At 39.6% G+C, this 144,179-nt stretch overlaps 1 protein-coding gene across 1 annotated transcript; it reads left to right on the forward strand.

The window, feature by feature from the left end:
- Window positions 1–4,558: 4,558 nt before the first annotated feature.
- On the forward strand, window positions 4,559–117,770 carry CPNE8 (copine 8). Its single transcript, XM_075145844.1, has 20 exons — window positions 4,559–4,854; window positions 17,124–17,164; window positions 23,303–23,349; window positions 36,287–36,390; window positions 40,213–40,252; window positions 43,368–43,444; window positions 53,778–53,841; window positions 58,947–59,050; window positions 60,967–61,071; window positions 68,273–68,314; window positions 74,163–74,238; window positions 83,309–83,362; window positions 86,237–86,298; window positions 96,170–96,216; window positions 96,966–97,147; window positions 99,104–99,231; window positions 103,372–103,474; window positions 106,894–106,951; window positions 109,729–109,802; window positions 115,811–117,770. The coding sequence occupies exons 1-20, from the start codon at window positions 4,715–4,717 to the stop codon at window positions 115,997–115,999; spliced, it is 1,737 nt and encodes a 578-aa protein (XP_075001945.1). The 5' UTR covers window positions 4,559–4,714; the 3' UTR covers window positions 116,000–117,770.
- The last annotated feature ends 26,409 nt before the right edge of the window (window positions 117,771–144,179 follow it).

Genomic DNA, 144,179 nt, shown 5'->3' on the forward strand with positions numbered 1-144,179 from the left:
TGGAAGAAAGCTTGAAATAATCCAGGAAACTTTATCTAGTGCTACAGGTGCTTTGATAGATAAAATAGCCAGTTCTGGTGTAAATAATACAGTGAGATGTGAATATTTGTTGAACAGCTATCCTTTGTGTCTTTGGAGAGGGGAAGTCGTATTTGTACTTTGTGATTTTATTCTGCATGGAATGAGTAGGGAGGTATACAAACAAACGCATTACTAACTTTGTCATGGTAGAGAAATGGTGAAATCGTTAGCTGTCTCTGATGACTCACTGACTTCCTCATGCTTATGCCATGGTGACAAGGTGCTCTTTTCTCCTGCAGACGGATGTGTTTCAAAGGCTTTGAAACATAGGCCTAGATACTTTTTACTGAAGAACGTATTCTCCTTGACACCTGTGAGACTGCAGACATAAGCCCTTGAAAAACTAGTATTTAAAGTGAAAGCCTTGAGGGAGTGGAGATTTCTTCTTTATGTCTAACCTCTGAGTCGGACACCTCCTTTAGACTTTACTATCACAAAAACACAGCTTCACCAGTATTTGTGTGTTTTGAAAGTGGATTACAAAATCATGGAGTTATAGGAGATAATTCATACTAGAAGAATAAAGGCATTAAACATATCCATCAGCATGTTGTATCACGGATGGTTTTTAAAGCCTGTGGTCTGGATTCAGCCATGGTGCTTGCTGATGGTTCCACTGCCCTAGCCTAAATGCCTTGTCTTTGGTCAATGGATTAAAACAATCATCAGCAGTAGCAAAGAAAGAGAAAGCTAAGTATAGTAATCAAAGGCAGGAAAGAAAGATATAACAATTCTCAAACTGCAGTCTGTATTAGGATATTGGCATTGTTTCGGCGCTATGTTCAGCTATCAGAAAGGACCGAGTTCTGGCTAAGTTCATTCTTCAGGCTCTTGAAAGAAACAGTTTGACAGCAGCCAGGATAAAAAGATGGTATTTACTGGATGTTAATTAAGATAATTACTGAACAAATACTTGAGGAAGAACCAGGGAATATGGTGTGTTCATCATAAATCCAGACTTAGTAAGCAGTATTTTGGTTGCCATGAAAATGGTATTGTATTATAGTTGCAGCTGTTTTGTTCCAATAATGCTGAAGCTCACTTCTAAGCTCAGTCCTATACTCATCCACATATTCTTTCACATCTACAGAAGAACAGAATCCATTTCCAGTTCCTTAACTTCCTACAGAATAGTTTGTGTTGGTTTTGTGTGTGGGTTTTTTTTAGGAGCGCAAAGATTGAATCATAAAACTTCTTTTCTTGAGATGTCTAATTAATGGTCTACAAGGCAGAAAGCTGAGGGGGTGGAAGGGAGTAATCAATGTTTGCATCCTGTGGCATTCCGGGTTCAATTATACTGCTGAAACCTGGAAGCAGCGATGTTTTAAAGCAATCATTCAGTGTTACACATTACAGCTATTCTGGAATCTGCAGTTTGTTCATAGTTTATGCTGTAATTACTGCAAGTATATCCCTCATTCCTTAAATTAGGTTGCACATATTGGAACAAGTTACGTAGATATCTGATAATTAGCAACAACTGACAATAATAAAGTAACAATCACAAAAGAAAGAGAGGAAAATATGTCCTGCTTTCCACTGCGAAATTTTCACAGAGTCAATGATCGCATTCAAATGTCAGCATAGCATATACAACACACAGCCCTGATATTTCTTTCGCGCTATGGTCTGATAGCTATTTTGTACATAAATTCCAGATGCTGTCCTAATACTGAGGTATTGTTCCAGTCCCCACACCTCAGTGTCATTTAAGAATGAGCAAAACAAGGTGCCTCTCTGGAATTATAATAATGTGTATTTACCCCATTGGTGCATATCTTTTAACTATCCCTCGTTTTAGTTTTTAGTTTCTCTCTTTCCCATATAACTCACTCTCAGTGCTTGACAACTATGTACTTACTCTAAGCCTAAACATTAGAAGACAAAATAGCTGTGCCTTTATAAATGTAATGAGAGAAGATGGATATCTCCCCAGCAACACTGAAGACGTGAATTTCCTTAACTCCCCCACTATGTTCATAGGATGCTTTATTTATGGAATCACCAATAAGCAACTATTTCCATTTTTCTAAACAAAATAAAACTTTAAGATCAGATAATATAAAAATTACCAAACCAAACCCCCACCTAACCCAAAGCAGTGATCTAAAGTGGATTAGTAGGGAAGAATGTAAGATCATATCACACTTACATCATATACTGTTAAGTTATCTATGCCTATAGTTATTATAATAGTTATATAATATATAGTAATATATTATAGTTATTATAATCAATATTCATGCCTTTTAAGTTATCCATGCCATGCCCTGTGGGATCCACTGATTATGTTTAGATTTTTAGAGCAGATTATAAAAGAGGGAGGAACAGTATTACAATGCTGAAAAAGAGTTTTAATTTTTTCTTAAAAACAGTTCTTTAGTTTTTAGTCATCTAGTACCCTATTTGTACTCGGCATTAGCCTCTCAAGACATGAGTGGTCCTTCACCCATCCCTTCACACTACTGTACGGACAAAGATAATAGTAACTAAACTTGCCTTTGGTTTTTTTAGCAATTTCAGCTGTAGGCTTACTGGTTTGGCTGCCTGCAGACACACCTCGAATACTTGTGAAGGTACGTGGTTTCTTGTACCGAAAGTACCGAAAACTTCAAACAGGCTGGTTTAAGAGGAGATAGTCTGGTGATACCTGATGAGAAATTGCTTTGTGTTCAACAACCGGAGAAGAGAAGGAAAAGAAAGAAAAGAAAATTCAGGTGATACCTGCCTGAAAACAGAAGATTAGAAGTAGAGTGTGAAGTTAGAAGGTTATGAATAAAAATATCAGTGATATCTTCCTTGAGTTTCTGCCACTGAAGTTACGTTTCAGATGTGTGCTGCGCACAGGGAGTATACATCCTGTAAATAAGACCACATTACCATCATCTATATTCCCACTGCTTAATCCATTGGCTAGGAGCTAACCAGGTGTCTACATTCAAGTTCTCTGTCCATCATTATGTTGATGGACATGACGTGAGGTCATGCACTGAACTTGGATTACACCAACAACTTAGAAATGATATTAAAAAATGAATGTATTCTGACAAGGTTTTTGGCTTTAGAGTTAGATTTGTCTTTCATGAATAAACATATTAAACTCCATTGTATGCATAGAACCATAAACAGAATAGTAGAGAATTTTTGTACAGGGTTTGGGGTGACATCCTATGATCTTTGACCTGCCCTACATATTATGCGACTACAGACATGGCATTTAATTTGCCTGTGCCCTACCTTTCCATCTGTGACATGGGGATGGTAGCACTTCCACCTCTCATCAAACTGCTGCGATGAGAAATGAATATTGGGGGCTCCTTAGATGCCCTGATAATGGACGTTAATTAAATACATGAGAAATAAGATGATGGAACCATTATGATTATTGTTAATTATTATGAGCAGATTCAGTGCGACTGAAGTAGTGGTCTTTAAAAAAAGAGAAGGGCCTGCACAAGTACTCGAGAGGGTGAAAGTCACATTTTTCAATGTGTTACTTAATGCATATAATAGCCAAGGTGAAACCACGTCTTCCCCTCACGTCTCTTGTAATAATAATTATTGTTCTGTTTCCGAGGGCAGTTAACATTAATGTCTCATTTTCTGGGTTTGTTTTTCCTTTCTCGCTTTCACGATTACCTTCGGAAGAGCAGCCCCGCCCGGCAGCCCGCTGAGCCCCGCGCAGGGGGCCCCGCTCCGCCGGCGGCAGGGGAGGCCGCGCCGCCCGCACCGCGCCGCCCGCATCGCGCTCTCCCGCCGCGGCGCCTCTGCCGCGCCCCCTGGCGGCGCAGCGCCCGCCCGCCTGGCAGCGGGGCCGCCGCGCCCCGTCCATCCCGGGCCGCGCGGCGCCGGCCGCAGCCGGCGCCCCGCCAAACGTCCCTGGCGTTTGCTGCCGCGGTGCGTTTCCCTGTGTGGCCCGGGGCAGTAAGTGCGCCTCACCGCGCGCCCGCCCGCAGGGCGTCGAAGTCAGGGACGCTACCGGCCGGCGCGCGGCCCGCCCGCGCTCTGCCCAGCCGCTGACTCCCGCCGAAGCCGGGGGTCGCTCGGTTGCTCGGGGCTCGCTCACTCGCAAAGGAGGAGGGAGGGGGTTCCCTGGCTAGCCTGCGGGACGGGGCGGGAGTTTCCGCGCAGCGGCCGAGGAGGAAGCGACCGGGGAGGCGCAGGAGCGAACCCGCTCGGGACCGCCCCCCGGGCTAGCTTCCACCGGGCCCTCCCCCGCCCCACGCCCTCTGGGCTCGCGCTGGCCCCAGTGCCGTTCCCCCCCCCGGGGGCTCCGGCGCGCGAGCGGGGCAGGTCGGCGGCGGGGGCGCTGCGTCCCTTCGGGCGGTCAGGAGCCCGCCCGCGGCCGCTGCCGCTCCGCCGTGGGACGGCCGCCCGCCCCCGGCACCGGCCGTCGGGCACCCCGCGCGCCCCGGTCTGGGGCAGTCACGCGCGGCTCCCGCTCGCGGTGACGTCACCGACCCGCTCCCGCCTCGCCGCCTCAGCCGGCAGTGGCAGCCCGCGGGCGGCGGCGCGGGCCGGTGCTCCGCGCCACGGGCGGCGGCCGGCGGCGTCGCGCTGAGGAGGGCCGCTTGGCGCCGCCTCTTCCCCTCCCTCTCCGCCGGCCTCCCTCCCTGCCTCCCTGCGCTGCCCCATGTTCGGGCTGGAGAAGCCGGCGGGGCAGCAGAAGCCGGGCAGAAGTGGTGGGCTTCCGAACATGGCGTCCGTGGGGGATTTTAACGTGCTCAGCTCCAGCATCCCGGCCACCAAGGTGGAGCTCTCCGTTTCCTGCAGGTACGGCGGTGGCTCAGGGCCGCCCTGCCCGCTCGCCCCGGGGCGGCGGAGGGGGCAAACAAGCGAGCGGGCTGGTCCCCGCGGTGTGCCGCGGCAGGGGGCCCCTCGCCAGGGCTTGCCAGCGGAGCGGGGAGGAGAAGGGGCAGCGGCCGGGCGCGGGGTTGCCCTCCACATGCCCGGCGCTGTGCGAGGCGCTTTCTCTCCTGTCCTCGGGGAGGGTGGCTAGCGCGGGGAAGTTGCACATCCTCAGCCGCGGGCAGAGCCCGGGAGCAGCCGGAGCTGGGCTGCCAGCCCGCCGCAGCCCGCTTGCCGCCCAGCAGGCGTGCCCGCGGCAGGGGTGCTGCCGGCGGACCCCGGGGAGAAGCGCCGGCTCTCGCAGCGGCTGCGGGCAGCTGTCGGCCTTGCCGAAACGGGCAGCTGCTGCCGCCGCCCCAAATCCTCCCTGTGCCTCTCCCGGCACGGGGGAAGCCGGAGGGGAGCGGGAGTCGCGTGGCTGTGCGCGCGGAGCGCCTTCTCCAGCGGGTATTTAACTTCTGGAGCTGTCCCAAGTGCCGCGGCTGGGAACGGAGAGCACTCCCATCCTTTCATAATAATCCTTTCATAGATTGTTTAAGACTTTCTTGCAAAACTGTTACGAAACCGGGCGTGTTACCTCGTCACGTTTTATTGTAACGCTGCTGCCGAGAAATTAAAAAAAATGCCAACCCGTAACACAAAACCTAGTGTATGCAGCTTTGTTCCTCGACATTTATTTGGCTGTGGTTTGTTTCTCGGTATTTCAAAAATCCTGCTTTCTCCCTTGAACCACAGAGGATTTCCTATTAGAGGTCTAAAAATATTTTTATTTGTGGGCTTTTATATTCATATCTTCATTCACGTTTCGCAACTTCCTTAAGTATTCCCTAGTAGTTGCAGAGCAGTGATTCCTTTCACCAGGAGTTGGCAGCTTCTGGCGGATAATTTGAACTGTTAGTGTTGTTTCCTGATGGGAAATGAGACAAAGTTTGTGCTACAGTCGTTGCTCCATTTTCTAACGTAGCTGCCCGGGAGTTGCTGCTGTTAACACTACCTCTCCGAGGACAGAACAGCAGTGCTCTAAACTTAAATTGTCAGATCACTCCCTCTCTTCCCTTAGTAAGTAAAGTATGATTTGATGTTTTTTCAAGAGTGCCTTTCAAAAGAAGGCTGAGATGGCAAGAAATACAGTAAGATTTAATTTGGAATACTGGAACCGTCACTAGACTGGCATATGAACACACTTACTGTCTGTCTGTGCAAAGTTCACTGGCAACAATCACAGAAAACCCCCGTCCCATGAAGGACGTACTGCTATGTGTAAAAGCAATCCAGGACCTTTAGTATTACTTTTAGGCTCATCAAATAACCTGTCACAATTACATATGTCAGAACATTTACGCCGAATTTGACTTAGTTCACTTATAATGGGAGTTTCTTTCATTCCAGGTATTGTTTATATATACCTGCAATGTTTTCTTCAAACCTCTAGTCTTATAGTGATTTGGGAATACATTAGGTAGTTACGAAGAAATGTACAATCAATTCTGACCTTACTTGTAACTAATTTCAGTATATAGTTTACAATGTTAATTTCTCTGTAGGTATCTTCAAAAACCATGGCTGTTTTGTTAAAACTGCTTTTTTTTTCCTTGCTTAAAAAAATGGTCTCCTGTCCTGATATGTCTCGATGTCAAGTGCAGAAGGCTGGGAATTTCCATGGTGATTCCTTTCTTCTTTATGTGCTGGAATGACAGCTTTTGATTACAAAATCATGCTTCAAAATGGAGTGTAAAAGGAATGACATTGGGGCAGAGATTAATAATTAACATGTTTGGGATTAATCTGTAAACATTAATTGGCTAAAACTCTCGAAATATAGCATCAAATGAAATAGTGAAATACAGCAATAGCAAACTGCAGAGTTCAGAGAATGCTGAAAATTCTTTAATAATTAGCAGTTGTGTATTCCTTAATGCCTGGAGAGAAATGCTTTTAAAATAGTTTGAGTCATGACAATAGTTTTTCCTTGATACCTGAAGAGTTGTAGAACCAATTTGGTCGCTAGTTTACATCAACAATTCTCAGATGATAACTATTCTTTCTTCCTAGATTTTTTTTTTCCTCTTTTTTTTTGCTTGTTTTCAGTATAGGAAATATGGGAATTTCTTCCAGTTTGTACAAGTGGTGTAACTTGGTGATCAGTGAACAGTGCCAGCTGTTTGTGCCACAAAATAAATTTGTGAGTCTAGACAATATTATTTCATCTCCTTTTTTTTTTTCTTTCTTCTTACTCAGTAAGGATACAGCTTCTATTCACTTAGCTTTTAATTCAGTATGCTTTGTCTGTCAGCACTTCCCAAGTTAATTTGCCCTGCATGCCCATACTGTCAGTGTTACCAAATTAGCCAGGTTCCAGTACTATGGAGATGGCATTGCATCTTTTTCTGCAAGCCAGCCTGTTTTAGTTTCAGGGGCACATCAGGTAGTCTTTAGGAGAAGTGTATCTCATAGGATGAGAAATTGTCTTTGAAAATTATAAAATCCAGAAGTGTTTTGGATATCAAGTGATGCTCTTTCTTGGGTTTCTTTATGACTAAAAACTTTTCATATGATTCCCATGGCTTATTGAATGCCAGCATTGGCTGTAGTTTTACAAATGCTAGAAAAGCAGGAAATTAATTTAATTCTTTCTAGTTATTCCTATTCGGTGCCTATCAAACAAAAAGTTCACGATTCTTTTCTGACTCTTGTAAGATGTAGATTTCCAAACCTCTGAGTTTTTTTTATCAGGAATCTGCATTCTTTGGCTCAAGAGCCAGATCTAATGTGGCAGAACAACTTAAATGTGTCATCCTAGAGGATCCTCTGGTGTTGGTAACAGTCCACTATTGTCTGGCTCAATTGTTCTAGTAGCCATCTCCCTCTGCGCCCTGTAGCTCTCTTCATCACATGCCCTGAAGGGCATCCATGGTCTGATGAAAATTTCACTGTCACCTGCTATGTGATCTTCATTTGTTGGAGCCTGGCATAATTTTGCACGATTATCATGTGGTGAAGGATCACGACCTTGGCCCTCCAGTCGATGTGGAAGAGAGAATATAGGCTGCTCTTTGTCTGTTACTCCACTACTGTTTTCCAGCCCAAAGGTTCCTCTTCCTCTAAAGGGGTAATTGCACTGCATACGGATTATAGGCCTGTGCCTAGACTTGAATCTTCACTTACCAGCTGTGTGTGTAAACTTGTGGTCCCACGTGAGCTTGAAGTAAGCTTCAGGCCGTGTGTCTGTCATCCTGTATCTCCCTCTCTGGTGATGTTCTTCACTGATTCCAGTCTAGTTAAATCTTGGAAAAACTTCATGTTCTGTTCCCATCTTCCCGACTATCAGTGCAGTTACTATGATGTTGACTGAACTAGGGTATTTAATGCTGAGATCACAAGTAGATGATGGTTACTACATATCTTGAAGTTTGTGCTGTGTGTGAACATACTAAGTTCAACGTAGTTCAACAGGCTGTCAAGTTTTTCACGTTTTGTTGTGATCTGTATAACGGTGATTTATGTTCCTCATGGTTACTGTGTTGGCCGACCCAGTTTTTTTTCCTGCAGTCTCCTGATTGAGCCACAGCCTTTATGAAACCTTATCTTACAAGAAAGGCCAAGAGTTTCATTATGCCTCATGTTAATGTTTGTTTACTTACTGAATGAGGAGTTATCAATCAGAATTATCTTCTTGAGAGTAATTTTTTAATATCTATAGGAAGATGAAGCTGTAGTTTGATCACTTTATGACTTCTAGTAGTATATCAAAGATGACATGGTTATCTGAAAGATGGTAAAAGCATTGTAAAATATTGACACAGTACAGGGTCACTTTGCTAATTCAGAAAGTTTGTTATGATTGTATTGCTCTGCTGGGCTTTATGCTCAATCAGGCAGTCTGTCCGCATTGTTCTGAGTTTATGCTGGATAGGCTCTGCACTGGCTGTATTCCCACACCAGGCATAATGTGCGTAAAGGCAGCATAAACTCCTTATCATGGTTAATTCAACAGAAATGCAATTGGTTGCCCATGCTTGGTTTAGATCAGTTCTATGCCGCTTCACAATTTGTGCAGAAGTCTAATATTAATGAATGGGCTGAATGGAATTAAGCAACTCCTATTCTCAGTAATGAAGATAATTTAATTTCAAGTTTCTCACACAGAGGAACAAAATGTACTATTTCAGAATTTTTGCCTTTCCTTTTCCTTGGCAGTCTGAAAGTCTTAACCAGCCACTTTCTAGTGGTTGCGGTACCCAAAAGTATGTTTAATTATATCTTTGATTGTCCTAGGCGTTGATTTCTGGCAAGATTGCTTCTCTCCAGCCAATGTACTTACCTCCTGTTTTTTTTGAAATATTAATCATTTGTTAGAAATCCCTGTCACAGAAAGCTGCAATGATAAAAGGGATATCCATAACAAATTATTTGAGCTTGTAACTTTGTATAGTACAAAATACAGAATATAAAATTCTGTATTCTAAGTCTGCTTTTAATTTTCTTGCTTTATTTGTGTTTGTGTGTCCGGGTTGGATTAAAAGTCTGTGGAGTGTTATGTGTGACCAACAACAGAAAGTTGATCTTACATATTTTTTCTTTGAAATGAAACTGCCTAGACAACCAGCTGGCTTCAGCTGAGGAAAACGAGTGTCTTGGGAGAAAAAATATAAGTGGGTGACAGTGTCCACCAAAATAGTTGTGGAGATGCATTCCTGATAGCCTACACGGTTTGGTTTTCTCCTATGTGTCTATATTGTTTGAACTTTAAGCATGCAGCCATGTGACTTCTAGAATTTAATGCAGATTTGTTGCCCTGTAAATTCAGTCTTGTGATTGCTAGGAACAGGCCCCAGGTTTCATACTAACTGTGCAAGTTTGAGGACTTGTCAGGTTTTGTCTAAACTTGTCTTTGCCTTGGAGCTTTGTTCAGGTTTGCTTAGCTGCAAACCCAAACCCAGCGTTTTTTCTAATGACCAGGTGGCTACTGCTTAGTTAGTTTCACTTTGCCTTGTCTTTGTGTAATTGTGTGGTATAACCATATTTCTTTCTACAGATAGTAGTAGCAAGTAGTTATTCTGTGTATAATGATGTATTTGTGACCCCCAAACAACAGTGTAGTGCAGAGGAGCATCGGTGTGGCGTGGTAGCAGAGGCTTTGCAAGTGGGGGCAGAGGATGCAGGGTGGAGGAGCAGGAGCAGAGGCTGAAAAGAGGGGGCTCAGGATGCCACTGGGGACCCCAGTGCTGTGAAGAGCTCAGCAGTGGTTGGTAAAGAAGTGCAGGCTGGGAGCGGGGCAAAACCAAAAGAGCTGAAAGAGCCTCAAGCAGATGTAATACACACTATATACAGTAAATGTGGATGTAAAATGGAGTTGCAGACCAATGAAGCAAGAGCAAGGTGTAAGAGCATGTTGGAAAAATAGCCCCAGGTGGGGGTCCTCAGAGTGGGGAGGAAGAAGCCATGAACATCATACTCCTTCTGAGACCACCTGCTCCACTCCTGCCACCACTGTAAACTTCATGCTTCTCCCCAGACAGGACATGGGACACTGACGGATGGCTCACTGTAACACCCTCCCACAGCTGAAGCCAACAATCTTAGGCCTCAGAAGGGTGGTATAAACGAAAGCCTGACAGCTGGAAAAGAGCTAGGTACTAGAAAGCGTGTAACAACTTTAAATGTATTATTATGAAGACTTTCTGTAGTAGTATTATTTCCTCATTTTCTCTGCCCATTACTAAGCAGTGCCTCACCCACCAACACCCCTGGAATGGCTGAGAAAGGATGAGGAGTATTACATTGATGGTATATGTTTGCTTTCTAAATGACTTCTTTGATGTATACCTTTTAAAGAGTTTCAGAAAAATGTGCAAAACCAATCTGTATGTTTTATATGTTGTTATACATTAATGAAACCTGTATTAACTATACATTCTTAAAGAAATCAGATCGAAAATATGACAGCATATCCATAGATTTGGATGGGCTGCGTGAAAGTAGCTGGAAAGGACCGTTGAGTTGAATCTAGATTGAGTAGATCTTTTGTCCACCAGCAATCCTTAGTGCCACCCCCCAGGATACGTCACTAGTAGCTCAGAGCCAGAGACTGTTTACCTGCCCAGTCTTAGAAACATAAATGTAAATGGTTCATTCTGTTGGTTTCAAATAATAATTGGGTTGGTATCAAAGCAGAGTTCAACCAGTTTGTGATATTCCTAAATGGACTTCTTTTATTTAAACTGGAACAGTCCAAGATTGCGTTCACGTCTGCTTCATCTGCAAGAGTATCTTTTCATAATCCAGAACTTCCTGCCTGTTTCCACAGAACTGCTGCAAAACTATTGCTGTGTTTAAGTAAATAGACTTGGCAATTCCTTTGGGTTTTTTTAACCCCCAGGAGTAGTCAGCAGTTTTAACAGAGGTTTCATCCTAAAACTGTTTGCGTACATGTAGCCAGAGAAGACTTTCTGTGGGTTGTCATAAAACTTATGGAAGCACTGCTGGTCTAAGCCTTCGCATTGCTTCTCTCTTTGTTTTTCCCTTAAGAGAATGGCTGCTGAACCAATTTATGTTTAAATCGACAATGAAAGTTACTAGGAGGCTGAAAATTATTTCTTCATCTTCCTGTGAACAAGAAGAGTCAATTGCTTCTCCAAAGGTTATGAAGAGGTATTGTGGATCGTTTTCTTAAGCTTGCATATCAGAGATATGTTTGCTTTCTTCCCAGTCCTTCTAGTCCCCCAAAGAGCAGAGACAATCTGAACAGAAAGGAAGAGGTCATCCTAATTGCCTCTTAGTCAGGAGAGCCACCATTTTCTCACCTGTGAGCTTTTCCTAAGAGAACCAGTTATTTTGACAAGAAGATAAAATTCTGAGGAATTGTCTAATCTGCTTTTAGTCCAGGGCATTTTGAATCTCGAGATCTGGAGGCTAATAGCTTGCTTTTTATTGTGTTCTGACAGAATACTGAAGGAGAGAGGAAATAGTTAGGGAAGGGTGACTACTTAAGCTAGCACTACAACTGAAAAGTTGTTTGTGAAATTACTCTGCAAGAAGTCAAGTGGACTCTTCGCTTGAGTAGGCTCTTTGGATCATACGTCGTCTTACCTAGGACTGACCGTTGCAAGTCCAGTAGTATCAGTTAAAGCTGAGGGACAGTGACTACTAGGATGTAATACACTTATGTTACAGCTAGTAGTAGAACGGATACTATTCTGCACAGTAAAAAGTGAGGAGATGCTTCTTTTTTTCAGGATCTTCCTTGAAAAAGGCACATGGGCCCAGCATTAAGTGAGGGAAACAGAAATGCATTTGTTTAATGAACTGTTTAATGAACGAGGGACAATTCCTCTTCCCATGGAGTGATACAAGTGCACTGTGAGAAAAGTAGTTTATGCTTATATGAAAATATAATATATTGAAAATGTATGTTTTCTAAAAATTAAAAATAATTTTGCACGGGTAACTAACTTTTGTGTTTGCAAACTGCTGAGTGCTTTATTTCACAACCAAGGAATCTTTGCATGCGCTTAAGAGTAATCTAAAGATGAAGAGAAACGTAAAACCTTAGCACCCGGAGAGATTCTGATAAATTCATCTGAAGTAAACCACATTTTTATCATTAAGGATTTCAGAGGTGTTGAAAGGAATGTATAAATAAGTATTTTTCCAGTCATATGAACATAGTTGGGTTGGTGTTGTTTTTTGTTGGTTTTTTTTTTTGAAACTAGAGAAATCGATTTTAAACTATTCAGTTCTATAGTTACTGTGATCTCTTCTTCATTGCCGGAATTCTATCTTTTCTGAAGGGGGAATTGGATTTACTTCTACTTAGCAGTTGGGCTTAACTAAAGTTAAATTTAAAACTAAAAAACTACAGAGCAGGAAGTTCAGGTATTGATCATTAAAATAAAGTCAAATTTGAAGCAAAGTATATGCGAACAAGGTGAGTAAATGTTACTTTTTAACGTAGGTCAGTCTTTGCCAATGTACGTATGATGCATAGAGTACATGAAATTGTACAAAGCAACATAGACTGTAATGATTTCTGTTTAGCTACCGCTGCTAACTAGATCAGTGAATCTTGAAGTATCTGATTTATACATATGAGATGTTTTTACATTAAACATAGTACAAAAGACTTGACATTAGGAGGCATTTCTTTATCGAGAGGGTGGTCAAACACTGGAACAGGCTGCCTAGAGAGGCGGTCAATGCCCCAAGTCTGTCAGTGTTTAAGAGTGTTTGGACAATGCCCTTAACAACATGCTTTAACTTTTGGTCAGCCCTGAAGTGGCCAGGCAGTTGGACTAGAAGGTCATTGTAGGTCCTTTCCAACTGAAACATTCTGTTCTATTCTAAAACAATACTTGAAGCAAAGCATTGGGCAGAAACTGTTATTTTGACAAATCTTTATGGAGTTCATGAAACTCTGTGAACAAAGTGATTCTGCAAGGCATAGCTAAAAATGTTTTAACTTTTCTTATTTGCTGATTACTTTTTTTTTTCCCTGGGGAAATTGCTCTCATTATACAGAAAAATAAATCTTTATCCCAGCATTTCTAATCTGTCTTGTGCTTTCCAGTTTGGACTAAGTAGGTGTTATTGCCATGGCTCCTGTTTGTTTTTTTCCCTTAGTCATCTGTGCTATTGCAACCATTTTGGAAGGTCCATTCACGAATGGGCAGGTGCAAAATGAATTCCTTCAGGATCTGTGGTGGTAGAATAATGCTTTCTGCACAGATGTTCCTAGAGTTCTTTGCTGTAGGTATTTGATGTGCGTGTTTCTCCAGGTAAAAGCATATGTCTCCTTTTTTTTTTTCCTTCCTCATAATTGATAGCAATTCCTTCTCTTTTCTTTTTGCATTCTTTATCTGAAAAGCTTAATGGGCATAGAAAAAATATGTTCACCATGTTCAGTCAAAACAGGAGCCTGTTTCTCTTGATACTTTGATTAGGAGGAAGAAACAGAAGTTTCAGATATTTCTTGTTTTTGAGTTTGTGAGCTTTCCTAGGATTGTTTCCTGAGACAAAATAGCATACTACCAAAGAGAATGCTTTTTTTCAGGAAAAAGGGAAAGAAATACACCCTGTATCACTCAGCCTGTGCAGAAAGTGCCATTGACTATTAAGGGGATAAAGACTACTTCAAGTTCCAGAAATACATCCATCCTTTTCTTTTAGCAATTCTTTTGGTTGTAGATTGTCCTATGCTTATGTGCCATGCAGTTTTAATATATTTAAAGGAGCATTTTGATTGTTTTCCCCCTAAAATGAAAATGCACAAATGAAATTGAGCAGCTTCTTGCGCTGTTAGGTGATTTAGTGGACAAATCAGACTTTTTTTTTTTCTGTTGGCACTAGTCTGTAAGTTCCTTCTGAAACTGTCTGCATTGCTTGAACAGCTTGTTAAGTTCTTATGTTACTATTTTAGTTGGTTATTAATGGTTTGGAAGATCGGACGTGTCTGCAAACTTTGCTGAAGACATTTTTTATTTATGGTAAAATGTGTGAAGGGTCGAATTGAGGATATTACAAGCTGTATTAGTTCAAAACTGTGAATTAATGACACTTACTGACCTGAATTACAATGTTAAACTTTGGTATCTCAACCCTTGCAATCCTTTCAGGGATACTGTCTATGTAGAAATGTTCTTAATTCAAGAAGTCCCTGAGCAGCAAATGCTTAGTGACCAGGAACGTTCTTGGGAAGTATTACAGATTCTTACCTTGTTCTTATGGTTTTCCCATGGTAACTACTTTTTGCCACTGCTGGAATAAGAGTATTGGGATAAACTGAGCTTTACAGAACCTGGTATGGCCAGTCTTGATGTTCTTACGTGTATGGGAAAATAGAGGAAGGAAAACCGAAACTTAGAAAGGAGCAAAATAAGAGTACAAAATATTTAAAAAAACTCAAAGCACCTTAGCTCAGTATAAGAGTCATTAAAATGGTTTAATCTTAATCTGCAGTCACAAACACTAACATAGCAATTATAAGGTCATTGTATAGTATTTATGCAGAGGAATTAAAATTGCTCGGAATCCTAATGGTGAGCATGGGAGGCTTATCCCAAAACCTAATGTACTATTTCTTTCATATAACCCTAATTCTAGGTTTTTATAGCAATTCATTTTGGGATAATAAAACCAATTCTGGTTACCATGAATTAATGGCATATCTAGGTATGTATAATTAAAGAGGAATAGGAAGCAATTTTCACTTTGGTAATTCTGATACTGCAGAACTTACTGTAGTGTCTTTTAAAGCAGTTCGTAGTGGTCATTGTCAAATACAGATTTGGAATCGCTGATTTTCCTGGGTTTGTTAATATTTCAGTTTATATTTGCACATTTTTGGTTAAGACGGAATACAGTGTCTCTGAGTATAATTAAATGCATATATAAAAATCCCACTTCTGAACCGATTAGAGAAGTTCTGAAGTAGCAGCACATGCAGACTTCAGGTTCATTCACAAATACTAATTTTAATCTTATTGCCTACTTTGGCTAAAGTAATACAGATGTGCCCAGCATTCTTTTAAAGCTATCTTTTGTTCATATTGTTCTGAAATGTGGACTTTGCAGTACCTAAATGGGGAATACAGTATCTTTTCCTTATTGAAGTCTGAGTGGACCTCTTAGAACACCTGTATTGAACAACATATTAATACACTTTTCAGCACTGTTCAGTAGCACAAAAATAATGTGATTTAGATCTGAATGAGAGTAATAAATGGTGACCTTTGAAGAGACTGTACTAATTATTAAAAATAATAAGCTGTAAGGGATGTAAACTGGTTATTTAATCCTTCCTCCAGGGTAGGATCAAAGAACTTATTAGGACTTACAGCTACCTAGCATGTTCTTAAAGACCTTCAATGGTGGAGATTTCACATCATGTCTGGCCACCTTTAACAATGAAAGATGGTAAAACAATGGAATAAAGTTCAACTTCTGTGCCTGCAGTGCAGAAGATTCAGCTTAGGGTTAAACCTGTTCCTACTTGCTCTGTCTACTTGGAGATCAGCTTCAATTTGCAGCAGTGTTTTCATCATAGATGTATTCTATAGACTTCTGATTATTTCTGCTTCCACTGGACTCTGGTGGCTCCATGACTGCCTTAGATTGCAAGAAATTGGAGTGCCCAAAACATGATTGCTTGAATTGAGTGTTTACTAGTATTATGAAGACCAGACGATTACTCTAAAGTGGCATTTTTGGTTATGTATTACAGTATGCCTTTTTCTGAACGGCACAAGGTTCCTGACTTGTGGTCTACTGTGATGTCTAGAACCATTTTTAACATAACTGCTGTATATCCAGCTTATATGCAGCTATGCTGCATTTTTGCTGTTGATTAAGTTTAATACCTAACTTAAACTACCTGCCTAAGTTTAATAGATCTTTCTTGTCCCGGTTCAATGGATGGCATCCTGTTTTCAGACCATTTTTCTAGTTTGTCAGGATAATTAAATTTTTTTTTTTTTTTTTTTTAAATGATGTAATGTTTGTAACTATTTTGAGAATGGTTTTCTGGTCAGTCCTGGTTCTCTAGACTTACTGTTATTTTGAGTCTCCTCATCTGTGTATGATTCTCAGTTGAAGTGTGGCTACGATATTGGGACTGCATTGTGTAACAAAGAAATTGGTTCTTACTGCTTTTTCCTAGGTATTTTGTAGATATTTAGAAAATTACTAATTTTGCTGTATGTCCTGTGTATGCTTTAGTTCTCTTTACCTTACTCATCCATGACAAATTCTTACAGATATTTGCTGCTGGCTCTGAGATCATATAGCCATTCTTTTAAGTAAAGTCTAAAGTTTTTGGGTTCAACTAGTGTGTTAATCTCTAACAGAAGTTTATGATTTAAAGGTATTTCTGTTCCTGATGTCCATTATATGTATTTAGTGTGCTTGTCATGTGTCGCTTTTCACTTCATGATATATTTTTCACTTCATATACTCACTATATATGAGTATATGAGCCACAGTTTGCTCAAATCCAAAATGTATAATAAAATGAAATATAAGAAGACTCAAGTGTTAGTGCTGACTGACTTCAAGTAAATCTTACATATTAGGAGGGCAGAAAACTAAGCTCACTCTCGATCAAAATTATTAAAAACATATATGCATTGGTATCTGATTTGTATCTTTCACCATTTTTTATAAATAAGATTATTTTTATCTCTTTTTTTTTTTTTTAACAGAAATCTTTTGGACAGAGATACATTTTCTAAATCTGATCCAAGTAAGTATATAGCATTTTATTGTTTCTTCTCATCATATATTCCAAATGTGTAAACAATGGATTAAAAATTAGGTGAATGATTTTCTTCAGTGTCAGTTAGGTTTACATTGTCTTTGTGACAATTATTTAAAGTAATTAAGTTACATTTAAATAAGTTACAGTTTCTGTTGTATGAACTGGAATTTTAAAATCTGTATTCAATATTGCTTTCCTGAGCTACATGGTCCCTTATTTAGCAGTCAACCTAGTTTTTCCTAAAATTAATAAATGCAGAAAAGTATTTATTTTTCTCTTTTTTTTTAATTATCTGTTGTTCTAGATCTCTTTCAAAGGTAGTAAGCCACCTTCTAAATAAACTAGAAGGACTTGTTGCTGATAGTACATAGTGTCCACTAATCTTAGAGCCAAGTGCTGAAAAATAAAATTAAGTTAATTCATCTCTGGGAAACAGGACCTTTCCTGATCAAAAATACTGTGATGGGGTATGAATTAATGTTTTCAGATATGTAATATAGTGACACCCATTTTCCCCTTAAGTTTTATTAATGCATGACTGGATCCCAAAAAACTCTCGTGCCTCGTATGAATTTATATATGATGGGACTTTTGATTGAAAATCCATTACTATCTTCCTGTATCAGACACTTTATAAAAATTTTATCAAGGAACTGAGACCACAGAAGATTTCCTTTTTTTCTGATAGTGTTTAATCAAAGTACTTCTGTAGTGTTAGTTAACTAGTCCTTAGATTATGGTGTCTTAGATCATGTTGTCTCCCCTACAACTCTGTACCTTTTTATCGTTAAGTTTGTTTTCTTTTTTTAAGCCTGGGCTTTTCTTCCTTAGAATATCATGTATTGTGCTTAGTGACATTGGAAATAACCTGAGACGCATACACTTCTATCAAGTATCTGGACATGTAACCATGTCCTGATAGGATATACTTGAATACTGAGTCATGTGACAGTGTGAAACATTTGAGTACTTTTGTGAGAGTATGTTTGTCTGTTCTTAAACAAAAGTTTCTTGAGAGAGATTCCACAATAGACTTTTGATGGGAAAAGCTTCTACTTCCTGGGGAAAAGCTGCATGAAGTTAGGAGTACCTTTGACATTCCTAATCTATAAAACATTTTTTTTTAAAAAGGAGACATGGGTAATACCATGCCTCTGATGTAGGGAGATCATGTAGAAGTAGAATTGAGTGTCTTGCATATTACTAATTGTTTTTTAGTTGGCTAATAAAACCTCTGTTGTCCAGGTTAAGCAATTTTGAAGAGTGGTCAGTGACCTATCGCCGCTGATAGATTGAGTTCAGAGATCTCTTTATTGAATCAAGGCGCCTTTCAACAAAAGTGACGAGGTGTCTAGTTTTTAAGCTCAAATATTATTAGGGACAAGTGCTTCAAGTTTTTATCAGATAGGGAACTGTACTAGGCATAAATTGTAGGGTTTGAGTAGCAGGGGACTGCAATGTGACCTATGTGGGAGGGAGCCATGAACCACCCTGTGACTGTCACAGCTGGTTCCAGTCAGTCTGAAAGCCATGTGAGTAACCATTGCCTGCCAATTCTGCCAGCCAGGGGAGCACACAGTGCCCCTGCCCAAACATATTTTAGAAGAAAAGCAGCAGCAGCAGGTATGAGCTAGAGACACAGCTGCCGAAGATACTACTGGAGCCACACTTCTGAAGATATGCTGCTGGAGATGCATTCTTGAAAGGAGACACTCCATGCAAAAGGCAGTACACCTCTGAAGGGTCTGTGGCCTGTGGGCAACCCAAGCGATTGTGGCTGGTGGATGACCCATGCTGGGTAAGAGACACAAGGAAACAGAGTGGTGGGAAAACCTGAAGAAATCTTAATATCTATCTTTAAAATACTTCTGAGAAGTAAACTGGTGGTATTTTTTATAGATTCAAAGTATATGGAAATATTTTTTTAAAGTGTCATAACCTTGCTTATCAATTCAAAACATACTGCTTTCCTGTTTCTGGTAAATAGCTTATTTAAAGCACTCAAATTGGTGGTGTGCTTTAGAGGTCTGGTCTCAAGTTGTGAGTGCCCAGTTATGCTGCCAATCAGGCCTATCTGTCACAGGTTAGCAGTGCAAAAACATGGAATACAGTAATACTGTCCTTGGTAAAGAGAAGGGGGAAACTGTTGGTGCTGGAAGTGCTCATACTACATTTGCACTCAAGAAATTACTTGGCAAAGCAGCTTTGATTGTGGGTACTCTCCAAACAGTCTACATTTAGTTTTAGTATTCTGCAGGGTTTTTTATTAGCTGATTTAGTTTGTTTGTTCCTGATGTCCTTTAGTTGAGCACAGAGATCTGGCCCTACTGTAAAAGTGAAAGGGGTAAGGGTGTAGTATAAAAAGTGCTATTCTTTTCTGTAGTTGGAAGTACTGCAGGATAACTTTCCTCAGTGTCTGTTTGCTTGGATAAAGGCCATTCTTAGGCTGGTCTGTATACAGTAACTTTATCCTGTTAGCTAAAAAAGGTGTCAAAACCAGCATCATACCACTTTCACAAGATCCACTTTTAGACCTACTGAATTTGCAACCATTAGATCTCATACAAGATAGAACCATGTAGAGTCTAAATGTTAATATTACTGACTATGGGTATGGATATATCTTCCCTTGGAAGAGCTCATATGGCAAAGCCTTCCAAAACATACCCTTCCTTGTGAGGTTATGTTACTCTTCATCAATGTGCTGCTCTGAACTTCCTCATTGCTCCCTCAGTTTTCCAGATTACAAGAGAAGAACTGGTTGTTCAGCTCCATCTTGGGATGTGGTTACATGATATGTTGGCTTTTGAAACTTAAGAATTTCTTGTTTATCCCACTTTATTCCTTCCCCTTGCACAGGACAATGCTGTTAAGTATTTTCTGCTAAAAAAAAAAAAAAAAAATTGGTTGCTTCATGAAGCCTTAGATCTCTGGTTTGAGCAGTTCAAGTGCTTTAGATCAACTTCAACATATTTATCTGCATTTCTCCATTTGGATATGACTTTGAAGAAGTTTTTGAGGGATTATTGTAATTAGTATGATATCAGGGTCTTTATAAAACAGCCTCTCCGAAAGCCTTTAAGGGTAGTGAATCTTACCACTGATGGAGACCAGTGTCATGTATGGTTTCCTGAATTTCTGGGGTGAGTTTTAGAGGAAAGATAGCAGAAGTTTTAAAATTATTCTAAATTTGCAAAGTATTTATCAGAAAGTCTGGAATGTATGTCTTTTCTATAGCTTTCATTAGGACTGACTTTTTTTTGAAATGTCAGTTTGAGATGCACATGTATGTATTACTGTCAAACTTGCACCTTGCACTTATAATAAAATAAATATTGCATGAGATGATTATTAGTCTATATCTTCATTATATTTAAAGTACCTGCCACATCTGCAGCCTTGATAAATAGCAGAAAATTGCTAGTCATACTACAAATTCTTAGCTCTTTTATCCTCATTTAAGGTTTTATATAAATGATTCTTAAACTAGAGAGGTGGTCCCACTCCTGGGATGTACCTTTGGAAGCACTGGGGAGCCACTGGGAGTGGAGGGGAATAGAAGTCTACTAATGCCTCAGCAATGAAAAGGTGAGAATGATAGCATTGCTTGCTGTAAGTCCTCCAAAGATAAAAAAAAAGCTGCTTCTGACTACGAAGAAGCTGAATTTGGAAACTAGGATTCTAACAGACAGACAGGTGTGAGCAGCTTTCCAGAAAGTAGGAATAGAGTAAGAGACTGAATATGTTTTAAGGTGGAGCTTTACACCTGTTTTTTAACCCTTTTATATTGTGTGACTCCCATCTCATCAACCATAATAGGACACTGCAATTATCCTACGGTAATCTTTTTTAGTTTTTTTGTTCATAGCTCTTCTTTTATTTGGCTTCATAAACTAGGGAGATAAGGTAGTGCCAGAATGTTTCTTTTCTGAAAATGTGATGCTAGTGGATATTTTACAGTGGTATTGTTGCTTTCTTCTCCTCAATATTAAATCTCTCATTTTTTAATACTCGTTTTGTTCCACAGCTGCAATGCACAATTTTTACTTGATTTACTGTATTAATACTAATATACAGGGCAGAATGTAGTACAAAAAATAAAGCAGCAAATCAATAGCGAAAAATGATTATATTTAAGAAAAATCTGGACAATACAAATATCTGAATAGCAAAAGTGCACATTATCTGTGAAGAGCGTCTTTTCCTCTAAATGAATTTCAGTTCTATTCTCAACTGGGATTATAGATATGAGAAATTTTAAATTGAAAACTTAGGTTTAAGCTCTCGGCAAAATGGACAAAATCCACAATTATATCTGCTTTTGAAATTAGTAAGACATTTGCATTCTTGGAAACCACTACTGAAAATTGGAAAATATTCATTATTGCAGAACTGGTAACATTAGTTTAAAAAAGAGTTTCCAATGAGGAAAGTGAAAGGAATGTTTGTGAGAGCCTACCTGATTTTATGTTAACAGTAGGGGTATTTCCAGAGAATATTTTTTTGCTTGTTTTTATATATGGAAACTTCCTTTGACAACGTTTCCTTCTTCTCCCAGGGTTACCTTGGCACAGATCTTACTAGATGCAAAGGTCAGTCAGAAGTTCAGTAACCTTCAGATACTTCTGTAGCTGATTTCATAGCTTCCATTTCACTCTGTTTTCTCACGTTTTCCCATTTAACTTCATTCTTCATGTATAGTTCAGCAATCTATTCCAAGGAGTGCTGTAAAAAAAGGCATGTTGGTTTGGATTCATCCTACTATAAGCAGGAACCAAAGCTAGGAGCATGATTGCCCAAGGTTTCATTTAGAGTAAATGGAGAAAGACAGACATCTCCAGAGAATGATTTTGAAATTTTCTGTAAAAGCTTTTTTTTTCTTCTACAAGACATCTTACTTGAAAAAAAAGTTGAATTGTGTTAATTTTTAACTTCTATGTCAAGCTAAAATATTAAACTGGCTTTTTTCTGTTCTTCCTCTTACTTGCTACTGCCTAATGGGTTTTTTTTTGGTGTGGAGCAAATACTTTTGAAGTAAGAAAGAAATGTAGTTTGAAGCTTGACTTCATTTCTGCTTTGGTCAGTTGATGATTCTGACTTCATTGAGAACAAAACCAGGCTTCTACCTTTATTGTTCAAGGCTGCAACCCAAACCAGTACTATTTTTAACCTTCTGCTGAAAAGTAATGATTGGCACAGGAAAAGAATTTGTCAGGAAAAAAGTGTTCAAATATCTGTATTTCCATTGTTTAAAAAAGGGTTGTAGTGGAGTTTCAGGTAAAAATTGCTTTATTGTTGTTAGCTGCAACTAGTCCAAAACTGTAGAAAATAAAGTTTATAGTACTCCTTCAGTGCAAATGATTTGTACTTACAATAGTGTTTAAAAGACCTGATTATAATCACTGTACCTCTGTCACCAATCCCTGTGATGGAAGCTGCAAATTAATGCATAGTGCATTCTATACTGGAAAAACATCTGTAAGGAGAGTGACGCCTGTGGGATTATGCTGCTTGGTCTTTCAAAAACAGCTTAGTTGACAAACTTCATTGATGCAATTTTTTTATTAGGTTTTAGTTTAAAAAAAAGAAAAAGGATAAATATGCAAGATGCTTAAATATATAAATAATTTGAAGCAGAATTAAGGAAGAAAACCTGAGATGTTTTTTTTTTTCCTTTTTCCACTTTTATTTATTTATATTCCCCTGTCTCTTTTTCCAGTAGGGTCCTCATTTGTTTCTATTTTAATTCTCTCATCTCTTGAAGGAAGCATAATTTAGGGTAATTATGCATTAGATTAACTAGGATAGCCAGACCATCCACATTTAATGAAGACCTGCTTTTATCCAGTTTTACTGATAAGGATTGTCAAGTGATTTGCTGGAGGTTAGACATAAGTGTTGCCTCCCATTTTAGAACCACTCTATTTATTAGCTCGTTGCTGCAACAGCTAGATCGTACTGTCACTGATCTGGTTAGGCATACTGAAAACCGAAGGAAAACATACTACTATTTGATTGTCCTAGTTACTAATTTCAACAGCACAACAGACTACAAAATTCGTTCACTTAATTTAAGAATATGTTAAATTCAGAAAATGACCAAACATTTTTTTCTTTTCACAGTCTGTGTTTTGTACACACAAGCCATTGGAAACAAAGAATGGAGAGAGGTAAGATACATATTCATAGATGTATAAACTTTTTGAATATACTTAAGGCTGGTTATTTGCCGTAGCAGAAAACAGCATGTCATAGCCTCTATGCTAAACAATGGGAGTCCGGTGTTCCAGTAAACACTTAAAACCTAGTCACGTTAATCTCAATTTCCATATCTGTATCACATATTTCCATCAAAAGGGAAAACTAAATTAGAGAAAATACATGAGTTTCCTGTTTTACAGTCTCCCTGAGATAAATGAAATCAAACTTAGCTATCAGTCTGGACAAGGTTTGTGGACATCAAGAGAGGAAGATGCTCAAACAGTACAAGATCTATGGAAGGATTCAACTGTGGTCAGTGTCAGCAAAACTAGCCTGTAGCTGTGTTCCTGTGTAGTGTTTGGGAGAAGTTAGGTGCTGCTGAGTAGAGTATACACCAGGCAACAAGGGAGAGAGGGTATTATGCATAGGTTGGACTATGTCTTCTTAACCTATCAGTGTAAACACTGGAGAGATATGTCTTAAAAAACTAAATCAAGTACCTCTAAATTGGATATCTACAGCAGATCAACATTTATATACTGGAACTGTCTCCCTGTACTTAGTAATCTAATTTTTCTCCTTTAATGTCATTCTTTGAAAGAGTTGACAGCATTGGGGGAAGGGTGGTCATCTTTCCTTTCTACTGATAAAATATCCTATTCAGCTGCCTTACAGAGAGGATTGATGGAACTGTTCTTCACTGTAGGTGGGCCGCTGTGTGGCCATGCGTTCTAAGAATAGAGCCAAGAGAGGAATGAACGATCTTACTATTTTTTCCCTGTAAAAGAGAGGAGGTCTGATGTTATTGTTTTCTGAACTGATATTTTATGTGAATATTACTGTGTAAAAATTCCAGTGGAGAGGCCAGGGGTGCAGAAACCAGACCTCTTCCCTTCTATTTGGTGTCTTTGCCAGTTGGCTGGAGAAACATATTTTCTGCTTTGCTGAAACGTGGTGGATGTGGGTTTCAGTCTTACTGAGATGAGAGAATTGAATTTGTCTTTTTTTGGAGAAAAGCTCATATAACTGGGCAATACATGAAACATTGTACCTATTTCATTTGTAGTTTTCAGTTAAATTGCTGCTCTCTGTTATTCTGAACTGTGTACTATACCTACCTGTCACAGTATACCTACTGGATCACATTCCTCTGATGATTTGTGTGAAGAAATGTCAGTTTGAGGATCCTAAATGGGAATTCACTAACCTTAATTAAATTGGCAGAAGTAGTGGACATACACAGAGTTCTAAATGTCTGGATAGTTAATTCTGAAAACAGAGGAGCCTTCAGGTGTTCAAGGCGTGACTAGGTGTCTTGGTGCAATTTGGTAGTCAAGTCTAGATCATCATGAAAGCATTCGGGTCCTTTTCTGGTCTAGGGTTAAGAGGATTTTGTCAGAAATTCTGGCTTTTATTGTTGTCTGAGATTCATATGTAATTTTGTGGAATTTTCATACTTCTCTGGTGTAACTGTTACAATGAGTATTAACCATTTTTAATATCATAATTGTACTGATGGTAAAATTATACCATTATCACCTTATGAATGTGTTAGAGTATGTTCCATGTGCTCGTTTTGAGGTGATTTAGGAGATTGTTGATGGAAAGATTCCATCTGCTCTCGATTTTAACAGGTCCAAGTTTGTAATGGTTGAAGTGTGTCACCATCTATAGCTTTGTCTTGTCTTCTGCCATTTTATCTCCTTGACCAAAGCAAAAACACCTCAACAGGGCAGTGTGCAACGTTATTGCTTGTATTGCATCTTCTCACCCATTAGAGAGTATCTTGGCTAGGTAATGCACTTTGGCATGTGGTTATGGTATCATACGCCATTTTAGGAACTACATGGGTTAAAACAGACTTTTGACACGGCAATTGCTAGAAAATCTTATAGTTTTTTTCTTTTAAGACATAATTATCTCTATGTTGTTTATCAGGTCTAGGTATAAGTATTTACAACTCGGTTGACTGTTCAAACTATTTATAGTTAATGGAAAAAGATAACATCCTGAGGGCAGTTCATCAGACCTAATTTAGTTGTCTGCATTAGATCAGATGAATCATTCTTTAGAAATGCATTCAAGTGATGATCAAAAGCCTACACTTTTGACTATGTCAGATGTAAAGTTTGGTGAGTAGAATCCCATTCCTACTAGCTGTTGTGACAGTCAAAATTCAAAGATGGGAATGATAGAGGGGCTGAGTCAGGATTGCATTTTATATGTTGTGGTGTATTGTATTTATACCAGTGATAAAACATAAGGTGGTAGGTAGAAGATTAGTTGATATATACATTAGATGGGTAACCTCATATCTATACTTTTTCTGCCTGCAGTGGTGAATGCACTAATACTGTGTTTTTCAATAAAATTCTTTATATGTGTCCATTTTGTTGCATTTAAATACTTATTTAATATTTTGCTAGCTTGTAGAGGTGGAAGTCACCTGGAACTGTTTGGAGAAGACAAAACTGAGACAAACAATAAGCCCCTGCTGTTATGTGTAGACATTAAAGATCACATAAAGGCATAGCAACATACTTTACCTTGTTTTTGTTCCATATCCTTTTATGCATAGTTCTCTTCCTTCTTTTGCCTAATTACTTTCTTTTGAACACTGCAGAAAATGCTTGGGAATCATAAACACAGTAAATCATTTCATAATCTCTGTAATTTCCCTAGCACTCTATTCTAGCAGCGTGCTTTTTTTCCCCTTCAGCTAAGCTATTCAGATGGATTCAATACAATAGGTAAATCAAACCCTTCATTTAATGAAGGGTAGATGTTTTCTGGGCACTACTCTGGTTTGCCTGTGGTACAGATTCCAGTGTTTTTACCCAGTGTTATTCTTGTACACCAAATCCTCAGCAAAGAATTAAAATAATTAAAATTTAACAGGGTGTGGTTTTTCAAAACAGTTTCCCTGTTTTCACTTACAGTGTGATCATCAGGTATTTCAATTAATATAATTGGCCACAAATGCATCCTCAGAATCTGAGTTTTGGTTTTAAAATATTTACTTCCCCTTACTTTGTGAGGACACATTTGAAATATGGCTAAGTATAACTTACTGTTATCTACAGAAGCCTTTAATAATATATTGAAAGAATCTGAATTTCTTCATTTTGAAGAGGGTGTTAATTCTGAAAACAAGAATGAGCACTTCAAAGGTGAATGTTAAATAAATAATAGACGTTGTAAATTACTCAACTAACTGCAATTTTACTGGCAATATCCACCAATGGTAAGTGTTAAGGAACTGCCTATGGAGCAAGGCTCTGAGCCTCTGGTCCATCTACTGTAAGAATGCATTGGATGCAAATTAAATTAGTATACCTGTCTGGAAGTCTGTTCTCTCACTGGCCTTCACCATGCTGATTTCCAGCTTCATGAGCTGCCAAATGTTATTTTATTATCCTCAGTAAATTTCCATTGTGTCTTCAAAAATTGTTCATGGCTTTCCATTCTTCACGCCTTCCTGTTCATTAATTCTGTTCATGTTTTTTTTTTAATCTGGAGGAAATATGCTGGAGACAAGAAAAAGCATGTTTTTTGATAGAGTCATCAAATTGAGAGAGAAGGCAGTTAGGCAAGGTTGTAGTGGAATCCCAAGATAGCAAAGGTGACCAATTTGTAAGGAAATTAAAAAATACTGTCATGAGCTGTACCTAGTCCCTATACTATTCAGTTTATCAAGAGAAAGACTCCCTTTCTGTGCTCACATTGCTTATTCAGCCATGCTAACTATTAAGTTAGCTGTTACTTTTTTTCCTTATATGCATATAATGTTTCGTTCATCCATATGGAATTTCATCTGTCATTTTATTGTCCGATCATTCAGTATGAATAATGTTGTTTTGCCAAGTCTTCATAGTTGCCTTTTATATATTTATCCTGTTTAATTCTCTATGAATCTATTTGTTTAGTAATTTTATTTTTTCAGTTCCTGCTCCAGATCGTTTAGGTATGTATGGTACTGCGTGGGTCCATCCATGGACATCCAAGTCCATAGGAACTTGTTGAGACCTTGCAGGGAGTTTTCATCCAGCAAATCGACTGCTTATTATTAGTAGATAGGAAAGAAAACATAATAAATCAATAAATTACAATAAAAATAATTAATTAGTAAATTATAATTAATGATAATTAACTCATGATATTAATTGCTCTCCAAGAGGCAAATATCCTCTCCTTCTATCATAAGATATTAGATAATGGTGTTCTCCAGGACTCAGTATTGGGACCAGTTCTGTTTAATATCTTTATCAATGATCTGGATGAGGGGATCAAGTGCTCCCTCAGTCAGTTTGCAGATGACACCAAGTTGGGCGGGAGTGTTGATCTGCTCGAGGGTAGGAAGGCTCTGCAGAGGGACCTGGACAGGCTGGATCGATGGGCTGAGGCCAACTGTATGGTGTTCAACAAGGCCAAGTGCCGGGACCTGCACTTCGGCCACAACAACCCCAGGCAACGCTACAGGCTTGGGGAAGAGTGGCTGGAAAGGTGCCCAGAGGAAAAGGACCTGGGGGTGCTGGTTGACAGCTGGCTGAACATGAGCCGGCAGTGTGCTCAGGTGGCCAAGAAGGCCAACGGCATCCTGGCCTGTATCAGAAATAGTGTGGCCAGCAGGAGCAGGGAGGTGATCGTGCCCTTGTACTCAGCACTGGTGAGGCCGCACCTTGACTACTGTGTTCAGTTTTGGGCCCCTCACTACAAGAAGGACATGGAGGTGTTGGAGCGTGTCCAGAGAAGAGCAGCGAAGCTGGTGAAGGGCCTAGAGCACAGGTCTTATGAGGAGCGGCTGAGGGACTTGGGGTTGTTTAGTCTAGAGAAAAGGAGGCTGAGGAGAAACCCTATCAGTCTCTAGAACTGAAAGGAGGTTGTAGCGAGGTGGGTGTTGGTCTCTTCTCCCAAGTAACAAGCAATAGGACAAGACGAAAATCTCCTCAAGTTGTGCCAGGGGAGGTTTAGATTGGATATTAGGAAAAATTTCTTCACTGAAAGGGTTATCAAGCATTGGAACAGGCTGCCCAGGGAAATGGTTGAGTCAGCATCCCATGAGGTATTTAAAAGATGTGTAGATGTGGTGCTTAGGGACATGGTTTAGTAGGGAACTTGGCAATATTAGGATTACGTTTGGACTTGATCATCTTAAAGGTCTTTTCCAACCTGTATGATTCTATGATAATCTGACTGATTTTGTTCAAAGTGGACACTTCTCGTGTGTCTAGTAGTTTAGCATTTCACTGCAGCATCTACCAATTTGATTATCATTTGAACCATAATAAGACATGCTTTTGAGTCTCCTTTGTAGATTTTGAAGGCTGTTTTAATGAAAATTACAAAGGCTAGACGTTTTATAATCAACATTTATTGGGATTTAGATTTTGCTTTTTTTAGAGTACCAATGAAGTTTCTTTGGAACAATAGCTTGTATCTTCTTTAGCAGAAGGACATAGCATAAATAGGAATGTAGTTTGCAGCAGATTAGTAGAAAAAGTTTCAGTACAAGGAAGCAAAGGATGGAGAGTATAGAAGAAGCCTATACTGTCCCAGTTGTGAAGAAAGAATAAATTTTGCTGTTGCATGATATTCAGTTCACTGGAAAGCTTTCTCTGGCAGATTTCTCAAAAGAATCAACTGTTTAGGGGAATGAAGACAGTTGGAACAAAAGAACATAATCTTTTCAAGGAAGTCATGTTTTCTTTCAAAGGAAACAGTGAGGAAAAAAGCCAAAGCACAGAAAAATGAGGAATCCTTTCTGGTTTTTATATACCTATGATTGTATGACCATAAGTTAAAAAGGGTTACATAGAAATCACCATCATGTGTACATGCAGTATACAGATTTAGTATGAGTGCCTGCATATATGTTAGAGGAATGTTGTGGTTTTTCTGATAATTAGTATGAGTTTATATATTAAAAACATTATTCTTCCTTTGGGACAAACACATTGCAGAACATGTGACTATGCTTTTTCTAGAGTGGGGTTGGCAGTTGTGAATTTTTTGTTTGTTTCCTTGTAGTCTCTGTAATTCTGATTATTTGAAACTATTAATCATTATTATAACAGGCTCATGTTACTCGTACTGCTTTTCTTTCTAAACAATTTAAGTTTCTTATTTGTTCTGTTCACATGTAGTGAAGTTAGATTACAGACTCTGAGAAGAGGATTATCTATTGTTGTGTGTTCATATACCATTTTGTGCAGTGAGCTTCCAATGGAGAGTGTTACCTGGCGCTTCCTAAAGAATTTTCAAAAGCCATTTACATCAGAGCCAAGAACCTAGTGATAGTTTAAACCATTTTTTAGTTCTTTAGTTTCCTAGAATTGTAACAGAATACTAAGTTCTGACAGTTCACATGACTAGAGATAAAAGTAATGAATTATTAGAAGATTAAATAACATATGCTACACTGAAAAACTTGAGCTCAAATTATTTTCCTAATGAAAGAGTGAATTAAGGATAATTGTAATCAGCTATGAATATCAACACTAAGAACATAAATTTCATAATGGAAAATATTTCTGTGTAACAAAGATATAGAAAGATCCAAAAGATGGAAAAGGAGATGAAATAAAAACCAGGCAAGAAACAAGAACTTATTTTTCAGAATGGGGGCGATTAATTATTGGAACAACTTCATTGCAATTGTGGTAAAACACTGCAAATTTTAAAAAACAAGAAAAGAGGGCTTACTAGATACTATTCTCAAGTTCACGCACGGCCATAAAGTTGAAGCAAGAATTAATTCAGAGAATTCATGTAGAAGGTGGTTAGCAGAGGGTTGGGTTAGACCCTCATAGTTACAATAGTTGGTTTGTATCTTTGATACTGGACTTACCCAACTTGCTAATCTTTTATAACTCTGATGTTAAAATGAAGGTTACGATTTTCCATTAACCTCATAGCCCCTTAAGCTGGATCGCTAGGTTGAGATGCTATAAAAATTCAAATGACTAAATAAATTTAAAAAATCTCCTTCTACCAGGAGAGCTTGTATTATGAGGTGATAAAGACTCTCCATCTCAGGAAATCCAGAAAAGGGACTCTCTTCTTGATTTTCTTTGTTGAACATTTATTTTCCTTTAAATAGTTAAATTGAGTCTGTTACTCTCCTGAATGACATTTCTAAAGGTATTTGCTTGTTGGCCATGTTAAGATTTTAGCTTTACACAACCATTAATGGGGAAACTAGGCCATGTGGAGAACTAATTAATTAGCAGCTATTAGTCATAAGTGACTGAATTATAGAAATAACCTGTTCTGCTTAAAAAAGGCTATAGGTAATTGGGAAAACAGATTTAAAAAGATGATGCTTCATTTAGCTGGGACGTGTGGCCTGCTGATTTTTAGAGGCCAGCATTTTAATGTCACCTATAAGATAAATTTTAATAGTAACTTGTCAGTTAAGTAATTAGTTATATTAATTTAATGTGAAGGAATCATTTGTGTAGCCCTTGGAAAAAAGTAAACAGACCAAAAAACTGAAGCCTCAATTAAAAAAAGGTAATTTAAAATAATTTAAAGAAAAGTTAGCAGTGCCACTGAATTCAATCTCCTGAGTTTTGTAATAATTTCAGGGTAACTGATGAGCAGTATAACGGGCATTCTGTTAGGCCTTCTCCGGTCTCGGTGTGGTTTAATCTTAAGCATATTGCATATTTATCTTCTTTTACTGATACACTTCTGTCATGCATTTTAAATCAAGTCTGAAAGATGTCCGAAGTGTAACATGGTTATAGTGTAAAGTGAAATATTGTTTACTGAAAAAAAGGCAGATTTGAAGGGATGAAAAGTACTTAAAAATTTATGATATTTTACTGTTTTAAAAAATTAAAACTGACATTTAGCTGCCATTTTATAACTTTTTTTTTTCTCCTTTTGAAGTAACTTTCCCTTCGAATTCATACATAGTTCTATTTCTAATGGAACTATGAAAGTTAAAAACCCGAGATAAGAAATATGACATAATCATGGAATAATTTAGGTGAAAGGAAACTGTGTTATCCAGCCTCCTACTCATCTGTTGTGTCTGGTTCATCCTCCTGATCCATGCAAAGCCATCTTCAAAGTTGGGCCAGGTTGCTCGGGGCCTTTCCCAGCTAAGGTTTGAAATTCTCTAATGGCAGAGACTGCACAACTGCCTGGGTGACCCATTCCAGTGCTTAATCACCCATTCTGGAAGAGTGTTTCCCTATATCCCTTCATAATTTCCTTTATTGCAACATTTGACTATTGCATCTTGTCCTTTTGTTGTGCTCTCTGTGAACTGTCTGTCTCTGTCTTCTGTAATGGTGTTTAGGTAGCGGAGGATGGTAGTGGAAATAGATCTTCCCTAAACCTTCTTTTCTTCAAGCTGAACAAACTGAGCTCCATCAGCTTTTCTTCAAGTTGTGTGCTCCAGCTGCTGATTGTTTTTGTTTTTTGTTTTTTGGGTTTTTTTAGGGTCCGTTTAACTGAACTGCCTCCAGTCTGTTGATTCAGTTGTATTTAGAGCCCCAAACTGTACCCAGTTTTCCAGGTGGGGCCACACGTGTTGAATAGAGGGGGAATAATTGTTGCTTTTGATCTGCAGGCTGTGCTGACACTAATACAACCCAATGTGTTGTTAAACCCTCATGGCTGCACCAGGACCTTTTCTGCACAGCTCATACTCCACCACTCAGTCCCCAGCACCAGTACAGGACTTCGAATTTGTCTTTGTTGAACTTTGTGAGAAAGTCCATAAGGCTGTATAAATAAGCTGGGTTTTTTGTCTGAGGTGAGTGTCTGTCTACCCCTCTAGTCACAATCATTTTGGGGTGTGTAGGAACAAAGGGAAGCGGTGCTTTCCTTTACCTAGCTATGTGCTTTGCTTTTTCATGCACTTGTAGAAGTTGTCACACCCCCAGTCCCTTAGTACCTTCCATCTGAGTGAAATGGAGAGGTGTTTTGAGCGTGCAAGCCCAACATCCTGTGCTGCATTAGGGACAACATTGCGAACAGGTCAAGGGGGGTGATCCTTGCCCTCAGCACCGGTGAGACCATGTCTGGAGTGCTGTGTCCAGTGCTGAGCTCCTCTGTATGAGAAAAATATGGACATGCTAGAGTGGGTCTGGCAAAGGGCCACTAAGATGTTAAAGGAACTGGAGCATCTCTCATATGAGGAGAAGCTGAGGGAGCTGGGATTGTTCAGCCTGGAGAAGAGAAGGCTTACATTTTATCCATGTTTATAAATACCTGATGTGAGGCAGTAAAGGAGGCAGAGATGGACTATTCTCAGCTGTATCCAGTGGAAGGACAAGAGTCAATGGATATGAACTGAAATACAGAAAATGCTATTTAAACATAAGGAAAAAACCTTTTTCCTGTGAAGGTGATCTTAGACTGGAACAGGTTGTCCAGAGGGGCTGCAAAGTCTCTATCCTTGCACATACTCAAAACCTGACTGCACAACCACCTACTCTAGCTGACCCTGCTTTGAGCAGGAAAGTGGAACTGGACAATCTCCCGAGGTCCCTTCCAACCTCAAGTATTCTGATTCTTGTCTGTTTCCCTTAGCCATTAATTTTCTTTTCCTCTGAATGGCTTTTCCAAAGTCAAGTATATCCTCCTATTGTGCAAACTGCCTTTACTATTTCAAAAAGGATCATACTGTCAGAAAATGATCTGTTTATGAGGGTGTCAAGCCAGAGGTTTGTCAAGAGAAGTATTAGTGCCCTAAATGGACTCTTGACAAGTTATCCTCTGAGCTCACTTAGTTATTTTGGGTTTGTGCCTTTTGATTTAGATGATGACTTTGCAGCAGAAAGTAAACTTTCTTAGGCTACAGCTCCCCGTGTTCTTTGTTTCTCTGTGTCTTCCATGTATGTAGAAGTGTAGGTCCCATATGATTGGAGATCCTCTTACTCTCCCTCAAGCTTGTCCTAATCTGAGGATTTAAAGAACTTCAGTAACCTTTCTTTTCCTGCCTGGTGATTAAGGACTCTCTCAGGACAATTTGCTACTTGAATCTGCACAGGCTGGGAGATATTTTCATGCATATCTTTGTATATGTGTGTCTGATTCTGTTGGACATAGCATGAGAGACTACCAGAACTTAATATGTGTTCTTTGCTTACTTGTTGTGCCTTTGGTAGCTTTGCCAGTTAGAATGCAGTCATCCTTGGATCTTCTTTTTGAAGGCCCAGAGTCCTTTGCTTCTAGAGTAGGTCAGTGTTTATCAGATTTCAGTACTAAGGGTAAATCTCCTCTTTATGCAGCTGATTCCAGTCTTTGAGAGAACTTGGACAGTTTGCTGTAAGAGTGCAAATGGAAGAAATAGAACACTTGAGGGGAAAAAAATACACAGATGAGGTATATTCCTGTTCAGAACTGCAAAATGGATGGTTCTTATGACCCCACTGTTTTAATTTCTCATCCCTGATCTGATGAACTGCTGTTTACTGGCTTGTGTCAGAGAGTGGCTTCTCATTTTCAGTGCATACCTTCAAACAGTACTAAATGCTTAGATATTGCTGCGTATTTCATTTTTTCTGCCATTCCAACTTTCAGTTTTTCCTGGCTCCAATATTGTTGCATGTTATAAAGCATGCAGCTGACAGGGGACAATTTTTTTTTAATAAACATTGAGATTTATTTGACCTGGAAACTGATTGGAGACTTTGAATGTACATAAAATTTGAATGCTACTGTTCAGAGGGTAAAGAAAGACCCTTTAGCCCAGGCAAGTATTCCAGCCATACTTATTCTCATAGGAATGCCAACTTTCTACCACTGCTGTTCTTTCTCATTGATTAATACTTGGCCATAGTAGTCACCAGTGTTGGTTCAAGAAAGTGTTTTCTACGTTTCAGAGAATACCTGACTTTTTTCGTCCAAACCAAACAGTAACGATCAAATTATTTGTTCATGTTCTGATCTGTTTCCAGGATCATGTGCATCCTGTGCTCGTCCTCTCTTAAGAGACTCGGGTTTTATTTTGAATGTCCAGGATCTTCATCACTCTGGAGAGGTTCTGGAGCTTTCTCCTGCCCATCCCTGTATAATGCTTACCCCCTTCATAGCTATTGCTTTGGCTTAGGAGAGTTGAAGAAATACAGTGATTGCTGATAAGTAAACTTGCTTTCTAAACAATTTGTGCCTTAGGACATATTCAGAAGCCTTCTTCCAAGGGATATCAAGGTTCCAATGAAACCAGGGAATCACTCCACCTAGGTTTTAAGAAATGATGTAAAGTCATGGCAAAGGAGTATGCTAATTGACACTATATGTTAAATATTCTTTGCCTTTTTATTTGGAGATGGTATTGTTCATTGGGAAGATAGTTTTGCTTCTCTGTCTTTTATAGGAAGTGCTGGAATATGGAGATCTCTGAATAAGACTGTTCCAATTGAACATCTCACAGCATAGCGAAAGTGAAGGTACTGAACAGGATTCAAGCACACTCTGTAAAGACACAAATCAGCACTGTGTCACTTCTGAGGATTGTTCCTGAGACTTTATAGAGCTGTGTCTTGAAGATGTGTTAACTTGTGTTGAACATTTTATTTTGGGTGGGTAGTTGCTTTCTGCGAAGCAGTCGTCCTCTTAGATACAGGCCCACTTCTCCAGATGATCTGTGTGAATGAATGGTGCTTGGAATCAGTCCCCTGCAGTTTGAATGCATGCATGCACAGTCATTCAAAGGAGAAAAAAGAGTTGCTGACAGTAATGGAGTTTCTTTATAGCACACAAATAATGTGGCTGGAGTTCTTTACCATTTTATTTTAATAAGAATCAAGCAATGAAAGGAAATTGCTTAGTTTTGAGAGGAAGATAGTGGCGTATGTTCTGTCCTTTCATACCACATAGATGTGAAGTATGCACGGGCTGGGATAGGGAGGCTCCTGTTGGAGGCTGAGGGGCTCTGTGCAGGTTATAGTGGTCAGATTCACATCCATGATGTGAAAACATTTTTGGAAAACACATCTCAAAAACCTTCAGTTACAAGAAGGTTTATTCTTTCTTTATCCATGTTTATTGATTTAGTTAAGTCATGTCAATGAAGAGGTTGGCAGTCTTTGAGTCATTCAAAAGTCTCTAGTCCCAAATTGCAGTTTTGAGGACTCCTTAATGATGATCTTTCAGCAAACTGTCAAAAAGCTTTTCAGTAGGCTATATTCAAATACCTCTTGATATGTTCAATGTGTAGGACAAAATTAAATGCTCATTTCAATAATAACTCATTCTTTTTTGTTTTCTGAATATCTTGAAAGACCAGCTAAAACAAGAACAAAACTATCACATTGATATTTTATGATCAGTCGTTTGTATCTGTGATGTATATGAACTGAAGTCAATATCAAAAGTTTTTTTTTTTTTTTTAAATTAAATATTTTCAGCTTGACAAGAGCTGGGGCTCTTCCTGTAAACACCAAGAAAGAAAAGGCATTTTGCAGAAAGCTCAGAGAGAGGAGAGATGAAGAGAGAGCTGAACTGAGGTGAAATAGGAGCTGGATAATGCAAAAATGATACACTTCTAATGGAAGGACTATGTTCCCTAGTATTTAAAGCTATCTGAAATAAGGGTTTTGCTTGCTGTTGTCACTTTTTTTGAGGAAACAGTGGATTTCTATGTTACTGAATTTCTTCCCCAAATTTTTGTGGATTCTGATCAGCTTTGGGATGTTTATAAAGTTTAGGTCATACAATACAGGGTGTGCATCACTCTTTATGTTGAAATATGAGGTCTTCTGCCAGTCTATCTTCATCCACAGATAACTGATCTATTCATGTGAACACAGTCGTTTTCTTTCATAGCATCTGTTGAAGAGAATTTTTTACAGGCTTTCTGATATCTCACATATTGCTCGTATTGGCAATCTACTTAATTATACTTCATTATAGCATGTGGCTTAAACTTATACTTTTATTTTACAGTTTGGAAGAACAGAAGTAATTGATAATACTTTAAATCCAGATTTTGTAAGAAAATTTATAATGGACTACTTCTTTGAAGAAAGAGAGAATCTGCGATTTGATTTGTAAGTTAACAATCTTTGACTCTACCGTTGCAGCTTCTGTAAACATATTAAGTTTTGTCCAGCATAATATTAACTTGGAAAGAGATAGTATCTATTGACATGGAATACATTAATAAATATGGTTGATTTAGCATTGCTTCCTCAGAAATAAATGTGTAACATAATAATGACAGAGTTCTAAGAACTTGGCAGGTGCTAACTAGTCAAAGTACAATCATACAATCATTTCTTTTAGAAAATAGTTAGAAAGCTAAGGATGTCAAAATGTTGAAATATTCTTGCAGCATAGCCGATAAAACAGGCATGGACATACTGTCCAGAAATAAAATCTTGTGCAAGTAGTACAGAACCAAAATTTTCTTTACTAAAATAAATGCCAGTAAGCATGTAAGTATACTAAATTTTAAGATTTTGAAATTAAAGCAGTTGTTCTAGAAGTAGATGGCTTTTGACATTATTCCAGATGTACTCATTTCATTCCACTGGTGGAATTGGTTTGATTTTCACTTTATTCTTTGGAAAATAGAATTGAGAGTCCAGTCACAGGTCACCTTGCATGTCATCTGTTACATTTCACCCCATTATTATTATTTCAGTCTTTATGATAACCAAGCTTGTCTTGTTTTTTTCATTCGCATCCTCTTTTTTATTAGGAATTCTTCCTAACCTTGCCTTATGAGAGAACACTTGAATAACCCTCATAGATAATTGAGGAAAAGCCATTCACTCAGTTTTGCAGAACAGTATGCATAGTGGCCACAATTTTTCTTTACATGTCCTTTTTAGTTCAAGAACCCTTTTCCTATTTATTTTCATTTCCTTTGCAAGATGTACTTCAGCTTGAGTTTTGTCAATTCTTATTTTGTGTTCCTAAGATTTCTGCCTTCACGTGTATTTCTTTTAGTTTATTTGTTCTTGAGAAAGATTTAGGAGAATCATCTGTTTTACTGAATAAATATATCAAGAAAGATACAGTGTAGTCTGCTTTCCTATACTTTATAATACTAAAGATTGAGATCTCCTGATATGCTTTATGGAATTGTGACAAATCCTACTCAGGTGTTGATTATAGTAGTGGTAAGTTGTAGTATTATCGCTTCCCATTTTAAAGTTAAGTTGCAAGTTTTCCTGTATATAGAAACTGCATTTATTGCATTTCTGTCTTGTAGACAGCAAAACAGATGAAGAAAGACTTCATAATTTGCCTAAAATCTCCTAGCAAGTTTATGGTAAAGCTATTTTTAAATCTTCTAGGCTTTAGTCTCAATGTGCCATTTACTTATGCAATTAGTTGCTTTGAAGCAACTCTGACAGTCTCTTGATTTTTTTTTTTTTTTTTTTTGCCCCCACCCCGATTTTTGGAATGCAAATCAATCTGTACATTAAGCAATGATAAATAGGGCAGTGATCACATTAGTGATGATTTTTCCCATAGCAGTGGAAGAAAAAGTATGATGCCTGATAGATGTATGCTAGCAATGTTAATAAAGTTACGTGTAGTTTTGCTGATTTTGTTTTAAGTTGCCAGAAGGGTGTACTGAAATGCTCTTGAATGGCAGCATTCCTTATATCGTGGAAACAAAAAAACCCCACGTCTAATTTTTCTTTAGCTGTAAATGTCTTTTTATAGCATGTCAGAATGCTTCCTAAGTTAACAAGAAGTGTTGGAGGGATGAGTGAGGAAAAAAGTTCCATTGTGTTCAATACACAGAGAGCAGCTAGCCGTTTCCACCTAGACTTCAACTATTTCAAGAAGTGAAAGGAAATACTCAATGCCAAAATAGATTACAGGGTGCTTCTAGATGGCTAGGTACAAATTCTTTCATCTTCACCATGGAAGCCTGGTGCAGATGTTATTTTTTATTTTAGAAGTTGGGTTTAATGTCATTAAATCTGCTGAGTATAACTGTTGCCTGCTATTTAAAGTAACTTTAAGTAAGAGCTAGTCACTCCATGAAATAAATGGTTCTCCTCCAAGTGTAGGTAAAGCATTTCTGAAATAAAGACACAGTTGGGACTGTGTGGGAATCTTGATTTGGTTGCCTCTTGCTCCCGTAGGGTGCATGTATGTTATGGGGAGGAGGCAGTGCAATAGAAGAGAAGAGCAAAAGAAATGAACCAAGAAAGAGAAAGCTAGGCTCAGTCTAGGCAAAGAAAGGAAAGTCTGTAAAGAACTTCTGCGTAAGTGCTATCAGGACTTGGACCTGGAAGGGAAAATACATGATTCTTCATGTACTCAGAGAAATGGACTCCTGTTTGTTTACTTATGAAAAGCTGTAAATATCAAACATACTGTGTACTTATCAGAAAGACCTGGCTGCTTTCTGCTGCTGTTCTGGATTGCCGGGACACAAGTCTATTCTGAACTGAAAGCTGAATAACTGTTTTTAATGTTTGCCTGCAAGTGACCATATAGCCATAGTCTGTGAATTTACTTTAGAGCCCTATAACAACGATAGATGAGAAATGAAATATTGTAGAACTCAGAGTTAAAAATGTGAATCTCATATAGCTATTCATGGATTAAAACTCCAATTTTGATCAGGAAAGAAGCATCTTTAGAAAGCTTCCTTTTTTAAATACTTCAGCAAAATTGTGTACTACTGTTGGCCAAAGTGTTATTTTTCAAAGAAGGAAATTCCTCATATGATTCATATTTTTTGCAACAAAAAGAAGGCGGCAAGTATATCTGATTTTTGGTGTTCTGATAAATGAGCACGAGCCGCCTCCTAAACTGCACAGCCACCAATGTCTCAGGCCCCATTCTGTTCACATTTTAAGATTTGTTACTGATTTTGCCAATGAAGTAGTTCTTTAGTTTAGTTGTGTAGCTAGCCCTTAGGTCAAATTACCGGTTGTGTTTTTCTGTTCAATTATACCAGACAGTATGCTTTTTTTTTTTAAACTCGTTAGTGATTTTTATAGTCATTCCTTTGTTCACAAACATGTTTCTAAAACTTTGACTGTGCCGCACCACATCCACTTACATTATGGTATTCCCATCCTCCTGACTTGTGATCTGATCCCAACAACAGTTGTGGCAGCACAACCAACGGGATAGCATACCGTGCAGTGGGAATGGAAACATGCTGGGGAGGCTGAGATGGGCATAGAGGATACTTTTTCAATTTAGTTACTGGTATTGAATCTGAATGTAGGATTTGATAAAAATATTACTGTGGATTATCTGATAAAGATGGAAGACTATGAAAGTATAGAGATTAGTAATCCCCCAAAAATTTTGTATATTAATTTTTTTTTAATCTATCTTGAATTCAGAGAGTAATTTTTTTGAAATCTGACTTGGTAGTGGAAGGGGAAAAATGGCATTTTCTAGCTGGAGGAAGAACAAGATTATGATAAGCTGAAAAGAACAAGTCGAACTCTTGCTAAAAGCAATTTAGTTTATTGTTAGTTGTTTCTATTTAATTAGTCAAATGACTGAAAAATTACCTAAGAAAATAATTCACAAGTTAGTTTGTTTTCTAAGATTAATTTTTAATTTTTGTTCTGGTTTTTGACAGCTTTTATTGTTCAAACAGGAATATTAGAATAATGAATATCTGAATAATTTCTCTTATTAGCCTGCACTTTGTTGAAAACATTTTCATTTCAAATAGCTAGAGAACCATAATCCTATAATCTGTGATGATGCAATTTGCCTTCCTTACTGGTGAGACTTCCATTCACATATCTGTTTGTGTAAATTTCACGTGTTGAAATAGGTGAAAGAATTGTTTGATTTTTGTTTCTTTACATTGTCCTCAGGTCTGTCATCTGGCAACTCTGATATAACTTTCCTTTTTTTTTTTTTTTTTAAAGCTATGATGTTGACTCAAAGAGTCCTAACCTATCAAAACATGTAAGTTTTTCCTCACTATTATACTTTCTTGTGCTGAAATGTTTACACTTTCCCACTTTCCTAAGTATGTTTATTTTCTTTTGACTGTAAGTAATCCTAGATGCATAGAGACAAATACAGTGATTGTGCTGTGGTTAATAATGTATATAATGCTCATGAGTATAATTTAAATGGGACATTCCTCCTGTAAAGGGCATATTTAAGCACATGTGTATACCTTTTCAGATATGTGATATGCTGCATTTTGTTGATACTTCCCTGGGTCCTAAAAATTGTAAACATGTTTTGATTGTGTCCCAATTAGTAGAAACCTTTTATGCTTATGTTGTCTTGAAGTGGAAGAGATTAAACAGTAACTTTAAAATTTAGAGATGTGAGAGTAGAATTCAGAGACTTCTGAGTGAATTTTTTTAAATAAATACAGGAAAGCTTTGGTAAGAGAACCTTTAAGAATCTGGAGCAAACGAAAGGAGAATAATGGAAGGAATGTTGTCTGTGTGTGCTTCACAGTGAAAAGATAAGACTTTTAGCCATTGATCTCCAGTTAGATCCTCCCTGTAAAGATTTAAAGCCCCTGGCAAACGGCTTTCCATCTCTGTTATCATGGAAAGGTGGTCTGAATAACTGCAATGCTAGCTAGGAGGATGCAGAAAATAGAAGTCTTCCCTATACTGTCTTCAACAAGGATAAAGCCTCATCCTGGGCTTCTGCCCAAGATTGTTTGTGCTTCTGTATTTTATCTGTGCTTCTGTAGTTTATCTGAATTCTTTTCTTTTTTCCCCGAAACATTCTTCTTTGTACAAAAACCTCATAATTAAGTTTTAAGAAGAAAGGTAAGACACAAGATAAGTTAGTCACTATGGAAGTGCAAACAAAGATATGTGCAAATATATAGCCTAGATTTCATTGTTTGATTACTGGAACAGGAATTGAAGGTTTGAGTATCTTGCTGAGCCCATGGAAAAGAAGGACAAAACAATGAGAAAACAAACCAATGTTCTTCTGAAGAGTATTCAAGTAGATCTTGAATTACATATGTGCCTGTTACATTCTAATTAGTGTCTGAGTATGCTTAGCCTGTACATTAGGTCCTGTTTTTTAAACAGTGCCAATTTCTGGGAATCTTCAATTGTGGAGGGAAACTTTATTCTTTAGACATTAACGTTAATATCAGAAGTATCTATTTCCGTCCATTGTCTTTAAGAGGAAATCTGTACAAGTTGGTGTAGACTTGGTATCTGTGCTGAAGACATCCAAACTATGCCATATAATATTATGCACACAAAGAAGATGACGACTCTGAGAACCCTGTGAAAGATGGTAGCTAGAAATGTGTTTCTTAACCACAGCAACTGATTTCCATCATTTCCCAAGTGCTCAACGTTGGTCTGGATTGTTCCTTTTGCTGCCAGCTTCCTGCGTCTCTTTCCCGTAGCTCTTAAGAATTTGGGCAGTGAGTGGGTAGGAAGTGAGCAGAGCTTTGCTCATATCCATGCACTGGGAACTTGGTGTTTCTGAAAAATGTCAGGCCAGTAGTATTTGCTGCCAGTAATATTTGCTGCCAGTAGCTAGACTGGTCATGTGTTGTAGTCATCTCGTGTGGAAGATGATCTTCCCTGTTCCTAAAAATAGCTGTTGATCCATTCCTTTGGGAATACTGGGCAGTGTCATTTAATAGTTGAACAGTTTGGGGGATGAAAAAACCTGAAGAATTTCAATTTCAGTGACTCAGTTTTGGCAAAATGAGAAGCAAATGAAGCAAGTTTTATAATGGATGTATGAAGTAACCAGACTAGACAGTGCTGCCATTGTAGCTGTCTGTAATAATATTTATAAAACTGGCTACCTGAAATTAGACTATTATGTTCATGGTAACTTCCTGATTTAAGAAAAAAACAACAGAGTAATGAACAATTGTCATTAATAACAGACTGTGGAACTAATAGGAATTAATCATAGAAACTCCACCAAAAAAAAAAAAAAGATGATAGTTGTGGAATACAGTTGTGGAATGGTTTCAGTGTAGAAAATGGTATTATTTTAGAATATGTCATACCTGATTTTTAAAAAATGAATGAGGAGCTGAGTATTCTCAGATAAATTTTAGTCATTTTAAAAGACTTAATCTTTATGGAAACAGTGTCGCAGTGTCAGATCAGTTAAAGGACATAGTTCAAAAATTTGTTTTTTGCAGGGTTATTTTCCTTTTCAGTGGGATTAGTTCTCAGATCCAATTTGCTATATGGACCTATAACTAACACAGCTCAGAGATTGGAATGAGTGGCCTGGGCTGAGAGAAGAGTCAGAACTACTTGTACAGATATTCGCTACTATACACAGTATCATAAAGTTATGGTTTGCTGTATAGGAATTATAATGTCTCAATTCTCATTACTGTTTGTGAGCAAATCTCACAAGCGTCTGTTACCTCTGCTGCCAATGATGCTGGGAAGAACAGAGCTAGCACACTCTTTTCACTTGCAAGATAAGGAGTTGGGCTGCAGCAAAAATTTTTCTCAATATAGATACAACAGTGAAAATCCATTCATATTGTTATACTACTTATGTTACAAGGAGATATAATATGAAAATTAGCTGATTTTTAGTGATACAGTTAATTTATAAAACATGAAAATAAAGTCTGTCATTAAAGCAATGGTTGTGTATAATTGTCAACCCAGGATGCTCATACAGATCCTGCACAGGATTGAATTTCTGCCAACATCATTAACTTCCAAGAAATTCATAGAGTCAGTGTAGAATCTCTTCATAAAAGAGAAATTTATTAAAATGATCCAGTTAAAGAAGGTAAAGAAACAGTCATGTTTCTAATGCTTTTAAATTTTTTCCATCTCAGTTTCATTTTTGTTGATGAAAAAGGCAATATAAAAACAGTAAGTGGAGTGCATTAGAATTACTTCTGTAAATGTAACTCAGTGTTATGTAAAATACGTAATAGTGAGTCTGTTTTATGATTCATTATTGCACAATTATTATTAAGATGCGATGTTCAGCAGAATGTGTTCTACAATAGTGAACAGCCCAGATAAATGGGAAACCAAATTTGTTTCAATGTGAAATACGAATTCTGAGTTTTTATGTCACTGCTTTTCAGGACTTTTTGGGACAAATGTTTTGTACACTGGGAGAAATAGTTGGATCACAGGGGAGCAGACTCGAAAAATCGATTGTGTAAGTATGTCATTCTTGAATGTTGGATGAATACATACTGCTTCATGAGGTGAGAGTTGTGGGTTGTTTTTTGCTCTTGATATACGGAATTGACAGACATGGCTTCTAAGAGAGAATAAATTGTCAGGTACAATAGAAGTCTCTCTTTATAGACTATGATAATTTAAGTTTCAATTTGGACAATTAGCGAAGGAGTTGACTCATCCAAAATTTTTGTCAGCTTCATTACATCTTGCATTAGAAATAGTTTGAATATACTAATCTTAAAAATGTTTTTCTTTCTAGCTCGCAAATTAACACATCATAAATCTTTATTGCCTTTTGTTCAAGCATCAAGGAAGAAAACCCTCACTGTTTCAAATCCAAACATTCCTACATGTATTTCTACTGTTCCCAATAATACAATTCCCAAACAATGAGGCAATCCGGAGTATGAAATATTTTCTATTTATCCTACTAAATTTATCAAAAAGTTTCTTATGATCAGTGGACTTTTCTCCCACTGAGAGGATTTTGATGTTTGCAAACCATTGTTCATAGGGATGTACAGATATTTAAAATACGAATTATTTGAACAATCTTCATTTTCTATTCCTAAATAATGCTTGAGTAATTGAAAATATTTTACAATTTTCATCTAAATGTATGCTACAAATTCACATATGCAAACATTTAAAGGTATAGCTGGACATTTCATGTTATTGTAATATCTTTTGATTTTGAATTTTTGTGGGTTTTTTTTTCTTTTAATAGCGATGGCAGTTCAGTAGAATGATCATGAATTTGGTTACTCTGTCTGATGGAGCGTTCTTGTCCCATTTTACAGGGTTCATTATGAGTAATATACCAGGGTTACTTCATTTACTTTTCTCCATCACTGATTTCCTTTTAAGGGCAGATGAAGTTTTCAGGCTTAGCAAGCCTTATATGATTCTGGGCCAAACTTTGGTGAAAACACCACACAGGGCATATATTCTGACTTTGTATTCAAATAACAAGAACCAGGATCTGGCTGAACTACAACAATTTGCAGAATTCAGGATGTGCTTAGATATTATTTTAGTATAATTGCAAATACAAGAAAACTCCCTAATCGAGTTATATTAATGATGCATTATTAATCTGATGTAAAATTCTTAAGAAATATGTTCCTAGCTGCACGTTTTCTTCTATGTATATATTTGATGTAATTAACCATTTCTGTTACACAGGTGACCCTTTTATATCTATCTTTAGTGGTTTATATGGTTTATACACTACTTATCTTTTCATATACGTATCTTGTATCCTGTACCTGTCAACTTTAAACTTAAACATGAGTTTAAGTAGTAGCTTTGAAGTCCTGTGAAAAATCTCAGAAGTCGGTATTTTGTTATCCAAAACATACCAATGGTAGCCTTTTTCCCTAGATTTTATTAGAGACTTTTTTCTTTTTTATGTAAAGAACTTAATTGATAAAATAATTTTTAAAAAGCATTTCTCTAGTTTGATTCAAATAGTGTGGTAATGTTCTGTGGAGGTGGCCCTAAACTTTTCAACCTGGTGAAAACAGTGGCCGGCTTCAAGGAGACCCACATATGATAGCTACCATTTTCTCTTTCAAGAACTTTTAAGTGTTGAGCTATCGTGCTAAAAACTCTTCTCAATACTTGAATCCAATTAAATTCTTAAATTTTTACAATTCCAATGCAAGCATAAGCTTGGAAAAGCATCTGAAGTTTCCTATTTCCATGCCAGAAATAATTTCAGGTTGTCTCTAGAACTCTTTCTGGATGAAATAACGGTTCAGAACAGACCATTTAAATGGATAAACCGAAAGAGAATTTACATAGTTTTCCTTTAATTTAATCTAAGGGTCCTTATGATTAAAATAAAGTAAAAGAAATATTTCCGTTACAAAAACGATGGTAAACTTACTTTAATTATATTTTAAGTTTAGAAAATATTTTAATGGGATTTAATCTACTTGAATTTCTGAGACTTATACGTACCTGAAACAAATCCTTTTGAATCATAAATATCAGGGGTTGGCTAGCACTGCTTTATGGGGAGGCATTCCTGTAATTATGCCCTTCTGGTCCATTAGCCTTGACTAAATTCTGTCTGTAAATGTCTTGCTTCCAGTCATTTGGTTTTTGTACAAAGGCAAATTTCAGCTCTTCAGCAGGACTTATTTATCATACAGTTCATGCTGAAAAATTGAGTAACATGAAAAAACTTGAAAAGTCTTTGCAAAACATTTTCACTTAATGTTTTATCAAAATAAGCCTTTGATTTAGTTTCCCTAATTTCAGTCAACTGCATATGATTCAAATTGATTTGTAACAAATGTAAGCTGTTAGTTCTCTTGCTGAATTCCATGAGTGCTGTGATCATTACTGCTGCAATATCCTTTAACAATATGATTCATATTCTCTTTAATATTCAGAATTGAGGACGGTAAAAATGCATTTTTGCTGAATTTTGAGGGGTTCCAAATATAGTTCAGTCACCTGATCACTGTATTTACAGACTCAGTCTTTATGACAAGTCCCTAGTAATCTTCCCTGCCCCTTCCACACCCCCCGCAACCTCTCCTGCCCTCCTCACCCTCTCTCCCCAAGGACTACACCAGTACTTTTTACACTATTTATTTTTAAATCAAGGGCTTAATTGTCCTATACATAAACAGTTCTGTTAATATCACTACATGTTCCTTATTATTTCCCTTCTCTGTGTTGGTGGGACTGTACCCACTGGGAACTAATTCATTTTAAGGGTAAATAAATTCTTCAACTCTGCAGGTGAGGAAGGTTTCAGTATTTGCAGCATAACTCAGGCAAACTCTTACAAACGCACCATTTAAACTTAAAAACACACTTATGCACACAGTAACATAATATATGTTAGAAGTATTACTACTTCACTGTATCACTTCCTTAAATAACTTGAAAAACTACCCAGAAAAAGGTACTTTAAAACTGAGTCACTTTCTGTTGCCATCAAGGTTTGCAGATGAACCTTAACTTTTAAGATGTCTTTCAATTTCAGTAGCTAATCACAAGTTGTCTGCAATAAAATAAATACTGTATAGAACTTAACACTAAAAAAAAAGTTAAAAAAAAAACCAACCAAACAAAAAAAACCAAACACACCCACACACCCCCCACAACAACCCCCCAAAAATCTAAAATTGTCTGCATCAGTTAAATTGCTGTTTAATAGATTATGGCTACTGCAGAACAGTAGGAAACTGCTAATTGTAATCTAGCTCCTGCAAAAAAGCCCCACACAAACAAACAATGAAGAATCAGCTGTTCAGTTTATCAGATTTCTAATACAATCATACAGAATGGTTAACTTCAGCAAATATTGTGGTTATTAGACAACAGTGTTTTGTGATTCTCCTCTTAATCCCATTCTGGATATTAAACTTTTAAAAACCTGTCCAGGAAATAGCCTTGAGGACAAGGATAAGAAGTATAATAGAAGAGGTGTGTTAGATTACATGATTAAAAAGTTTGTCTGCAAGCAAAGGAGAAGAGAGACACAATGGCAGGTGGGGGAGCCCAGATAGTACCTTACCCTGGCTACTTCCAGACCCATCCCAGGAGACCCATCAGCCCACTGAAGTCCCTCCTCCACACCCACAAAGGAGCACAGAGGTACAAGGCAGGTGGGGGAACTCCAGTAACCCAATTAGAGAAACAGCCACTGCCCAGTTCCTACCAGGGCTGTCCCAGGAGAGCCTCAGCACCATGGGATGGGGACACACACTCTCTACTTGTTCTGGACATGATTTTAGTTCAGGTTGATTGCATAGTTTGACTGTCTGCTTGAGCACATGAACACTATCCTGTCTATCGGGACAAGAAGTTGGCCCTATTTTGTTTACTTCTACTAAAACAAAAGTTCACTAACTTTTCACTATCTAGGCCTAACTTATGCTAACTGCCACAGTAAATTGCACTGTTGCAACTCCATTGACTGTTTTGACTAGTTGTCAGTTGACTTTACTGGAAGCCTGTGGTGACTTGGTCAGAGAAAGGTGGTGACTTGGTCAGAGAAAGGTGCTGACTTTGAAGACACCCATATTTAGAGAGACAAATCTTGCTGATTTCTTGAAGGTCTTTATAGTTCTTTCTGTCTTCAAAATGGTAAATTATTCAGCACACTATACATTTTTTTTTTTCTGAGAAAATTCCTGAAATTTATTTTAAACATGTAGATTAAAAATCATACATTCAGCAGTTTGTTATCACTTGGTACAGGTTAAGTGAAGTCTGAAGTGAGTAACAGATGAAGTTTGAAGTTTGAAATTAGCTATGAGAAAGGAAAAGATATCAGTGAAAATTCTATGGAAAAAAGGTCTTATAATTATTTCACAGTTGTGTGGGCCTGTGTAATACATTTTCTCTTGAGTGAATAAGCATTGTTCAGGTCTGGCTTCTGACACTCTGTTGTATGGCAGTTACTAAATGGACCCAAAACAGTTGTCCCCCTGAAAGACTGTGAAATATACCTTCCTTTTTATATATGTGGTATGGGTAGATATTTGTTAATGTTAATGAGAAAATGTTCATGAGTTTTTATCAGCTCTTCCCAGCGTTCCGGTTTTATTTTGTCATTGGTGCTTTTGACAGTGCTGTGGCTAGACAACTGATTGTTCACTCTGGACTCTCTGAAGTCTGGATACCTTAGTGTCTAGGAGACATTTGTTGTCTTATTTTATTCGTTAAACCATTGCATTGCATTTCAGGATTGTTTCCTTAAGGATGTGTGTTTAATGTCTCTTAATATTCAAATAACAATAATTCAGTTGACAATATTGCATGTCTTCCGTTCCTAAGGATATTTACTGCTTTGAATTTGCCATTCTCTTTACAAAGTCAAGTCCACATTCACATAAATTGACTGTTCTTGATGATCTGTCACTTGAGATCAGAGCGCTTTTTCTCTTCACAGTATTTATGAAGTTCATTAACATTTTGCCTTTTCTGTTCTCTGCCAACGGACGTACAAAGAAGAGAATGCCCAGTGCTGTTTTAGTCTCAATCAACTCCCCTACTGAAGTAGCACTTTTTGTACTTAAGCAGCTTGAGAAGCTTGAATTCCATTCTCTGATTAGCATTCAAGTAAGCTCTGACATTCTTTCAAAATGAAAATTAGAAAGACTTGAAGCTTAAACTTCAGATCTATCTACTTTGGAGATTTACAAAAGCCTCATGAGATTCAGGACTCTATGGCTGCCATGAGCTGGCCAACTCCAAGTCAGATTGTATATCACCAGGGAAAGTTTCCTTAGAAAGTCTACCATGAAAGGATACTCTTGTCCTTCATCAAAATGAAGGTAAAGCATCTCAAGCCTAGAGGGTCACCATTGCAGTGGTCTGTCAGGCAGGCTGAAACATACCTTGCTACTAACCTTCATGGTGAGTGCAAAAGTGAAGATATATACGCACATTTTTCTTCTTCGTCTTCATGACAGGCATGACTTGCAGTTTCATTGGTTTTACAAACACCAGGGGATTACGCCTCTGAGGCATGAACCTAATAGTATTTGGTCTTGGCAAGTATGAGGATGTCTCCTGAATCTCCCTTTCTGTTTCTGACAGAGCTTTGAATTTGATGCAGTCTGTCGCAGAGGACTCTTGCTCCCCATGTGGTGCCCTAGCCTGTTAACCCTACAACTATGAGTGTTTTTGTTCAAGAACATACATTAGTGTCGCACTTTATTTTGCAGACTGGCCAGGTACAGAGGTGACCATTTGCTCTGGATAATTTCTCTTGGAAAATAAATCTAGTCATACAAAGCAGGTGAAATGGAGAATCTGACACGTTAACAGCAATGTTTACACTCTTTACCTGTTGGGTTACTAGATTCATTAAATGCCTTCTCAAGACAAGCTCCATATGTAAGATTTACTCAGACTGGCCTTGCATGCCCTGGTTGTATTAGCATGAAAGGATGTGGAGCAGATGTATCTACTTCCAGAAATGACACAGCTTTATTTTTCTCTTAAGAAAGCATCACCTTCACAGACATTATTCAGAATTAGGTATTTGCATGGTCTGTATTCCTAGAGAGAAGATGCTAGCCACATTTATAACTCTGAGCAATGCTGCTTTCAGGATCTACTAAGTGCATTCCTGTAGGGATTCCCTTTAACGAGGAGGCAGAGCCATTGCAAAGCTTAATGAGCATTCTATGCTAGTTACTCACATCTGAGTGCCATTGCCTGCTAATGAGGCTGTACTGGAGCCAGCTGGCCTATTTTGGGAAGTTCTTTCTCCTGTCACCTTGCTGTGGACATAATTGATAGAAAAACATCTGAACCCTGGAACTGGGACTTCCTATATATTTGTCCTATATATTTGTCCTATCCTCTTACCTGTGGTTGTGACTGCCAGAGGGCTAGGTTCTGTAAATTCAGCGATAATATTGTAAATTTTTGAATGATCTGAAAAATGTTCCATCCTCTGCCTCATTGAAGTTTCAGCTTGCAGAATTGGAGGCTCTGTTTAACCTCTCAGGTTTGAATTCCCAGATAAATTGTCATCTTTCTCTGACTTTTTCACCAACTCCGGGAAGGTCCTCCGTTCAATCCTTGTTAAAGCCCAAGTGGTCTTCAGAGTGTCTTTTCAAACTTCTATAGGTGCTGCAGATGTGGTGTCTGAATCGTGGAATCATTTGTTCTAAGGAGACAATAATTACTCCTCAAGACTGTATCATATCTAGAGACATGCAGATATTGTTGAGGACCTTTCATGTGATGATGGTTTTCTGTTCGATTCCTCTAACACTCAAATTATTTGCTCCCTCAAATACTGTCCAATTATTGCTCCCTCTAATACTGTCCAAAACCAGGTAGAACACCTACAAGTTCTGGGCTCTCAGACCAGTAGGACTCACTGAAACATAGATCTTCCTCACATTTTACCTTCCTTTATTCAGTTTGCATCCTATTCACGCTTAGACTGGCACATTTTCTATATGAGTGTCAGATAACTGAGTGTTGGAGTTGACAGTGGTTATGCAATACAGATTGCCTCATTATTACACGACAAACCCTGATCTGTAACCCTTTCCAGAGAAACTTACCCTGAGAAATTGGTTGCCTGAACATAAATTCTGTATTGTCACTTCAGTGCTATAGAACCAATTCCAGGGCAGCTCAATACCAGCTTCACCCCCAGAAGATGGGCAGTGACACTGCATTCTGGATTTAAACGGGTGGAACTCTTACATGCTTGTCTTCAAGCTAATATTAGTCAGTATTACCCTGGCAATTGGAAGGACTGGTCTGTAATGCCGAATCTCCAAGTAAGGTATTTTCATACAGTGATAAGACCAGCTTGAAATTATTTTGTTATTTTCTCACAAGGCATTATTGCTAGTTAAAAGTCTTTCCTTGGCTGATCTGTGACCACTGAAGTTTTTGTCAGGGTGCTGACTTTACATTTAAGGATTTTTTTTCTTAATGAATGGTTTGTAAGGGAATTCGTAAGAGAACAAACTCTTTAGTGTCTGCAAATGGTCCAGTACTTTTTTCATGCTTGTAGTGTCAAGACAAGCATACAAAGTTCGTACTTAATAGCATCACAAATTCTAGAGGTCATTTGGTAGAGTTTTTAGTTCCTGAATAATGAGAACTTTTTGTTCTGTAGAGAAATTCTGTGCTAATCTCGATTAAGGCATTTCACCTCTTCGCCAGCCATCACGGTAATATTATCCTTCTTTTATAAGGCATGTGTCCTTGAGAACCTTGATGATACGTCAAGCCAAACCTTACCCCAAGCGCTTTCAGATATGACTATACTGTGTGTACTTTTCATGTCTACTCAACAATCAAGAATTCCTTTTTTCTTTTTTTCTGACATACTCACCCAAATATTTTCAGGGGATTGCCTCTCCAGTTTCCCCCATCCTTCAGAGTGATAATTCCAGACACCTGTGTCTCTTGGGGCTAGGCCTCCCTTGGCCTTCATGTTCATAAGATGAAATGAAGCATGTCTTCGCATAAATGGCTTCAAATCTCAGTTTGAGACAGGCAGGTGTTGACTGCCATGTGTTATAACTGCAGGCAGGGTGGCACAAGGTTCTCTATCAAATGGCAATTGTTTGGTGACTAGTTTGTCAGAAATGGGGCTTGCTTATCAACAGTTTACTTCAGGCCTCCAGCTCTTCAGGAGATGATCAGAGTTGTACTTTTCACAACCCAGCATCTGACACAATAATCTTTTGGAAGTGGGACAAATCTATTTGACTTTTCATACCAAAGGAAATGTTTGGTGCTTTTTCTTCAAAGTACTGTCACTGCCCAGACTATGTCGCAAATATGTCCCTAACGGCACAGTTAACTGGGCTTAAATACTTCAGTAAGAAGAATTTTGGTTCAGGTAATGGTAATTGTTATACTAGTGCCTTCTATTTCAGTTGGCATAACCTACAGAATTGTGGTGCTGGGAACTTCTGGTTTTTTTACTTACACTTCTGAGATTTCTGTTTCTTCCTTACCTGTCAAAGCCGGGTCATGGTTATTTGTTCTTGAAACATTTTACCATGTAAGGTCAATATCACCCTGATAACTAAGTCATTTCTACTACTGCTCTTACTACCAAATTTCAGAAGTGTTTGAAGCTTCAAGAAGTACTGTTCAAAAGAAAAAATGCAGCTTTTTCATCTTTTGAAATCTGAGATTTCAATTTCAATATCCCATTGCTACAGAGGCTAAAATGGGTAATTTTCAGTTGTGAGCTGTTGAAGGGTGACAGCTTTAAAAACAGATGATTTGAAGATGCTGCTAAAACTATTAATCATACTGTGTAACATCTGGAATGACCAGATTCTTTTTCTTCTGTTATTTGAAGAAAATTCTGCTGTTTGATCTTAAAGTATTGTACTTTATAAGTCATACTGCATTAAATGGAAGAGTTTTGTATGTATTTAAATTGTTATTTAAAATTTCGCAACAAAAACTTGAATAGTTTCCCTATCCACTGTTTTCCTTGTGAAATTCAGACTTACCATGTAGCACTGAGGAGGTCCGGGAGAGCAGTCTTGTATCTGTCTGATTACTGGCAAATGACTGCAGCAGTATAGGAGCAGCATTCCCTGATGTATTCCTTATAGACCTAAACATCAACTTCTAAACAAGAGTTTCAGTGAGCTTGCATAAATTTGCAGCAGTATTTACTCCTCTATTCATAATTTCTAAACTTTTATCTGCTTTTAAGAGCTATTTTCCCACCAGTTCTTTATTATACGACAGTCTTGCTAAACTTATTTAAAGTTGTAGAGCATTGTAAAAAATTTCAAAAAGATTACGGAAACTAATAAGCAAAATAAGAACAACAGCAAATGTTTACATTAATGTTTTGTGATAACAGAAAAACAGGAGTGCCCTCTAGTTTTCTTAGAAAAAACTAAGAAATACAATTAATTTGAAAATATAATTTTACCATAATGTCTTCTTGGAAAGTAATTTTATTCAAATAATTATTTTCAAGAAAGACATAAAGAAAGAAAGAACTAGAAATAAAATTAGCATAAGCAATAGCATTTTTTGAAAAAAATCTAGAAGTAATTGCCAAGTTGTGTGCTAATGGACTTACTAATAGACATTAGGATATTGCAGAATTTCTCATTTATAGTATAGCGTCATACAAAAAGTTGTATCTAAATATTTGTACTTCCCCCTCCACCGCCCTGGCCCCCCAAAAGGCTGCTGCCACTGAATACTATCAGATTATGTGTGGCTTTTCTGTTCCTATATTGTTCTTCATGCTAAGGATTTGTTTTGTGCTTTCTGGTGTTGCAGCAGCATGTTTTTAATTGCTGTCTGGGTGAATTATAATTTATTTCACAACTACTGTATCTGATATGATGGTGAGATTATTATGTGTCTTCATAAACATTTCAGAATAAATACTGTAAAATAAGACTGGTGTATACTTTTAAATATATTTTAGGTATTTTGTTTAAGGAAAATTTGCAAAAGGTTGCTTTTCAAAAGTCAGTAAGTTGTAGAGTCATCTCTAAATAAAACATCAATGGGAGGGTAGAAAATAGAATTTCTAATATTGTGATTTCATCCTATTCAAACTTGTTATGCTATTTCCTTTAAAATTGAAACTGATTTGTTTTTTGCTAGTTAGAATAAATATGCAATGCATTTACCAATTCACTTGGGATAAACCCAACTTTTTTACACACAAGTGACAGAAAAGGGAAACTGTATAGCATGCCATCAGTTTTGTGACCTGAAAGCTTATCTTGTGCTTATCTGTGTCAGTTGTAACTTTCATAAATGATATTAAGGAACTGAGGTGATGTAGTTGTATTTTCTTGCAGAGGAATTCCTGGGAAGAAATGTGGAACAGTCATAGTAACAGCAGAGGAACTGGGCTGTTGCCGAGTAAGTGTCTGTTCATTGCTTTTTGAAAAATAAAATGGAAATGATTTTGTGATTTACACTGCAACAGATTGTCAAGGTATAATGTATAAATTTGCACTTTGTGATATATGTAAGATGTTAGGATACTTTTTTCCTATCAGTTACTCTTAGTTTTAGATAGCAGAAGCAGAAAGAAGCAGAAAACAATACGAAGCATTGTTTTTGATTCTTAGATGAGTTTTAAATCTAGTCTTTGTTTTCCCAAGTAATTAATCACATTTTAATCTCTTAGTGTCCAATTTTTAACAGCGATCCATTTGTTTCAGCCATGGAATTATGTTTCCATTGTGGAATATTGATGTTACATGAACATCAAAGTAAAATTTTGGATTTTTATCCTTATAGTTAAAAGGTTTTATGCTAATAGTGAGTCATATTATTTAAAAAATGTGAAATTAATATTTATTGGGAAAAAGTAGTAAGGTATTTCAAAGAATTGCCATAAAAGAAGAGTTTAAACAGTTTTCTTTAAAGAAAGTGAAGACTTCCTTGGCCTATTAATGGCAGATGCCTACTTATTTAATAGAAAATAGAAGAATTTCAGTGCAGAGGAGGGCAGTGGGGAATTTGGCTGGTTAAGGGGAGAGACATGGTGTGGTCACGACCTTTCCCAAGAGTGTCACCGCTCCTCCCCCTCCTAGGGTTCATGGAGAAGTGGATTGTCAGAGGAGGAGGCTTGCTGGTCAGAAGGCACCAGGCAGCCAGGCCAGCTCAGTTGCTTCCCAGCACTGAATGAGCTAGCAACAATCCATAAATCATAGGGAAACAGAGACTAGAAGGAAGAATAAGGAAGGATAATAGATATGGGGTGATAAAGACCGGTTGGAATCTGAGGAGGGGGACAGTTTGTGAAAGCATGGTATATATTGGATGGAGCTGTAGGGTGTATCTTTGAAGAGTTTGCAATGACAAGATAGCAAATCTTAAATGAAGAAAGCAATAGTATCAGACATTTGATAAGAATGTACAGGGGATCTGGAGAGTACAAGATTAGATACGTGAACCTACAAAAATACCTTGAGGCTTGAAGAGATTTTTTTCTGGGGCTTAGTTTTTGTAATTTGGTGGTGTTGAGAGAGTAATGCTTCACCTTTTGTATAATTTTTAACTTTTATACCACATCATAAGTTGTTAATTTTTTTCTGTTTATGGAGTAGTCTTGTTTCTCTTTTTACTAATATATCCGATAGCTAATCTGTTTAGGCCTTATTTTCTTAATTTCATTAGATATTTAAAGTAAAAAGAAATCCTTAATTTTGTTACTTATTTCCAGCTTAGTCAAGTTTGGGTTATTTCTCTGCAGAAATGGTATATTTGCAATAGCACATGGGCTCAAATTTTATTTGCCTTTTCCAGGCAACCTGCCGGTGCTGCAGTTATGTTAATAGGGTGCACCAACTCAGTCTCATTTAATTCCCATTTAGCAGTAGGAAATTCCCGTGTTACTAGTACGAATGAGTAAGTATGGTCATGGAAAATGCCTGTCTTTACCCTCTGTTTTACATCATCTCAAACTGTTGTACATAGTACATGATCAAAATGTTCACACTTTTATCAGATGACAAAATGGGTTCATCATTTAATTGCTTTCCTGCAGAAATTGTGCTTCTACATTTCTTAAGAAGTTAAGCTCCTACCATTCTGAAGAGACATGTGCCATCACCCCAAGCATTTATTAAAAGAGACTAAAGGCAATTTTTTCCTGATATTCTGGGTTTATCCTCCAAGACCAGCATTTGTATCCCAGTTATAACAAACTATTTAAAAGTCACAAATATGTCATTAAATCCATAATCAGAACAGGATTTTTTTTTCTCTCCCTTTTAATGAAGACAAATTCTAGGTGCCTTCCAAGGCTTTCATGTTCTCCCAGATTCACCCAACTCAAATTTTATATATATGGTGACTGGTTCAAAATCACTGAAGGGAGCTTGCAAAGAATTTGGGACTCAATTTCTCTCTTTTGCACTTTCTTTTGCATTCTCTGTCATGCTCTTTCATGTGCACACTCACTCACACAGTCTCTTGCGGTGCCTCTCCAGCTGTCACATACTTTCTCTGTGATATTTTCCTACCTAAGGTTATTAAGTATTTGGATTAATTCTTATCTGACCTTGTCGTGGTTTAACCCCAGCCGGCAACTAAACATCATGCAGCTGCTCGCTCACCCCGCTCCTCTGGTAGGATGGGGGAGAGAATCGGGAGGGCACAAGTAGGAAAACTTATGGGTTGACATAAAAACAGTTTAATAATTGAAATAAAACAAAATAGAACAGTAAGAATAACAATGATAACAACAACAATAATAGAATATACAAAGCAGGCGATGCATAATGCAACTGCTCACCACCCGCCGACTGACACCTCGCGTGTCCTGAACCGCGAGAGCCCCCCCGCCCAGTTTTTATACTGAGCATGATGTCACATGGTATGGAATACCCTGTTGGCCAGCTGGGTCAGCCGCCCCAGCTATACTCCCCACACCCCCCAGCTTCCCCTGCACCTGGCAGAGCATGGGAGGCCGCAAAGTCCCCGGTGCAAGCACCACCCAACAACAACCAAAACATCAATGGGCCATCAACGTTCCTCTCCTACCAAACCCAAAACACAGCACCCCCCCAGCCACCAGAAAGAAAGTTAACTCTATCCCAGCCGAAACCAGGACTACTCTTCTGAGATTTTTTGCCAAACTTTTATAGCTTATATTCAGAATGGGAAAGATTTTTAGAATCACTGAATTGCTGAGGTTGGAAGAGACCTTGGGAGATTATCTAGTGCAACTCTCCAGCTCTTCTTATAGCAGGTTACTTAGGGCTCTGTGCAGTAAGGTTTTGAGTATGTCCAAGGAGACTCCACAGTCTCTTTGTTTGTGTTTCGCCACACTCACGGTAAAAAGTTTTTTTCTTGTATTTGACTGGAATTTCCTGTATTTCAATTTGTACCTATTGCCACTTGTTCTTCCACTGGATACTACTAAGCAGAGTCTGTTTACTCCCTCCCATCAGGTATTTATACAAATTGATAAAATCCCCCTGAGCCTTCTCTTCTCCAGGCTAAATAATTCCAGCTCTCTCAGCCTCTCCTCATATGAGAGATGGTCCAATCCCTTAATCATTTTAGTGACCCTTTCACTGGAATCGCTCCAGTATGTCCATGTCTTTCTTGTACTGGGGACCCCAGAACTGAACACACTACTCCAGGAGTGGCCTCACCAGTGCTGAGTCACTTCCTTCAACTTGCTGGCAGCACCCTTCCTAACGCAGCCCAGGAGGCTATTGGCCTTCTTTGCTGCCAAGGGTACTTCGGTCAACTTGGTGTCCACCAAGACCCCCCAGTCCTTTTCTGCAAAGCTGCTTTCCAGCTGTTTGGCCTGCAGCCTGTACTGGTGCATGGGTTTATTCCCCTCCAAGTGCAGTACTTGGCATTTCCCTTTGTTGAACTCCATTGGTTTGTTTTTCCAGCCTGTATGGGTGCCTCTGAATGGCAGCACAACCATCTGGTGTATAAGCCACTACTTCTAGTTTTGTATCGTTTGCAAACTTGCTGAGGGTCTACTCTGTCCCATCATCCAGGTCATTGATGAATCTGTTAAATATTATTGGCTCCACTTTTGACACCTGGGGTACACCCCTAATGACCGGTGTCTTCAGCTGGACTTTGTGCCAGTGATTGTGACCCTTTGAAGCCCAACAGTTCAGCCAGTTTTCAGTCCACCTCACTCTCCAGTTATCTAGTCTGTAATTCATCAGTTTGTGAACAGGATATTATGGGAGACAATGTCTAAGGTCAAGATAAACAACATCCGCTAGAGCCACTCATTTCACGAGGGAAGGCTTCAGGTTGATTAGTCATGAATTTCCCCTTTGTAAATCCATGCTGATTGACTCTCAGCCACCTTCTTGTCTTTCATGTGTTTGGAAATGTTTTCCAGGATTATTTGCTCTATCATCTTCTCAGGAATTGAGGCAAGACTGGCCTGGATCCTCTTCCTTGCCCTTTCTCGAAGATAGGAGTGACATTTGCTTTCTTCCAGTCCTCAGGAACTTCTCCTGAAGATCATGACTTTCCAAAGATAATCAAAAGTGGCCTCACTTTTGATTGGCCAACTCCATCAGCACTCACAGGTGCATCCCATCAGGTCCCATGGACTTCTGTATGTCTAGTCTGTTTAAATGTTCCCTTACCTGGTCCTCCTCTACCTTGTTGCAGACTTTCTCAGGTCTGGGTCTCAGATGCCCAAGATTCTTGAAGGCAAATCTTACCAGTAAAGACCAAGGCATAGAAGGCTATGAGAAACATGGACTTTTCCATGTCCTTTGTCACCTGGTCCCTTGCCCTGCTCAGTGGTTAGCCCACATCTTCCCTAGTCTTCGTCTCATTGCTGTTACACCTGTGGACCTGTTTATGAAACACAGTCTTCTAGCAGGCCCTGCCCCACTTAGCTGCTGCATCTGCAGGTTTATCTTTGCATTTATAATCCTTCTTGCATTCTTGACTGCCCAGAGAGGTGACCATGCGTGACTATCAGTTTGCCTGCCCACAGCAAAGAAACTTTTCTCCTCATTTGTCATCAGAATGGGTGTATTTGGTATCTTCCAGGCGCATTTTCCAGAAGCTTCTAGACTCTTAATAGCAAGCTGCTAAGCCATTTGCTTTACAAACAGCAGGAGCAGACAACTGCAGGTTTAAGTCACTGAAGGAATGAGGCTTTGTTGTGTCTCAGTAGAGTTTTTAAAAATAATTCTAATGTGCATTCCTTGCCTGTGCATCTACTTCCCTCAGAATGCAACTTTGGATGTCAAAAAATACTGGAAAAATCCTGAGGCTTTTAGCATAGAAATTTACCCTTCCTCTGCACCCCCCTACAAAGGAATTCTTGGTTCCAGCAGTTCAAACTACACTATAAGGACATTGCAGGAATGCAAATGTGTAGGGGGCGTCTAGAAGGCAGATACCCTCATTTGTTTTGTTTTCTGTTTGTATGGTTATTAGTCAATGATTTTTTTTTTACTTTTAGTGTAGTAAACTGCATGTTGTATGTAATTTTTCTGTATTACCCATTTCAGGATTCAGTTTTAATGCAATTTTGTGCAAACAAATTAGACAAGAAGGACTTCTTTGGGAAATCGGATCCTTTCCTTGTATTTCATCGAAGCAATGAAGATGGCAGGTAGATGCCTGTTAAATATTTCTGCTGCTAAACAGTAGGCAGCTTATTTATTTGCAGATGGTAATATAGTTTTCATTTTTTTGTATTTGTCAGATTAAGCTGTGTTTTGTTTATAATGTTTGTTGGATTTAAGTATATCATGTTATATGGTATAGGAATAAACCTATTGTAACAAATAGGTCAAATATTGCAACTCAGGGTTTTAAGAGTTGAATGTATGATAAATACAGAGCACTATGAAAATTAATTGTAATAAAAATAGTTAGATAGCATTACTTTTGCTAAGATACACTATGTCTTTAAATTAAATAGAATTCTTAAAGGAAATTTTAGCTGCAGAATATGCTAATGTCTAGAATTTTTTTTAGGTAAAAACATTTTATACTGCAAATTTGGAAATATCTTTTATCTTTTTGACAAGGTTCTAGGAAATAGAATTCAAAAATACCTTAAATAGAAAATTTTTTTTACAAGTGGCTGTTTGCTACATTCATGCTTTAATTTGTTAAAGTAGGTTAATCTCTCCTGTTCTGCTGCTAAGACTTGACATGCTAACTTCTGGTTTTCTGCTTACATGGGGGGCTGCTGGCAGGTTAAGATTTCTTGGAAACTGATAGTCCTCACATATAACATCGTATCAAACCAAAGGCTAGACATGTATGATATTACTTGTTTCAGTAGTTTAACTGGAACAATTGTTAACGTAAACCTATATATGGGTATACGTATGTCTGTTCCCTGCTCTTTTCCTCTCGGAGGCAGATTATAGGACATCTTCCTGAATAAAGCTGAATATCTTAAATTGCAAGCCTGGAGGAGTTATGGCTCCTTTGTGAGTGGCATTAAGGTCATTAGTGGAATTTCTCTGGGCATTACTGGGAGTGCTGGTATATCCAGTTTATCTTGGCCTTGAGTGCCATGCTTCTCCACTTCCTTCCAAGAGGTGAGTGGTGAGCCACTGATTCTTTATTGGTCTCCTGAATCCAACAGGAGGTTGGGGCAGTACTTCTGCACCCGTGGGCAGAAGGATGCTCTCTTTTCTGTCTCTTAGCTTCAGGCATGCCTTCTGAATCATCGCCAGGATAAAAACATAGGCCTTTGGAACATAAGGCAGATATTCCCTCAAAGGACAACTTTAGTTACGTCTGTATGTAGAATTTCAGTAGTGATTTCACCCGTGACCTTGCCTCCTATTTTCTTTTGAACAATTCAGTCCCCAAGATGAGGATTCAAAAGAAGTATTTTAATTTTGCATCACTTACTTAGAGAAAGCAGAATGCATTAAAACAATTCATTGTATTTCACCTGAGACAAGATGATCATGGATCTCACAGAGGCTTATATGTTTTACCTGAGACAGCCCTGGTTAAAAAATCATAGACATAAAATGGGAACAAGTATCAGAAAGCTTGTTCCTGAAGAAAAGACAAACTGAGCTCCTGAGACAGCCCTGGTTAAAAAATTATAGACATAAAATGGGGAACAAGCATCAGAAAGTTTGTTCCTGAAGAAAAGACAAACTGAGCTCCCTTGGCTCAGTTTCTTAATCGCTAAGCAAGAGTCAAATCCTTACCAGACCACTTTCTTTCTGGATCTGTGACTGATTCCTGGCTGTACAAGGCCTGTTTAAACAAATGGAATGCAGACTGCTCTTGCCTGAAATAACTTACTGAAGTTTTGGGTAAAAACATTTTAGTTTTGGAGTTGTTTAGCACCCTAGTCTGTAATATCTCTCAAACAGGTCTGTCCTTTTCAGTCTTCCCTTCTGTCTGATTTCACTACATTTCTTTTTTTCTTACCTAAATTTTATATGGACATTGTATGAGTAAATACGCATTACAGCTCTTTGATTCCATATTTGGTGACACAAAAGAAAAAGTAAATAAATACAAAATATATCTTTTTTTTTATTACAGTTTTACCATCTGCCACAAAACAGAAGTTGTAAAAAATACATTAAATCCAGTGTGGCAGGCATTCAAGATTTCTGTCAGAGCACTGTGTAATGGAGACTATGACCGGTAAGCTATAGGTTAAGCTTTCTTAGCATATATGATGTTTTTCCCCCTAACTCATGTCTTCTTTTGTATGTAAATTTTTCCATGCAGTTCAGTTCCTGATGTTATCTAGGTTATTTAGTCAGCATTTTGATAGGATAATATGTGTTTGAAACCATTCATCACATTAAAGAATTTAGAAAATAAAGCCAATATGCTAAATCTGTAGGAAATGTTAGTGGTGATTTCTGGAAAAAAATGCTTCACTCTCTGTTGTGTGATTAAGAAACAGTGAGAAAGAAAAGACTAATTTCAAGAATGGCCACTGTACTAGTGTGCATAAGTATTTTTTAATAATTTTTCAATGAAAAACAATTATGACCCGTCTTCCTTGGGTGACATTGTAATGTCAGAGGATGCTGATAAATGAAAGTCTTTGAAATACATAGGTAAGTAGATGAGAAACACAGAAGGTAATCATCATCTTGTTCAGATTTGAAGTTTTTCAGTGATCCCATGCAAAAGGATCCATCTTTGAAAAACATGGTAATAAATACCATGTTTTTGACCATTATTTTACCAATAATAACAAGCAAATTAGTTAAGCTGAGGAACGATGGATATTTTTAGACTCCTTAAAAAATGGACATGTTAACTTCTAACAATATCAACAAGAAAAATGTCTAAGTCCCTGTTGATGACTTCTTGTTCTGTTGTCACCATTCGTATTTTTGAAATGCATTTAGATATGAGTGTTATTATTAAGTACCCAGTTAAATGTCTGGTAGTTTATCTATCTCTGCTACCTGAAATCTGGAGTACTGGAATTATTTCAGTAAGACTCTGAGGAAGTATAGACTTATCAATTAGTCATAATACTTTTAGCAGTGTATAGCGTAATATTTAGTTTAAAATCATGAAGGAAATATATGAAGACTAGAACAAAAATATGCATAACACATAAGCTGAATGTATTAGATAGATGGCTAGACGTGCTAAGATTCAATTCAGCTTTACATAGACTGTGTGAAAAATAAAAGAGATGCAAAATGTACTTGTCTGGGTATTTCAAAGGCAAAAGGTCAAAAATCTGGTTTGAATGCCATGTATTCCCTAAACTTCTGTTTTATTTTATTAAGTTGAGATTGGTATGATCATATTTTATTATCTTACATAAGTTAAGGTATTTTATCTTATTGATTAAAATAAAAAGAGGTTTAGTATTGCATTCTTCTAACCATGAACTAATGTTTCCATCAGCAGAAGCCAAATCCTTTGTTGAAACATATTGCTGCATGTAGAGAAATTAAGTAAGACTTTGCTCAAATTGGTAATTTTCCTATGAGTGTGTCTTTGAAACAATCTTTAATTTGGAATTTAAGTAGTTACTTTTCTTTTCTACCTCAATTTTTATTTTCAGCTTCCATGTATGTGATTACCATCCATTCATGTACATTTTATGTTACTGTAGTACATGATTTTGCCATGTCATAACTCTATTGCATTACATTATCAAGCTAATTATTCAGTGAAATGTGTATGCTAAAATTATTTTAATTGGTTACCATGAAACCCTAGTCTTCCAGGGAGGCATTCCTTGAACTTGTAATTACTAGCTAATGCCAGGGGATAAACAAACTAACTCCTGAATCAACTGACTGAATCTCAGTAGCAGTGAAGCAGCAGGAGAGTAAGTGCTTATTTTCACTAAGCTAAGCAGAATGTGTTCACAGTAATAAACTTAAAGCTCTGTCTTTATAAGCTGCTTATTAAAAAGTCAAAAGCTAATTGACTGGTGATTTTTTTTTCCCTAGGAAAGTGGGGGGGTTTTATCATTTTTTGGGGGAATGGCCGTTTTTAGTCTTCCCTACCAGATCTTAGCTGCTTTATTTGATCTGTGATACTCTTCCAGTCCTTGATGTCATGTTCCTTCAAACTGAAGGAAAAAGGATTGTCCTACGTTGCTAACACTCTCCTTGTGAAGTACTTGATACAGTCGTCGTCAGCCATGTTGGTTACTCTTTCAATTAGATGCAATAAAAATGCAGCAATTTCATAATAAGTACATTCTAATCAAATAGAATTTATAACTTGTATATGAGTTCATGTGCATAATGCATAAGCAAAATAGTGCACATGAAGCTGTTCTCTGGACTAGCTGCCCTATTTATCGTATTAAAGAAAAAAGGTTTTCATAGTAATTAAAAAAGACATTGTGGTAGAGGCATATTGAAATAACTCCAGCATTCCAAAAGAGAATTAAAAAGTATAATAACATGCCTCAAATTATTGTGTAACTACTGTTTTCTCATGTTGATTCTACTTTGAATGCTTTCAACATAATGTGCTCAGCCAATGCCTTATGAATAAAAGGCTTCATGGAACTTCATAATCCTGCCTACAACAATCATGTTTCAAATCAAGAAATACTCGTTAGCTGTTAGATTAATTCAAATTAGTATCTGCTGATAGTCCAGAAAAAGCATCCAAAGTTTGTTTGTTTGGGGTTTTTTTATTTGAAAACTTTTCTTTCTGAAGGTAAGGATTAGATTCCTAAGCTCAGCGTGGTAATACATAAAAACACAAACCCCAAAAGTCTCTTTCAGATAATGGTAGTTTCACAGATCATATTTTGGTGCTCTGCATCCTGTGGTAGATGTGAAAGGTGGGAATAATGTCATTAGTAAGAATATATCACAGTAACATTCATTCTAGTTTTGGGAAGAGTAAATTTTCAGTTAATGTAATTTTCAGAGCTTCCAAGTGAGCTCTGTCCACTTTTTCATTGTGAGAAGACCAGGATTTGCTTTATTTTTCTCAAACTATGTAATCATACAATCAGCCATCGCAGGGATGGCATTTCAGTACTACAGCAGTACTTAGTATCTCTAATATTTTTGTTCTCTTCTTTCTTTCTCTTAATGTGAGTTCTCAACTAGCACTTACACACAGTTATTTTCTGCATTAAAGTTTTAAGATAGAGGTATCCTAAACCCCAACATTCTCTAACCTTGATTGTTTTTTAAATTAAAGATTTTTTAAAATTAAAATAGAGAACCCATCCTCTAAACTGTGTCCTTTAAGATAAAATAGCAGTGTAGAGAGTGTAAAATATCAGTATGAGAAGATTTGAAAGGCCTTTTAATATCTTGCATGTCATGCAAAATAGGTAAAACTCAAGATCTGTGATCAATCCTTTTAATATGAAATAAATTTCAGGAGAGAGGAGCTTTATTCAAGGAAGAATTGCCCTTACTGAAGTTGCATGTCTGAAGATCCTTCTCAATAATTTATCTTGATAATCTTAAGAATTTATCTTAATAATTTAAGTTTTCTATCTGAGATGATTTGGCTCTTTGAACACAGATTTGTAAGACAATTCAAAACTTAAGTCCCACTAAACCTTATGTAAATCTTAACTTACTAGCCTGTCCTGTCTATCTTAATAGTAACAGGTTTTGAAACCTGGAAGTAAAATAATGGTAATGGTTCTCTAGGGGAAAAAAAGGCTATTGCCCTTCTTACTAAATTAAATACGGTTTCCTTTCAAGGGTCAAATACTTAGTGGGATAATGCCTGAGGGACGGGGTGTCATCCAGAGGGACCTGGACAAGCTCGAGAACTGGGCCTGTGTGAACCTCATGAGGTTCAACAAGGCCAAGTGCAAGGTCCTGCACCTGGGTCGGGGCAATCCCCAGTATCAATACAGGCTGGGGGATGAAGGGATTGAGAGCAGTCCTGCCGAGAAGGACTTGCGGGTACTGGTGGACAAAAAGCTGGGCATGAGCCAGCAATGTGGGCTCGCAGCCCAGAAGGCCAGCCGTATCTTGGGCTGCATCTAAAAAAACATGGCCAGCAGGTCGAGGGAGGTGATTCTGCCCCTCTACTCTGCTCTGGCGAGATCCCACCTGGACTACTGCATCCAGCTCTGGAGCCCTCAGCACAGGAGAGACATGGACCTGTTGGAGCGAGTCCAGAGGAGGGCCACAAAAATGATGAGGGGGTGGAACACCTCTCCTATGAAGAAAGGCTGAGAGAGTTGGGGTTATTCTGGAGAAGAGAAGACTTCGGGGAAACCTTATTGCAGCCTTTTGGTACTTAAAGCGGGCTTATAAGAAAAATGGGAACAAACTTTTAGCAGGGCCTGTTGCGACAGGACAAGGGGTAATGGTTTTAAACTAGAAGAAGGTATATTTAGACTAGATATAAGGAAGAAATTTTTTACGATGAGGGTGGTGAAACACTGGAACAGGTGGTAGATGCCCCATCCCTGGAAACGTTCAAGGTCAGGTTGGACGGGGCTCTGAGCAACCTGATGTAGTTGAAGATGTCCCTGCTTATTGCAGGGGGATTGGACTAGATGACCTTTAAAGGTCCCTTCCAATCCAAACCATATTCTATGATTCTATAAAGTAGGTTTGGAGCTGTTCTTGATTTCATTCCACAGAACAACTTTCACTTTAATCAGTTTTCATTCTAAGGTGGCTTAACCCCAAACTGAAATTCCACAAGAGGGATAAAATGGAACAAATGATGTGGTCAGAGCCATTAAATTTAAGTTGAAAAGAGAAACATCCAGACAAAGCAACTCCTTCTTTGCCTATTTTTGAATATCATAAAAAATGTGAAAAACATTTAGGCATGAATTTGTTGGTGTACATAATATCAGCTGTTGATCAACCTTGTCCCCAAAGGGCCCCTTCCTAGTAAAGAAAATTATTCAACATATTCAACTGTATCTCACAGGAAGAATGGGGAGCAGCTTCCATGGAAGCAAATTATAAAGTAATTGCTTGGATTCCTGTCCCCTCTATTAATACCACAGACCTGATGACTTCACTTCATGTGAAACTGTTCTGAAGAATAAAAGTAAGCACGTTGTTGCTTAAAATAGAGGAAGTCTGGAGGTGTTATTTTTCTCTCCCATGTTCAGTTGATTTTAGGCCGGATAGGATTCATTATTACTGATTGTTGAATTTACTTATATATACACTCTTTCTGTAGTAAAAGGAGATAAATAATACTATATGCTATCTCCATCCTGATACATGTTTCCTGTTTGATTAATGGTGTTGAAGATAATATGCTCTATAGTTTTTGCATTTTAAGAAATCCACTCAAGTAAGTATGTAAAATAAGATTGATCCTTTACATGGGAAATTTTTGTTTTCTACGTTTTGTCTGTTTCCCAGTCATCCCTGAAGCAAGAATAGTTAGAGCTGTCCTCAGAGGTTCGCTTTACTCGTAAGGAAACAGTTCGTCTCCACATTCATCTTCCATTTACAGCTTTTACACGTGTATAGAGTCATAGAATGATTTGGATTGGAAGGGACCTTTAAAGATAATCTAGTCCAACCCCCCTGCCATGGGCAGGGACATCTTTCACTAGATCGGGTTGCTCAAAGCCCCGTCCAACCTGACCTTGAACAGCTCCAAGGATGGGGCATCCACAGCTTCTCTGGGCAACCTGTTCCAGTGCCTCATCACCCTCATTGTAAAAAATGTCTTCCTTATGTCCAGTCTAAATCTACCCTCCTTCAGTTTAAAACCATTACCCCTTGTCCTGTCACTACAGACCCTACTAAGAAGTCTCTCTCCATCTTTCTCATAAGCCCCCTTTAAGTATTGAAAGGCTGCTGTAAGGTCTCCCTGGAGCCTTCTCCAGGCTGAACAACCCCAACTCTCTCAGCTTTTCTTCATGAGAGGTATAATCTCATAAATGTGAAGTAATGCATAGGAGGTACATGAGCCTGCTTATTGGATCATACTTTTAGTTAAACTGTTTCGGTCTCCTGTCTCAGTATCCTGATTTGCGCAGTAGCCAGTTGCAGATTCATCAGAGAGATGCTCAAGGAACTGTAGGAAACCATTATATACTTAACATTTTTCATGTTAAGGCGCTTCTCTGAAAATTTGCCAATTAGTTATTGTTCTATACTGTGAAAAAATATTTTAGATCCATGTGTTATTTTGTGTGTATAATAATCTACTAGTTTGGCTTTCAATTCTGATTTATATGAAATAAATTCTAATTATTTCTCCTATTGAAAAAGTGTTTGTACTGAGTACTTGTGTGTTGGCACACTTTAACATTTTATTACCCAACTTGCCCACCACCTCCTGACTCACTAAGAGGAGGATGAGTATTCCCACAGTGTCCAGGGCAATCTGTCAGTTTGGGAAAAACTGGTACCCAGAGTCTGCCTCTGTTGTGTTCCGCTCTATACCCCACAATCTGCTTGTCCCATTTCATTCTAGGAAGCCAGAGTCGTGGTTATGTTGTATAATGTGATGGTTATCTAGTGTTGTCTGATGAAAGAACTAAACAACTATTCTCTTGGCTTTATAGGTATTAAAAAAAAATTATGCTGCACTTTTCTGTCTTCTTCAGTCAGATAGTCAGGCAGCCTCCTCCTCTATTGAGAGGTAGGGTGGAGCTTAAGAGGGGAAAAGTGCAGTCTTTAAGGAACTACAAATTTCTTTTATCTGCACCCACAGACAGGGCCTTCACAAAATCTTGGGTGGATCTCACAGAGTTTTCATTTTTCACCACTGCACAATGTTTAGAAGAGGTTAATACTGTCTACCAGATTGAAGTTATATTGTATTCTGGAGTAGTTATTTTCATTTAAGAACCAAAATGGACTAGAATTCCTTACTGCTTTAAATGTGCTTTACTTTGTATTATGAACATTGCTTTTAATCTGTACTTTGCTGTTTAATAATTTTGTTTTATAAGGGCCCTCTCAATCTCTGCACACTTCTCAAATATGGATATATTACTTTTCTCTGTAAGATGTTATTATCCCACAGTAGATACCCCTTTTCCAGATAATAGCATATACCAAAGAAACCTTCACAGTAAGTTCAGTTTGTTAATGTTCTTAAAAACTTTGATAATACTTTAAGGTTTAAAGAATCATTTGTTAAAAAAAAACACAGAAAATTCAGAGTATCAGCAAGTAAAAATATCTCAGTTAAACTTCCAATGTGTTTGTTTCCTTAGCTTCTGCTGTATTTTCGTATTAATTTATGAAGATATATTGGGTAACCTGAGTGACTTGCTATTTTCTGCTTTTCTGCCATGAGAAATGACTGGAAAATTCTGCTTTCTGGAATTGGCACAATTGATGCACTCATATGCTATTAAAATAAAAAGTATTAAAGGCAATCCTGGTACATTTTAATATATTTTAATAGCGTTGTGTTTTTTAAATTTTTTTAGGACAATTAAAGTAGAAGTGTATGATTGGGATAGAGATGGAAGGTAAGACATTAATTCTATTGTTAAACTTCAGGGTTATCCATGCATATTTATACATGTTTTAAAATTTATAAGTATATAGTGGCCAGAAGAGTACTAGAGAATTTATCAATATTCAGAGATACAGGTACTGGAAAAAAAGTTTTGCTGTGCTACAGTGGTAGCAATTGTGATAAATGCTGATGTTTTAGCCCATTTCAAACGTGATGGGTGTATATTCATACATGGAACAAGAGAGATGGAATGTTTCGTGATCTGTAAAATCAGTTTTGTGAATCTCATTATGTTATCAGTTTATGTACGCTTATGAAGAGAGGGATAATCCATTTTATAATCTACTTTCTTTTGCTTAAAACACTGCTTCATAAACTGTTGCTTTTCAACTATGATAAAATGCCTGAGCCTGCAATTGCTACTTCATGGTTGCCTAGATATTGCAGTATAGAAACTACCTATTAATTACCATAATTTCAGATTGGGTTTGAACGTTTATTTCCATGCCTGTCTTCATCAAAACATTGTTGTAAACTCTAGAGTTGGAAGACCGGGGTTTTAAATAACTCCATTGCTACAAAGAGGATGGCGGAATATACGTGGAATTTCTGTTGCTAAATTCAAGAGGGGCAATCTGTTATTCAAGCTTACTGTCTGTACTGAGTGTACCTTCTTTCTGAAGAAATTAGCCTTTCAAATTGCCTTTATTTTGACAAACAAGATAGAATTCTTTTTTTATCAGACTGGATTGCTCTCTCTTGTTCTTTTAAAAATGTTTGAGCTTGTATCTTAATACTTTGGTTAGAAACTGTACTCATAAATCATGGTACTAGAACTTGTATGTAATACAAGAATATGTTGATTTCTATGTATCCTTAAGTTGGTCTGTCTTAATTATTTCCTATTAATCTTAATTTATATTTTTAAATATATGGATATGCACTTACATTTGCATTTTTAAGAGTATATCATTTATTATAAGTAATGTCTTTAATATCGCTAATGCAATTTGCTTCTAGTATTATAGCTTGTGCTTCTGTGATCCAATAGATCTTGTAATCATAATAGGCAAATTTATCCTGTGCTGCCATTCATTTCCTTGCTGACAAGGTCCAAAACCAGTTTCAGCTTTCTCAGCTGTATAAGCTGTCTTCTTGGTTCCATCGTGAAGCCTGTTGATTTATAAGCATTCTTATCACATGTTTAGCCTCTATAAATACCTGCTAGTGCAAATTCATCCTTCTTGATTAGTTATTCCCTGGAGTAACAAAATAACATATTCTGGCAATTAAAAATACAAGGATTTAAATTAACAAAGCCATATTAGGAAAAAATCACTGCATCACTGTAACGATGAATTTCTATTAATATTCTCTGTTCCTCACTTAGATTTGCCAAATCCTTAAAAATGTGATATATTTACACTTTTGTGTATAAACTACAATATTTTTTGAAAATAATTTAACAGTGAAAAATTAAATTATATTGCCAAGTTAATAAAAAATAAAGATTATATTTTATTAAGGTATCAGGCCCCATGTGCTGTCCCATTTCATCCAAAATCTGAAACTGAGGTATGATTAAAAAGAAAAGGAAGAAGTCTGACAAATAATATTGTGTAGCTGCAATTCTGAGTGAAATCTTCAACATACTGTGGAATTCAGGCAGTCATTAGCCTCTACACTCTCCCAAAGAGTTTGAAAGATTATCTGCTTTTGCTCACATCCCACTCTGAATACCTATAAAACTAATATCTAAAAAACAAAAAATGAAGGATACTATTTACATGTATTCCTTTTTATTCTAATTGTATTATTTTTTTGCCTTTTGCTTTCTACCTTTTTTGAATTTAGAAGGAGGCAGAACACTAACATCTTACATGTTTAAATTCCTCAGAAAGATGAGATAGCACTCATCTCATGTAACTTCAGACAATGTAAAAATCAGACAACTAGATTGAACTAATCATTTAAGCTGCTTCAGTAGCTTACAGGGGAAAATGGTCTGATTGAATCCTAACTGGAATAAATTGCCATTTGGTGGTGCCTATGACTTACTAGTGATCATAGCAAGAATCTAAGTGCCTAATTTAACTTTGACATTGCCAATTTTATCTGAAGTGAATCCCATTCAGGAATTAGTCTATCAATTTTTGTACAATGCTGCTTTTACTCAGTTTATATTAATTTCCATTTTTGATGGACTCTTTGTTTATGAGCAGTTGTTACACTAGGTGATGACCTCACTAGGCCAAATCTGTTTGCTCCAGAGATGTGCAGTCTGGGCAGGAACAACCTTTGAAAGATCATCAGAGAGCCTGCTAGATGGCAAAGCAAGTCATACTGAATATTGCAGGTTATTCTGCAATCAGTAAGGCAACGTTACTGTGCATATACTTGATTTCTGAATCTTGACTTGACTCTGACTTCTTGCGCCTTGACTTAAAGGTTTTTTTCTTTTTCCCCATTCTGTGTTATCTGTGCTTTGGGAAAACGGTGCCAGGGTGCTTTGGGTTAAGCTTCTTACTGTCACTTTCATGAATTACATTGTTAAGAGTGATTGTATATTCTTAGCTCTCATTTATTTTCAAAATTTCTTGACTAAAAGGTAACACAGGACCTTTGTAACATTAACACTGTTAATTATTTAATGTTTCTTTGTCTCAAACCAGTTTTTGCACAAAAATTGTCAAAACGTGAAACCACTTGATTTAATTGATACCTTTTATTGCTTCTAAGAGCTGTGACAAACCCCAAAATATTTGGTGCTATAAGAAGTTAGAAAAGTTGGTTTTGTTAATTTGGACAAGCCCACTTGTGTGAAATGAAGTGACTTTCTTTTTGTTGAGTGTCTTTATCGATGAAGTACTAGCAGACAGGTCTTACAGAAGGAAAAAATAAGATGGTATGCAACTTCACATCAGCATATAAGCAATGCTCTATTTTTTTTATTTCTCTCTGAAGGCTTTTTTACTAATTTCAGAGAAATTGTTACTTAACATACATGGTGCAAAAGCCTTGACATTTGATTTGTTATGCAGAAGAAATTTTTTTTTCTTGAATTTTAAATCTGTAAATATTATCATGCTCACCTAGGGCCACTGAAACATTCATCTGAGAATCTAAACACTGCAGGAGAGATTGTAAAACTCAAATTCTAGGCTCTCACACCTTTTTTTTTTGTCCTCCATCTTCATCATCCTTCTTCAGCTAGATAGCTGATTTTTAGATTGTGGCACTTTTCCCCGTACTCATTGATGTATTTCTGGTGATGATTGTCCTTTCCTCCATTGTTTTCTTCTGTTAGATTATTAAAAAAAAAATCAAAGTTAATACAATTCTGAAAGTGATTGTCAGTACTTCAAAGCATGGTACCAAAAGTGGCAGATTTAGGGAGATGTGATTCAAGTGATTATTTTATGTTCTAAGCGTCTCTGATTCAGGGTTCTGATATGCCACTCATGGACAAAAGTCTTTAAGCCTAGGAATATTTGGTGTTAGGAAGGCAAAGAGAATAACTTCTTTGGATTCTCAATCCAGAGATCCATTTGGTGAAGTGTGATCATGAATTTAGGGAGGAATCGGTACCTTGTTTTTCTTAATGAGTTACTTCTGGCAAAGGCAAATGTTGTCCGACAGGCACTCATCTTTCAGAGCCAACCTAGTGGAGGGGCATACATCCATCTGAATACTGAGCATTAAGATCCAGGTTGAAGATCTTTAAGTGCAGAGAGCTCTGGACTGGTTATATATGCCCATACCTTTTTAACATGATTAGTCAGAGCAATTGTATCTTTCTAACTCAGTTCTTATCGTTCTGTGTATATTGCCACAAGGAAAGGAGGCTTTCCAATGTCTCTTAGAATTAAGGAAACAATTACTTTTGAGCAGTACAGATTTTTTTTTCCCAGAGACAACCCTGTCTGGAATTGCTTATGTTTCCTCCAGCATGTTTGTAGGTAGTCATTGAGCTATTGTTGGAATTTCTGCCTTTGAAATATACAAGTTGATTTGAAAATTTAAGGTAAGAACTGTTATGAAAGGGAAAGATTCCCCTTTAACCAAGGTGCCTTTCTCTCCAGTGCCATGGTTACCCAAAGTTAAATACACCTTATGTGCTACAGCCCATATAGAAATCAAGTTGCATAGCCTGTATGGGTGGCTTCCTCTGTTCCCCTGGTTAAATAGTCTTTGCAATCTGGAGAGCATTTAATCAAAGGAGATGATACCTCCAAAATGTGTTTCTTAAGAAAAGTCTTTGTCTCAGAAGCAATTGCCTGATCTCCAAACTGGAAGAGAGTGTTTCATGAGAGGTGGTCCCTTCTGAATCTGAAGATATATCTGAATCTGAAGAATATCTTCACCATATAGTATTTCCCAAGCTTTCTTACAGGATGCTTTCCTTATTTCATGTGCATTAGCATGATGACTGGACCTTTTAATTGTTTGTTTTACATACTTTGTGAATTCATACTGGTTTCAGAAACAGAGATTTATATTTGGGGTTTGTTTTTTTTTCATTTCATTTCATTATGAGTAAATCAAGAAAGAAATTTCATGTTGCTGTGGATTGTTTCCATTTTTCCTCTTCTTGCAACATTCAGATTTATTTAAATTTGCTTTTAGTATTTATAGCTTAATTAGAAGTGTGCTGTATTTCTTAAAAATAAATTTTACAAGTAACAAAGTCATAAAACTTTGACTTTCTATTCTAGTTTACCGTTGGAGGGAAGGTAAAAAAAGTTAGTTTCATAGCTCACCAGATGTGGAGGCAGAATGTAAAGGAGATAGAACGCCTTGTTAGGGAACAACTGTGAAAGCAGAGGGAGACGGGGGCAGGGAGGAATGGGAGTTGGAGCAGCAGCGAGGAAAGTTCGGCTGAGAAGAGTGGAGAATGGGAACAGGTCTTGTGACTGCAGGGAGTTGTGTAGCCAGCTGTTAGGCCCTCAACCCTGCGGTCGCTTCCATTCCAGGCACCTGTCTGAGATATGAACCCGCAGTTCAGTCACTTCTGGCAGGCCTGTGGTTTCTGTGCCCCAGCTCCCTGACCCCAGCTGCCTTTCTCAGCAATGCTTCATCCACTACTCTCCCTCTGGCCACTCTGCTGACAGTGGCTCCTTGGCAGCGTGCCATCCCCTGGTTAAGCGTTGACAAAGCAGGTTTCAAAATGTGGGTGACAGCACAGGAGTGTTGAATGTATTCTTGGAGCAGGAATAGAATTTAGAAAGGAGAGTCTTGATAACCACTGCTTTAGTGTTAGGTTAAGATCTGCTTTCCAGTGGTGTCTAATACCGTAAGCTGAGTAGGCTCAGTGGATTGCTTTTCTCCTCCCAGATGGGAAGACATAGCAGCTGAAATAAGCTTTGGATCTTCCCCTTAAAAGTACCATTCAATGTCACATTATACAAATTGGTAGGGCTGGTCTTTTCTGGTTTAAGTTATCCTTTCACACTCTTACATAGTCTTGCACACAGTTCAGAGTCTGTGATGCCAGTGGTCACCCAGTGAGAAAATGGTGATAGTCTTTGATAGCCCACTCTGGTTTTTCAGATGCTGTAAGCTTACATTGGGGTCAGATCACTAATTTACAACCTACTCCTCACCGTGCAGCTAAGTTAAGCAGAAGCCATCAGAAAGATTTAAGTTAATACTTTTCGTCTCTAAATTTTTATTACTAACAGAGTGAACACACAACAGAGGGAAAAATAAAGGTTTTTAAGCAAATTGTATCTTTTGCCATTGCTCCTTTCTTGAGTGTCAGTTCATATTGGCTGTGCTTCTCTTTTACATGAATAGATGTAATACATGTTTAAATTACTAAATGCTGTGCATTTCATTTAAAAACTTTTTTTATACAGCCATGATTTCATCGGAGAATTCACAACAAGTTACAGAGAGTTGTCGAGAGGACAATCTCAGTTCAACGTGTATGAGGTAAGTATTGTAAGTATTTTCTCACTTTCAGGAAATGAATGAGAACACTTCCAATGTTTTCATGGCAAACTGGTCAAATCTGCACAGTGCTTGTTAAATTCAAACTTTGGAATTATTTCACATTTCTCCTTTTATAAAGAAGAACAGAGAATCTAAAAGTGTTGCTTCATAAGAGCACAAGCCTTATGAGGAGCAGCTGAGGGAACTGGGGTTGTTTAGCCTGGAGAAAAGGAGGCTGAGGGAGACCTCATCGATCTCTACAACTACCTGAAAGGAGGTTGTAGTGAGGTGGGTGTCAGTCTCTTCTGCCAAGTAACAAGCGATAGGACAAGAGGAAATGGCCTCAAGTTGTGCCAGGGGAGGTTTGGATTGGATATTAGGAAAAATTTCTTCACTGAAAGGGTTGTCAAGCATTGGAACAGGCTGCCCAGGGAAGTGGTGGAGTCACCGTCCCTGGAGGTATTTAAAAGATGTGTGGATGTGGTGCTTAGGGATGTGGTTTAGTGGTGGACTTGGCAGTGCTAGGTTCACGGTTGGACTCGATGATCTTAAAGGTCTTTTCCAACCTAAATGATTCTATGATTCTATAAAAAGATTTAAAGACAGATAGGTAGTGTGCATGTGTATGCGTGCTGGGCTGTGATAGGGCAAGAAGAGCACTTCAAGCAGCTGGGTTGGTATGACATAACTTGGAGGAAATACTGGGTTACCCCCATTTGTGTATGAACAATTTGTCATTTATTTCTTCTTTTGCCAACTGTTAGATGTGTTGTATGCTATTTTCTCCTATCCAAAGAATATCTGGTGATTTCTACATAAGATGCAGAGTCACATGCCTTTGGTCTTAAGTGCAGACTTTAGAATCTTCAGAGTTTTGATGCAGGGCTTACAAGTGACGGAGAATTTACCTTACATATTGGTAGGGTTTTTCATGTAATCAGTTACTATCTTTGCTTGAAAATTTGCATCTTATTTCCAGTTTAGGATTTATGCATCTGCCAGCTACTGGGATTGACAGGCAGTTGTCAATTCAATTATAGAGTTTTATATTGTTGGATGACTTCTGACTGTGGTAAGACCTTACCGTGTATTGTAGGTGAATGCAGACTACATCCACATTCCCTCTTAGTCTTCCTTCTCTTCTCTTTTCTCCTCAGGGCCCTGTGCCCAAAACTGTGCAGGCTTGTTTATTTCAGATCTAATAAATCCCTAGTTTAAGACTTCTTTCTTAATTTAGTCTGAGATTATTGGGATTTGCAAAAAAGTGAATTTTTTTTTCCAAGATCAGACTTTACTGAATCTTCAAAATACGTTTTAATTTATTCTCAGAAGCAACCAATGAGTTTGTGCAAACAAAAATTGAGATGCACAAACTTAAAGTGTCATAAAGGGACTAATTTTTAGCATTTTTTTTCTTTTTTGGAAAAGTCCCTTTAAAAATTATCCCATATTCGGGCACAAAAAATTGACTGCAAAAAAAAAGTCTAAGCGTTAAGACTTCTGCATTAAAACTTCATTTTAAAATTAATATCCCAGAAGAATCTCAGTATGGAATGAGAAATGTATCGTGAAACTTCAAAATGTGTTAAATAAGGAGAGGCAATAGGAGAAAAAGATTTAAAATTTATTTTGTCACTGAGAAGGGGTGTCAACTTAAAGACTCTCCCTAAGGAAATACGTTACATTCTGCGGTGTTAAACTCCAGCTTATGTTTTTATAGATCCAAGAAATTTCATTTTACGTTTTGAGTCCCCATTATTTTTATGCATAACTTGGATCACTTTAGCTTTATCTTCAGTAGGTAGCAGTGTGTAGTACTGTAACTTCAAATACTGTGAATGTGCTCCCCAGTTAGAAGCAGTACAGGTGAGTTAGAGTTATGCTGCATCTGATCTAGTAAGTTCTGCCTAGATTGTCTTAGTCTGATGATCAGTTCTGGTGCTCAGGAAGAGTACAGAGATCGCGTTAGGTCGTGCAGAGAGGAAATTAGAAAGGCAAAAGCCCGGCTAGAACTCAACCTGGCCACTGTCGTGAGAGACAACAAAAAATGCTTTTATAAGTATGTTAATGACAAAAGGAGAGCCAAGGAGAATCTCCATCCTCTATTGGATGCGGGGGGGAACGTTGCCACCAAGGATGAGGAAAAGGCTGAGGTACTCAACGCCTTCTTTGCCTCAGTCTTTAGTAGTCAGAGTGGTTATCCTCAGGGTACTCAGCCCCCTGAGCTGGAAGACATGGACGACGAGCAGGATAAACCCCCCATAATTCAAGAGGATGAAGTTAATGACCTGCTATGCCACCTGGACGCTCACAAGTCTATGGGGCCGGATGGGATCCACCCGAGGGTACTGAGGGAGCTGGCGGAGGAGCTTGCCGAGCCGCTCTCCATCATTTACCAGCAGTCCTGGTTAACTGGGGAGGTCCCGGATGACTGGAGGCTTGCCAATGTGACTCCCATCTACAAGAAGGGCCGGAGGGAGGATCCGGGGAACTACAGGCCGGTCAGCCTGACCTCGGTGCCGGGGAAGATCATGGAGCGGTTGGTTTTGAGGGTGCTCACGAGCCACGTCCGGGACAACCAGGGGATCAGGCCCAGCCAGCACGGGTTCATGGAAGGCAGGTCCTGCTTGACCAACCTGATCTCCTTCTATGACCAGGTGACCCGCCTAGTGGATGAGGGAAAGGCAGTGGATGTGGTCTACTTGGACTTCAGTAAGGCCTTTGACACTGTCTCCCACGGCATTCTCCTAGAGAAGCTGGCGGCTCACGGCCTAGACAGGTGCACTCTTCGCTGGGTAAAAAACTGGCTGGACGGCCGAGCCCAGAGAGTTGTGGTCAACGGAGTTAAATCCAGTTGGCGGCCGGTCACGAGCGGTGTTCCCCAGGGCTCAGTACTGGGGCCGGTCTTGTTCAATATCTTTATCAACGATCTGGATGAGGGGATCGAGTGCTCCCTCAGTAAGTTTGCAGACAACACCAAGCTGGGCGGGAGTGTTGATCTGCTGGAGGGTAGGAAGGCTCTGCAGAGGGACCTGGACAGGCTGGATCGATGGGCCGAGGCCAACTGTATGAGGTTCAACAAGGCCAAGTGCCGGGTCCTGCACTTCGGCCACAACAACCCCAGGCAACGCTACAGGCTTGGGGAAGAGTGGCTGGAAAGCTGCCCAGAGGAAAAGGACCTGGGGGTGCTGATTGACAGCCGGCTGAACATGAGCCGGCAGTGTGCTCAGGTGGCCAAGAAGGCCAACGGCATCCTGGCCTGTATCAGAAATAGTGTGGCCAGCAGGAGTAGGGAGGTGATCGTGCCCCTGTACTGGGCACTGGTGAGGCCGCACCTCGAATGCTGTGTTCAGTTTTGGGCCCCTCACTACAAGAAGGACATGGAGGTGCTGGAGCGTGTCCAGAGGAGGGCAACGAAGCTGGTGAAGGGCCTGGAGCAGAAGCCTTATGAGGAGCGGCTGAGGGAACTGGGGTTGTTTAGTCTGGAGAAGAGGAGGCTGAGGGGAGACCTCATCGCGCTCTACAACTACCTGAAAGGAGGTTGTAGCGAGGTGGGTGTTGGTCTCTTCTGCCAAGTAACTAGCGATAGGACAAGAGGAAATGGCCTCAAGTTGCGCCGAGGGAGGTTTAGATTGGACATTAGGAGAAATTTCTTTACTGAAAGAGTGGTCAGGCCTTGGAACAGGCTGCCCAGGGAAGTGGTGGAGTCACCATCCCTGGAGGTATTTAAAAGACGTGTAGATGAGGCCCTTAGGGACATGGTGTAGTGGGCATGGTGGTGTTGGGTTGACGGTTGGACACGATGATCTTAGAGGTCTTTTCCAACCTGTATGATTCTATGATTCTATGATATAACATGGTTATCCTCCCTTTGGGACCAGAGGTAGGATACTATGCTGTGTACACATGTTGGCTTGTCTAGGTCTATCTCAAGTGTCTGCACTGTATTGCATCGTGTACTTGGAATTGTCTTCCAGAATTCCTGTAAAAGGAATTGGTTTCTTTCCATGGTAAAACAATGTGGAGTGTTTCAAGTTCCACTTCCTTTTTTTTTGTGTGTGTGTATACAAAAGCCGGGAAGTACTACCCCTAATTTAGGTGATATGGGTGATAGGCAACTAAGTCTAGTTGCCTGATTGCCCTGTGTTTCCTTTTACCATTCCTTTTTCACCCAGCAGTAGCCTAGTGCTTAGGTACACAGCAGTACGTAAGCATTTAATTCACCATTCTGATGATAGGCATTCTTGATGCATTTGCACAAAACCCCATACCTGTCTTGTGATACTGATGTGGTGGTGGTGTTTGGAACAGGTGGTCTGCTTAATTAGAGCAGCATTACCATAAAGAAATACTCCCTGTGCAAGGGCTCAAGAGTAGCAATTTTCACATGGAAATAATGCATGTATTCTAGGCACCTGTGTATTCCCCTGTGTGAAAATACGTGCTATTGCATTTTCACATATGTATGCATATGTCCAGCCATTTGTGTTAAAGCTTTTTAGCACCCTTCATCTCACACATGCTCATAGACAAAGAGTATGGATTGTGCCAGATACTTTCAGTTTCTCTAAGGTGAAGTGCTGAATCTGTAGGTTTTGCTCTGTAGGTCTTTCATAGCCTCACTTACTGAGATTTGCAAAGAGCCGCCTTTGTTTTATTTTTAATGTCAATATTTTGTTGTCTTTCTCAGTTAATTCTGTTCTCATTTTTGCTGTCTTCCATTTCTGGATATGAGCATTCATACAACACAAGAAAACTACTGTTTAGGCAAGGTACAGTCTGTGCTGTATTTATTGTCCTAAGGTGTCCTAAGAAATAGAGGAACCTTAAAAGAGTCTGAGTATGAAGTTCATATTCAGTGCTTCAGATCACGGAGTCATGAACCCAAAGAACTGTGTGTTATAGGTAGACATTTTTGGTGTGCTTTTTTTTTATGATTTCCAAACAGTATATCTGTCTGACAACTCTTTGACAGATCCTTTATAAAAATAAAATGATTATAAAATATGAGATCTTTTGTCCCTTTCAGAGTTTATAAATAGTATTAAAGACAGGAATGGTCCAGTTTTAAGTTTAGTTGTGTTTTCCTTTCTTTCACATTGAAGAGGCTATAGTCTCCTCTCTAATGAACTTACAAGATGTTTGTATCAGTTGAGTAATGAACATAACCCAGGAAAATACAGCATCTGCCAAAGTGCCTAAGGGAAATATAGGAAAGGTGACAGTGCATCCTACTAGAAATTGCCTTCATTTTGCCTGGGTGTTTGGAGCCTTGGTCTTTTGGGTTAGACCTTGACTCTTACCCTTATGCAATAGATCGCTGTCATCACAGCACAGTACAAATGCCCATTCCTAGGTCTGATTACCAGCAGGATTTTTCTAGTTAAAAGCAGCCCTCTCTTCGGAAATGTCATCATACACAGAGCCTTCCGGCTCTCTAGAAGTTCTGGTAGCATAAAATGGGTCCTCTTACTGCATCAGCAGTTTCAACCCTTGTCTTACATAATGCAGATCAAGTATAGGAACTGAAGAAAAATAAGGCACTTAGAATTTTTCTTTTTCCCTGTTGTTTTGGAAGTCCCTAAAAGTATTTCTTCTTTCTCGTATTCTGGAGCTCCTTCCCAGCTTCTAGCTGGGACATTGTGTGTGATACTTTTATTGGTATTTCTTTAGTGACTCTATCCTTGATCTCGAGTGTTACCAGAAGCCAAGATTTTGATCTTATCCCTCCCTGCCCACCTTCCCCAGGGGAAAGTAATATCTAAGGCTCACCCTAACATCAACAATGGTCATATGTGCCATCTGAAAAAACACAAATAGCTTTTTCCACCAAATCTTACTTTAACGTAGTCTTGTTAGTTTGAGCACCTCCTCTTTCAAATTAGCAGCTAATTTGCTTTCAAATTATACTGCAGGTAATATAGGCACTTCTCCTATGTGATGCCACCTGGTGACTTGTGGATTCATATGGGCTGTAGTTGCTTTTGGGATGGTTCTATGACTAGCTGTCTTGAGGACTGTGGTTCTATTCCCTCTTTGTCCATTCTGGTAGGAGAGCCTGTTCCTGAATTTAGACTCGCATATGTGTCCAGAATGGTGAAACTCCTGACCAGCCTGTCTGCAAGGTCTTCGTTGATGCAGTCTTAATCCCGTGGTTGGAACCTCTTTCAGTTCTGCTTCTCCCAAGGGTGATTCAGATGTAAGACAAATCCAGCTAATTAGTCGTGGTAGGTAGTTTAATTTCAAGACCTCTTATGTCCCTCAGAATAAATACTGAAGACCTTCTTCCAGGTTTTAGGTATGCTTTTTGAAGGATTTAGGTCAGCTTCTGTATTTGCACCATGAGTTACAGCATCATGCAGTTTGCGTGCACAGTGTGTCTCAGAACTGAAATGTGTTTTTTCTTCCTCATGGAAAGATATTCTTGCTAATAATGAGAAGACAAGCCTATGTGGCTATAGCCTGTTTTTTTTCTGTATGGTGTGCAGATCTTTGTTATTCCTTAAGCTATCCTTTAATTGGTCTTGGACTACTGCCATTAAACATCAGTATTTTGTAAAATTTCATATTCCTAATATAGGTGATCACAAATATGATGGTTTAGGCAAGCACTAAATGCAAGGTAGGGAAGGAGGGTGCTCCAATTATGTGCTGCACTTTTATTTTGAAGATGAGCAAAGGTGCTGCTGCGCAAAGCAGGACAAAGATAACTGAAAGCCATGGGGTTTTTTCTTATTTAGATCCAAGATCAACCCCAGAATTACTGTAATTTACAGCAGTTTCCTATGGATAGTGTCACAGCACAGATTACTCTGTGCAGTGAAAATGTCCTCTCCTGTTGTATCACTGACATGACTCCTACCCTACCAGGAATATTTTGTCAAAACATCTTAAATCATTTTGCAGTTTCTTAAATACAGTATCAATATCTTAGTCCCAGCAATAGCATACATTTCCTGAGCATCCCATGTTTGCCTCCCCACACTGCAATCCTCTGTACTTTGGTACTGCTTCTACTTGATGAGTCTGTGCAATACCAGAACAAAAGAGACTGGACAAATTCTTTTTTAATTCTTTTGCATTTATAAATTGACCCAAGGCAGGTAGAGAAATTTGTGTTTGTGCGGGTGTCCCATATTTTCAGATTAGAAATGTTGCTATAACAAGCTGTTTTCAGTTGACCGTTTTTTTAATAGGTAAGAGTTCATGTAGCTTCCTAGGTTACTGCAGGGGTGTAAGGCATTCAGAGGCTGAAAAATGTTGTTTTATTCATAAAGTTATCTGAAATTTGAGAAAAAAAACAGATAAATATTATAATAATTATAGTACCTGGAATTATAGGAGAGAGACAAGCTGTGATTTAATTAATCTTTGATACCAAGTAGATGCCTTGTTTCCCATGATATTTCACTCCAAGCTCTAGTGCATTTCCTAGTAATTCCTAAGAAGCAAATTGTAAAGTTACATGAAGGAAAGATTCAGATGAATCTCCTTTTTGGCACTTAATGACTGCTGGCAAGAAATATGCTGCTAACTGAGACCTGACCACTGGATTCTGGAGAGTTGTGAATGAAGGGCCACAGGGCAGGCAGGCAGTCTGTTACCTTCATCTTCCTCTTCTGGGCAATTGTCAGCAGGAGTCACTTTCTGGCTAATATTCTGGTTCAACAAGAATTACTGCATTGTGTATAAACCACCATTACACAGATTTAATCCATTGCTCACCAGTCAAGACACTGTTAATAGGAGGGACAAGGGTTATTTGGGTCTTTTTAAGTGTTAAAGGGCTTATATATGTGTAAGGCAGTAAAAGCTTTTAAGAATACTTACCGGATAACTGTGTGGCATACTGGAGGGGAAGAAAGAGTCACTTTTGTTTAAACTGTTTGGGAAGACCTCAAATGATAGTTATCTCTTTCTGCCTTACATTTCACAGCTGTTCTGTGTTGTGCAAGGAATATGATCTTTAAATGTAATTTCATTTTGGTTGAGGGGAGAGAATTTTTGGAAGACATGTATTACTATTTTTCCCATTTTCAGGCAAAATTGTTTAAATATTTTATAGCAGTTAAGTGACTAAGATTTCAGTTGGGAATGTTTTCATTCCTTGTCATTCACAGAACATCTGTGAGCAGTTTACAGTAAAACTTGGCAGTAAGCCACAAGGATTTGAGTTTCCTAGTTATATAGGAGATAGTTGATCAACCTAATTAACAAAATAATGTTTTGCTTCCAATTCCATGTGCAATTTTGAAAAAAGCAGGAGTACATTTTAATGTGTATGTAATGAAACTGACTAAGACTTGCCTTTGAATGGGTAGGTATTCAGAAGGGAAACAATTTTTATTGACAGCTAAGGTGAGAAATTTTATAGGTGTGTGTTGAAGACATTCAAGAAAACTGTTTAATGCTTTGTAGTCTAGTTCCGTGAAGATTCTTGTGTATGGGGAGTGCATTGAGCCCCCACAACTCCTGTACGACAGTCAAGTGGTGGTCTGTGCCTTTTTCATGAAAATACTGACTATTTTCTATTCTGGCACGGTATGATCTGTCCCCCCCGATTACTCTTCCTGTCCGCCAGATCCTGTTATTGCACCAAATACAGAAACTAGGAATAGAACAACTCTCATGTTTCTCAGATAATACTGAGGAGAAGATGGAAACAAATTAACTGGAATGTGAAGAGGTACATTGTGAGATGAAGTGGTGACACGGTCCACTGAAACACTGGAATCAGGAATGCAGAAAAATGCAGAATCTTGTGAAAATTCGAAGAAGTGTTTCACTGAGCACTCAGATTTAATGAACACTCTCACCTCTGTTGCCCTGGTCCCCTATTTGTCAAATGTGAATAACAGCACTGGCTTACCTTACTTCATCTTACATGAAGATAAATTCACCTGTTTTCAAATATGCATATATCCCAGCATTGAAGTGCATAAGTAAATATGATGAATAAATTTAGAATCCACTGAAAATAGACTACTTTCTGCATTGAAAGTATCTTAACACTTATCTTTATGTTAAATCATAAATCATACTGCTTTAATATTCGTATCTGTGTTTCTAGGTAATAAATCCAAAGAAAAAAGGAAAAAAGAAAAAGTATGTTAATTCTGGAACAGTAAGTAAATATATTTTATGTTACTGGATGCTTTTGTTTTCTCTTGAAACAGTGTAGTTGACTTGTAATTTAACAGAATTAGAAAAGAACCTGCTGTGAAGGCCACAACAATAAACTATTTACTCTTATACAGCATTTATTTTCAGATTTTTTTAATTTGAAGAATCTGATAAAAGCTGTGTCCAAGTGTGCTGTTAAGTTGCCAATGATTTCCAAAATGAGTTATACCAAAATTTCAGTCAAATTCTTGAAATTATTGGACTGAACACTATTAACTTTTATCTGAAACATATCTGCACTTTTAAAAGTCAATTTTCTTTTTAAATTTAACTGCTGAGCTAGCATCAGTAAAAGCTAGTATGGTTATCATGGCTAAACCAAAAAGAGTCAATATTTTGGATTACCAACAGGTTTTTGTAAATTTATGTTGAAAGATCTGTTAGTTTAGTTTGGGATGAGAGTTTAATGTCCTTTTGTTCATATTCCATATTCTGTTTTGTGAACCATTTGCTAGCAATGCAAATAATTTCTTTCAGCACTTTCTCAGCTTCTGTGTTCTGGCATGCATGATGTTTACAAAAAAATGAAGATAAATGTTGAAGAATTGTATATTGGAAAACCTAATCAGATATAAGATATGTTTTTTGAAAACACATCCAGTGCGTAGGTTTTTTTCCATATGAACAGTTCCACTGAAGTCAGTAGGGCTACTTTGACTCTGAACTGTAGCCTTGAAGGAATGTTTTCTCACTTTCACATTCTTGTATAGGTCTGTTCATCAGTAGGAAAATAAACATTTATTTTGTACCTCTGCTTTAAATTGTAAAAAATAGGCAGAAGCAGCTTGTCCATGAAAATTTACCATACAAGATCTGATTTGTTAGATAATTTATTTTTTGCTAACATATTCCTTTTACCTTGATTTAGCATGTTAAAATAAAGTTCTATTACGCCAAATTAATGAGTCAGAAACTTATGAAAAATGATTATTTTAAATCAATACTAAAAGTAAGTGTACTCAAAAATGCAGGTACAGAAGAGCAAAAAAATGCATTTACATGATTCATTTTCCTGTTGATTTTGGTTTTAAATATTTTAACACCTTCACATGTACCTGTCTGCATTTGAAAGAACATATTTTACTCATGTTTGGACAGACAAAATCAACTGTGTCTTGTTATCCTTTTTCTCAAATTACATGGAAATTTCCAATAAACAGTTATTAGCAATTTTCTTTCCTCTTTCCTTCTCTACCAGTGTTCTCTACTGTTGATTTTGTAATTTCTTTTCTTTATCAAGTCCTCTTTGCCCCCATTTGCCCTTGCTTCTATTAGTCCTTCAGGCTTCCTTTACGCTTCTCCAAATTGTCACTTTCCTATGAGTTTGTCTGCAGTTTTGTTTTTTTCTCCCTGTCATTCACCCAAGATATTCTTTATCTCATGGATTTCTAAATTTTCAAACCAGGCACCAAGACCATTATTCTTACTAATAGGAATTTGGCTTCTGGAAAACTTTAAGTAAAGTGGATGTAGATCATTGACTGCTATCTCACTGCTGCTTTTAAGGACTATGTACATACAATAGCCATCTCAATTCATTATTATTTAAGGGGTTGTTTTAAATTCAGACATACTAAGGAGAAATGTTTCAGAATATATGATTAGTTTCGAACAAAGCACAGTAGTGAAATTTAAAATTGACTGTGTAAAACTTGGAACATTGGTAGTCATTGTCTGTATGGAAGTAAACACTTTGGCCACTTTGGAAGGGTGTTGTCTGTTTCCATTTTTTACCTTTTTAAATCAGATTCACGGAAAACATTTGCTTAAACTAATTAGGAGTAAGATGACCAGCTGTAATAACAGATGAACCATTAAAATGTGTCCAGTGGGAAAATGCTTAGAAATTTCAGTCTTATATGCAAAACTATGCTACTGATAGTCTGGTAGATCTTTGTTATGGTCTTCTGTTCTCAACTAGAAAGGTAATTTGATGGTTTTAAACTTTGCAAGACGCTAAGAATCACAAAGAACCTGTGACAAAGGAAGTATGATAGAAGACAGAATTACTACCTGTAATCTCATTCTGAGTCCAAGTTTACAATTTAGGAATATATTTAATTTTTATATTTTGCTGCAGTTGAAGGTAAATCAAATTTTGTGACAAAATTTGTGTTGTGTGGTATATGAAGAACTTAAATGCTGGATCTTTTCCACTTGAGTTTATACTTATGTGACTCAAATGCTGGAAATTCCAGTAAAGCTTTTAGACCAATGTCTGTGTTTTGGACCTATATCATTTCTGAATGATAAAAGCTGGGACTGAAGAAATTTCTTATCTCTGCATTTTTTATATATTTCACATGTATGTATAATTTACTAGATTTTTGCATTCTTGACTTGCATCAATACTCAATACCACATTTTATGTGAGATGAGAAATTACATAAATAATTGTAATTGAGTTCTTTAAACAGTGTTGAAGTACTTGTAGAATAGATGCATTATCATCTAGCCTCTAATATTCTTGTGTAGATGTAGTGCACAATGACCGGAAGACATGCATGTGGTAACCTGCCCTGGAATACAATCTTCCATTCCTTACCTTTTGCTAAGGAAAAAAAAAAAAAAAAGGCAAAAAACAAACCACAACAAAAAAAAACCCTCAATTGTAGTAGACTTCCAAATTTGTCTCTTCCCTTTCAAGAACTGCCTATTGAAATAGTTTTGTTTTGTTTTTTTTTTTATCTTTTTTCCCTAATACTGTAGGAAATTACATCTTAAGGATAGAGTTCCAAAAACATTGTGCTTATGTCTCTATTTGTTCAACTGGAAAATGACAATTAATGTCTGACTCTCTTTTATTTGCTTTCAGGTAACATTGCTTTCCTTCCTAATTGAAACAGAAGTTTCATTCCTTGACTATATTAAAGGCGGGTATGTGATTGGCAACAAACCTTTCTTGTTTTCACAATCTCATTGTAATTCACTAATAATTTGTATATGTATTTTGCATATGATGACTCTAAGTGTATCTGTAAAGAGCTGTATTGTTTCCTCATTTTAGAGACTGTACTTTTCTACATAGAACCTGCAGATAGTTATTGACATAAGTTAAGTTATGGAACTTCGCTTACAATGTTGGAATTGGTATTGGTACTAAAACACTGAGATTGAGTAATAACCTCTGATCAGCCAGTGAAAATTGGATTAACTGAAAGAGAATTATCTATATACTATTAAATTAGTAAAATGCTGTTTTATTTCTTCTGATTACACTGACCTTTGGTGTATTTAATATTGGCATTTATTTAGAGCCTTTCCCCTTCAAAGGCATTTTTTCAATACTAATTATGTAAAACTTATAACAAGTTCAATTTCTCATTTATTGTCATTTTCCCAAAAGGGAAGTAGAGACAGAAGCATCAAATGGCTTACCCTAGAACATGCCTGGAAATGGGAGCAAATCTCAGAAATTCCTGGCTCTTAACCTCCCTGCCAGAACACTACTACTTTTTAAGATAAATGGAAATAATTTGTTATACATTCCCAGGCACTTAACATGCATTTTTGAGGCATACAGTCTGAATATGCATTCCACATTTATTTTAGACCATTGATTACCTGTGAAGGAACAAGTTACTTTTTTTGTGCCAGTCTTCAACCAGGCTTCAGCTGAAATAAAAAAGAAGTCTATGTTGTGTTTTGGCAGCAGCAATATAGGGCTTTGCCTTTGTTCCCAACAGTGGTAATGCTACAGATGAGAATGTGCTTAAGGTTTATTCCTAAAACATTCATCACTGAAGTTCATTAAGTTAAAGTGATGCCCCCAATCATAATTGTTAGCTACAGAGAAACTGTTGGTAAGCTATCTCGACTGCCATTGTATTCAAGGTTTTGAAAAACCACAACCTGAGGTTGTACTCCATACTGAACTGATACCTTGTAGAGGGAATGGATCATTGTTAAGATGTACTCCAAACTGTTGACCCTAACCCATGGGCTGCTGCAGAGTGTAATTTTTTTCTCTCTCAAGGACTAATAGCCTCTTTGATGTTTCAGTTCTCCCAAACAGTTAAATTTTAAAGTTAGAAGATCCAAATTCACTGCTGTTCGATCTCCATCCAAGAAAATAAATATCTTCACTAAGGGTGAATTCAGTCTGTTATGTATCTCAAAACACAGATTAAACCTAACAAGAATATTTTATGCATAGTACTTAAAAATGGGAATGCTTAATTAGGGTTTTTAACATGGATGTAGATGTATTCTCTTTAAAATTCTTACTCAATATCTTTGGAGAAATTTGTGATTTGACTTGCTCATTTGCTCGCTTTTTGGTGGCTGAACATATTTTCTCATTTGAATAGCATGCAAAGCCTCTGCTACATTTCAGATTTGATTGTTTGATATTACAATGTTGTATGGTATACACGACAGGTTATGGGTGACCTTCAGAGTGAGTTCTATAGGCCCATCATTGAGGCCTGTAAGTAGTGGGACACATTAGTGGAGGGAAGGGGCTGTGTCAGGGAGCAGCCGGCCCTCCCCAGAATGGGTGGGGAGCTGGGAGCGGAGCTGAGTAGCATGGCTGGCAGGGCAGGGTCTCACCAGCCAGGGCCCAGTTGTACAGTACATGGGCAAGGCAAGCAGGGCAGGCCCAGAGGTGGTGGCCAGGCTCAATTAAGAGTCCAGATCATCAGGGAGGTTTGTGGTGATAAGGCAGACTGAGGTCAGGCTGGGAAGGCAAACCACAGATCCGGGTCAGGATCGGGTCCTAGTTTATATATTGAGCATGACGTCATATGGTATGGAATATCCCTTTGGCCAGTTTGGGTCAGCTGTCCTGGCTGTGCCCCCTCCCAGCTTCTTGTGCATCTCCAGCCTTCTCAGTCGGTAGAGCATGAGAAGCTGAAAAGTCCTTGATTTAGTGTAAGCACTGCTTAGCAACAACTAAAACATCAGTGTGTTATCAACATTCTTCTCATACTAAACCCAAAACCCAGCACTATACCAGCTACTAGGAAGAAAATTAACTCCATCCCAGCCAAAACCAGGACAGATTGCCAGGCAGGCCTATGGTGGACAAGGCAAGGAGGTCAAGCCAGGAAGTCAGTCCATGGGTCAGGATCTGGATTAATGGAGTCCATGGCCAGGCATGGGCTTGGCTGAGCTGGAGACCCATACTCCTCTGACATAGCTCAAGCAGGGACTGAAGGCTGAGCTGAAATGGGGCTCCTGAGCCAATGGGGGGGGGCATGTGGCAGAGGGCCAAGGTGAGTCTCTTTAGCCATTAAAAGGCTTTTTAGTACACTCAGGACCCCTACACTTTGTTCCAGGATGCTTCTGGACTGCAAACTATCAAGCTCTTCTAGAATTGCTATCCTTACCTCCAGTTTAGTTCAGTTAACTGGAAACACTGCTGCTGGAATACTTATTGTCTGTTTGCACTCTTTGGATCCTACAGTTTCTCCTCAGAGAGGATGCAATTCAGTTGTTGACTGCATTAGAATCTGTTACAGTTAGCAAAGGTAAAACTTCCTAATATAGGTCAGGCATGCTGTCAAGGTACTACTGCATCTTTAACAGCTGAAGAATATGTTGACTCTATATGCTATAAAGAATTCTATCAGCACATTTGCTTGACAAGTTGTTCCTGAGGCACCTAGGTTGCCATAGTTAGGAAACCAGTTATTTCTGTGTTTCTGAGTCCATTTCCAATGATCAGTATGGCTTGTTGTGCCTGCTTTGAATCACTGTGAGTTACAGATAGACAGCTTCTTGAGATAACAGAAGAGTACTTGGAGCATCAAGGTTCTGGATGTGATTTCCATATGAACAGTCATGGTCGATCTGTTGTGGAGCCCTTCTGATTTGTGCAAGTGTTCTGGTTTTAGTAGAGAATCCTAGAGTTTGAGAGAAACAGGTTACTTTTATTAGGACTGCTGTTGCCTTTCTCAGGAACATTCCTGTTGTGGACTTTAACAGAAGTAGAAAATGGCCATCCATCCATGTTTACGAAAAGTTTGTATTGAATGAAGTATATGTATACACAAATGCATGAAGAAACAGTTTTACCTCTAGTGTAGCTGTTTGTATTTTGAAGTATGTTGTACATATATGCCACAACCATCTTATTCCCCATTCATTCAAAATTTGTCTCTACGAGAAGAGTGTGTGTAATGAACTGAGGAATTAAGTTTTATATCTAAATTTGGAAAGAAAACAACATAGTGGGTGCATATGTAATCTTGTTAGGGTGGCTTATCGCATTTCTCACTGAGATGTTACAATACAACTTAATAAACCTAATTATCTACATTCTATAGACAAATAATAGAAATTTTGAATACAAATAATACTTTGTTGTTCTTATTGATATTTTGTATATATCTTTGTAACTGCAAGAAAGAAGACTTGTGATATTAATAATTACCACTTGAGCTTTTTTCTTCTTTTATATAAAAAGAGTATAATTCAGCAGAATGCTCTGTGCTTAGAAGTATGAGCAGTAATACTTATCGTTTAATTATTTTATATAGAATCTTGTTTAGTGATTCATACAGTTATTTCTATGTACATGCCAATGAACACTGTAGAAATACTTGTATAAAATGTTACCTTTCTTTCTGCAACCTATACAGTTTTGTAAACATGACCAGGAGGCTGAGACTCAGAGTCATTTTCTTGGCTTCTCTCTTCCTTCATTCATCTCATTTAATACTACTACATACCAGTTGCAGTCCAGGTGACAGCTTTTGAAGGAAGGGGGAAGAGAAGATTTTTTCATTAATCAGTCTGTTTTCCCATCAAGTATGTCCTCCAAAAATTTTTTTTTTTTTTTAGTTCTCTATTTTTCTTCCATTTAGTTAGGCAAGGGGAAGAAAACACTGATTCTGCAATAGACACAATATTAGCTCTTCTATAAATGGATGCTTATGAAATACTTCATGTTCAGAACTTTCATTGTAATTGATTTGAGGTGTCTAGAACTAATACTGATTTAATGGAAATCTTGACAGCTTTAACTGCGACAAATTGGGATTACAGTATTGATTTCATTGAGTCTGCATCTGTTTAAGTGGGATTCCATTATAAGTATCATCAGTGTGACTGTTGTTTTTTTAAAGAGCTTTGAAGAATGAAATAGAAGTTTGTCCGTAAATTCTAATTTCGTTTTACTACATAACACTGGGTTTTATAGCAATATGGCAGGAAAGAGGTGGATGTCTCTTTTGCATCTGAATATTACATCAAGCGGTGCCATCTTAGCAGCTGGCTTTTCCTTACATCTTGATGCTTAATCACATATTTTGCCACACTGTCCTTCCCACATTTAAAATAGGTACATTGTGCTAAAATTAATGTATATTTCAAAATCGGATTTCTCCTACCACTTAACAAATAATAACATATTCCTATCAAAACCCTCCAAATGTATGAATAAGCTCAGGACTTAAGGGATACAGCTTTGAAGAGGAATGCAGTTAAAATTATCCTGGTTTACAGGAATGACTGTCAAACAGCAGTTAGCTTAGAGTCTGCTCTGTTTTTGTCTGGAATAGAGATCAGGAGCCAAAAAGCTGCAAGACTTAGTGGACGGAAAGGATATTTCTGTGCAGAAGTTTCTAGCCCGTTTGACTTATTAGAATAGGGAGTGGGCTAACAAGTTACTCTAGGCATTTGTAAATCAATAAAATTCAGGAGCTGAATCCTTTTGCAACTCAAAAATATTAAGTCATCTCTTCTGTCCCAGATTAGTGGAAGATAAGAGGAAATGTTTTCCTCCCATCATGTTAAAAGCCTTACCGTCATCCAGTTTTTTGGAAATGAACACCCACACGTTGTTTGGATTCTAAGGGCTTTGGACATACATTTTTAACTGAACTGTATTAAATCATTGGTGGTCAAAATGCAAATTTAGAACTCCTTTCATGACAGCTATTTTCATCCAACCAGTATACCATATAATGTAATGGCATGCATATTTGATGTTCGGAGGAGACCTGGTGTGAGATACAGTTATGAAGCAAGGGCTGCCATAGCTACATATTTCAGAGGCTTTACCATATATTTCTTGTATCCTTGGCGAATAATGAGGAGTAATAAGACTACATAAGAGGAAGATCTTGTAGACCCTTTATCAGGAAAATCTTCTTTATCTTGATATAGCATTTGGCCAAACAAGCATCTGCAAAGAGGAAATTATAAAATAACTGTCACTGGGGACTTAAATGTCATGGAGAGGATACAGACTCTTGGTAGTGTTAGTTACTCCATTAGCTCCGTCGTAGAGTTCTGCACAGTAAGTGGTCCTCAAACCTTCAACAGCTTCCCCCCGCTACCAGACCAGCTGGTTGTCACTCCGAAGCCACAGGAGGAAATTCATGTTGCCTTCCAATGTACTGCTTAAGAAAAAACCTAATAATTACAAATATTATCAAGCCTAGTCAAAAGCTACATCCAGGCTTAGTTTGTTCCCTTATGTATATCAGTGCTGACAGAGTTCTTATTAAAAGACGATAGGTTTCACCTTGCTTTCCCAAAGAAACAAACAAAATGGCTGCTCTGTGGTTGCGAGGTGAAGATTACTCTTCCTTTTAAGATACTTTCTTCATTTCTCGTGGTAATATAGGGTAAAATCACCTGTCCAGGTATCAAATAGATCATGTTTTTCTATACCAACTAAGTTCTGGCAGAGTAGTAGTGATCTGATCCAGCGCTGAATCCATAAGGCACATTGCTGTGCTTGGGCATTCTACCCGAGTTCTCCCTTGGGACAGGACATTCAGCAGCTCAGCCTGCCTAGCCAGGTGTCAGTATTTTAGTGGCTTTTGTGCAAAGTCTCATGACTTCGCAACATCACTGATGTAGCGTGTGTCATGAGCTTTTAATGTAGCTCCTTGGAGAAGTATACAGCTGGAAAAGCAGGGACACAGCCTTAGCCAAAGAATTTCCTTATCAAAACTAGTAAATTTTGTTGTCTTGATGTGTTTTAAAATTTGCATCATTTAATCAGGCACCTAAATTTGTCTCAAAGACTTCAATTTTATATGCTTTTTTAAATTTTGAGCATCCTTATTCTGAATTAATGATTTTTCAGCTAATGTCCCTTACACAAAATACAGTAATCAATAATCTTATAAAAAAATACATTATTGTTGATGAAGGTTAATATGTTAATAATAACCAAATAACGTGTACTTGATACAACCTAAGAATTAGTCTGTTAAAAAGAAATAAAACATGTAGTAGAAATAAAAACAGGACAGTGGACTTTCAGATATATTCATTACGTTTAATTTGGTTCTAGAATAAAATGGGTTACCATGAAAACACTTCTTAAAATGTCATCCAGATTAATTTCCCAGTCATCCCATTTGGCTTCCGAAGTAGTTTATCTGATGTTTTCATGACACATAGCTTTTAAATTAGCCTTCCTGGATTAATTTTTTAGTTATGGCTGGTTAATTTTTTCAGTCCTGGTGAAACAGCAGAGAAATTAATACCTTTTCTTAACAATCTTTTGCACAAAATACACATGTTCACAATATTAGAGCTGCTTTTGAAAATATTTTCTCCAGTGGTACTAATTTGAAGTTGAATTGTTTGTTTGAAAGATCCAGTTTTGTGTTCAAAAAAGGTTTAATTACATTTTGATAATTTTGACTTCAAGGGTTGACCTTTATTTTGTACCTTTTTGCAATTTATTATTCCTTTCCTCAGAGGACACAGGTGCCTTGTGTAACTTAGGCTTCTATCTCTCCTTTCCATGAGATCATATTCAGAGGGTTGTTTCTGATACAGAATCATAAAATCATTTAGGTTGGAAAAGACCTTTAAGATCATTGAGTCCAACCGTTAACACTGCCAACTCCACCACTAAACCATGTCCCTAAGCACCACACCTACACATCTTTTAAATACTTCCAGGGATGGTGACTCCACCACTTCCCCGGGCAGCCTGTTCCAGTGCTTGACAATCGTTTCAGTGAAGAAATTTCTCCTAATATCCAGTCCAAACCTCCCCTGGCACAACTTGAGGCCATTTCCTCTTGTCCCATCGTTTGTTACTTGGGAGAAGAGACCGACACCCACCTCGCTACAACCTCCCTTCAGGTAGTTGTAGAGCGCAATAAGGTCTCCCCTCAGCCTCCTTTTCTCCATACATATGTTGTATGATATATGAAACAAAATGGTCATTGAAAACATAGGGTGATCACACTGCAGGTTTGCCCTAACAGAGTTTGTTCTAGCTTTCCTGGTTCTCTGTAAGACATGAGTGACGTTCTCTGTTGTCATGAGTCCATAATACAAAGTGACAGTTGCATTAACAGTGGGATCCAGCTGGGCATTTAATGCCATTTTAGACTCCCAAAAATTTCCATGGTGTACTAAGTACCCTGGGGACTCTAAAATAACATTAGGAACCTATCTTTAGGAAACTGAAATCTAATCTATGTACAGTCATCTATAAATTGTTGAAATCAAGTAATTGGTTTAAGTTCTTGCATGTTTTTATATAGCGGTATCATCGAAATGTACATACAGATGGAAGCAAATTCTAGAGATGTAGACATCTGTTTTGATCTTATTTTATATCATGATTTTTATAGTTGTCAAATTGGCAGATACTATAATATGCGTACTCTTCTGCTTGGACAAAAATTGTAGTCCAGGTTACAGTGGATTGTAAATGGGAAGGGGAGTTTTTCTAGTTTACCAGATGGGTTTCTGTTATCTGGAGCAGTATATATTTAATACAGATACACTGCTTTGAGGAATACTGCAGAACCTGATGCTGTCAGTCATTAGCTGTAGTCACATGAAAATTGACTCTGTTCTTTTTGCCATTAGATGTTGTTTCAAGATTTTTTCTTTCACTTCTGTTAGCCATTTTCCTTTTTAATCTTCTTTTACTGTGCTTTCTCTTGTTTCTGTCTTGAATTCAGAATCCGTGAAACTCTATTTCTTCTTACCAATTGGATCAGAATAGCTGATCCAGAAAATGAGTTTACAAATAAGTTTTGCTGTTCTTATGCAGAGGAAAAGCTGTTTGAGGTTTTTTTCTCACTGACGCGTTCTTCAGCACACTGAAGGATTTCTGTACTTGATGTACCTGACATGTAATGCTTGGAGGAGTCTTGTTTTACTCTTCAAACATTGCACCACACCAAAGCCCTTAGAATTTAAGTACAGGGAGATTATAGCCCAAAAGCAGTTTTGCTTAGCAGTGCCAATAAGGACTCTAAGCATAAATCTAGAAATGGTATTTTATTAGACTTTTTTGTTGTTGTTTTTCCTAACCTGTTCTTATCTGAGGAAGACAACTTTTCTGCACGCTATGGTGATAGTGGTAGAAAACTAGTTGACACGCACTTCTTAGGATCTTTATTCTTACAACTTAACTGCCAGTGCAGAAGGACATTGTGATTAAGAAGCCACAGGGCCTGACATTTGGGTACAGATCAAAGAAAATCTGACTTGTCATGCCGTTAAAAATTTTTTGGTGAAACTGCATAAAGCAGAATGCAGAAGTATTGGCAGAAAACTTCTCTCATAAAGCTTAGGTCTCTGAACTTTTCAGACATTGCAGCAGCTTTCACTGGTTTTTTGCTGAAGTCCATATTGAGGCCACAGCAGTTTTAAACATATTCCAGGCTGACCGTGTTCCAAGGACTCTTCTTGATACTGTGGGCATTGGTAGGCTTTTACCACTTTTTGGAGACAGAGTCCACCCGTAACCTAGCTTAGTTTGTGTTAGCCTTGATCAATATGATAAAATGATTCCATGTTAATTTTTTTTCATACCCAGCTTTTTATGAAATAAATAGTATTTTCTCTGGGCACGTCAGGTTATTTGAGCAGTAAAACCACTACTGCAAGGCCAGGTGTCAGATTGTTGATGTTTAATCTAAATTGTGCATGAGCTAAATCTGTTCAGTAACTTTCAAAGAGCTTTAATCTTTGCTAATTTGACCATTAAGTTCATAGTTGCACTCATTGAGAGGCAGAAATTTGAAGGAATATGTAAAAGACTCAATCTGAGCAAAAAAGTCAATTTTCAAAATCATACAAACTCTTTTTCCTGATAGAGTCTTACTAGCTAAGAGATTATCTCCGGAACGACAGTATTTTGTCCTGAAGGAAGTTGCAGAACAGAACTGCGTTTAATTGGATTGTCACTCTGTAAAAGTCTATTAATGATTAATTTTTCTGTCTATGCTAACAACTGATCCATGCACGATAATGGCTTTATTTAGCTACTGCTCCAAATACAGATCTTAATATTCCTGCTTCCAGATTTTACTTTAGTCTGCCAACAATTACCTTGATGCGCTCACTCAAAGTATTGACAATGTTCACATGAAAGAAATCCACTGCCAAAAACTATGATATCTTGTCCAAAGATTTTATGCATAGCATGATTTCAAACACGTTCTGATTGAAGACACAGTTTTAATGTTAAGAAAAGGAGCAGATTAGTGAAAGCCTACTTCCTTTGTCAAAGTCTTCCATGACTGTTGAAAATGAATTAATAATGTTTATGGATGTTAATAACCTTATCAATTTTTCATAAACAATGAAAAAAGGAAGGATGGAGTAAAGTAACTGTTTTCAGTATGTTAATGAAATAGTTGTGTAGCTGTAGGCTGGAACCTTATAAAAGAGTATTTTCAGTGTTTATTTCCAGTATTAGAAAGTCAGTGTCCTACAGTTTGTCCACAAACAACATTATAATCTCTTGTTTATTTCTCCACATAACAGTAAAACTATTAATAAGAATTGTTATTTGCTTTTTCTACAGAACCCAAATCAATTTCACAGTAGCTATTGATTTCACAGCCTCAAATGGTAAGAGTAAAAATAAACATCTTCTGTATGTATGTGCTGTGTTCAACATGTGTGTGTGTATGTATCTATATCAGTATTCTGCTTAACTTCATTGTATTATTACCTGTATGCCTGACACCGCCTGGAATCAGGATTGCATTTTGCTGAGCAATAGACTAGAGGCCAATTCCTGTCCAGAAAAGCAGGACAAACAGAACAGATAAAAATTGAAAAAGCTACATATAAAAGTGAATAAGTAGGAGCAGTTTGCAAATATTTGTGTACTTTCTGATTTTTTTGTTTTGTTTCTTCATTATTCCTGGGAGAAAATCGGTTAACTTAAAAGACCCCATTAAAAGGGGCAGAAGAAAGGAGTTTCAGGTGGTGTGAGGCTGAAGTGGGGTGAAGCAGAGATAAGTTTTGATCCTCCTCCAAAGCTGCTTTCAGAATGTCATAATGCTTTTGTAAATTTCATCTTAAAAGTGTATATCATATTTTAAAATGACACAAATTTACAAGTTCAATCACAGTTTCTTGCTGCCCTTTCAATGCTGAAAAAGTTTACAGCTCCTACTGTTAACTATTAAAAATGTATTCAGAACATTGCATTTTTACCTGATAAACCACAGTTATGTGTATAGGCAATAAGTTCATTTTCTTGTCGTGATCTTTTCTTTTCAATTTCTGCTTTCTTAGATTTATATCACTTTTAAGAAAGAAAATTTTGAAGTGATTCAGTTTTAAAGTAAATCTGATCCTTGCTTCAACAGGTAACCCTTCACAGCCTACTTCACTGCACTACATGAATCCCTATCAGCTAAATGCTTACGGCATGGCATTGAAAGCAGTAGGTGAAATAATTCAGGACTATGATAGCGATAAAATGTTCCCAGCTCTAGGTTTTGGAGCTAGACTGCCTCCAGATGGAAGAGTATCACATGAATTTGCACTGGTAAGTAAATAAATATTTATATATTGTTTGAATTTCTTTACTACAGCAAAACTTTGGGAGTTAAGGTTGCAGTCTTAAGCAATTACTGGACAAGTAAAGAACAGAGAATGTGCTAATTCTTCTGTCTAAAAGACTGTTTCAAAATGTTTCATCATAGTGAAGTTACTGAGGGAAATCCAGAGTCAAGAAGACCCTGTAGGCCAAAAATAGTAATAAAGAAAAGTAATCATCTTTAACCTCAGCTGTAGCAGCGTGAGAAACAGATGCTTGAAAGACTTCAGACTGAAGCTAATCTATTTTAAGAAGCAAGTGAATCATGATCCAAGATAATCTGTCATTATTATTGTTATTGTTCTCTGTCATTTTCTGAGATCTCTTTATCTTTTACAGGCTGCTAGTTTAGAGACATAGAGATAACTAAGTGGACTATAAGCTGAGGTGACAAGAACAAATCTGAGACTGGTCCATGTGCCAGTTAAATTACAAACCTAAAATCTAACAGGATTTGCCAGAAAGGTTGATGCGTTATAACTGATGCTTGTGATTAGTGTGGATGTTTATCTACTTGCTTATTTTGAGTTTTTTGTTCTTCTCTGAGTAGGATAAAGTTGTCAGAATTACAGCAAATGTAGGTATATCAGGTGAGTTTTAGTTAGATAGCAGCAAAGACATGGCAGAAGACTAGTGATTGTAGATGTGTATTTCTTCTGTCAGCCTGTGCTAGAAAACAATGCCACATGTCTTATCTCAAGGAAAGGTTTTCCACATGGATAGTAATTTAAAACAGGTGCAATTGCAGATACTCATTTGAATCACAGACTTTCTTTGGACTTTTGTGTAGCAAGTTCAAATATATTGATACACGTAATCTTAAGCTATTAAAACAGCAGACTTATTCCTGGCTACTTTCAGTTTTAAAACTGAACTGTTTCTAAAATTAATTTAGTTAATTCATGAGGCATTGTGGTGCTTTTACAGAGGAAAAAACAGTCTTTTTTTTCCTTCCTCCATATATAAACATATATGGGTGTCTCCCATTTAATGCTAAGCAGTGTTTTCAGCACTGTCTTTTAACGTTCTAGATCAATTCCATGAACAATCCCCTTTGCTTTTCTAGATTCTCAGGGAGGTATACACTACCTCAGAATGAGATGCTGGCACATTAAGCCAATGAGGTGTTGGCATATGAAGGAGAGTAAGGTGATTTGGAAGGTTTTGAAGCCTTTCATGGATCATTTGTCTGGCCTGACATGGGTCATTAATCTGGGATTTAGCTTGTATGTTTGTATTGTCATCTGTAAATAGGTATCCTCATTATAGAGTCATTATGGAGATAGGTAGTAAAATGCCTACCCAAAGAATTTACAGTCCCAGCCATTTCAGTGGGTTCCTGAAGAATAAGTTCCTTTCTTCATCTGTGTATACCAGGTTGAAAATCAGTTTTCCAGTGCAGAAACATTGTACCAAAACAACAAAAAGTTTATAGTTTGCGTTATACTCACATCCTGATGCATGAACATCAGGATCTGGCTACCATTTCTTTTTTTCACATTTTTAAAATAAGAAATCATTGATCCAGGACGGTGCTCCTAAGCATGATTCCAGTTTTACATCTGCCCTGTAATTCATACCTTAAATCCACACAAGGAAATGCCTGTTATTGTTGCATGTAAGATAGACTGTTTAATTCCACTTAAGATGGTATTTATGCCTAGGAACCAGTTCCAGTTCAGACTGCATATAACATGAGGCTGCTAGAACCTCCTTCCCTAGGCAGTTAACGCTTACAACCAGCCATGGCACTTACGTTGGGCATTTGTAGTAAACTCTCTGAATAGATCCTAGAATGCTTAGGTCTTTGCCATTTAAAAATGTACATTGGGTAGCATTCACTAATCTACATAATTTTTGCTTCGTAATTACTTTTAGTGATTAATCATCTCTTATTTTCATTAGAATGGAAACCCTCAAAATCCATACTGCCATGGAATTGATGGTGTAATGGAGGCATATTACAGGAGTCTCAAGTCTGTACAGCTTTATGGACCAACAAACTTTGCCCCTGTAATTAATCATGTAGCCAGGTAAGCATCACAACAGGTACTTTGCAAAAACTTCTTATTGTCAGTACAACTATCACATATGAAAGGCTAACAGTTTTACATGATGCTAAACATTGAAAAAGGTATTTACAGTTGTTTTGTTTATTCAGTCTAACATGATTAATTTGTACCTTTGAGTAGGTTTGAAGACCATGTGCTAGTATTATGCAGAATTTCATCACTGATTAAAAATAAATACAAGTGATCCAGTTGATCCACCCTGTGTTAAAATCTTAGGAGAAATCATAATGAAAGAAAATTTTTGTGAGATCACTCTGCCATGTTCCTTTTTGTCCTTTGGAGCACAGAAATTTTGCTTCACAGAAAAGACATAAATCTATCAAAAAATTTATAAAATGCAATTTTTTTAGGCATATGTAGTTCCTCTAATCTCAAAACGTCCAAAATGTCAACAAAATTTTCCAGGGCTCTCTGTGGCAAAAATTCCCACCTGGTAGTGGTACAGTTAAGGCAATAGCAGAGCAGCCACCGTTGGGGAGCCATGGTGTTGTGTTATGCAACATCTCATCTGACTTCTTAAAGTAAAACCCTTCTTGTGTTTGTAGAAGTTTCTTAAGAAGGATAATGTTGCCTTATTTTGGCAGACAAGATCTTGACTTACAGTATAACTCCATGTGTTGGTATAGGAAAAGTGAAATGGCTCAGATAATTTAGCTGAGTAACTACCTGAACAGATTTTATTTTATTTATAGGTACAGAGAAAGAACTAATGTTTATAAAATAAAGCAGTAGGGATGTATAAATCATTGTACTGTTAATGTTTTATTTATGAGCTTGCACAATAGTATTGTTGTAGCAAGAAATACTTATTTACTATCTGTTCTTGCTGTTGGTAGTTCTACAGCCCAATGAAAAATAATTTGCAAATTCTATGGTGCAAAGAATTTTCTGTGCACCCCAGCATGGCTAGATAGCTGATTTCAGTTATTTATCATTAGGATTAGTTGTTCCATCTTTGAATATGACCACTGAAATTGTGTACATGTATATTCCATCGCTTGTCTTTAGCAACTAGCCGTCTCCTTTTAATCTTTCCTTTGACAGGATCTCTCCAGTAGCAGTTTTCAGACTGTGAGGAAATATGCCAATTCGTATGACGACTGAATTCCATATATGTGGCATTCAGTGTCTGCATTAGCCACGTTAACTGGAAATCTAACCCACTGACTTTTCTGGCTCTTTCTTCTTCTTTAGAACTCATATCAGCTGAGCTGGCTGGTTCAGAATTTGGCAATTAACTTCAAGCCTCCTGTTCATTGCAAAAATTGAAATTCTTGATCTAGTACTATCAAAGGACTGGCATAAATTGAGTTCCTTTTCTCACCAGCTGTTTCTCAGGAATATTTGTCAACTTTTGCAGAATTACAGAAGCCTGTCACCAGCATTTGTAGTTCCACTGAACTTTTGTCTAAATATCAAGTTGTTGCAAACGTTGGGAACTCCTTGTGGTAGCAAATCATACTACATTATAGTGGAAAAGCTAAGTATCTTCATGAGAATTTCTACTGCATGATCGTCCTTAATGCAATCCAAGTACCAGTCCAGTTCTCAGTAACATCATTTTCCTTCAAGGGTCAGTTTCTTGGCTATTCTATTGACTCTTGTAGACACGGTACTAGAAATTATGATCTAGCCTGCAATTACTCTTTGAACCTACCTTCAGTCTCAAAGAACTTTCTTCTTTCCACATCCCCCCTATTTGCAAATATGCCTCTCTGGAAACAATGTCAGATATTACTATCCTGTTGTGACCTTGGAACTCTTCAGAAGCTCTTTAAGCAGATAATGAGTTTATTATCCTCTCCCCAGCTAGGGTGTTATCTAAACTACACCAGATTCAACCTAGTGTCTTCTGTCATCTCTCCTCCTCTTATAAGAGCTCTCTTGTGAAAGACTTCAGAATGTTTTATTCTGTGGAAAATTTGAAATAACCAAATTTCTGTTCCATTTCTTCAGTGTAGGTATGTAGACAGTATTAAGGGCTCAGAAAGGATAATGAATTTTTATTTTACACTCTCATCATCCCTTGTTACTGCAGTCATCATTGAAAAGATTATAAGCATTGTGGAAAAATGAGATAAAAGAAGTCTCCACATGATAGGTATCCTGGTTTCGGCTGGGATAGGGTTAAATTTCTTCCTAGTGCTGTGTTTTGGATTTAGTATGAGGAGAATGTTGATAACACACTGATGTTTTCAGTTGTTGCTAAGTGCCCTCCTAGTCCAAGGACAGCTCCCGTGCCTACTGACTGAGCTAGGTACACAAGATGGGAGGGAACATAATCAGGACAGCCAGCCCAGCTGGCCAATGGGGTATTCCATACCATGTGACGTCATGCTCAGTATATGAAGGGTAGGCGTGATCCAGGAAGTAGCGATGGCTACTTGGTTATCGGTCAGCGCGGGTGGTGAGCAATTGCATTGTGCATCACTCATTTTGTATATTTTATCATTATCGTTATCATTATTATTTTCCCTTTTTTTTCCTGTTCTATTAAACTGTCTTTATCTCAACCCACGAGTTTTTCTCACTCTTACCCTTCCGATTCTCTCCCTGTCCTGCTGGGGGTGGGGGGAGTGCGTGAGCGGCTGCGTGGTATTTGGCTGCCTGCCAGGTTAAACCACGACAATAGGGAAAATGTATTCCACAGTAGGTCTTGCTAATCCAGATATTTAACTATCAGTCTCTACTGCCAGCATGCAAATAGATGATGTTCAACAGGTTCATTGTCTGTGTGGCTTTTCTACCCATCTGTATCTTGGGGAGGGAGGAATGTGGTGGCTTTCTGTGAGTTGTAGATTCCATTTCACACACATTCCTCCGAACTCTTGTAAATGTTATGGTTACAGCATCTTATTTATTGACAGTACTCGCTTGCAAATGCACTGTGTAACATCAGAGTTAGAATTTTCTAAGCAATGCAATCATCATGAGCATCATTAGAACATATCCTATTCAGTGACCCAGGCCTTTCATGTTCAGTGACCAATAAAATAGTGAGTTCTTTGACAGTCATATTCTGTACTTGGGCATGTATTCCACAATATTCATATGGAGATGAATTGGTTTTTTTGGTACTGCTCTCCATACGACTCATTGCTAGTTTTATTACAAGGTTCTACTGTTTGACTCCTTCACAGCACCAAGAGCCTTCATGAAAGTAGGAACTATACTGGCTGCTGTCAAGTGAAGCAGCAAGTGGAGCAGCCTGCTCCACACAAAAAGCGTTCTTCACTAACTATAGAGGCCACTTTGACCCTTGGGAGTTGAAGATCAGTGAACTGAAGTCTTAGTTTCTGGTATGCAGGCCATAGAGTTCAGTGGGGCTGCTACAGACTCACTATCTTTCAGGACTTTGCGAATCTTCAAAAGCTGCTCATTTTCAAAGAGCAGTTGCTTCTTGGGTCCTTTGGCTGAGGTGGGACTGGAATGGTACTGGGTGTGTTTTGTCTTGTATTCGTGTACAGCACAGGGAGAAGCTTGAGTCTTGAAAGGACATCTATGGGTGGTGCAAAGAGATTAATATCTAAACCAGGCTTGCAGGGTGCATGTTCAGCCATTTTACGAATGCGCACATAAATGTGAACTATAAATCTGTAAGCATGGTCAACAGTAAGTAACCTGTTTTTGTAAGACAAAAAAAAATTAATGAAATATTTATGCAGTGTGCTGATTCCTGATGAATTTTATTTGTGCTATAAAACCAACCATTCAATGTTAATATATGGCCTTCATACTAAACTATGTTCCCCAGAGGTAGTAACTGTTAAATAACTTAGACTTTCTGACGACTCATGATTCTATAAAGGACATACTGTCCATGCTCCTCTTGGTACTGAATCAGTTCCCATTTTTTACTGGTTCAACACATGCAGATTATCAATATCAACAGTGTATTAGTTACATTTTTCGAATGTTCCCATTTAAAAGTGGAATGTCCATCTTAATTCTGAATGTCTTCACTTTTTAAATCCACTGCGTCGTGTTTCTTTATTTTTATTAGTCCTTAGTAGTCGAATTTTAAAAATACAGCTTCTTTTCATATAGTTCCTTGTATAAAGGGTTTTTTTACTGTCATAATGTTGTTTTTTCTTCCCTTAGATATGCTGCTTCAGTAAAAGATGGCTCCCAGTATTTTGTTCTTCTCATTATTACAGATGGAGTTATTTCTGATATGGCTCAGACAAAAGAATCCATAGTGAATGTAAGTTTTGCTGAAAGCGTTGAAATGTAAAAGAATTATGTTTCTAGGAATTAATATTTTAGGCAATAAACTAAATCAGTTAACATGTCAGGCACTAAATTTGTTCCATAAATTAACCATTTTTTCCAAACAGAAAAAGTCTATTATATATAAAGACAAAAAGAAAGCAAAAGCTGAATCTCAGCTTAATTAGATAGTGTTCTGTGGGAAATTATACTCTTCTCTTTAACACTGTATGTTCATATGCTGCTTCTCATCTGCTTCTTGCCTCCTCCTTCCTCACGCACATCCCACCATGCAGTTTTTCACAGTGAACTGTTTTTTATCTTTCTAGTAATTGCAGACAGCTTTGATCCACTCCCTTTTTAAAAACTGCCCAAATCTTTCTGATCCCAAATGGCAAGCATACCAGTCATCTGATTTCCTTCTAAATAGTCCCCTAGAATTTTGAAAATTCTTAATTGTTTCTCATTTTCTGCATTATTTTAAATATTTTTCTTTTCAAAACTGCTATGCATATAAGTAATATTCTGTATTATGAACAGGTTCCATTTTGCCCCTGGGAAATGTCAGATGAAAGTACACACAGAAACAACTTCCAGATAGGGTTTGAAAAGATCTATACCAATAGTTTTGAACATACCACAGTGAATCTAGTTAATAGTGAAGTGGTGGGTGAAAAGGCTACATGAAAATAATTAAGCATCATGTCAAAATGGGTAGTGTAGAGTTAGGTGGCATATTTTTGAAGGCTCGCTTTCACTACCTCCTGTAGAGATTCAATACCGTTCCAGTTTGTAGGGTGCACATGAAAATATTACTGAAATGTTCTGTCTTTCGCTGGAGAGCAAGATGCCCTCAATTCTAGCCAGCAGCATGTAGACAGAGTCTGTGTGTTAATAAGGACTCTGAAAGCCCACCTGGTAAGTTTTTACACCCAAAGTGTTTGAAGGTACCCATTTACTTCCTCTCCTCTCCAGCTTCCAATATTAAAACAGGATAAACTGACTCTTGCTTTTAAAGGAGATAAACAAGCTTTTAGCTTGGAAGTTCATCCTCTAGTCTAGCCTAGAAGTTTGGAACATAGCTTCTTTTAGATGAGCTTCTCTTAGGTGACAAAAAGACTCCGTGGAAAAAAAAGACCAGCTCTTGATTTAACTCACCCCTCAATTTGAAGTCCCTAAGTAAGAGATCAGCAGGTCCAGTTGGCTGATGTCTTATAAGATTAAGTAGTTTGCCACTAAGACATACAGAAAAACCTTGTTTCCAGTAATGGTTCATTTCCAGGAATAATAGCTCTTAGTCTGCAACTGTCTGGATATACAGCAGAAGTGTTGTTAGCTTGAAATGAGTGGAAGTTTAGGAATATTTGCTGTCTTTTCTTTATATGAAGATGCATTCATTTTTCTGTATCCTTCTTGAAGCATGAGCACAGTATACCATGGCAGAACTAATTAAGTGCTGTTCAATAGCAGTTTTCTCAGTCTTAATAATATCCAAAATAATGAAAAGGGTAGTGATGTTCAATGCAACTTGATATGTGTAAAACTCAAGAATTTTTAACACTAATTGTGCTTTTAGGTATCTTTCTCATTGCAGCATATATGTCAGACACATTCTGTTTTACCAAACTGTTTAAAGGTTACGCTGTCCTTCAGGAAATGCCAACACTTAAGTTTATATGCAAAAGTTTAACTCTTTGTCTTTATGCTGTCCTTGCCACTTACTGTTTCGTGTACATTGTATCACATAATACTGTGTCTGTGTGAGTAGGAATCCCTTCAAAGGATATTTTCTTTACAATCAAGCAATAAGATTCTAGAAAACATCTGAAAAACAGAAGATGTTCTGTTCTAAGAAATGCTTTAATGTCTCAAAAATATTCTATACTCGCTATTATTGACTTATGCAGTGCACTGTAATTCAGTTATGGCCCTTAATCACAGAATCACAGACTGGTTGATGTTGGAAGGGATCTCTGGACGTCATCTTGTCCAACCCCCCTGCACGAGCACGGCCACCTAGAGCTGTTTCCCAGGATCATGGCCAGACGGCTTTTACTATTATCTACTATTATAGTAGCATATTAGTATTTAACTAACAAGGGATTATTAATTTTTTTTTTACTCCACTACAAAATTTTAGCTGGAAGATTGACTATGTAGTAACACTTTGTGATGAATTTGCAGTCAATTATAGTGTATAGAGTGTATAATGTATAGTGGTGTAGAACATTAAATAATGATTCATAAAATGGCTTATTTTCATTGTTTTAAATAGCATGTTTACAGTAATTAACTGTCAATCTTCTGCTTAAAGAAAGTTTGGTTTTATATGTAGTATTATGACAGATGAAGAATGGGAAATGGTGATGATGTATCTAAAATGAGAATATCTTTTAAATGAGGGAGAAAAACATTTTTTATATTCCAAAAGAAAAATATAACGGTATGTTCTAAAACCACTTGACTTCAGACTTCAGTGAAGCAGAGTTTAATTTAGCAGAAAGTGTACATCTATGATTTTTGGCCAGTGTATACTCCTGTTTAAAATGACTGTAGACATTTCACAGTTCATCAGAATGTCTCAATAAGAAACAGTTGTCAACCCTGACATTTGGTAAATGTTTTTTTTTGGTTGTTACCCTCCTCAACAGAGGCACTTTCAGATTATTTCTGCAAACTAGCAGATATTTGGTGCTACTATCAGGGTAGGAGAATCCAATATTTATGATACTGTCTTCGTAATTTTAAAGGTTTTACAGAGAGTTTATTCAGGGAAAGCCAGATACTGTCTTTGCCTTGTTTCATTGAATGAAAAAGATTAAGTAAAATTAAAAATCTTACCATAAGCCAGTTCGATATCTTTTTTACTTTGTGGTATGGATGACTGACTTGAATAAAATTTCATTCATGGAAGAAATATAAGATACATATTGCTCAAATAGGTGATTTATTCTCTTGAGAAAAATTGACATAAGATCTATGTAAAAAATAGTGTCACATAGTTCCAAGCAGCTATGTAATATCAAGAAGCAGCAAAGTACATTTAAATAAATGTCAAACTGTCATTAGTACATATTTGCAATTATTGTCAGTTTACAAAAGTTACTAAGATAAATTTGTCATCTTAGTTGTCATATTAGTATTAAATCCTAATATAGTTTGTTGTGTTCAATTACAATCCTATGATTCAAAGACTTTATAAGGAAAAAATAAATTAAAATAATCATCTGCCTTTCTATCTTCATCCAAGATGTTTTGTACCACTTAAGCGGACAGTTTACACCACTGAACTTTTTAGGTGGGAAAAAAACCCATAACTTCTGCATGATTTTTATTCAGATTGTCCTCAGTTCTCACATGTTATTGGCAGAGGTTATGTAATGTGTTAAACCTCTTTTTCTTCTTCTTTTGAAGGCTTCAAAGCTTCCAATGTCAATAATTATAGTGGGGGTAGGACCAGCAGAGTTTGATGGTAAGTGTTCTAGTGTTTTTCCTAGAATTTTTTATATTTGTTTACATTTTAGTAATATGTGGCTTTTCAAACAAATGTTATTCTTTAAAAGAGCATAATATGGAACAAGCAGTAAGCACTGTTGACATTTCCAGCTGGATTGATTGATAACTCAGTATGATTCCAAGCTACCATGTGGAGCTGTGTAGCCCCTCAGGCTCTCTGTTCAAGTCATAGAACCATATGGGGACTCAGCATTTACAGAGCTCCAGAAGAAGAGTGGGAAAAAAAACCCATAGTAAAGTAAGCAATGTTGAATTTATTCAACATGGATACTTAGTTGCCTTGTGAAGTGTCAGTTGACTGGAAATACTGATCATCTTACTGCAGTAATAAAATACTGAGAAAAACAAATACATTTGAGGAGGTGATCTGGGTTAAACTAGGTTTCCCTACATAACAGCAATGAGCCTTACTGTGTAGCAGCATTGGGAGAATGTTACAGCAGGAGAGAAATTACCGTGGTTATTTACATATTCTTTCATGTGATGTTCCGGAACACCGTTCTCTATTGCAATAACTAAGCTGCTTCCGTTATTTGGACTAATCTATTAAGTGCCATCATGTATATCACTGCACTATGAAGTGATACCTGTTCCTCAAAGTCCTACATCCTTTCTTTTTAATTCTAGTACTTCTGGTTAGACAGTATGCCTTCTTTTGTACATGAAATATACTTACTACTACCACAGATGTATAATGTAAATAGTCACTAAGGACTGTACATGTTAATTCTTGTACAAATATTCTGAGAGTATGAAAACAGGAGGAAAAAATAACACAAAAAAATTCATTGGGGGTTGACCTTCTTACGCTTTTTGGCAAGTGGTATATTAGTGATAATTTTAAGTATCTTATTCCTTGAAGAGATTGTCCAGGTGGACACTTACACTTCAGACAGTTGTATGCCACAAGCAATGAGAAAAGTCAGTTTATCTTCATAAATGCATATGAGGGAAATCTGCAAACTTCAGTTTTACCCCTGAGTATTCCAACTTTAGTCGTACGTTATGTACTTTTCTCTCACCCCTCCTTTGCCTTTTCCCTTTCTCCCTGTTTGTCGAGTCGTTGGGCTTGCCCAGGCTCCCCTTAACTCAGGACATGTAGATTCTGTTGTCTTTTTACTTCTGGAGGTTGTATTTTCAGAGTTCTTGGGGTGTCATCTCTATCGCTTTTCTTAAGGCAGGATTCTGTTTGTACTGCAGGTTACAATTTCCGTCTTTGGATCCACACTCCTTGAGTATACTGCCTCAGTGAAATTCACCTATTAGATGTGTGCCAAATCTGTAGTCCCTCAATGCCCAAGAGGGCAGAGAAATGACTTTTTCATCTGCAGAAATTCCTTCTGGAAAAACCAACAGACTCCATGTCTGATGTGGATGCTGAAAAAGTATGCGTAGGAGGGTATATGTTCCAGGCACATGGTCTTACAATTCAAATGCCAGTCAAGCCTCAGTTCTGCTGTAGAGACACTAAGCTAATCCTCTCCAGATATCACTGCCCCCTAGATCTCCCAGCCCCTGGGGGCTACCAGAGGGGTTCTTAAAAGTCTGGAGCTCAGATAGATGGCACATACATTTGGCAGAGCTTTACTTAAGGATGTGAGGATGACTGTAACAGGTCAGATCAGGGGTCCGTTTTGCCCAGTATTCTGTATCTGTTCTGGCCATGGGTGGTTATCTAGACAACGTTAAGAACAGAATAAGCAAATATGATTCTTCCCTGAATACTGTTTTTAGATTTGAATTTCCTGAGCAGGATGTGCTTTATGTCTATTTTGGAAATTTTCAGTGGATCTCTCCTTCAAATACTTGTTCAGTCTCCTGGTTTGAACACATGTATATTTTTTGCACCAACGGCATCATCTGGCATCTGTGCTCTACAGACCTACTAATTTTTTCTTTGAACAAACATTCTCTTTTGTTTGGCTTGAACTTGATTCCTGACAGTGTCATTTGTGCTTTCTAGTTCTTGCATTGGAAGAACTAGGTTTTGAACTGCTGGTTTCAGTGAACTCAGCCCAGTTTGTAAGCCTCTGAGCAGCTCAGTGGTGCAGGGGTTTGATTTTCATAGCGTGTTTTGAAAGACGGATTGTAGGATTGCACATCCAATGGCTGAGCACTAATCTGTAATCCCAAATCCATCTATTTCAACACTGACCAGAGAGCAGGTATGCCTTTCTACCTAGAATGGCTTCTGGGTATCTGGACAATTTTAGAGTTTTCCTGGATCCTGCTCAGAAAGATACAATAAGAGTTACCCAATAAATTTAATACTTTTTTTTAAGAACTCCTCATTCCTACGCATTAACAGTCATTACTTTTCTGGTATGAATGTGAGTTATTACCTCTTTGTGCTGTAGCCTATGATATCTTCTGTAAGAGTAATTGCTAAAGATGAATTCTTCATCACCTGTGAAAGTACAAATATAGCCTTACCAAAACAGATATACTTGCTGGTTTGAGAGCTGGAAAGATAAGGACCTTATCATGGTCTGTTTTGTTCTGAAGATGACAATAAAGGCAAAAAGTATGTATTGTCAGCGTGAAAGAGTGCAAAATAACTACAAAGCATGATGTTTTTTATGGCGCAAATGATCTTAAAGAGTTACCTAAATAACAGTTGTTGGTTTTGTTGCCGTAAAGTGTAAATTGACTAAAGTTTTTCTTGGTAACATTGTTTTTGTGGTGTAGCTGAACTCGTAGATGAATTCGTTTCTTTTTGTTTTTTTTTTTAAGCTATGGAAGAACTGGATGGTGATGTAGTGAGGATTTCTTCAAGAGGCAAGTTTGCAGAAAGAGACATTGTGCAGGTGGGAGAGAAAATTTACTCTAATAGTTAGATTTTACTGATCCTGTTTATTTTGAATTCTTGTTTCTGTCTATATTCCTGCCTTTCATTTTACCTTAGCACTGACATACTTTATCTTGGGGTGTTCATAACAAGCTCAGAAACTCTCTGTGATGCCTATAAGCCTTTCTATAACACATAGTAGTGGATCTGCTCCATTAGGAAATGACCCCTAACTGACAGCACACTGATATAAAGTCTTAGGGTTACACAGCCACGGGAGAAGAGTGAGTTGCCTCTGTTCTGCAATTTCACTATGATTCCATGAAGAAAAATTGCAACTTTTGTGGAAGTTGACAATACCTAGACTTCTAAAAAGTGCATTTCAGATGCCTAGGGTATCTTTCCTTGCCTCTAACTGCCAGTCCAGAAGACCATAAGTGTCTCCCAGTTCCTGTGTTGCGTCTGCCACATACAACCATGCAGATGTTTCATGCTTTAAGGAACCTCAGATGATAGCTGGAACAGGTTGTGGTTGTTGATCCCAGGTTGTTCCCATCCCTGGAAACATTCAAGGTCAGGTTGGACAGGGCTCTGAGCAACCTGATCTAGTTGAAGATGTTCATGCTTATTGCAGGGGGATTGGACTAAGTGACCTTTAAAGGTCCCTTCCAACCCAAACCATTCTATGATTCTATGATCTGTGTTTACATGACTGACCCAAGCCCTAAGAGTGCTACTCTCATCTGCATTCCACGGACACCTCCATTTCTCTGCCAAAGCCCTCTGGTTCTGTTCCTGCTCTCTACAGTCGTTTGGTCAGCGCAGTAGTTGTCATTCAAACCTATGCAACCACTGGCAGGGTGGTATAGCAGTTTTGCATGCCCATACACACCCACCATAATCCCTCTTCCCCTCAGAGCTGCAGATTTCTAGAACTCCACAGGTTGTCCATCATGCCTCCTGATTATCTACCCCGCTGGACAGACTTTATTTCATAATTATTTTCTTGGTCAAATAAAATTAACTAGCTATGCATTTTTTATTTTCATGGGATACTAAAGTGGAACCAAACAGAGAGAAAGACATTTGATGGCTCAACACACTAATCCCTGCTTGCTAAAGTATTAAAGAAGTTGACATTTGAAAAGCAGTAAACTACTGAAAAATTGGATCAACCTGATGACTGCAGAAAGAATGGTATCTGTCTAAAACTAAATCTTTTATGGAAGGCATCTTTTCCTGGAAGTGTCTGAACACATTTATGAAATAGGATATTTCAGTTGGAAAGGACCTAAACGATCATCTAGTCCAACTGCCTGACCACTTCAGGGCTGACCAAAAGTTAAAGCATGCTATTAAGGGCATTGTCCAAATGCCGCTTAAACACTGACAGGCATCCTTAGGTTCTTTCCTTAGAAATGCCTTTCCTGGCATTTCTTCTTCTCCCTTTATTCCTCCTATTTGTCAAAATTCATAGTCTTCACTTATTTTTCCTCTTTCTTATTTTCACTTATTTCTCTCCAAGCCAGGTTGGATTTTGATAGTATTGTTGGTTAGTAGAATATATGTATATTGAATAACTGAGCTATATGAATAGCTCATATTGCAGGTGAAAATGTTTTAATAATAATTAAGGTCAGATTGCAGCTGATGGACTTTGGAATGTGTATATTTGTTTTCATTTATATATGCAGGAACTTTTTGAAACTTTTAAAAATGTTTAATGTTACAAATACTGGTATGTGAATGTTTAAGGATTTGATAACTGCTGGTGGACACAATATCTCAATCCAACGAATTGTTCAAAACATGTATATGACACCTGATTTTATAGTTCTTTTTGTTTAGAATACAAAATAAACAAGTCTACATAAATATATGGAAATTAAAATGATCAGATCTTTTTTTCCAGTCTTAAAGCTTCTCAGTGCAATAAATACTATATTAAAATTCCCTCTCTATTTTTTTCCTAAATGGGGATCAGAAATTAGAATAAGATGACAGCAATTAAATTACCCTCATAATCTGTATGGATATACATTAAAGAAAGTCATAGATTCCTGAATTACTTTTTCTAATAGTTGAAAAAGAGACTTTTTTCATTTCTGCAACATACAAAGAAAACAACTGATAGGAGAGTGACATATCAAAACTTTTAGAAGAGTAAGACATGCTGGCCGCTTTAGTCAGTGTTGTCAAAAAGGTAATTATAAAATGATGGGATGAGGAGAAGCTGGACAGCTGAACAGGAGACAGGAAATAATGTTTCTTATTTTGTCAAAGCCTTTATAATGATCCTTGGTAGTCCATATTGGGCTAGAGAGGAGCTGTCTGTAATCTGTTATGCTATATATGTCTGTGCAGAGCAATATGTGGAGATCTCCCTCCAGAGCGGGGAGTGTTTCTGGACCCCAAACTAGTATTTCTGCAAAGCCCTGTGCCGTGTCAGACTTTTTAAAGCTAATTCAGATATCTCTGGCATGCATTCCACTTATGTTTAAATGCATTTAAATATACGCAACATAATTATACATGATTTCTCCAAACAACAGCAGCTCCAAAAGCTGCTGGTTTTACATTCAAAGAGCATAAATGGACAGAGTTCTTAAAATGTTATAAACAAGATTTGCGAAAATGCTTTGCATCAGAAATATTCTAATTTCTGTTCAGAAATAAAAAATAATATGCAATGAATACTCTTTTGTATTTCTTTAGAATTCATTGCATATCAGAAATGCAATAAAACATTTATTTACTATGACCATATTTCAATCGGAACTTTGCCCCAAGCCATATTGAATTACCGGAAGGCAGTATTATTTTGTAATCTTTTTTTCTCTCTAAATACTAACAAATACATTATAGGCTAGCTGAATAAATAAAAAGGGATAATGTCAAACCCTTTAGGTTTGGTATGACCTTTATTTTATCTCTGGCAGCATGAAACTGATTTGCTTTTATAAAATTAACAACTCAAATACAAAAAGTTTGTCTTTTTTTGTGTATTAGGTTAGGTAAAATTAGCTGGTGAAATTAACTGTTAATTTTACCAGTCAGTATTGTGAAATATTTTAATTGAATCAGTAAAGGAAAAATTTGCCTGCTAACAGTGAGTCACTCTATCTGACTGCAATTCATGTAAAGACATGACCTTCATTATTCACTCCTCGCTAGTATACATACCTATGGTAGGGACTCTGTGTTACATGTGTACCAATTCTTCCTCAGTTCATTTCATTTCTGCTCCTTTGTTATCCTTTTTCTATTTAAGAAGTTTTAGGAAAATACTTATTCGTAGTAATGTACCTGTTGTTTCTCTTGAAAATTTTGTATATTAGCCTTTTAAATTAAACTCTCAAACTATAGAAGCAGCACTTTACATTCCATCAGTTTCCCTTTGGTTTCTCTTACATCTTTCATTCTATTCCTCTACCACCTCTACTTCTTCTACACGTTAGCTCTAGGCCTTGCTGTCATTGTCAGCTGTCCTTGTATATCTGTACGTATGCTTATCTGTCCATAGTTCCTCCAGCTCCTTCGCCATCTATATACCGTAAGGGGAGGGGAGGGAGAACTAATTCAGGCCATCTATATTGTATAATTGCATTTCAACAATTAGACTGTTGAAATAGCCTCCCTTTGCTGCTGAACAGTGGTCTGAGTTTTCATGTCACCAGACTAATGGGTAAGGTGATCTCCTGGGATGGAACACATTTTGTTCTTTAACTCAGACTGCATGCGCTTTTTACATAAGACTGACATTGCATTAGAAAATGAATAACCACATGAGGGGGAAATGAACACCATGCTTTTCCCTTCCCAGCTGAATGTGTAAACCAGCAGGCTACAGAGATGCTTGTTTTGTTTTGTTATTCTTCTAACTTCATGCTTCTGGGGACAGTCAGATGTATTCTTACAGAAAAGTTGATGGAGTTTAAGAAGGAACAACCATGTGAAACAGGGCGGTGCTGGGCTGGCTTCTGAAAACTGCTAGAGCTTTTTTTATGAAATGGAGGAGTCAGGACTAGTAAATGTCACAGTATGTGCTTGTCTCTTGTATTGAAGAGTTACTGAATAAACAGAAATAGTTAAGACAGCTAATTATGGAACTGCAGATACCTTGCTTCCTGGCTTAATACTTAAAATCAGGTTCCTTTCTGCCTATTGTTCTCCTGCCCTTATGCCTGATACATTCTTGGACACAGAATAATAAATAATAAAGGCTACTCTTATTGAATAGTCTTGCTGAATACTCTTGTAGTCTTGATGACTATGGCAACCTGCGCTAGCTGGCTCTGCTTGAGGTTGGACTAAAGGATCTCTAGAGGTCACTTCTAGCTTCAACAATTCTGTGACTAAGTCATCTTCTGAGAAACTGCAGATCTACTGCTTCCTGGGGAAATGCCCTGATCAGTAGCTGTTTACGCTTAATTCGATGACAGGTTTCAGTTTAATTCAACATAGTTCAAATACCTAGGCTTGAAGCCTTTTTTTCTGGCAATTTGAGATCCTTTTCAGGAGAGTTATGCAAACAATCATATCTTACTTGAATTCTAAATACCTTTTAGTAGGAGACTGATGCCTAGATACATTTCGTAAGGCCAGGGTGAGAAGTGCTTTCCAAAGTTGTAGAAATGATTTAATTAAGTTCAAGTTCTTTACTGCTGAAATGTTGTCTTTGTTTTTGGTTGGGTTCTTTTGTTTGGTTCATTGTTTTTTTTCCCCCAAGAAGTTTTTTATTTGTTTAATATATTTAGTAGATTTCTTTTGTTTATTTCTGTCTTTTGTGGAAAACTCAGCATCTCAGAAACACAGTGTAGACTAAACTCTCACTGTAATTCAGTGTTCCCCTAGATCTTGAAAACATCAGTGCTTTTTAGAAAAATTGAATTTAATCTGTAGCCTTGGTCACTGTGCATCCAAGAAAGCAAAATTTGTCTGGTTGGTATAATGAGCAAAAGAGTCTTCAGATTTTAGAATTTAGCCAGGAGATGAAAGATCTGTGGATCTGACTTTTCAATCAGTTCTAGTTTTATCCTGGAGTACAACAGTTAACAATTAAATCTTCCCTGTTTTGTGAGGGGAGGGAAAAGGCACCATTAGGCTTTGAATTCCAGTGCAGCATAGCCTAGCACATCAGTACCAGAACTAGCTTTGGACATTGAATCCCAATTTTGAAAAGTCACCCAGCTGTTGCCCTGAGATAGGCTCCAAAATCTGAGCAAGAAGCAGAATATCAGATCAGGCTTCCCTTTGGCATAACCTATTAGCTAGCTTAACCCACTACATCTCTGCATGCTGTCTGTTGTGAATAAAAATCAAGGAGCCTAGATGGTTTGTTTTTTCTATACCAATAGCACAAGCATCTCATTATTTATTATGAAATCCAAGCCAGAGCTGCGTAGCTAACTTTTTTGCTGTTGCAGAGCAGGGTATCGCATAGCAAGTTCTTTGTTGAATCCAATCATTTTTCCTTAGATTCTTTATGCATTTGTTAGTATCATATAAAAAGTGTTCAGGTGGTTCATAGTTCTACTAGGTATAATGCAAAATGGTCAAGAATATAAAGTCATCCTTTCTGTTTCGTTCACTTCAGATGGCAAAAATTCTGTTAACAAACTGCCAGAGCAGAGGCAGTCTGGTAGGAGAGCCCCACGAGCAGGAAATGTAAGCTAAAAATAGCTTTCTGAGACAGAATTACCTTCTTGTATGAAAAGGGTTGAGAGATAAACCAAATATATCAATGAAACATGTAATTAGCAATCTGAGCTAGCCACAACTTACGTGAAGAACTTCACCCAAGTGAAAGCATGACGCTGTTTCTATTAGAAGATGGATTTTTAAAAATTGAGATACAATGTGTATATATAAAATATATAATATAAAATATAATATATATATGTTATATAAAATGTGTAAGGTAGCATATTCATGTACTCTAACTCCCTAGATAAAACTTTCTTATTGTTGTAAGATATATTCTGTGTCTGCATAATGACCTGTGTGAACGTCTCTTTTATTTTGTAGTTTGTGCCATTCCGAGATTACATTGACAGAAGTGGAAACCACGTGTTAAGCATGGCAAGACTTGCTAAAGATGTTTTAGCTGAGATCCCAGAGCAGTTTCTGTCCTACATGAGAGTCAGAGGAATAAAGCCATCACCTGCACCACCACCCTATACACCCCCGATTCACGTGTTGCAGACTCAGATATGACTGCTCCAAAGTTCTTAGCGTTTATCACAAGTCAAGAGTCTCTGGATGCAGCAGTAGCTTCTGGTAACTTTTTGGAGCTAGAAAAATTCTCTTCACATACCAAAATTCTCCTATGGTTGCATGAGCAACTGGAAAGCTTTGAAATGCTAGGAGCAAAATGTCGATGTTCTTTCTGAGTCTTTTTTTTTTTTTTGACAAAAAACCCTACTTTTTTGATGTATTTATTGGAGGGGAAAGCACAAGTCACGATTTCAACTCAGAAGATATTGTCCTCTCTGAATACTGTATGTATATAAATGTATAGGAATGCTATTACACTGTATCAATGTTTACATGTTACTATTTTTAAATTTCAGTACTTTTATAACTATTCTTAAGAATAAAAGTTTGGAATATTGACTCACATGTCTTCTAGCTTGCAATAGTTTGTCACAAGATAACAAGAGAAGCAATATCTCTTTGAATGTTTGTCCAGACAAATACAAATGAAAGCTAAGAAATGGACAAATATATATGTTTTCCAATACCTGAATTGCTTCAATGAGTGCTCAGTAATCCATTCATCTCACAGTTTGAGAGTAAACTCCTAAAATGTGAGTAACATAATTGCATATGACTTATGACTAACTCCAAACTTTGAGGGGGAGGTATGTGTATTTTTTCAGAGATTCTCCAATTTCTAAGTTTATCTAAGTTTACAGTTTTTTAAACTAGTTACTGAAGCAAATTAGAAGACTTACTTGCTATAAGTAATTAAAGAAAATTACCTCAAATCAAAACTATCAGAGTATTATAGTTGACTCACTGAGCTCATTAAATCTTATCATGCATTCCTTAAAGCAGTGGAAATTTTGCATCAGAAAAGTCTTTTGGAGTGATTACAGCAGATGTTTTATAATGGACCGTTTTAAACTTAATTTAAAATTTTAACTTTTTTTGTCTCGATTGCCCATTCAAAGGGATGCTGGCTCTTAATATTTGGGTTTAATATTGTCATTTAGTCACATTTCCATTCAGGGTGCATGAATGATAATGTTAATTAACTGGTTTAAAAATTGCACAACCATGTTGCTTTGTGCACAATTTTGTGTACGGAACTACCCAAAAATTTTATTATATGCCTGTTCATATATAATTATAAAATGGTTTTGCATGTACAGTTTTTACAAAATACACGGTTTTGTGAGTTTGTCAGATATATTTTATTTAGAACTAATGGCCTTAAATTTCACAAAACTTATGAAATGATTGTGAATTGCCTTCAAATACTGTTAAAATGTAACATTTAAAATTTTTTGTGTCACAGTTGTAACTGTGTTGTAATGTAACTTTTTTCTTTGCATATGACCTGTTTACTACTTCTGTTTCTTACTACTGTATGTTGTAATGTACAGTATAAAACTAAGGTGCGTTTTTTAAGCATGAGAAGTTTTTTGCCAGAAAGCATATCTTCGGTATTAATGGCATATAATTATGTAAATGCAGAATCTTCCATTTTTAAATATATTTAATTTCCTTTAACTATTCATGTGGGAAATTACTTTTTTCAGATAATTATTCTGTTAGTAAAAAAAAGAAAAAAAAAGATTTTTTTTGTAAAAATAAATCTTGTTTTATTTTTATTTCAAAACAGTTTTTACATAAATATGGACTTTAATTTTCTCACCAAAATATGTATTTCTTAGTGGATTGATGTTGCATGAATGAGATTTGATACCTGGCAACTACAAATTTTGATGAAAAGTGCATCATAAAGAATAAGTTTAAATCTACTGAATGGTGGTGGTGTTCTCCTTCCATCTTCTGCATTTATTTTTCGTACTTATGGTGTTGGCACTTTAGAAATAATTGAATTAATATTCTATTTCTGTGGTTCACTTGGTCAGACAAATCTTCATGCTGATATTTGTATTGGTTCCCAGTGGCCCATATATTTAACAGGTTTTCATTCTAAGGCCAAAACTACAAACTACTTTTATTCAGTTTAAAGTAATTTATTAGCTCTCATTTAACCAGCACTTTTTATTAATCCAAAGATCAGTCTCAAAACTAATTTAACAACTCATTTAACAAGTGAAGGAACTTTTTTAGATAGGTACTACTTAATCAAAATTAAGTAGTAGCCTATTACTTAATCAAAATTAAGTGTACCAGCCTATTCTATTCTGCACTGCTGTTTTTTCTTCTGTTTGGTATTGGATTCTAAATCTAACATATTTAATGGAAAGAAATAGATGGGATCAGTGGACTAAGTATTCTAGTGGGAAAAGGAGACTTTTTCCAGACTTGTGACATTCCCTACATGTTTGACATCTTGATTCACGTGTATGAAAATCATTATGTAGATTCACATAGTAGCCTCAGTTATTCCAGTATTAGAGATGAGAGTTAATGGTCAGAACTTGAATTTCTCCAAAATATCATGTGCAGCCACTTTTACTTCTGGCTTCATTCTTAAGAATAATGGAACACAAAACTCGTATTCCTTCCCAAGAAATGCTAGCTGCTACCAAAACTTGGTAAGTTTCTATGACTGAAGAGTAGCAGAGAGTGTTTATGTTTAAGAAAGGTAAAACGTGACATGTTGGGTGACAAATGAGTTGCCCTGAAAGGGAAACTGTTGGCCTTGATGAAAGCTCTCTTCCTTTGATATCCATCTTGGAACAGATGTTTTCTTTATAATATATGCAGAGAATGCTATGGCAGGGTGCAAACTGTGCAAATGTTCCTACAAATGAGGAAGGACGCTGTCTCATGGAGGATGTTATTTAAGAGTGGTTGGTTTAGGTTTGATTCTGACTAGTGCGGAATTGTTTGCTAATCAGGAAGAAGAAACTGGTTTGATCTTAGTTACAAAATAGAATTTTGCAATTTTAGGCAAAGATGACAATTTATACAATAGAATTTACGTGGACTTCAAATCAGCTCACTTCTATACACAAAAAGGTTGTTAAGTGTGGTCCCCCAGGGAGGTATGTGAAGGAGAGGAACAGAGTTCAGGAGATCAGGTATTCCCTGAAAAGACACATTTTGAAAAGCTGGAAATTCTCACCTAAGTAGGGACAGATGAAATTCACTCCAGAATACTTTATAAAATGGCTGGAACAATCAGAACGATCAATGATTATCATCTTTGAGAACTGATAAAAGGACACATAATGACAAATTATGCCAATGCAGTGGGAAACCAGGGAGCATAGTAAGAGACTGCTATGACTGTGTCAGGAGTTCTTTAAACAGAAAAATCAACAAGAATAGAAAGGGAGAAGATGTTGCTATGGATAAATGTAAAAGATAGCACCGGTATGTCCTAAAAAGGACAGAAAAACACAAAATAAATTATGAATGCTAAAGCCTAGTAAAACCCATACTAGAAAGGGAAGGAAAGTTGAGTCCGTTATTTAACAAAAGAATGAGCAAATAGTAAATCTAGGGAAAACTGAAATGCTAAATGTCTTTTTTCTTCAGGCTTCACAGAAGAGGGGTAATCATTGAATTAAATAGTCAATTAAAAAAAATAAATCTAGACCTAGGTTTATGTCTACCAATAAAAGTTTGTTAATAATACACACTTTTGAAACAATTTTCTTGAAAAGCAATATAATGAGCTTCAGGATAAAAGAGAGAAACAGCTGCTTTAACGTGACATTTTAAAAGCAAAGCAGGAGATAACAGCCTCATTTGAAGTGTTATGAAATACTACAAAACTGGTTAGACTGTTCAGAAAAATGCTATCAGTCTTTCATCATCAAGCTGGAAAAATACAGCAATCGATGTTCCATAGGGACCTGTCTTGCTTTTGGTGTTATTCAGTCATTTCCACTGATGATGCAATATAGAAAGGATTATTAAATTAGCGGATTATATCAACTGGAGGTAGTTTAATCACTTCCAAAGATGGATTAAAACTTGAAATTATTTTTATGAATTAGAAAAAATACCTGAAAGAGGAGCAAATTAAATCAGGGCAAATAGGTAAGAGTACTTAAGTAACAAAAACCTACTACACAGTTGCAGTAATTTCTGGCTATGCAGCAGTTCTGCAAAACAGCATCTGAGGTTATAGTCGATCACAAAATAGACATTGAGGGGAAGGTGTCCAAGTAGAAGTCTTGAATAGAGGCCACCTGAGATAATCCTATCATTGTTCTCAAAATAATAAGGCCTCAGCTAGTGTACCAGCTCCAGTTCTGAGACTTCAAATAATGTGGGTCAATTTGAAAAAGTCACAGAGGAGTGTTAGGTCACCGAGGACTGTTGGAACAAACTGGGCAAATGATCAGGGAAGGTTTCCGTGGGGTTGGCCTCCCTGCCAGAGGTTGTCCCTAACTCTTTTTCATGACCATGGTGAACTACCACAGCAAGGGTCACCATGTGAGATCAGGACAAGCCCTACTGATGTGAATGTGGGGGGGAAGCAGGCTGATGCCATCACAGCAGAAATATTTTCAGGAAGGACTGACTGTGTCCGTTCACATTGTTAGGCTGTTGTTTCATACTGCTCACGTTTTTCCTATGAAATGCATTCTTTCTCTCTTTCAAAATGCTTTATGGCAATAGCACAAATTTGCTTCAGCACTCCATGATGGATTATTGCTTCTTTGCCACTGAATTGATACGGTATGGTTTCAGGTTTTGTTTCAAGCCAGCATTGTGCATTTATGTTCATTGCCATTAGAGTGCGAGTGACTGTAGACGACTGGTATTTTCAAGTTGGCCGTCTAAACAAAAGGTATAGAGTACGACATTTCTGAGCGTGTGCCTAACAGCCAAACATTTGACGATACTAAATTTCATCACTCGGATTCTTATTTGATGATTTTATTTTGCAAACAATCAAAGGCATTGAAGTGACTGAGCGTTCTTATAGATATTCCATGCTACAGAAGGTGTACGACTGCTGTCAGATACCTGCCCCGCAAGCACGCAGCGTGGTTCCTAGTGCCATGTGTGCCACGGGTGGTGGAACAGCCTTCCCAAGCCACAGCGGGCTGTGGCTGCGCACTGAGCAATTCCATCACTTCTGCATTGGTCTGTTCCCCAGGGAGCAAAAATTCTGCCCAGCCTCGAGAAGGACATGATTGTCACAATAACTGGGTGGCCTGCGCGTCCCCGTGCCACAGGCTGTTACGTAGTTCGGTTTGCTTCAGGCTGATCATGAAATCAAAGCAATTGACTGCGTGTGCAAAGTGATTAGCGCTGAACACTGTGTCTTAACTGAGTGGCCATCGGGACGCAATCACCAGCCAAAGGGAATTCAGGGGGAAGCAAATTGGCTAGTTTGCATGAGCACAGGACAACTGCAGACTGGGGAACTTCTCTGTGGAGAAGAAGGGAGTGAATAATCCCCCCGCCATGTCATTAAACACTTCCACTGGCACTGGCAGAAAGGCCCCGAAAGTACGGGAGCAAGCACGCAGCCTTGGTGGGTTGCTTTCTGTGAGCAGGAGGGAATGGAAAACCTCAATAGGTTGTCAAACCTGGAGGAAAGGAGGGGAGCCCAGCAGGAGTCTCTCATGGCTGTTTCTGGCAAATATTGACATTAATGCAATTAACAAAGGTATTAGAGGCTACATTTATAAAATCAATGTATGTATCAGCTCGCCAGGGTTGCAGGCTGGGAGGCCTGATTAGAATTCAAAAATGGTTTTGATTAATTGGAGGGAAGGTCAGGAATCAGTGAGATAAACTGCTGTAAAAAAAAGTGGAAAATACTGCATTCAGGAGGGAAATAAATAAGTGCAAATGAAATGAAAATGAAAAATACCTGGCTAAGCAGCAGTTCTGGACTTAATAATCTGCAGATTACAGCTGGGCTCCAAACAGAATATGAATCAAATTATGATACCGCTGCATAAAAAGCAAAGATCACCCTGGAAGATGTTAACAGCGGTCGTGTTCGTATGGGGAGGGAGGTAATCATTGCTCCAGGCTAAGCCGTGCTGAAGCCTGAGCTTGGCACTGTGTCTGGACCGTGGGGCCACACTTTAAGGACGATGCAGACAATTTTGAAAGAGTCCAGGAGAGAAAAAAAGCAGATGGTTTTTAACCTGTGAGGAAAAAATTAAAGCGCTTGGGTATGTTTCATATGCAAAAGACCAGAGGGAGTGTGCTAGCTGTGTGTCTGTGCAAAGGGGTGCTATAATGAGCTATTCTCAAAGGTCAGCGATGACGGGTGACGTTATCATCTTTGGCAGCAAGGAAGGCTTATACGCGCTGATAGACAAACCTCCTTAACTAACTGGAGGCCCCTTCTAGTGCATCTCGGGGAAATTACGTCATCTTTGTCTTAGAAATTGTTCAGAACAGGCTGGACAGCCGCTAGGGATGGCCTAGTTGTGTGGCCTCCCTCCGGCCTCCCCAACATTAAATAGTTAAATATCCTCCCAAAGCCCCGTTTGTCAGTCCTGCAAATGTAGGCGGCCTATTTAAGATAGAGGCAAGGATAATAAATTGGGAGAGGAGGACTGGAGTGGGTGGGTGGGTAGGAAGGCACCAGGAGGGCTGAGGAGGGCTCTGGTGAGATTTCGTGTGAAATACGTGTATGCGTCCAGTCACCCGTTTTCAAAGTGATGGACTCAACGGGCTGGTGAAGAGAGGCTCGTAGGAGATTTCCGTTTGGTGGACAGGTGAGATGACCTGCCCCAGTGTGTGAACAAAGGCCACGAGGAGGGAAAACCCTCACGGTGGTGGCACCAGGACGGTGAACGTCAGGTGAGGAGCAAGACATGCCAAGCGAGTTGGTACAAGGAGACAGGAAGATGGGAGTCCCTGTCTGCACGTCTGAGGTTTCTAAGCATAACTGCAATGAGGTGTTGGACCAGCAGTAAATCTGGCTTGTTTCCAAGAGAAAATGAGTTTATGAAAGAGCCAACATCACATTATTGCCTGCGATATCTGGGAATTTAATTCCCCGATGTTCCAATTTTCTCACTCACCCGCAGCATGAGACATCTCCCCTCCACCAGACTGCTCACGGAGGCTCACAGAGCATGAGCGGTGGGGAAGGCACGCAGCATGGCCAGCTCGCTGCTGTCGTCAGTGCTTCCAGCTGGATGCAAAAGCACGTGTTCAGGGAAGACTGGAGAGTTCAAGGAGTCTCAGAGATGAGCTCAAAGCAGTGGAGCCAGAAGGATCTCTGTGTCCAGCGTGGCCTACAACACGGTGCTGGGTACTCCGGGAAGCCAGGTCACTGGCACTGCAAACTGGTGTCCTGGTTCCAGCTGGGATAGAGTTAATTTTCTTTCTAGTGCTGTATTTTGGGTTTGGTATGAGAAGAATGTTGATGGCGCATTGATGTTTTAGTTGTTGCTAAGTGGTGTTTGCATAATCAAGGACTCTTCCGCTTCCCGTGCTCTGCCAGGTCCACGGGAAGCTGGGAGGGAGCATAGCCGGGACAGCTAGCCCAGCTGACCATCAGGATATTCCATACCATATGACATCATGTTCAGCATGTAAACTAGGAGGCGTGGTCCGGGAAGGAGGATCGCGGCTGGGGGGACTGGCTGGGCATCGGTCGGCAGGTGGTGAGCAATTGTATTGTGCATTACCTGCTTTGTATATTCTATTATTGTTGTTGTTGTTGTTGTTATTATTATTATTCCTGTTCTACTTCATTTTATTTCAATTATTAAACTGTTCTTATCTCAACCCACAAGTTTTCTCACTTTTACTCTTCTGATTCTCTCCCCCATCCCACCAGAGCGGGGGGGTGAGCGACCAGCTGTGTGGTGTTTAGTTGTGGCTGGGGTTAAACCACAACAACTGGGCACCAAAATCTCTGTGTACTTTCACTCTTGATGTCACTGGCCCTCAATTCCCATTGGTAATTAAGTACAGTCAAGTCTACATCATGACACCTTGGCTCGATGTACTCAGTCAGCTGTCGTTACCTGTCATTTAATAAACGAACACACACCGTGTGTTACCGTGACTGATGTGTAATAGCTTGGGAACTAGAACTCACATTTTAAGCATGTGGGCTGGCAAACAAAAGAATCAACAGAAATATTCCCTACAATTCCTTTACAGGGAGGGACACAGACCATGCTGTTGGATCGTCAGGATCCATAGCACTGGGCTATACTGAAACACTGAGTTTCTTCAGTAACAAGAACTGGTGTTTTCCTCATATCTGATTCACTCACTCATAATAGGGAATTAAGTCTCTTGATAAAAGAATTGAAGAAGCATTTAAGGGATGTTGGAATAGAACTATAATTGGATTAACATTATCAGATGCCCTTAAATCTGTGCCTGTTCATCATGCAAAAATTCAGAGATAAATGCCTCCTTGGTGTGGACGGAAAATCATTTTACAATGCAAGCTGTCAGTTAATAATGCTCTCCCCCACTGACCTTCTGTTGAGCTCCTCCAGTTGGAGTTGCAGACACTCTCTTCTTGCAACCATGACAAGTATTTGATAAAAGAAACCCCACTGGTTTTAAACCTGAGTCATGCTCATTTTCTCCTAACTAGACCTCCTCAAAACTTGTCACCTTTCTCTAACTTGGACCTATACAAATCTCCTCTGCAAATGCCACTTTGCCAGCCCTTCAAAAATCTTAGAATAAAACTCCTTTTTAGCATTTTACTCTGTGATTCAAACAGTAGAACTCACACTATGGAGAAATTACATCTGCTAATGAAATTAGCTATTTACCCCTCACTAAATTCCCTCCAGCATAAGAAGAGGTGTTACAGCAGATAAAGCCTTAAAAAAAGCACCCCAAACCCACAAGTCAGTTGCAGACACGCTGCAATTGCTTCTGAAGTAGCTTTTCTCCTCTTGCTTAGCCTCTTGGAGGAATACAAATGGGAAGAAGGTGATGCCATTGCGAGTGTGGAAAACCACTGAATCGCAGCATTTCATTACTCGAGAGATGCTGTCAGCTGCACTGCAACATTTCCCACTGCCTGGAAGAATTAGCAAGAAAAGAAATACATGTTTTAGCACACATCCACAGTACTAGCGAGGTTTTTTTCTGGCACTGTTAGATATTTCACAGTACAGAGAGATTTTAAATGCTCGTTCATGCATGCACTGTGTCATTATCAATAGATCTGTCTGTTACCTGTCATTGCAAAGAAGTACCAGACTTCCAAAAACTCCTTTTAACAATGGCAAAACCAGCTGAAGTGTTGCTTTATTTGAAACCTGTTAGACTGAAATAGGAAAAAGGGGATATTGCTGTACTTTGTGGACAGGTGCTCCCTTCCTTTATCTCCCTTTCCTCCCTTCTCTTCCATCCCCAAACCCGTTTGGCAGAGGCGAGCTCCCTCCCCCCAGCTCTCGCCCCACGGCAGGTGGGGGGACCCACGCAGGCACCCCCTCGCACCAGCTGCCTGGGACTGACAGAAAGAAACCGCATGAAATGAGCGTTGAACTCTTGGAGCCGCAGAAGTGCTGCATGGGTTCAAGGGCCCGGGGCAGGAGCCGCTCTCCAACGCTTGCCCAGCAGCTCCCCGCAGTAACGGCAGTGTTTGCGAGCCAGACACGGCCCGGGCAGGGGAGTCAACGAGGTGCTAAATGAGCTCGAACACCCAGCCAGCACAACGCTGTGTCCGGCAGAGCCCCTAAGTCGTGTCCCAGAAGCTGGATGGCAATTTAAGAACAGCATTTCCCTCCCAACACATGCCCTGGGCATCCCACGCCGGCGGGGCTCTGCGGCTGGTGCCCCGGGTAGCGCACGCACCCCGAGCTCTGCTTCGGGAAGGGCAGGACAGTGCTCAGGTCTGAGGATACTCACATGAGCATCACAGCAAATATAAGGTAAAAGCCAACCATTTAGGACCATTTTCTCATGGAAAAGTGCCCTGTGAGTCCATCCTGGAGCAGCGGGGACATCAGTGAATCAAGAAAGCTTTGGGAAGCAAGGGGAAAATATCCACCACCACCAGCGAGCACACCTTGGTGCTAGATACGGCACTTAGGGCTTGCTTTTGTATTGTGGGTGGGAGCTAAATGAGAGTGACTAGCTGTGGTTACCGGAGAACGAGGTAGTAGTCTAGGTTTGTAAAGGGAGAAAATGGAGTGAGGGAAAAGGTAATGGAAAGTTTGCCTCCAGGAGTGTGGGCGGGTGAGGGCCGGACACCCCGCGCTTGGCAGTGCCTGGAGGCGGGTGGCCCTGCCGCTGCCCTGGCCCGAGCCAGGGGTGCAGGCAGCGGGGGCTGCTGAGGGGCCATACCTACCTGCCTCTCTGAGAGGGGCAGCCCCATTTTTAAGTCCAGTTTTACGATGAAGAATCATAGTAGCAGGCCTAACTACTACAAGACTACGAGTGTAACATGTATTTTTTACAATAAATTAATTAGTAACCACCATGGACACAGGAAAGGACCCCAGCACAAGGTGTTACCTTGCAATCCTCCACCACGGTGACATGCAGAACCAGCGCCGACTTCATTGCATCCAAGACATCAGAGCTGGGGCCCTGTTGCACCGTTCGCCCCAGCTCTAGGGACAGCAATGGGGACCACGGGCCATGGGCACGGCTCTCCTCCGTGGCAGCGCTGGGCTATGGGCAGCGCAGGACGGATTGAGGGATGGAAAGAGATCACTGCCAGGAGCCTGGCAGGCACCTTAAATGTGACTGGCAGCTGAGAGATGGCGGAGAGCCGATGGGGTGATACGGGAGAAAGATATGAATGGCAATTGAAAAAGCTGCTGAAGAAAACACAGTAAAAAAAGAATTTGTGATTTTTGTATCATCAGAGGGCAGATTTTCCCTTTGCAATGCTGCTGGTGGAGCTGACACCCCAGCCAAGAGCCCCACAGCCGCCTGCCGCAGAGCTACCGGGGCCATGGCTGCTCCTGCCCAGGCTGGGGCCTTTTTGCCTGCCGTCCTCCCCCCAGGACATCTCCCAGCACAGGATGTCCTCCTCGATAGACACGCGTCTTCCTTCACGCATGCATGCTGATACTTCTAAGCAGCCTGGCTCCTGCTGTGCTTCACAGCTGGCTGAGGTTCCCAGATCACTCCACAAAATGATAAACTGGATTTTTAGGAGATGGCTGAGGCTGGCAGGGCGGGATGCTGTGGGAGGCCCAGGCTTCAACGGGAAGGAGGTAGAGCTTCTCCTCAGCCCTGCGCAGCTCCTGAGCAGCCAGCGTGAGGTGAGGGATGCTGCTGAATTTACACTGAGGACAGTTGGAGCCCCCAGAGACAGCAGGTGGTCACAGGCGTGAGCCTGTGGTTTTGGTCCTTTGGTTTTCCATCATCTACAGAAACAGAAGTTACTGCTGGAGAAACGGAAGGCAGCAGCAAATGGTACTGAACCTGCTTTTTTGGTGAAGCTGTAAACGTGTGAGGGTTAGGGGCAGGTGAAACCAGTTGAATGCCAGTCCCTGCCAGGAGCAGTTGGCAGCAGTTGGTGCCTGAGCTGATTTACTGCCTGCGGGGCCGGAGGCAGCAAGCCCCGACCCCACGCGCAGCCCCGGAGCAGCCAGAGCTCTGCGCTGGGGAGAGGGCCGGTGGACACCAAACCTCCCCGCGCTCCTGGCCCCTGAGAGCCTGCGGGTGGCCTTCGGCCCTGCTCCTCCCTGCAAACCCCCGGGAAACCGCCCGGCGAGGGGCGGCGGCGGGTTGCTGGTTTCTCCTTGCTTCTCCCGCTGCTCTTTTTCCTGCAGGTTCAGGAGAGTCGTCCTGCACTCCCCTGCTAAGGGAGAGGAAGGGCCAGGCCCTTTTCTGGCCTTTTTATCAGTAAAAGGGACGTTTTGCTTTTCAGAGCAGGAGTAGGTAAGGGTGCAGTGGCTGAGCTCTGCGCTATACGTTACGCACACGTTAGCTGCAGCTCCTGCCCAGCTGACGAACGCCAGCCCTGCCCAGATGTAAAGGGAGCCGAATGCGTGCGCGCTGGTCAGCACAGCGCGGGAGGGGTTTTATTTGTTTCGCAGAGATAGTTGCAGGTAAGTCTATGTATAAAATACATAAGCAGGTGCACCAAGCTCTGTGTTCATGGTTCGTAGGTAAAATTTCCCAGCTTGAAGGCAGTGCTCTGCGACGCAAGCCGGAACTTTCCAAGGGCAGACGTGCCTCTGCACTCTGGCTTCAGTGCTGCGGATGCTCAGGCCGCGCTGGGCACACGCTCAGGTGACCAAGGGCCCTCAGAGAGGCCCGGCTGAGTTGGTAGGAGCTAAAAAATGAGGTTTTGCCTCTGGCAGCCGCTGGCTTTTGCTGTGTGCTGGGCTGCGGTGTGCTGCAAGAGGTGCCGCGGGGCGGCCCGGGGCACGGGGGTGTGCAGGGCGGTTGTGCCTCCGGTCGGCGTGCTTGGCTGGTGGGGACAGCAACAGGCAGTTTTATTGCAAGATAGGACTGCAAAGCAGTATTCCTGACATGGCAGGACAGAGCCTGCCTGGCCGCTGTGTTACAGCTCATCAGGCCTGACAAACCGGCGAGCCGTTCCAGTTGCCGTTCCCTTCTCACTCTTATTACATTACGGAGCACCTAAATTGCGATTACTGTAAAGAAAACTAAATGATCCTGTCCTCCAGGCACCTCATTATGGCTTCCGTTAGAAATAAGCCAGTGACAGGTGGAGGAAGCTCCAGACATCTCAATCACTTCCTAAAATTTGCATGAATTTCATTAGGGGCCGGAGCGCAGGGGCTGGGGGGATGTGCTGCTTTGCCTTCCCCGCCAGCTCGTGCCCGTGCCCGCTCTGCCCAGGCAAGCCTCACAGGAGTGGAGGAGGAGGGAAAGGTCCCTGCATACTTTGAAAACTCTCCCACATGCTTGTTTTAAGTTTGTGTGCTGTGTTTAACCTCCAGTCGGAGCTTCAGTGGAGACTCAGAGCAGTGGCACCTTCCTCTGCTCCCTTCCCTGCTTCTGCCATGGTTCCCATCCCTCCGCCCTCATGGCTTGTCCAGCACCTTCTTCTGTGGCCAGGGCTGGAGCGTGGGGACATCGCTGACGGCCACCCCTCGGTGCATCGCAGTCACCCAAGGGAGCGAACCCCGGCAGGGTCTTGGTGGGCTCCGGGCGAGGGGAGCAGGGTCAGCAGGGACCCCCTCCTGGACTCCCATCTGGCTGGTGCAGCCTCGTGCTGCCTCCGCCCCGGCCCAGCAGGTTGGTTCCATAGCTCCTCTCCTGGGTTTGGGTTTTTTTATAGAGGTTGAGTCATTACGTGCAAAGTCTGTCCATTGTATGGACAATCTGTTCTGGGAAGAAGTAATAGTCCTCCATACCCGGCGCAGCCAGCTGTACCTAAAGCCAGACTCAGCAGGAGCACGGGTGACACACGGCTGTGTGGGAGGCACTGCTTTTGGGAAAACATTGTTTCCTCCATTATTTCCATCTGGCAGAGGCAGGAAAGCTGACATCCGAAGACCTGTGGGCTGGGCGGCTGGGAGGTCCCCGCCAGCCGGGGGGACGGGCAGGTCTTGCTCCGTCAGTGGGTGCAGACAGCCTGGGAGATGGGGGGCACGAGCGCTGACCTCCCAGATTTTGGTTTTAAAGTCCCTCCTGAGAGCAGTCTCTGACCTCCCAGCCCTGCTTCCCAGGAGCAAGGTCTGTGCCGACGCAGCGGAACGGGAGCTCTCGCCGGATGGGAAGAGATGCGGTGGAGTATTGAATGAGTCAGGCATGAAGCTATTTCTGATTTACACTTGCGTAGCTGCTGACAAACCTTCAGTTAAACCCAAGCAAAACCTGAATAAGATGAAGGCAGAATCAGAGCCTCAATGGTCTTTGGAAAATCACTTTTTTTTGCAAGGAAATCACCATTTTCCCAGCTTCTGGTGGGAGGTGACAGGAGGAGAAGCAAGAATAACCCATCCTACCACATCAAAGGGTGGGAGGCAAATTTCACAAGGATTGAAGATAGGAAATGGGTGAGATTCAACAAAGTAAGTCTTACATGTTGTCAGAAACCACTGGGGCTGGCATTTGCCCCCACAGAGAAACTGAGAAAAAAACCCAAAACACCACAAAACAAAGGGATTAGCCAGAGAGGTGCTTCCAATTAGGAGGCTTCATATGGTAATGATAACCATGGGAAACTATCTTGTGCTGAGCCATCTTTGGTGGGATCATGCCTGGACGTCTCTCCTCGGTACAGGCTCTCTGCAGAGTTGGGTGTTGGTGGCTCTGAGGGCAGGAGCATCCGCAGTGGCCCCAGGTAAGCAGGGACAGGGCTGACTTGCATTTCTGCCTTTAAAAGGGGCTGGAGCAGAAGCCCCCAACATCAGTGCCACCACCGCTGTGCAGCTAATTGACAGCCCCAATGCTACTTGTAAATATTCCTGGAAGAAGACCAAATTCTAGTTTAAAAAAAAAGACCATAACATTTTCTTTTCTTCTCTCCACCATTAATTTTCACATTACTGTAGGATCACTGCTTTAATATTTGGTCTTTTCTTATTAAAATAGGTGGGCTCGGCCAACTTTGTAACAAAGTTCTGTGCAAAAAGGCAGTGAGTTCAAGATGTTACACGTACGTCTGAGGAAACTTTTCCTTCTGGCTTGTACCCTCATGGGGTTGCTTCATGCCTGGACTCCTCCAGGTATGTGGTGAGACCTTTGGGATCCTGGCATTCAGCCAAAGCTGCCTCTGCCCTGGTCCCATGTAAGCCCACATGGGCCTGCTCTCTGAGGTGAGTAATGGGACAAATATACATGGGTGACTCAGGCTTTCCACAAACCTCAGCTCATCCCTGAGTGCCACCCGGCACAGCATCCCTGAGTGCCACCCAGCACAGCATCCCTGAGTGACACCCGGCACAGCATCCCTGAGTGACACCCGGCACAGCATCCCTGAGTGACACCCAGCACAGCATCCCTGAGTGACACCCGGCACAGCATCCCTGAGTGACACCCGGCACAGCATCCCTGAGTGACACCCAGCACAGCATCCCTGAGTGACACCCGGCACAGCATCCCTGAGTGACACCCAGCACAGCCTCATTTAAATGCCTGGCATTAAATATTTTACAGCGGAGCCTCTGAGCAGAGGGGTCCCACCAATGTGCTTTGCCCCGGTGGTGTATCCCCCTGCGTGATGTCCAGGACAAGCAAGGCTCAGCACAGGCTGTGTCTTCCTAGAGGACTGAGGCTGAGGGCTCCTGAACATGCCTGGGGTAGGCAGACAATATCAATTTCACTAATAGCCATTTACAGGGAGGTAGAGAAACTGGTTTGCATCTGTCTGGATGCGACTGATGGTGCTCTGGACCTGCACTGCACTGTGCCGTGGGAAACAGTGGCAAGTTCTGGGGCTGCCAGAGCGGGCTCTGGGGCCGGTGATGGCACCGGGGCAGGTCAAACCCATCCCTTGAGAGGACTCTTGGCCAGTGGAATTTTTCTCAGTTCTTCTCCCAAGCCTGGAAACACGAGCGTGACAGCCATGCCAGGCTGAAGGGAGACCGATGCCCAGGCTGGTCTGTGCAGTGGTTTGGGGGGGGACCACCAGGCTCTTCAGGCAGTTCACAGACCCAGGGGCAGCCCTGGGCTTGAACAGCGCAGGAATGGGATTCACGGTGCCCCAAATCTCTGCCTCAAAACTGAACTGATGGGACGTGTCGAACCACTATTGAAGGCTGCATCTGCACCAGCATCTTCAGGAAGGCTCAGAAGGCACTGCTGTGCATCGTCCCCTGGAAAATGAGAGCCAACAGTGTACATTGTAGACTGGCTTTTCCACATGAAAGACAAACTGCCCCCCTTCACCTGGAAGGGGTTGCAGGTATGGAGTCACGCTGCTACCTCCAGGGACACCAATGGTTGGCAGCCACCAGTGTTGTATTTATATTGTCTCTGCCACCCAAAGGCCTTTTGAATCCATGCCAGCATGGTGCAAAACCTCCCCTTTCCTTCAGTCTTCCAGTTTCATTCCTCCATCTCTCCCTGCCTGTGCTCCCTGGGAGCCATGCAGCTCATGGAAACCCTCACCCCCCCCTCACCTCGATAAGGGCAGGTGTTCCCTGTCAGCAAAGCTTCCTGGCCCAGCTTCAACCCCCTTGATCACTGAGACGAGAAGCCCCGTGCCCACTAAAGCTGCTCACACCCTTAACCAGCCCCTGCCTTCTCCCCTGGCTAAGAAGGGAGACAGAAGATGCTATGCGCTAAGGAACCTGTCCGGGCAGGGCTGGCAGCCAGGACCCCCGCTGGTCCTCCTCCTGCAGAGGACCTCAGCAGAGCTGAGAGAGCCTTAGGTCCATCCACAGCAGCACCGCTTGCATTCACAATGAGCGGCTGGATGCTCAAGTGCCTCGTGGTGAAGAAGAGCGGTGGCACTTCCCGCAAGGCATGGACAGTGACTCCTGTGATCCTGGAGCAAGAGATGGGGCAGGAAGAGTGAAGGTAGCCTATGCCAAGTGACAGGACCTCAAAGCTGCGCACCCTGGGCGAGGCGCTCTGAGACATTTCAGAAGCAGCAGCAGTGTTGTTCACTGCCTGTGACAGGAGTCTCTGCCTGGAGCCTCGACTGACGTCTGATTGTCACTGGAGGATCTGGGAGTGATTGCACAGAGGGCCCTGGTCTGCAAGGAGCCTCTCCAAGGAAGTCTCCAGGGTTTAAATTCAATAGAAGCACTTGGCACTTGAAGTAATGCTATAATAATGCTCTGTGAAGCTGATCAAAATCCCTTCTCAAGTGTTGGCTGCGATGCAAGAAAAGGTTGTCTCGGAGGGTTTCAGCTGTTGTCATGGGCTCTAGGGGAAAAGCAGGACAGAGCAGAGGTGCTAGCACTTCTGTGGGCGTGAGCATCCTTCCTGGGTTAGAGGAGGGCAAAGGGACTTGCAAACACGGTCACTCCTCCAAAGGGACCCAAATACTCCCGTCACTTCTTTCCCAGATCAGAAGGCAGCCCTGCAGCCAGGCGTCAGATGGGACCAGCTGCTGGAGCAGCAGTGGGCTGGCAGCCCGGTGGGTGCGTGGCTGGGTGGGTGGTGGCGGTGGGCGCTGCGGCAGGGACGTGGGAGAGAGAGAGAGAGAGAGAGAGGAACAAGCACAGCACAGGGAGAGTGGTGCAGCCCCTGCCGGTGGGCACTACAGCACTGGTGACACCAGATCCCGCAGAGGCCAATGCTGGCGATGCCATCGCCCAGCGACGCCAGCCTGGGGAGAGCAAGCAGCTAAGGGGGGCTCCCTTGGGACCCTGTGGAGGTATTGTCTAATTCTTTGTAGAGACAGGGAAAGGGATTGAGCACAGCCCCAGTTCCCTAAAGGAATAGCAATGGCATGGAAAGCTGTGAAGAGAATATTAAAGGGAGAAAACTGATGAGTTGTTGCTGACCTAAAACCAGTGGTGGGGAAGCTGCTGTGAAATTGGGTCCTTCTGCTGGTGCCTGGTGTCCGGCCAGGGGTCTGTTCCTGCTGCAAGGGCAGGAGACACCCAGCTGAGAAGCAGATGGCTTGGGAAGAGCAGAGAACTGTTTGAGGGGATTTTAAATTTCAACTAACCATGTATTTCCTATTTTGTTTTTTTTCTGTCTTTCAGCATATTCATGCTTTGCTGAAATCAATACTAGCCTCAAAGAAAAGAAGCCTCCATGTATTAATTACATATATTAGTTTATATATTTATCTGTAAAAATAAATGGGGATAAGCTGTTCTAATAAGTGCATTTTCAGTTGTCCAAGGTTGGCAGAGGGTTCAGTAAGTCAGCAGTTGGCATTTATCACATCGATCATGTCAGTGCCACTTACCTTTTATAACCAGATCTGCAAGGAAAGTTGTGTACAAGACATTCCCCCTGGCAGCATTTCTTGCTCCTGCCTAGGAGGTACAAGCCTGCGCTCCTCTTGCGCAACAAGTCTAGGCATTTTCTTAATTAAGAATAAATAAATAAAAGAGAAAAGAGCCTTCTTTCATCTGATTAAATAGATAATAAAAATACAGACTACCCTTAAGCACAATCACTGATTAAACACTTGGACGCCAAACAAAGAGGCTGAAGAAAATTTTAATATATAAACAAAGGACTCATCTACTAAGTAGCCAAAAAACTATCACTAATTGGGAAGACTCTGCACAAGGGAAAACAGAGACCAAAGGGGAAAGCACATCGTTTCTGTAAACGGCAGTTTACCTGCGGGCGGGGGCTGGGGGCAGGTGGCTCGGGCTGAGGACGGGTCTCCAGTGCCGCGGCGAGGAAGCACGCCCGTGCAGCCGGAGCGAGCCTGGGGCAGCCTCGCACTGCCGGGCAGCTGGCGTGGGCAGGGGTCCCGGCGCTCCCCCGGGCCGGTAGCCCAGCGGTTTGGGCAGCAGGAGTGGGGAAAGGAGAGCTCAGCTTCTTCACAGCCCTGCGGTGGGAGTGCCGGCAGCAAGATCCTTCTGCTCTTCACCCAGAGGGGTGATTTGCCAGGGCCGAGTCTGGTTTTGCAATATTTGGAGGAGTTCAGGTGGCAACGTTAAAACTCATTTGGATTTCAGTCAGAAAAGAGACCTCCACTGTTAATTTGTCCCTTAGTGTAGTGTTTGTTTGTGGCAAGTGCAGTGGGATTTCCAGCACGCCAGAGAGAAGCACTAAACCTTACGAACCAAAGATCTCTGTAGTATTTATCCTCTCGCAGCACACTGCGTTGCCATTCACCCAGAAGTGTTAAATAGCCGTGGATGCACCAGCAAGCTCTTTGCCCTGCTCCTGATAGCGCTGTTTCATTTCCATCCCTGCCCTGCTTTCAGGTCCTGCTGTTCCATTTTTGAGAAGCAGGAGCGGTGGCAGATGTTACTGGCACCAGCAGTCGCCGTCCTGATACAGCTGTCAGCCACTGCAGCACCGAGAGGCTCGGCACTGGGGGCTGAATCCCGGTCTGCGCCAGCGATGCCATGAATCACATTGGACAGTGATGAATTTGAAGGCAGCCACGGCAGCCTCCTGGCCAGAGGGGTGCAGAACAAAACCTCCTACAACTACGGTTACACGACAAGGCTTAGCTCTCGCCCAGCTGAATGTAAGACAGCGTCCCGTGTTTCCAAAACAGCATTAGTTTTCCTTTCAGTTACTAGGTGTATTTTTTGTTCATTCTTTTAATGACTGAGCTTAAATAGGAAAAGCCTTGGAGAGTGTGGGATAACTGAGCAGATACAAACCCAAGACAATGACTTTGTTTAATTTATTCCAAAGCATATCTGCAAGGATGTTAGCCAGGACAGATCAGCTGGGAAAACTTTATTTTTCACCTGGGCAACAGCTGATGTCCCCCAAAGAAAATACTGTCTTGTTCTTCTCTGGATATTGCATCTCTTAATTAGTGTAATCTATTTAGTCTGCGCTGTTTGATTTTTCACTCACAGAGGCTGCAAAGCATCTGCTGCTAAAGTTGGACTTGCAATTATCTCCTCAGGGTAGCAGTGAGGCCCCCGTTCCACGCGGGCGCCTCTTCAGAGGAGATGGGAGCAGCAAGGGGAGCACCGTACCTCACTGCCTCCTGCTGACCTCCCTGTTTGGGAGAAAGGGGCAATGGGGCAATCCCTGCTGCGAGCAGGTCGATGCTCAGGCACGGGGCACGGCTGTGAAGACGTTACTGATAACGACCACATCCCCTACATCTCTGTGGCTGCTCTTTGTGTCTCGAAGTTTCCACTCCACCCTCAGGGAAGCACTGGAGGAAGCACTGCTGCCATTTCCACTTGGGTCTACGCCTGTGTCTCTCCTGGTGCGGGGAGGCAGAGCGCTTTCCATTTGGAGGTACAAGGACAAAGACTGGTTCAGGTGACTCTGCAAGAGGATTCTATATGAAAGAAGTCTGTCTTCTCCATACAACTTCCATTGCTACTGAAATAGTTGTTAAAAGAAAATAAATGTCCTTTGAGTGGCCTCATCCTTCACTGCTCGTGTTGCCTTCACTTCTTGTAGATGTCCCTCTCGTGCTTCGTCTTGCTGTCATGTCCTATTTCAGCTCACAGCTCTGCCATCTCTTGATTCCTCTCTCCTTTATCTGTTCATCCACAGTAAAAAAAACTTGTTCTGAGGTGGGATCTCCCTTTCTAGGGCTGGTCAGGTGGGTTAAAAATACTTCAACCAGAGGAAATATGGATGGCTTCAGAGGCTCCCGGGCTGCGTGTGGAAGTGAGTTGGCAGTGCAGAGCAGTGCAGGTGTTGCTGACATGACTCAGGGCTCAGGTCTAGATCAGCACTACCCTGACCACAAACATCTAAATCAGGGTCCATCCTCCGGGCCAACTAAAAACACATGTTTTGCTTAGAGGAGAGAAGATCATCTTCTTTGAACAGTCAACCTGTCTCTTGGAAACATTCACAACTCATCTGGATGTGCCCCTGAGAAACCTGATGTAACTTGAGCAGGAGATTGGACCAGCTATTGTCCAGGGGACTCTTCCCTCTGTGAAAACATGATCTTGAGGCAATGGAGTCTGTGGAGGTGAGTACCAGGGTAAGAGTGGCCCTTTGTATGTCCTCAGAAGGAATCTCCTGGTGCATTCAACTCTGTGTTCCCTGCTGGATACACAGGGCCACGCTGCTTTAGAAAAAGCAGAGCAAGTATAGCAGGAGAGTATTTGCTTCAGCACAATGATGCAGTCTCACTGAGAGTGGCCCCCGGATTGCCGTCCAAGAAATAACTGGGATGTTTCATAGCTTCAGTGTCTCCCTCTTCCCAGCAGTCATCAATGCTTGTGGAGATGGATATCTCTATGGGCACCAGGGCTGCTCACACAGGCTTCTCACCTGTGTGGGCTGTGTGACTGCCAGAGCAGCTGAGGTCCCATCTGTGCCACAGCACTTCTGGTGCCTTGCCCTCCTGCTGCAGGAGGCAGATTTAGGGTGGAGCAGTGGGGTCTGGTACGACATGACCACATCCCCTGCACGTGCCGTAGCAGCAGCACCCCCCTTTTCCAGCCTGGGGAATGAATCTGCTCCCACGCTCTCTTCTGTGCTCTTGAGAAAATCTGTTTGCTTGGCAGTGGCTAAGGAAGCGGGGAGGAGCATTGAGCAGGGTAGTACGTGGAGATTGCTCTACGTATAATCAGCCAAATATAAGAAACCCTGATGGGGTACATTCACGGGAGCTCCCTCCCCTGGCCAGCTCTTCGGGGGGGAGCTGAGCCCGCCGAATGCAGCTCTGATACCACCGTGTTATGCACGAGGCCTTGGCTTTGAGATAACAACGTCATGGCTTTCTGGAGCAAGCTCCAGTGATGAACACCTCTTTGCCTGCAGCTGGGAAAGCCAAGTGGTTTCAGTGTGTCCCATACCTCTATGTCACACCTGGAGATCGTGGACCTCTGGTGACTGTTGGGTTCTTGCAGTCCCTGTCACAGGCCGTACGCTAAGCACTGTAGTGGGACCAGCTTGCTGGGATTTCAAAGACCAGGTTCAAATCTCGTGCTGTACTAAATCTCTACTATACTAAAACTGTGCATTTCATCCAGTGAATGCCATAGTTAGAAATTCGGGATTACTTTTTCCATCATGTGTGGCAAAATTCACATATGGTATCACGTATGCTTTGGAGTTTTAATTGGGATGAAAAATGTCAAGACAGCAAGTCTGGGGTGCACAGATGTTGAAAAGTGTAAGTCCTTGTAGACAGGCGACGGAGATGAGATGCAGTGGATATGTTGGGGCCAGTTGCATCCTACTGCCTTGTTCATCGGGTTTCACTGGGAATCCTGAATCCCTAGAGTGAGCTAGATTATTTTTAACTGTTTTGAGACTGAATTTCAGGTACACTGCTCCTCTTTTCTTGTAAATCCTGAATACTTACAAACAAGTGGCCAAGTGTTTTTGTCATGGTTACAGAGGTGATAGTTGCATTAGTTATTTAGAAAGTGACTTTGGAAAAAAACTGAGAGGGAACTGCTCTAGCAGCAACACTTCAAAGATTCCAGCTGCCTTACTTCAACTTTGGTGTTTCTTTTTTTTAAAATGCTATAAAAACGGCCTTTTGTTTTTTCGCCTTTCTGTTCCCTCCTTGTCAGGTTTACTCAGATTACAAGTCAAAACAAGATTTTTCTTCTGTTCCGTGGTGTAGATTTACTGTCAGAGAAGAATAGGCCTTCCCGTTGGTTATAAATAACGTAATAGACAACAGACAGATGGTAATAAACCATGTGGAATTTCCAGTGACTTGCTGGAGGTGCGAGAGCTCACAGCTCTGTCTGGAGAGCCAGGAGTCGGCCAGGAGTGGAAAGGTTTCAGGTGAGACACCGCACTTTGTTGCACTGGTTTTGGCCATCACCATATATTTCGGTCGACAGCTGGTTCTTGGCTCATTTGCTGAGCCTCGTGGGCCAGGCCAGGTTTAATCTCACTGACAGCTAGGAAGCACTTGGAAGTTATCTTTTCTTCACCAGTGATATTAGACACTGAAATGACACATGGCTCTGCTTGGCTGCCTCGCGCAGCGGTGTCTGCGCGGCGGCGTGAGCCCTTCCCCAGCTCCCGGCTGCAGACGACCGTACCGACAGTGGCTCCTGGCGGATGTTTGCCAATGTCCCGCAGAGCAGGGTGCCTTTTCTTGTCTTCTTTCCACCCATAGAATTGTCTGCCAGGAGTTGCTGTAAGAGATGTTAATGTAGCTTTTAAAAGCAAAAGAGACTTTATGATCTGCATTTCTCTTTAACATAGGTCAGAGAACTTCTCATAACGGTGCCTAAGACAACCTCAACAGGTGAAGGCTGCTGTGCGCTGTATTTTTCAGAAGACTGATTAAAAATCTTTGCATGAAGAAGAGGTGCTCCATCACTCTTCCCACATATAGCCATGGCCTCCTGAAATCCTGACACCCAATGTTATACCTGTTTTCAGCTCAGGGCCAGAGCTTTCCAAACGCTGGTCCAGCTCCCTCTGACAGTGAGTGGAGCCATTTGCTGTTCTGCTTTCCTATCTGGGCCTTGCACAGAGCAGGTCCTTTGGCTTGAGGAGGAATCCTTTGGCGGAGCACATGAGAAATGTCCATCAGCCGGACCTGCTGCAGGTTCATGTGTCTTCTCCTCCAAAGCACCTTCCCTGTCAGAGACACAACCAAACAAACAAAGCACAGAAGACAGTTTGGGAGCAGATCCTTTCCCCAATCTGAGGACAGAGCTTGTCCCTGCTTGCACAGGTACGGTGGTGGCAGCCTGTGCCTGTACCAGAGCGGGACCTGCGGGACCAGGAGTTGACCGAGCAAATCTAAGCTTGCCTGCAGGTCCTGAGCTGCATTGGTTTGTGGCTGAACTAGGGTGCTTGCAGTCAGGAGGGTAAAAATCTGCACAAACTGGGGAGCAGGACAGAGGGATGCTGGCAATATGGGCTCAATCCAGTCCCTGTATAAGCACCATGGGTCTTGGTGGCACATGTGTGACATAGTGAAAGAGCCGGTCAGATCACATTGCACTTAAAGCTGTGAAAAAAAATGGGCTGGAAGGAGCCTCCAAAGGCCACCAGTGTGGTGACCCTGTGCCTTTGCTGCAGCCATTCCCAGCAGAGGTTTGTCCAACCTGTCAGGAGTAACTGAGTGTTAATTAAAGTCCGGGTCTGCTCCATGTAGTTCCTTTCAAACTGCAGGGAGAGAAGGGCACCAGGCTTGGGCTGTGTCTTTCCCGGCTAGCATCACAGCGGGCTCGTTTCCCTGTGTCCCTCCCCGCTCCTCCGACATGAGCACACTAAATACCAGGTGAGCTCTCTAGGGATGCCAGCAAACACTGAGTATCCTCTGAGCAGGTGGGGCACACACCCGCCGCAGTTCAGGGCTCTTATCTGCCTCTCTGCCCAAGGTGTTGGGTGGCTCCTGGGCCAGCACTGCTGAAGTTTGGCAGCGCACGGGGCAAGCAGAGTTGCATGTCTTTTAGCATCTGGACGTGCAGATGGACCTTCAACAGAGCTATCTGATCCACGTGGTCTATAGACATCACACACTCCCTAAAGCCCTTGCTGTTGCCGAAACGCAAGGTACCAGCTCTAGATTACCCAGACTGTGAAGTAGTGATGTTACTTGGGACACTCAGAGGTTAAAACACAAACAGAGCAGTAGGACGGATGCAGGGAAGAACATAGACTCAAAATCAGGCCTACAAGCCTGGGAGAGAGATAGCAACCATCTGGTCTTCCCCTTAGCATGGCCCACATCATAGTACTTCCCTGTGGATTTCCCTGTGCTAATTGCTGTTTCAACTAGAAGAAATCATTTCCAAAGTATGCAAACCTGAGGAAAAAAAAAAAAAAGGCCAGTAAAGGAGAATTCCCACATAGATTTAGAGACCAGAAAAAGAATTCAAGCATTTCACCCCTCTGGAATGGGACACCTGATCTTCAATAGACACGGAATATTTCATCATCCCAACCCAGCCATTTTACTGATTAATTACTCTGCTGAAAGTCCTTATTTTCCTGTTAGCTTAAATTTATCCAGGATCAGCTTCCAGTCACATTTTAATGTCACTGCACAAATTGATAGTACACATCTTTTAGATTATTGTACCTTAGTCCTCCGCCTGGATCTCAAAAACTTTAATGCCAAAATATAATTTGTTCTCATTAGCAATATCTTGGGACTGCTGTGTGAATGGACCAAGAAGGTTGGACCTATTAGGCTTTAGCTAAGACAAAGAAGGGGATGCAGCAGTAGGCACAAAGCAATAAGTGCTAGAGGGAAGATAAATCAGGTGCTTCTCTGAGCCTTCTCCCCAAAGAACAGGGTGATACAGTGAAAGAGCGCAATGCAACCCCTGTCCAAATTAAAACTGATAACAGAAAATAGGTCTCACAGGCTAGATAATAAATCATTGCAGCTCACTGTTCCCGAAGTGCTATCGAGCCTTTGCGTGCAGTCTGGGAGCCCCACTGTCCCTGGCAGGGTGATGCCTGCTTGCCCCCTTACCACGGCACATGGCCCCACTGCAGGAGGAGGCAATGGTCCTTCAGGCCCCACCAGCTGCCATTGGCACCAAGCACGGGGGTCTTTTGGTGTGAGGACTCCATTAACCTTGGACTTTTTTTTCAGGCTTCAACTTTTGGTTCTGGATCCTGTCAGGCTCCAAGTGTTGCACTAAATGATCTATTCCCGTCCTACCTTTGTGCCACCAGTCAACTGTGAACACCATTTTCATGCTTGTGGTCAGCCACATGGCTTTTCCTTCATCTCTCAAGCCTGTCTTTAAATTACTGATCGAATCTGTTTTGATTCCCTCTTCTGTGATCCCAAAGCCCTTTAAAGTTTCTTTCCGACTATAATGGACCAAGGAGCACAGACCACTTCCTCTCAGTAATAACTGCTAAGCTGTTTTCTAAAGAGCTTGGGTCACATACGGCATATTTTGTTCTCTCTCTCAGCTTTCAGTCCCATCATGTCAAACTAGTCTCATCAACAGCCCAGCATCCAAGGGATAAAAGAGCTCAGAGCTGCTGGAGAACCACCAAAGCCTTTAACTGACATCCTTTCGGACAAAGATAAAAGCCATCAAAAACAATGGAAGAAAATTAAAATATAGGAGAGAGCTCATATGAATAGGATATTCTGCTGTCTTGGGTCACTGCTTCCTTAAAGAGAAGTTGTTGGCTGGCATATTCAGAGCATGCACTCTTTTAAAAGATCATTAATACCAGCCTGAGTGTTCATTAGGCTCAAACCTCCAGAGGAAGGGCGCTGCCGGGAGAGCTCTGAACACCGCAACTGGGAGCCTGCTTCGACTCCTGCTTGAGCAGCCTCAATTTTCAGGGCAGTCAACAGGTTTTCTGGACCCTGCACCCCTCCAAAAATCAATTTCTTTGATTGCAAAGCAATTTGCATGTCTGCAGCATGGTAGAAATCAATAAGTGCTAATAACAGGAGCAAGGGACCACTTCTGGACTCTACAGCAGCAGACAGGCTGCAAATTAGCACAACTGTGCCAAAATTATCCATTTACAAGGCCTTTAAATATTGACAGGTTTTCATCTCATCTCATTTCATCCGAGTCTATTTGCTGTATCAAGAGGGTAGGGTTCATTTTTGTTCAATCTTGTTTGTTCTTTTCCCGAGGAAGCTTATCTTATAAGTCATACAATACTTCTGAAGACAGGAAAAGATACACATAGAGGCAGGAGGTGTTGGAACTGAAGCCAGCTATGGAGGAATCAAAAGATTTATCTGCTTTAATGTTAGACGTCTGTGGTGCAAATATCTGTAGATGAGCCCATCGTCCTGAGCTCCCTTTCTAGTGAAGAGTAAGAAATGGGCTCTTACAGGGTGCAACTTAGCTGGACTATTTCAGGCAGCTTCATTAGGACGAAGTGAGTTGTCACACAGGCTGTGCCCGTTTCTCTCTGGTGACTATAAAGGCAGACCAGCTCAGATGTGGGTATTTACACATGCAGACTGTGGTTGCCCTCTGACACCTCTGTGTCTTTCATCCCTGTTGAGACAGCCTCTGTCACTCTCTTTCATCCCCAGTTTTAGTTTAGAAATAGCGACTCCTAAACCCGCCATGCCGATAATGCAGGATGTAGGAGGCTTGAACCTTCCCTGCGGGTGCGTGAGGATGGGGGCTGTGTTGCAGGGTGAAGGGCCCAGGACAAAGTGAGATGCTGCCTTTGCCTGCAATGCCGGACCCTTTAATAGTGGGGCTCACTGGGCTCTACCTCTGCCTGCAGGCAGCGGCACTCCCAGAGCACTGTGGGAAGCTGGAGATGGTAAGCACTGAAAACAAAGTCAAACCTTTTTAAACAGTTTAACTAAAAATTTCTGCCTCTCCCAGTTGTTCAAATGTCATTCTCTTTGTATTACCAACTCATTCGCTCTCCAGTCTTGCAGAAAAATTACTTGCATGATTTGATTATACATGCACACACCTAAAAGTACACAAACGCCTTGTGAAAATCAATTAGAACTCTCTAAAGGACAATGAAGAACTAAAAATAACAAAAACAACAGGAAGTCTTATACCGTCGTGTATGACATTAAAAAAAGATGCTTACTTGGTAATGAAGCAGAAGTGGTATGGCTTCTTTCTTTTTCAGGCCATCTTTAAAGATGTCTTAAATTGATTTAGTTGTGCTTAATCAATTGAAATTGAGTGAGGTCACAAATTTAAGCAAGAAAATATGCTGTGTTGAAGATCTTAATAGAGATAATTGTTTAATACAGGAGGCAGAAGTTTACAATATTCCTCCAATATATTTCCTTTTAGTCCTCGCTGCTGATAATGCATCCAGAATGTTTCCTCTTTTTCTTAAGAGCTTTTTTTTCCTCATGTGATACTTTAACTTAGACATTCTTTCATGCAATTTCCTCGCACCTGTACTTTCTTATTTTTCTATGCTTTGGTGTTATTTTTCAGCCCCCAAAAGCTCTGCTTTTTGATTGGCACATCTCTGTAGAAAATACCATGTCTTTCTCTGCAGCGGATGGGCCCCAGGGATTTAGTGTTGTCCGGGGGCATTCACATTTCTAGGGCAGGAGAATGTTACTCCTCCTTTCTCTTCTATATCCACCAAGCAAAAACACAGCTCTCCAGCCCTGATCGTGTAAGCACAGGACTTATGTAATTACAAAACACAAAGCCCAAAAGCTGCTGAGCAGATTGTATAGTTCGACTCCAATAGAGCTGTAAGAAAGTGGCCCATGAAAATGTTAATAGACTTAAACGCATTGGGAGGCAATTTGACATACTTCCAGTAGCAAATAACAGCGTTACCACATAAGCATCAGAGAAGATAAGGTAAGATATTTTGCCATGGTTACAAATACAAGGACAATAAATATGTCTGATCCTTTTCCAAGAAAACAGGAGAAAAATAACTGGCAAGCTGCCTGCTTGTAAAACCAATTTCAGTGTATAAAGAGGCCTGCGAAAAGGATTCTGACTATTACACTGCCAGGCAGAGAGAAGGAAAAAAACATTTCTGGACGCAAGGGGCATCGAAAGTGTAACCAGAAATAAAGTAATAGTTCCTTTTGAGCTTTTCAGGAGTGAGACCAACCCAATAAAACTGATAATGCCCTCTCCGGCTCCAGCATCCAGCATGCCAGACAGCCTCTGTCCTTCTTGTGATAGCCAGAAGAGGCACCGAGGATAAAAGAAATGAATTAAGTAGATGAAGCAAGTGAAGGAATTTTTTACTCTGATCTCAAATCTGCATTTCATATCACTGGCAAACTCCCTTGACACCATCTGGGAGCAGCTTCAATGGCGATGTGACCCAGGAATTGTAACTTTGGTCACCTAATTCCCTCCTGCCTGGGAGCAGGAGATTCACCCGAAGGCAGCGCAGGCATTGCTGGGAGCTGGTTCTGAGGAGGAGCCAGCAGGAGTTT

Source organism: Calonectris borealis, chromosome 1, assembly GCF_964195595.1.
Source record: "Calonectris borealis chromosome 1, bCalBor7.hap1.2, whole genome shotgun sequence".
Taxonomy (NCBI): domain Eukaryota; kingdom Metazoa; phylum Chordata; class Aves; order Procellariiformes; family Procellariidae; genus Calonectris; species Calonectris borealis.

Bases quoted from the DNA above. Each gene is read 5' to 3' on its own strand.
- CPNE8 (XM_075145844.1), top strand. From the start codon at position 4,715: ATGTTCGGGCTGGAGAAGCCGGCGGGGCAGCAGAAGCCGGGCAGAAGT. The intron at 40,253-43,367 runs GTAAGTTTTTCC...ACTGCTTTTCAG, and splicing joins GTCCTAACCTATCAAAACAT to GACTTTTTGGGACAAATGTT. The intron at 86,299-96,169 runs GTATGTGATTGG...CTTTTTCTACAG, and splicing joins CTTGACTATATTAAAGGCGG to AACCCAAATCAATTTCACAG.